Below are 129,954 nucleotides of genomic sequence, written 5' to 3'. Positions count from 1 at the left end.
ACATAAAAAAGGATGTTTAAAAACGTAAAAAAAATGTGAATCGGAGCAGTTTCAAACTCCGGCGCGGAGGCGCCACCGCCGTCCGCCGCGCCGGAAAAGCCATGCCAACCGGAGAAGATGACCGGAATCTTAGAGAGAAGTGAGAGCTTCTCTCACTAGAGGGGAGAAGAGAGAGAAGGAAAAGAAAAAAATGAAAAAAACCGGACTGGACGCATTTATATAGAGCTTTGAACCGGTCCGGTTTATTTCCGGTTTTTTCCTTTCTTTCTCAGCCTCTAGATCGATCTAACGTCTCCTGTGCAATCTGAGTTTTGTGAATTGGGCCTTTGGTTTGGGCTTTGATCTTTTACGTTTTTGTTTGTTTTCCTGCTATTTGCACCATATTTCTTTGCTGTTTGAACCCCTGCATGCTTAAAATTTTCTCCAAAAAATCTCCAAAAATTATCACATGTTTCTTGATATTTTCTTAGTGTTTTTATGACATTTTTGAACATTAAGGATCTATGAAATTTTTGTATAATTAATTCATAGCATTTTAATTCTCTTTGAATTATTTGTTATGGATTCTTCTTCACACATTTGTCCTTGATGTGAGAATATGTGATAAAAGCTACTTGATGTGTTAATATGAGAGATTTGTGCCTATAATTTCATGTTGATTTGCTGTTTTGATTTGGTTCATGAGTGCTTGATTTTATGAACAATATATGCATATTTTGAAAGATATAAAATGCCAAGTTTATTCTAGAAAATATGGCATGAAACCATGCTTGCATGTTTCCAATAATTCCATGCTATAACTTGAGATAAAGAAAACTCTTTCCAAACTTGTTAAAGCATGAGAATTAGAGGCCAAGAATGCATTAGGTTTCATACCTAAGTTTTTAGGGTTTAATGTCATTTTGTTAACTTTTTGTGCTATCTTGCATGCTTTTATTTCTTAGTACTTGTTATGTTTTTTTTTACTAACAAGTTTATTTTGGTACTTCATACATATCATTTAGCATTCCATTTCCATTCTTTTACATAGTTTAATTTTCTTTGCATTCTTTTTTACTTTCATTCGGAATTGTGATATTTAGGTAGGTGTTATCTTTTATATTTCATGCAAAGACCGTAGAGTGTATCTAGGACAATGTAAAAGGGACTATGGACTCTATTGATGTACACCGACACGAGCACCGACACTCACACACGGTGTATGACATTCGTTTAGATGTATGATTAGGGAACGCGAGTACTTAGAAAATATTTTTTTTCATAAAGCAAACCAAGTTCCATAATTCTAGCTTTTTTTTTAAAAATGAACTTTGGAGTCAACACTCCTTTGATGTTTCCTTTTACTTTCTTAAGAAAATTCTAAATGAACCTTAAGTGACTTAGACTATTTTATTAAGTAAAATTGGGCAAACTTCACATTTTTACTTCTCAAGCCTTTAAGGCCTCCTTTCTCTTCTTCAAAAAATCATTTTCAAACTTTAAAAATCAAATAGCAACACATTAAAATTTTCTTCAAATCAACTAAAAGATAAAAAGTCTTACAACTTCTCTCCCCTCATTCTTAACTAAATAAATCTCCCATTTTCAAAAGTAAGTAAAAATAAGCGTAGAAATCAACTTAGGAAAACGGCTCCTATAGAGGACTATAGTTACTCCGGGTGCCTAACACCTTCCCGTAGTAAAACCGACCCCCGAACTTAGAATCTAAGGGTTTTTTCTCAATTTTTCCCTTCCCAAGAAAAAAGAGAGATATCAACGGTCGAAAGGTACAAGTCCAATTAATGGCTTGGCACCCAAAAACCATGATAACAGAAATGGCGACTTCACTGGGGACTCTTTTTAGCGGGTCGCGCCTAGTTTTCCTTAGTTTATATTTACACTTTGTTTTATTGCTTACATATGTGAATACTTGTTTACTTTCATTCAACGTGTGGGGTGAGAATATCAAAAGTCCTAACCCGGGCTGAGTGAACTTATGTTTAGGTAGAGATATAATCGACAATTCGATCCGGGGGTTGCCTCGTGTATTGGATTATGCGATCAATCTCACATAGCTGAGGCATTTTGGAGGTGATATTGTCGGCGTGTGTTGTCATGCTTAGGCACTTCACTTTCAATTGTTCGACGAAGCTATGAACCGTAGTTACCAAACCCATCCTAGCCTTTTTAGGACGTAGTGCGGTGGCTAAATTGAGTGTTGTCTCAAACTTTAGTCGTCACGCGATACTACACTCAAACTAGACCTTCTCACAAATAATCATGGAACGGGTGTCGTCCTGTACTACCATGATATATGTGAGAGAGGTTGCAGTTTGGGAACTGTGTTAGAACCTTGGTTACTACTATCCAAAGCCTTAGTTCACCGGACGCCGTGTCCATCCGTGGCCCCGTTACTTTGAAACTCAACCCACTTTGTTCTTTAACAACACAATCATGCATACATGCATTCATGCATAAACATTTTTCATGCATTCATCGAAGGGTTTAAACAAATGGAAATTTTTGTAAATAATCACAGGTATGAAGAAGACTAAGTGCTACAAGTTCAAGGAAGTGGATTTGGTCAGTTTGAGAGGGTTGGCACTCAAGGTCAAGAGTCAAACAGGGTTCCGACTCCGGTATGGGGGATTGCTTACTTTGCTCCGAACCGATGTGGACGAGAAGCTAGTGCACACTCTAGTGCAATTTTATGATCCAAGCTTCCGTTGTTTCACCTTCCCGGACTTCCAGTTGGTTCCTACTCTCGAGGCTTACTCCAATCTAGTGGGTTTACCTATAGCCGAGAAGACGCCTTTCACCGGTCCCGGGACTTCTCTTACTCCTCTGGTTATTGCTAAGGATCTCTACCTCAAGACTTCCGACGTCTCCAACCATCTTATTACCAAGTCTCACATCCGGGGGTTCACTTCAAAGTATCTTCTTGATCAGGCTAATCTCGGTACTACTCGTCAGGATACACTCGAGGCTATTCTTGCTTTGCTTATCTACGGGCTCATCCTCTTTCCGAACCTCGACAACTTCGTGGACATGAATGCTATCGAGATCTTTCATTCCAAGAACCCGGTTCCTACTTTGCTAGCGGATACCTACCATGCCATTCATGACAGGACTCTCAAGGGCCGTGGGTATATTCTTTGCTGCACATCTCTTTTGTATAGGTGGTTTATTTCGCACCTTCCGAGTTCCTTCCATGATAACTCGGAAAATTGGTCCTACTCTCAGCGGATTATGGCTCTCACTCCTAATGAGGTCGTCTGGCTCACTCCGGCCGCTCAGGTAAAGGAAATCATCATGGGTTGCGGAGACTTTCTCAATGTACCTCTTCTTGGTACCCGTGGAGGAATCAACTACAACCCCGAGCTTGCTATGAGACAGTTCGGTTTCCCTATGAAATCGAAGCCCATCAATCTTGCCACATCTCCAGAGTTCTTCTTCTACATGAATGCTCCCACCGGACAAAGGAAAGCTTTCATAGACGCTTGGTCCAAGGTTCGAAGGAAGAGTGTGAAGCATCTAGGTGTGAGATCCGGTGTCGCTCATGAGGCCTATACTCAGTGGGTGATAGATCGAGCTGAGGAGATTGGTATGCCTTATCCAGCTATGAGATATGTGTCTTCATCTACCCCATCTATGCCTCTACCTTTGCTTCCCGCAACTCAGGATATGTATCAGGAGCATCTAGCTATGGAGAGTCGTGAGAAGCAAGTGTGGAAAGCTCGGTACAATCAAGCTGAGAATCTAATCATGACTTTGGATGGTAGAGATGAGCAGAAGACTCATGAGAATCTGATGTTGAAGAAAGAACTAGCTAAAGCCCGGAGGGAGTTGGAAGAGAAAGACGAGCTGCTTATGAGGGATTCCAAGAGAGCTCGAGGACGACGAGATTTCTTTGACAGATACTGTGATTCAGATTCCGAGTCCGATGATCTTCCGACTACTTCCTATGCTTGAGAGCTCTATTTGTTTACCTTGTTGAAAATGTTGTGTAATTTTGTTTATTTGCAAGATTTCTAATTTGTTTTAAAATCCTTCGATGAAAAAAATAAGTCTTTTGCATTCGCATTTGCATATCATGCATCATATGCATCATGCATTGGTCACAAAGGCTTCCAAGTGCTCACTATCTCCTGGTTCCTCTGCCACAGTGTGAAAAGTGGCTCGTGCTCAGAGAGTTTACGAACCAGATAGAATTGATCGAACCAGAGAATACAGAAGAAAGAAAAGGGCTATGGAAGAAGAGAGCGCTCAGCTTCGCACCGAGTTAGCCTCTCTAAAGGAGGAATTGGCTAAAGCTAATGACGTCATGACTGCTCTACTAGCTGCTCAAGAGCAATCAGCTACAGCTATCCCTACAACCACAGCTGCACCAGTAACTACAAGCGTGCTCCCTACCACTTCTGCAGACAATCGCTTTACTATGCCAGTGGGGTTTCCGTATGGGCTTCCACCATTCTTCACTCCCGTTGCTACAGCAAGCACCTCGGGCACTGCTAACAATGTTCTGATCCCTGCAACAAATGCCGCCTCCATCATTGCTACTTTGCCACAAACAACAGCAGCTGTCACTGAGCCTCTGGTACACACTCTGCCTCAAGGTATTAACATCAACACACAGCACAGAAGCATCCCCGTAACCAAGACTATGGAAGAGATGATGGAGGAACTTGCTAAAGAACTCCGTCACGAGATCCAGGCCAATCGAGGGAATGCAGACTCTGTCAAAACTCAAGACCTTTGCTTAGTGTCAAAAGTGGATGTTCCTAAAAAGTTCAAGATTCCGGACTTCGACCGGTACAACGGGCTGACTTGTCCTCAAAATCACATCATCAAATACGTCCGGAAGATGGGCAATTACAAAGACAATGATTCCCTTATGATCCACTGTTTTCAGGATAGTCTGATGGAGGATGCCGCAGAGTGGTATACTAGTTTGAGTAAGAATGACATCCATACCTTTGATGAGTTAGCCACCGCTTTCAAGAGCCATTATGGGTTTAACACTCGACTGAGGCCAAATAGGGAGTTTCTCAGGTCCCTATCTCAGAAGAAGGAGGAAAGTTTCCGTGAATATGCGCAAAGGTGGAGAGGGGCGGCTGCCCGTATCACTCCTGCTTTAGATGAGGAAGAAATGACCCAGACATTCTTAAAGACCTTGAAGAAAGATTATGTTGAGAGGATGATCATCGCTGCCCCGAACAACTTTTCGGAGATGGTCACTATGGGGACCCGTCTTGAGGAAGCAGTCAGGGATGGAATCATTGTGTTTGAGAAAGCTGAATCTTCTACGAGTGCATCGAAAAGGTACGGTAATAGACACCACAAGAAGAAAGAAACGGAAGTGGGGATGGTGTCAGCTGGAGCCGGTCAATCAATGGCTACTGTTGCTCCTATCAATGCAGCTCAAATGCCTCCGTCATACCCATATATGCCGTATTCTCAGCATCCGTTCTTCCCACCGTTTTATCATCAGTACCCTTTGCCGCCGGGCCAGCCTCAAGTGCCCGTCAATGCGATTGCCCAACAGATGAAACAGCAGATGCCGGTTCAACAACAACAACAAAATCAGCAAGCTAGGCCTACTTTCCCTCCGATACCGATGTTATATGCTGAACTTCTTCCAACTTTACTCCAGAGAGGGCATTGTACGACTAGACAGGGCAAGCCACCACCTGATCCGTTGCCTCCAAGGTTCAGGTCTGATCTCAAATGTGACTTTCATCAAGGTGCCCTAGGTCATGATGTCGAGGGGTGTTATGCTTTGAAGTATATCGTGAAGAAGCTCATCGATCAAGGGAAGCTGACTTTTGAGAATAATGTCCCACACGTCCTCGACAATCCTCTTCCAAATCATGCCGCTGTGAATATGATCGAAGTGTGTGAAGAAGCTCCGAGACTTGATGTCCGCAACGTCGCAACTCCTCTGGTACCTCTACACATCAAGCTGTGCAAAGCTTCTCTGTTTAATCATGATCATGCCAAGTGTCTGGGATGTCTCCGTGATCCTTTGGGTTGTTATACTGTTCAAGAAGACATCCAAAGCTTGATGAATGATAATCTTCTGACTGTCAGTGATGTTTGCGTGATTGTGCCGGTTTTTCACGATCCGCCTGTCAAGAGTACACCTTTGAAGAAGAATGCTGAGCCTTTGGTGATAAGGTTGCCAGGACCAATTCCTTATGTTTCGGATAAGGCTGTTCCATACAAATACAATGCTACTATGATAGAAAATGGAGTAGAGGTGCCTCTAGCCTCCTTTGCCACAGTAAGCAATATTGCCGAAGGGACTTCTGCAGCGCTAAGAAGCGGGAAAGTTCGTCCGCCGTTATTTCAGAAGAAGGTAGCTACACCGACCATTCCACCAGTTGAAGAAGCAACTCCAACCGTTGTCTCACCCATTGCTACAGATGTGAACCAGCCTGGCAAATCTATAGAGGATTCGAATTTAGATGAGATTCTGAGTATAATAAAGAGGAGCGACTACAAGATCGTTGATCAGTTGCTGCAGACTCCTTCGAAGATATCTGTCTTGTCATTACTCTTAAGCTCTGAGGCTCACAGGAATACTTTGTTGAAAGTGCTGGAGCAGGCTTATGTTGACCACGAAGTTACGGTAGATCGTTTCGGTGGCATAGTGGGAAATATTACTGCTTGTAACAACCTCTGGTTCAGTGAAGAAGAGTTGCCGGAAGCGGGAAAGAGTCACAATCTGGCTTTGCACATCTCGGTGAATTGTAAATCAGACATGATATCAAATGTGTTGGTGGATACCGGTTCCTCTCTCAATGTAATGCCCAAGACGACTCTAGACCAGTTGAGCTACCATGGGACCCCGTTGAGGAGAAGTACTTTCTTGGTCAAAGCTTTTGATGGATCTCGAAAGAATGTGCTGGGAGAGATAGACTTGCCGATAACCATTGGCCCTGAGAATTTCTTGGTTACTTTCCAAGTGATGGACATTAATGCATCCTACAGTTGCCTGCTGGGAAGACCGTGGATACACGATGCAGGTGCGGTTACTTCCACCTTACATCAGAAGTTGAAATTTGTGAAGAATGGAAAACTCGTTACAATCCATGGTGAAGAAGCATACTTAGTCAGCCAATTGTCTTCTTTTTCTTGTATTGAAGCAGGGTCTGCTGAAGGGACTGCTTTCCAAGGTTTGACCATTGAAGGTGCAGAGTCTAAGAAAGCTGGGGCTGCTATGGCTTCATTGAAAGATGCTCAGAAGGTTATCCAGGAAGGTCAGACTGCCGGTTGGGGCAAGGTGATACAGCTCTGTGAGAACAAGCGTAAGGAAGGTCTCGGGTTCTCCCCGTCATCAAGGGTTTCCTCAGGAGTCTTCCACAGTGCAGGGTTTGTTAATGCTATCTCTGAAGAAGCCACTGGATCTGGTCTCAGGCCTGTATTTGTTACACCAGGAGGCATTGCGAGAGATTGGGATGCCATTGACATTCCTTCAATCATGCATGTTTCTGAGTAATGTGTCTTGTTGCTTTAATGCTTTGTTTTCAAAATAACAATCCTCTCGCTCTGCCCAAAGCGAGAGTGATATTTTCTGTAAGGGCATGTTTGTTTCGGCATTGCCGTTGATTAATAAAATTTTGTCGTTTCTTCCACGACTACTTTTTTTTTTTAGTGCTTTTTCCCTTGGAAACAATGGTAATGCCAGAAAAAACCAAAACGTTTGTATTTTCTTATTAATTTCAAAAATCTGCATGAAAAAAAACTCTTTCTAAAATCATCCAATCATTATATGCAGGTTGAACCCCAATAAACCCGTTGAACACAGTAATCCTACGTTTCCTCCAAATCTTGAATTCCCTGTGTATGAAGCCGAAGATGAGGAAAGTGATGACATACCGTATGAGATTACTCGGTTACTTGAGCAAGAAAAGAAAGCCATTCAGCCTCACCAGGAAGAGATTGAGCTTATCAACATAGGTACCGAGGAAAACAAGCGAGAAATCAAGATTGGTGCTACTCTAGAGGAAGGGGTTAAACAGAAGATCATTCAACTCCTCCGGGAATATCCGGATATTTTTGCATGGTCCTATGAAGATATGCCAGGTCTAGACCCTATGATCGTGGAGCATCGGATCCCTACCAAGCCTGAATGTCCTCCCGTCAGGCAGAAATTGAGAAGGACTCATCCTGATATGGCTCTCAAAATCAAGAATGAAGTTCAAAAGCAGATTGATGCGGGTTTCCTCATGACAGTTGAGTATCCCGAATGGGTTGCCAATATTGTGCCTGTGCCAAAGAAGGATGGTAAAGTTCGGATGTGTGTTGACTTCAGAGACCTGAACAAGGCCAGTCCAAAAGACAACTTTCCATTACCTCATATCGATGTGCTTGTTGATAATACTGCTCAGTCTAAGGTGTTCTCCTTCATGGACGGTTTTTCCGGTTATAATCAAATCAAAATGTCTCCTGAGGATAGAGAAAAGACATCTTTTATCACTCCATGGGGTACTTTCTGCTACAAAGTGATGCCGTTCGGCCTAATCAATGCTGGTGCTACCTACCAAAGGGGAATGACCACTCTGTTTCATGACATGATTCACAAAGAAGTTGAGGTATATGTGGATGATATGATTGTGAAGTCAGCAGATGAGGAGCAGCATGTTGAATATTTAACAAAGATGTTTGAAAGGTTGAGAAAATACAAGCTGCGATTGAATCCCAACAAATGTACATTCGGTGTCAGGTCCGGGAAGTTATTAGGCTTCATTGTCAGCCAAAAGGGCATTGAAGTCGATCCTGATAAAGTCCGGGCCATCCGAGAAATGCCAGCTCCACAGACAGAGAAGCAAGTCAGAGGTTTCTTGGGACGTTTGAATTACATCTCCCGATTCATATCTCATATGACCGCAACCTGCGGGCCGATCTTCAAGCTACTAAGGAAGAACCAGCCTGTTGTATGGAATGATGAATGCCAAGAAGCTTTTGATAGCATCAAGAATTACCTGCTGGAACCACCTATCCTTGTCCCACCCGTGGAAGGAAGGCCGTTGATCATGTATTTGGCAGTATTTGATGAATCCATGGGATGCGTGCTTGGTCAACAAGATGAAACTGGAAAGAAAGAGCATGCTATCTACTATCTAAGCAAGAAGTTCACCGATTGTGAAACTCGGTATACAATGCTTGAGAAGACTTGTTGTGCTTTAGCTTGGGCTGCCAAACGCCTGCGTCATTATTTGGTGAATCATACAACTTGGTTGATATCCAGAATGGATCCGATAAAGTATATCTTTGAGAAAGCTGCTGTTACTGGAAAGATTGCACGCTGGCAGATGCTTTTGTCAGAATATGATATTGTGTTCAAAACTCAAAAGGCAATCAAAGGTAGCATTCTTGCCGATCATCTTGCCTACCAACCTCTTGATGATTACCAACCAATTGAGTTTGATTTCCCCGATGAAGAGATCATGTATTTGAAATCCAAAGACTGCGACGAACCGTTGATTAATGAAGGTCCAGATCCCAATAGCAAGTGGGGTTTAGTCTTTGATGGTGCTGTCAATGCTTATGGCAAAGGAATTGGGGCAGTCATTGTATCCCCGCAAGGGCATCACATTCCCTTTACCGCCCGAATTCTGTTCGAATGTACCAATAACATGGCTGAGTATGAAGCATGTATCTTCGGGATCGAGGAAGCAATTGACATGAGAATCAAACACCTCGACATCTATGGAGATTCCGCGCTCGTCATCAATCAGATAAAGGGTGAATGGGAGACACATCATGCTAAATTGATTCCTTATCGTGATTATGCGAGGCGTTTGCTGACATATTTTACAAAGGTTGAGTTGCACCATATTCCTCGTGATGAGAATCAAATGGCTGATGCTCTTGCTACTCTATCTTCCATGTTTCGAGTGAACCATTGGAATGATGTGCCATTAATCAAAGTGCAGCGCCTTGAAAGACCTTCACATGTGTTTGCTATTGGGGATGTGATCGATCAGGCTGGTGAAAATGTGGTTGACTATAGACCCTGGTACTACGACATCAAACAGTTCTTGCTAAGCCGTGAGTATCCGCCGGGTGCTTCCAAACAAGACAAGAAGACCTTGAGAAGATTGGCCAGTAGATTCCTGTTAGATGGAGATATTCTGTACAAGAGAAACTATGACATGGTATTGTTAAGATGTGTTGATGAACATGAAGCAGAGCAGTTAATGCATGATGTACATGACGGTACCTTCGGGACCCATGCTACAGGGCATACTATGTCAAGGAAGTTGTTACGAGCAGGTTACTATTGGATGGCCATGGAGCATGATTGCTACCAGTACGCCAGAAAATGCCACAAATGTCAAATCTATGCTGATAAGATTCATGTGCCTCCGCACGCTCTCAATGTTATGTCATCCCCATGGCCGTTCTCAATGTGGGGCATCGACATGATTGGAAGAATTGAACCGAAGGCTTCAAATGGTCATCGTTTCATCTTAGTGGCAATTGACTACTTCACCAAGTGGGTTGAAGCAGCATCTTATACCAATGTGACCAAGCAAGTGGTAGCTAAGTTCATCAAGAACAACATCATCTGTCGATATGGTGTTCCCAGCAAGATTATTACTGACAATGGTACCAACCTGAACAACAATGTGGTGCAAGCTCTTTGTGAAGAATTCAAAATTGAGCACCATAACTCTTCTCCTTATAGACCTCAGATGAATGGTGCAGTTGAGGCCGCCAACAAGAATATCAAGAGAATTGTCCAGAAGATGGTAACTACTTACAAGGACTGGCATGAGATGTTACCCTATGCTCTGCATGGCTACCGTACTACAGTGCGCAGTTCAACCGGGGCAACCCCTTTCTCTCTTGTATATGGTATGGAAGCAGTTCTTCCTTTGGAAGTGGAGATCCCGTCTCTCCGTGTGATCATGGAAGCAAAGTTATCTGAGGCTGAATGGTGCCAAAGCCGGTATGATCAGTTGAATTTGATTGAGGAAAAACGTATGGATGCCATGGCTCGTGGACATTCATATCAAGCCAGAATGAAGACTGCTTTTGACAAGAAAGTCAATCCTCGAGAATTCAAGGTAGGGGAACTTGTTTTGAAAAGGAGGATAAGCCAGCAACCCGACCCAAGGGGCAAGTGGACGCCTAACTATGAAGGTCCTTATGTTGTCAAGAAAGCCTTCTCCGGTGGTGCTTTAATCCTTACACACATGGATGGTGTAGAACTTCCAAATCCAGTGAATGCTGATATAGTTAAGAAATACTTTGCCTAGAAATATGCAAAGAACAGCGTGGTAGGTCGAAAACCCGAAAGGGCGGCCTAGGCAAAAATGCGCTTCCCGGTGGATCGAAAACCCGAAAGGGCGGTCCAGGCAAAAATAAGGGACAAAAAAGAAACAAATATGAAAAGCTCGCTGAGATTGTACACAACTCAGGCAAGAATGAGCGTCTCGATGAGCCGAAAACCCGGAAGGGCGGTTCATGCAAAAATGAGATTGAAACAAAAGGCAAGTAACTATATCTAGTCAACCACCGTCTCCCTTGGGGCATCTGCAGCTGTTAATGCCTATCTTCATCTAAAGCTCCTACGCTTGCGAATTCAAAGTTTCCAGGAAATGTAATGATTGCTGTGTTCAATGTACCACCAACCAATAAAATTACCATTTTCCAAGCTTTGTGAATCCGTGGAGTCATGCCTTTGGCTGACCACCACTCTTATACATCAATTTGAGCCTTTACTTTTGTTTGAAAACTCTATTTTTTCTTCTACTTTCAAAGCTATATACAAAACATTTTCTTTCTATTTTGATAATGACAATGCTTGAAACAAACATTTTGAAAATTGAAAACTTTTTGTCTATTTTGAAAAGCAAACCTGAGCAACAGGGTACATTCAAATGAAACATGCATGAGTGAGAGTATGTTGATGTCTATTTCAATATGTGTTACAAGCAGGTTCTCCTCCAGGATAGTCTGTGGTCAATGGCAAGAATGAAAAAACAGAATGAAAATGCATGAAAATGAAAAGGCTCGCTAAGTTGAAAACCCGGAAGGGCGGCTTAGGCAAGAATGAGCACCCCGCTGGATTGAAAACCCGAAAGGGCAGTTCAGGCAAAAATGGGGCATTGAAAAGAATTTATTTCCCCGGTGGATCGAAAACCCGAAAGGGCGATCCAGGCAAAAATGGGATGCAAAAAATGAATAAATGAAATTGAGAATATAACATGCAAAAAGCATTGACCACAGATGCAATGTCTACAACATACCCAGCACTGAAATGCCCAGCACAACGGCGTTTTCCCCAGTGGAGCCTCTCAAGATTCTATCTCCAGCAAGTTGCATATCTACCTGCCCTCAGCTATGGTTCCGACACGTCTCCCAACGACGTCATCTCCAAAGAGGATTTCCAAGAATGTGTAATATAGCACGAGCCACTACGTGCCCAATACTCTAATGTCTTGTCTTCCCCGTGAAGTCGTGCCTACAAAATACCAACAGTCATGCATTACAAGCATTCATACATGCATAATCATGCATATTACGTGCCCATGCATTTAATGAAACTGTTATATCATCCATGCATATCGCATTTCCAATATCAACATCAGTCTCAATTCAATACTCATGTCAGGTTCTCTGTCAAAACCTTATGAGCCAATAATATCGGTCAATTTCTACCTTTCAAATCAAATCGACGTCAAGTCAATCTCAATCTATATTTTGTCAAACAAACCAATCCCCAGTGAATATGTTTCTGTTTGGTCAAGTGGCTAGTTCAAGGCCAAGAACAGCTTGTACCTATCAATTTGCTTATGTTATCGGTCGAGTGCCCAGCTCAATCCAAGAGCAGCTTGTGCCTGTCAATATGTTTCCGTTTGGTCAAGTGACTAGCTCAATCTAAGAGCAGCTTGTACCTGTCTATCCGTTTCTCTCCGGTGGAGTAACTAGTTCGCATCCAAGAGCAAGCTCGCACCTGTCTATTTGCCTTGCTTTCAGTCGGGTAACCAGTTCGAATCCGTAAGAACAACTCGTACTTGCCAATTTTCTTTTTTTTTTTCCCAGTCGGGTCACCAGTTCGAATCCATAAGAACAGCTCGCACTTTCCAATATCCCCAAGTGAGTTACCAGTTCGAATCCATAAGAACAACTCATGTTTGTCCAGTAACCTCTATCCCCTGTGAAGTTACCAGTTCGAATCCATAAGAACAGCTCGCAGTTGTCCGTTTGTTTCATTCCCAGTCAAGTACCCAGCTCAATCCAAGAGCAGCTTGTACCTGTCCAATTTGTTCCTAGTCTCCTACCTACCCTGTTATCTGTTATCTTGTCTATGTCTACCAATCCCGCAATGGATACGACATCTTTTGTTAATTCCAATTCCCATGAGGTCTTGCATTCATAATCCAAATGATGCATGGCATGCATAGTATTTGAAAATGGTTAGGCGTATTTTTACGTCCAAACACAGCGCAAATGTTAATATTTAAGTATCTTCGTCCTGTCAAGCCAAAGACTCCGTCTCTTGACTCTCCAGACAAGGAAACTTAAATAGGGGCAGCTGTTATACCCTGTTTTTGGACCTAAAAATACTGGGCCCAATTTCATTTCAAACTTTGTCAATTATCAAATTTCAACTGCACAGTTCAAATTGTCTCTGCTACGCAGTGTTTTCAATCACATTTTTACCTCTGTTTTTCTTGCATAAAACCTTTCAAAATGTCTTTACTTGTCTTGTAAGTCATTCAAAAGTGTCTCTGAATCATTACATTGCTTTTTCTACAGTTTATTTCAAAATTTGCAAAAAGTCATACAGAAGGGTATTTTGGTCATTTCCTGCAGTGGGACCCATTTTCATCCTTGTGACTGTCTCTGAGTCTTTTCAAATTCATTTTTAACATTTCATCAGTAAACCCTGTTTAAATTCATTTCAAACTTGCATCTGAGTCAGTGTCAGAGTCTGTTTGAGTCAGTTTAGGTCATTTTTAGCCCTAGGGGCATTTTGGTCATTTCACACAAAATTTCGGCGTAGGGAGGTTACTTTGAAGTACCTCATTTAGGCCATTGGTTCGTTTTAGTCCGTTTTGTCAATTTTATTTTGGTTTCACTTTACGTTTGATCAAATTGCGTTTTTTATTCAAATTTTATTTTTATTACATTTTGGTCCCTCAATTAAGGTCCCAAAATTGCATTTCAGTCCAAAAGTTTCTAAAAATTGCATTTCAGTCCAAAAGTTTCTAAAAATTGCATTTCAGTCCTTTTATTATCATTTTTTTGCAGGGGCGCCCCAAAGGGCATTTTGGTCCAATTTTTCGCACAAATTTTAGTCCAGTCCAGATGTCACTTTTTATTGGTTCAGGTACACATGGCAGCATATAAAAGGGGAACAGTGTCAGATTTTTTAGGGGATCCATTCATCATATGCCACATCACAAACAGATTTCTCAATTTCTCTCTCTATTCTGTTAGATCAGAAAACAGAAAATCACCAAGAACACAGAAAAATCCCAAACCCTAACACACAGATTCATCACAAATTCACCAGAATTCAACAAAGATTTCTCAGATTTCTCAGATTTCTCTGCAGTTCTCAGTGATTCGTCCTTGAATCGTCATCATCGAACCGTTCCTTTCGCAATTCCAGTGCGAATCCATCGCTGTTAGCAACGGACTCAAGCACGATCACGAAAAACGCGAATCGGAGAAGAAGAGGAAAAACGCGCAACAACGCAAGCAACAGAAGCCAGTGCGAAACAACGCAAGCAACGGAAGCCAGTGCAAAACAACGCAAGCAACAGAAGCAAGCACGAACGTGTCGTGAGCAAGGAGAAGAAGAAAGCAGTGGATTCGAACGCAACAAGCCAAGCCAAAACCAAGAATCACGTTCGTGAGCCAAAAGCAACAAAGAGGTAATCCTCTTCACTCCTTTCTCTCTTTCCTTTTCCGTTTTTGTTCCAAAGTTTCATCGAAGTTCAAACTCAGATCTACTCCGATTCAAACTTTTTTTAAAAAATCTAAGCTCGGATTCGAGTAACACATAAAAAAGGATGTTTAAAAACGTAAAAAAAATGTGAATCGGAGCAGTTTCAAACTCCGGCGCGGAGGCGCCACCGCCGTCCGCCGCGCCGGAAAAGCCATGCCAACCGGAGAAGATGACCGGAATCTTAGAGAGAAGTGAGAGCTTCTCTCACTAGAGGGGAGAAGAGAGAGAAGGAAAAGAAAAAAATGAAAAAAACCGGACTGGACGCATTTATATAGAGCTTTGAACCGGTCCGGTTTATTTCCGGTTTTTTCCTTTCTTTCTCAGCCTCTAGATCGATCTAACGTCTCCTGTGCAATCTGAGTTTTGTGAATTGGGCCTTTGGTTTGGGCTTTGATCTTTTACGTTTTTGTTTGTTTTCCTGCTATTTGCACCATATTTCTTTGCTGTTTGAACCCCTGCATGCTTAAAATTTTCTCCAAAAAATCTCCAAAAATTATCACATGTTTCTTGATATTTTCTTAGTGTTTTTATGACATTTTTGAACATTAAGGATCTATGAAATTTTTGTATAATTAATTCATAGCATTTTAATTCTCTTTGAATTATTTGTTATGGATTCTTCTTCACACATTTGTCCTTGATGTGAGAATATGTGATAAAAGCTACTTGATGTGTTAATATGAGAGATTTGTGCCTATAATTTCATGTTGATTTGCTGTTTTGATTTGGTTCATGAGTGCTTGATTTTATGAACAATATATGCATATTTTGAAAGATATAAAATGCCAAGTTTATTCTAGAAAATATGGCATGAAACCATGCTTGCATGTTTCCAATAATTCCATGCTATAACTTGAGATAAAGAAAACTCTTTCCAAACTTGTTAAAGCATGAGAATTAGAGGCCAAGAATGCATTAGGTTTCATACCTAAGTTTTTAGGGTTTAATGTCATTTTGTTAACTTTTTGTGCTATCTTGCATGCTTTTATTTCTTAGTACTTGTTATGTTTTTTTTTACTAACAAGTTTATTTTGGTACTTCATACATATCATTTAGCATTCCATTTCCATTCTTTTACATAGTTTAATTTTCTTTGCATTCTTTTTTACTTTCATTCGGAATTGTGATATTTAGGTAGGTGTTATCTTTTATATTTCATGCAAAGACCGTAGAGTGTATCTAGGACAATGTAAAAGGGACTATGGACTCTATTGATGTACACCGACACGAGCACCGACACTCACACACGGTGTATGACATTCGTTTAGATGTATGATTAGGGAACGCGAGTACTTAGAAAATATTTTTTTTCATAAAGCAAACCAAGTTCCATAATTCTAGCTTTTTTTTTAAAAATGAACTTTGGAGTCAACACTCCTTTGATGTTTCCTTTTACTTTCTTAAGAAAATTCTAAATGAACCTTAAGTGACTTAGACTATTTTATTAAGTAAAATTGGGCAAACTTCACATTTTTACTTCTCAAGCCTTTAAGGCCTCCTTTCTCTTCTTCAAAAAATCATTTTCAAACTTTAAAAATCAAATAGCAACACATTAAAATTTTCTTCAAATCAACTAAAAGATAAAAAGTCTTACAACTTCTCTCCCCTCATTCTTAACTAAATAAATCTCCCATTTTCAAAAGTAAGTAAAAATAAGCGTAGAAATCAACTTAGGAAAACGGCTCCTATAGAGGACTATAGTTACTCCGGGTGCCTAACACCTTCCCGTAGTAAAACCGACCCCCGAACTTAGAATCTAAGGGTTTTTTCTCAATTTTTCCCTTCCCAAGAAAAAAGAGAGATATCAACGGTCGAAAGGTACAAGTCCAATTAATGGCTTGGCACCCAAAAACCATGATAACAAACGTACTGTAGCACGATCATCAACCGAGGCTGAATACCGTGCTGTAGCCACTGCATCTGCTGAACTCACGTGGCTTCAAAATTTGCTTCAAGAGCTTCATATACCATTGTCGAAACCACCTCTATTATTATGTGACAATGTAGGTGCTACATGTCTCTGCTCAAACCCAGTTCTACATTCAAAAATGAAACATATAGCCATGGATTATCACTTTGTTCGTGAGCAGGTTCGAGACGGTAAGCTTCAAGTCTCACATGTCTCGACAAAGGATCAGATAGCTGACCTCCTTACCAAGCCTTTGTCTCATGCTACATTCAATGAACTTCGGTCCAAGATGCAAGTTACTGATGGCAACTACATCTTGAGGGGGCGTATTGAGTAATTACGTAATCATCATGGAGTCAACCATGAGAACATGCACATAACTACAATTGATTATAATTATTGAAGATTTCAGTTTTGTGTTTGACTATAGTTATTTACATTGATGTACATTTTATTCATTGTCTTATGTACAGTACATGTATAGATGAAGAATATAATTGCTCTTTAATGTATTCGGTCATCTCTAACTATAAATAGAGAGGCTAATAAAACTTATCAGAATAATTCAAAAACATTTCATTATATTCTCTATTATTCTCTATATTGTAAAGAACCTTCTGATACCATGTCAGTTAAAATGGCTTGATGTGTTCCTTGTTGTTTTTCCTTGTATATATATATACTATTTTTTGAAGGATTGTATATATATATAGAGGTTACAATCTATACAAGTAATTAGAGCAAATAATTGTTACTCTTATGAAAATTCGGTATCTGATCCAATATCTGACTAATCTAAAGGGTAAAATCTCACCATTCACTAGTGAATGGTCACATTTAAATTATGAGCAAAGCTGTGTATGGGATAAGAACAAACTAATTACATTTAGGAGGAAAATCACAATAATATCAAAATAATTACATTTAATAAGAACAAATCAATTTCTGATTTGTGTCACTTATTCTAGAAACAAACTAATAAATATAATTTAGGAGGATATTTAAATATAAATGAATTTGTAAGCGTTCTATGAGCCCGTTGGTCTTTTCTACCTTGGATTGACATCCCCTCACCTTAAATTTAATTTATCAATAAAGAAATATTAAACGAGTATCTCATGAAAATAAGTTGAAGATAACATGTTGAATATCATTTGTAAAAAAAAAAAAAAAAAAAAAATTGAATATCAATTAAAGAGTTTTTATAGTCTTTATGGCATTTGATGAAATCAAAATAAAAGTTAAATTAAATTTGAATGTTACTACTGTAATTAATAACTGAATGGAGTAGTCCACGTAAATAAAATTACATGTATAGAATATAGACAGCATATCCAAGAACGGTTTAGTAGTTTACACATGCAGCAGCTTAAAATTCTAATCGATGCCTATGATTCAAATGGAATATTGATCTGCTGGGATGGAAAAACCGTTATATATATCTTCACACTTCAAACTTCAGTAACACAGAAATAATTAAAGAAAGAAAAAAAAATGAAACTATTCTAAAAGGCCTGGCTAAAAGAACAGCCTCCAAACAAATCAAACTCTTGGGGTGATGATGGGAGGAACAAAACACCAGTTACCAAAAGAAGTTGGTGAGAGCAAATTCAATTCCAACAAACTAGGGGTTATTACCTCCTCTTCCTGATCATTATTCTTTCCAAAATATTCAGCTTGAAAGTACTGATACCAGCTATTAGTAGTACTCACTGGCTCTAATGGAGGGGACACTTCAACACTGTCTTTGTTTGTGAAGTTTTTCATTGGAAGGGAAGGTGGAACACTGTCATTGGCAATGGTATGGTTTGTGGTGCTTTGAAGATCAAGTTTGTGATGAGGCTGTGAAGGTATGAACTGAGGTGCACAAGTGAGGGACTGAACAAGTTCTTTGAAGTTTATTGGATCCACTTTGTATACTTTGGCAGGTGTTGGTGCCATTGGTGCTATTGGTGCCTTCTTATTCCATGTCTTTGTTGGTGACTTTCTTACTGAGTGAAGCCAAGAATATTTGGATTCAAAAGGGTATTCATTTTTCATTGATCCATTTGCTTTCTTCGTGTTTTGGGATATGTATGAAGATTTAGATGAAGAATATGAGCTAGAATAAGATTCCATTGTCCTGATGTATGTTTCAGTTTTCTAAAGAAGATATAAAATATGGTAAAGTATATTTTTATTTAATCTGACTTTGAAGAAGTTATTATGATTCAAGAGAGACTAGGTTACTATTATGTTGTGCTCCATTTATGTATTTATAGATATTAGTGAGTATATGAGAATTAATAATTGAAGATTGTGGAATTAAATTTCAATTAAGGCTGACGACCTAAGTGATGTGACGCAGCCAAGGAGGGAATGAAATTAGAGAAGAAAAAAACCTCTCTTTTTGTCTTTAGCGACGGCGGATATATGCATCATGTAATGTAAGTAGTGACATAAGTTGAGGTGGGAATTATATATGAACCCTCTCTTTTACTTTTTAGTCATCATAGCATTTATACTGTTGTGTTTGTAAGGCGACAAGTATATAGAGTGTCTAATTCCTATATCGTATTAAATTATATTGAATACATCTTGATCAGTAAAATGTTATAAGCAACTTTGTATCAAAATAAATTAATAAATTAAGATCTATGAGAGTTAACTTAAAATCAGGTTCTGCAATAATCGTGGCACGGTGGTTGGGTAACGTGGCACGATTGGAGATTTCAGTTTTGAAGTAAGCCATTGGAAAAATCGTGCCATGATGGGGTCGCAACGTGACACGATGGTGCACTGACAGCGAATAACGTAAACGTATTTTTCAGTGCATATTTGTTCCAAATTTTAAGCGATACTTTTACTATAAATATAGACCTTGTATCAAAGTAAACTTTGAGATAGAGGGGGCTGAAACAAGGGTTTAGAAAGACAACAACAAAACTAGGGATTGTTTAGAGTTTGTCTCTTTGGAACAAACACTATGGTTTGAGGGTTGATTCACCTTGGGAAACACTATTATGATTGAGTCTCTTGGTTACGGGAAGAGGCTGGGACTTTGGGTAGAATTAGGCGGGAGACTTATTCTTGTAACCCATTGATATCTCTTTTGTAATGTTACTCATCATATAGTGAAACAGAGGGCTGCTCTCTCCCCCATACTAGGTCAATTTGGACCGAACTGGGTCAACAAATTCTTTTGTGTTCTCTCTTCTTTTCTCTCTTGCTATTTTCTACTTTTGGCTTGTGTTTATAATTATTCCATACACTTTATTTTGGTTGCTTGATTATCTTTTGCTCCACACATCAAGTTTGTTATTGGTGTGAATTTTTCATCGAATTCGCAACAAGATCGAAATTAGTTCAACCGAACCATCATGGTTAATAGCTAGGTTAAATCAGACATTTTTTAAATAGAAGAAACCAAAACAGTTAAAAATCTATTTCAATAAAATGGCCAAAATACATGTCATGAAAAAGTTTTTAAGCAAATAGACATACTTACTTAAGCAAATAAACAAAGTAATTATGTATGTTTGTTTGACTTATTTGGGAAAAGTTAAGGCCTCAAATCCTCTCACAAACATTGAGTTAACTTTTTGCCTTCAAAAATTTCTCTATAAAATTTGTTATAGCGTCTTAACTTGTTGGACCGGCTTTATTCAGATTAGATTCTTTGAAAAAATAAATAATTTGATAATAATGATAATATAGTTAGAAGGATTGTCCCATTTACGTTATGAGTAATGATATTTGTACAATTATTTGATGAGAACTTTTGTGATAAATTTTTTTTTTTATATCGGCCAAAAACAGTAGCGAAAGAAAAAAGAAGAGAGATGATAAGAGTATAAAAAAAAAAGTTATTCTAAAATGATTATACAAATACCATTTATTTTAAATTTTTTAACTACCATTGTTGGATATATATTAGTAAAATATTGCCTCCAAATTTGTCTTAATTTGTTCAAATGGTCACAACATTTTATTTAAAGTCATGATATTGAGGTGAGACTGAGAGACGAGACGACTATGTCTGGATGGAGATTCAAGTTCAAGATTAGTTGAGTTGAGATATTAATAGCCGCCACATGTTGTTCTTCCCTTAAAAAAGAAAAAAATTGTGGTTCTGTGCTATTGACTTTTTTTCTGTCATATTCACTGTTGTCTATTCAGAGGGAAGCATTTGTATTACTCCTTCTATTATTATTGACGGCAACGCTACGAGAACAGACCGAGATATTATTCCTCCTCATTCTTGCGCCGCCATGTTTGCCTTTGTTTGGACTTTGGAATTGGATTGCATAAAGAAGCTAGAAATAGAATTAGAAATAGATATAAAAAGTGAAAATGAAAGAAAATTTGTATAAAGAATCAGTCAAGAGAAAAATGAAATGAAATAAAGTGAATTTTGATACACTATTTGATTAACCGATGATGGAGTAACAAATAAAGGAAAAATTATCCCTCAAAAAAAAAGTAAAGGGAAAATTATCTTCACATATATAATACATTTTTTAAAATGTTAAATAGATTTTTAATCCTTTTAAACATATTAATTTCGTTATCAGAATTTACTTATCAAACATCTTCCTCCCGACTATTTTTTTTTTTAAACAAACAAAAATGGTGTATATATAACAACTGCAGTTATCCCCGCACAAGGCGTGCAAAAGAGGGTAACCACTCAAGAGTATTTACAAGGAACTGTACTAGCTAAAACAATGCGCCGACCAAAAATACAAACAGACAAAAATTATCAGTGGACGCTCATACAATAGAGCAGTTTCTTCCTCACAACCATTACTCCAAAGGTTCCTACTACTAACCATATAATTTTATTGTCTCAAAAAAAAAAAAACCATATAATTTCATGTCTAATATAAGGCTACACAGGGTCGTCCCTAAGAATTCGGAGGCTCGGCTCTTGGAATGAAAAGAAGTCAGTGATAAAATCAAAACGTATTTTTTTTAAAAAAGCAATGTTTTATTTATATTTATTTATATTTTTAAAAGATAAATATAAGGTGCCGTATATATGCGGTACATCCAAAGGTGAAAATGACTACCGTATACATGAGGAACCCCCACCTAACACCAAAAGCAAGAGGACCTAATTCTAATAGGCCTAAAAGGCTAAAACAAGGGGACAGAAAATGGCTGAGGGTATTAAAAAAAAATTGGAGGGCACTAGTACTAGTGGGTATTAAAAAAAAATTGAGGCCCATGACTGAGGGAGGCCCAGCTCTGTTGAGCTGTTTGCACCCCTCATGGCCGGGCATGAGGCTACACCAAATTCACAGTAATTCTATAGGAAAACATCACAATAAAATTGATGCATGTTTGCCAACTCATCCACCCATATGAACACAGAGTCCGCTACAATACAGTCAAGTGAGTCTTTATTCATGAAATGCTCAATGGGTGATCAGAGCAATATGGGGGCCTAATGGAGTCTGTAGGTGTTATTGAATTCATAGACGGAGGCAAGATGCATATGGACTAATTTGTGTCTTTTAGGATGAATAAGAAATACAACAAGGGACATATCTGAGCAAAAAGGGATAGGTTAGTATGGATCATTTCATGGATGATAAATTAAAATGGAATGAAATAGTAGAAATGATTAAGCAAAGATTTTTTTACCCAAAAAGTCGGCTCTTTTTTTAGAACAATTCGAAATTCATAATGAACATGGAAAAGAGTAATTTGATCCAAAAAGAGTATACAAGTCAATTTTATAAAAGGACAACAAGCATTCATCTACAAGGGGTAAGTGTTGCATTGTGCTGAATAGAATAGAGATTGGATCAACCCTAGCCACCATTTTTAGAGATTCAAACCATTATTCTTTGTCTTAAACCTTCATCCATTTAGACTTGAAAGCATAGTAGTTAGAATCTTAAAGTTTTAGAGTAAATTATTAAGTGAGGTTGCAAAGACTCATCTTCATCCTTAAAGGATTGTAACTTATATTTTTCATTTCTATTTACTTATGCAATTATGTTTTTATCTCTTATATTTTCCATTTCTATTTGTGTATTTAAGTTCATTATGAACTAACCACTTTTGTGGTTAGGGAATGATTAGGTAATAATTATTTAGTTTGTTACAACCTTTAATGTTTCTTTCAAATAAACTGTTTTAACTTACAATCTTTAAAAGTAAAACTTGATCTTTTTTAATTTAGATGTTATAGTTCCCTGATATTGATTGGGTAAGGGATTGGAAAATGTTTGTTTGTTTAATATGAGTTAGTCTCTATGCACTAAAAGGTGAAGGGAACAAGGGAGACTACTTTGCATGAGTACTAGATCTTGGAGGAGCCTTTTAAGCGTTGAGATCTAACTAGGACTCTTGTCATAGGCCAAAGGCTCAACAGAATAACACTTCAGTGGAAAATGTTGATGACCTAACCTAACAGTGTAACATGTTAAAATTATGTGACTGCACTCCGATTGGACGTCTTTACGTGCCTAACATGAAGGTTGAATTGCGATATACTCCCAATGGTCACGAGGTGGCCAGGAAGCTATGCGAAGCTATAGCTCTTTACATCTTTCCTCGGGAAGTTGTACGAAGCTATAGCTTTCATCTTAGAGTTGTAGCTTTCTAAATCTTGCAAATCTCTATCTTTACCAAGTTTCCTTAACCACACTTTTTCGCTTGAATCTCTAATTCCTTTTTACATGTTTTATTTACTTATGCATTTTACTACTTTAGTATCTTAAAATCATGTCTTTGTTATTTTTTTTTTTTTTTTTTATCTTAAATAATTAAACTTAGTATTTGAAAGTACTTAGAACTTATCCACGGCAATCTTCGTGGGATCAATACTCTACTTATTCTTTATTACTTATTGCGACAATATACACTTGCACTTTGTATGTATTGGAGAATATGTAACTATTTTTCAAGCATCATATTTTACATTTATATTGACGGTTAGAATACAGAACTATGTATACCTATAAAAAAAAAAATACATACAAGTTATAGGAAACTTTGAACGTTTATTCATTCTGAAATGGTCCATTGTAGATTAGTAATTAAAAAAAGTCTAAAATCCTAACGACGACGAACATTGTCTTTTTATTTTTTAAAAGGCCGTTGTCTTTTTATAATAGATGTTAATAGTCATTATAACATTTAGTTGATATCGGTTTGATTAAAACAACGAAAACATAAAAATATAGTTCGTAGCTGACATCAATCAAGACACCATTTTAACTGTAAAATTGAAAATGAACACGTGTTTTTATTTTTAAATAGTATCGCCGATCGGCGTAAGAATTATGATAAATTTAAATAGGTTTAAATGTGTGTTTAGTCCCTGCACTTTCACTCAATTTTGGCATTGGTCCCTGCGCTTTTTTTTGTTTGGCATTGGCCCTTGCACTTTGTAAAACTTTTGATTTTAGTCCTTCTGTTAACTCTCAGTTAAAAAAAACCAACGGTGTGCAACATGGACCAATCATGATACGCCACGTGGCACACTAAAAGACAAAAAAAATCAACTTTTTAATTATTATTTTATTTATTATTTTTTTACTTAAAAATATCATTAGTCCCTGCACTTTGGTATTGGTCCCTAAACTTTTATTCTTTTAAAAAAAAATACTATCAGTGAAATTATTATTTTTAATTATTGTTTTGTTTATTATTTTAATTGAGAATAATAATAAAAAAATGAAATCAAAAAAATCTTTAAAAAAAAAAAAAAAAAAGCTTTAATTGTATCACATTGCAGATGGAAATTGTATCGCATTAACACCTTGATAATAAATAAAAATTAACAAAGTAGATTTATCTCCATCAAAGATGATCTCAAAAAATGCAAGATGGAGATAAACCTCTCAAAGGTAATTGAAAGTTTAAAAAAAAAAAAATTCAAGGACCAATACCAAAGTGCAAGGATTATTATAAAAAATGTTGAAAGTGCAGGGACTAATTAAGTAAAAAAATAATGAATAAAATAATAATTAAAAAGTTAAATATTTGTTGTCTTTTAGTGTGCCACGTGGCGTGTCATGATTGTCCCACGTGGCACACCGTTAAATTTGTTTTTCTTTTTTTAACTATACAAAAAAAGCACACTGACCGATACCAAAATTGGATGAAATAGTAAGGACTAAACACACATTTAAACCATTTAAATATTGATCCACGATGGACCATTACGATTTATATGTAGAACCCACCCCACCATTCGTTTTTCATATAATTAACAAGATACAGTAGTAGGCTTTTGGAATTATGGGTCATTGTCATACTTCTTGTTGTAATTGGAGTTTGGTTGCTTGAGACCAGTAGCTCCAGCGGCAAATTTCCTAGTACCGTCCGCCAGAGTGTCAACCCCTTTTTCCACAAATTACCATTGGAGCTGCTCAACATTTCGACAGCATGTCGCTACCGTCTCTTCAGGAAGCAACTTTGGCCAAGCGTTGTTTTCTGACACAGATGAATAAAAAATGATACTTGCATATTATTAATTAATAATGGACTTTACCATATTAATGAATAAAATATTAATATATGAGATAAAATTGTGGGATTATATATGGGTATTTTAGAGTTGCACTATTGGAGTAAAATATGAGTGAGTTGCTTCAGAATAACGTGGCTTTAATTGGATCCACAAAATTACTTTAGATGAGTTCAACATTTTGGTGGTACTTTGGTACCATTCTATTTAATAATATCTTTTTTGGCTTTTCAAAAAAAAAAAAAAAAAAAAAAAAAAAAAAACAAGATACAGTGGTAATCATTTATTTAATTTGTGAAAGTTAATATGTATAATAAAGTATTAAATAGAGTAACTCAGCTTGAAGTTATCTGTCGTGTAACTTAAGCTTCCCTACAGAAGCTGCTAATAATACAGCTAGCTGTCCATTTTCTTTATCTATATTAAGGGCCCTAACTCTAATTGCCATTTTTTGAAGTAATCTTGAAACATGACAAAAAAAGATAAGAGCAAAGGAAGCAAGCTCACCAGGTACATGAAGGCACCCTTAAGGTTCCTGGTAAAGTTAAAGGACATGTATGTCAATGGCATGATCCAATGTTCTCGTGATTTTGCCTATGTAGATCATGCAACCATGGGATGTCCTACGCAACTTTACTCCTTTCCTAGGAGCTTCAGTGTTAACTCTACAACATCGACCATAAGTGATGATGATTTCAAGGAACTCGTAAGGGCCGCGTCGCTTAGGATCAGAGATGAAAATTGTGTTAAGTTGGGATCAAAAGCGATGAAAGTGCCTCGGAGTCGCAGTGTTGGAATTGGAAGGATTGAAGAAGACGAGGTATGTGAATTTGGAGTTGATGATAATATCAAAGTCGACAAGCCCCTTCTTTATTCTAGAAGCAGAAGTTGTGCCATTCGCAGTAGATCAAATATGTTTTAATTATAACAGGTAATATTCATTTTACAATTGTTTCATATGATATTTAAATTATGTATTTTAAAATTATAAAATCAAACTCTTATTATTGAGTTGTCAACAATTATATATGTTTTTATTTGTCATATATATATATATATATATATAATAGAACTTCCAAAGTATTGTAAGTGAATTAGTGTTATATATATCCTTCACTTTAGTTAACAAATATTGATGTTAGTCTCGTAAATACTCTTCAGATTATAGGTGAAGCGTGGGTTTAAATCTGCATGCAATTCTCTATTTCTCAAATCTTAATATTATATTGGTGTCATCAATATCATACTTGTATTACTCTTAATTTTGTGTAAATGATGAAATATTTTGTTTCTCTAGTTATGGGGGCTTAACCCTAGATGTAAACATATGATCTTAGAGGCAGAGCTAATGTTGCTTGCTTCAAGTTAAATTGTATGTGAGAAATTCAAAGCTATTTACAAATTACTGAATGTACGCTTTACAAATCTGACTCTTTATTAATTGTTAACTAATTAAAAGCTAAGTACTATTAGTAAATTGCTCCAAAAAAAAAATGTACTACTAGTAAATCAAATAGATGAGCAAGAATGGTCAGCATTTATAATCATAGTTAAATATTCACATATTTCTTATTCACGGGTGAATATTATGAACTTGAATATAAAACTAATAAAACAAAATGTTCTATGATGTATTATGAATATATCAATCTTCATTAGTCAACGCTTAAAGCAAATAAATATTTTTTTAAGAGTATGCACTCTTGAGAGGGTGTTAGTGGGGCTTACTTCCTGGAAAAGTTAGCATAGGAAAGCAAGCAATTAACATGGTTGATTTTATTGCAAAAGCTGGCAAAGCCTTTCTTAATAAATGATAGTAATAGTATTTTTAAATTAAGTGATGACGAACGTCGTACCTAAAACATGGGATTTGGATCCCCTAATGTTGTTCATTCTCTCATGTTGTTCATCATGTTTTAATCTCAACCAATTACTAACTTTTTTTTTCTTTCTCTCTTCTTTATTATTCTTGTCGTTCATGTATCAATCAACCGTTGAATTGAAAAATGAGATATGGTTGAACCAAAAGGGCCGGAGAGAATCCACATTTAAAACATGGTTGTCTTTTATTGTAAAAAAAAATATTCACATGTCTTAAGAGCATACTAACAAACTACATATAGTTACTCTCTCCGCTTGTAATCAATTTCTCTAAAGTACAAAAACTACTTTGTTCAATGTAAGATTTCTACTCTTGAGTTCTTTAAGATGTACTTTTAGAGGTACAAGTTAACAAAACTCTATTGTAAAATGGCATTGAGTTACTTTTAAAAATGTCTTAATTACACTTTGACCCCCTAATTTTAAAATTGTGTGATTTTAAAACCCCTAATTTCAATTGAGTGGTGTTGATTAAAGGGAGTTTAAATATTTGGCATCATAACCATACTCAGAATTTATTGATTGAACAAGGATTACATCAACTTCACTTATATTTTAATAATATTCAAAATAAATTTCTAAAAAGTTTTTTTACTATATTTTCTACCTTAATATAAAGAAAGCAGTGGTTTCAATGTGTAACAAGAAGAATTGGTTTGTTTCTTTTGAATAGAGTGTGGGGGTAGCCGGTTCAAGTCTCCACAAGGACACAAATAATAAAAGTTAGAGGCGCCATGAGTCGAACTAGAGACTTCACAATGAAAGTATGGTCGCCATACCACTGCAACCAAGGGAATATATTGAACATTTATGCCCAATATGATATATATATAGCAAACATGGAAATGACATGGCTTCCATAGGTCCTCAAAGAGATCCGCCCCTGAGTAGAGGTTGAGCCCGGGCGGGTGCCCGGGCTAGCTGGGTGGTAAATCCGCTCCTGCCCATTCCCCTATTTTATTTTATGATTAAACATGTTTTTGATGCTCCATTAATATTGCACTTCAGTCAAGCATATGGACTGGGGGATGCCAAACCACTTCCCTTGATCTGTGGTATATTCTAAAAAACTGAAATCAAATGAAATAAAATAAATATACAATTATTCACAATAGAAAAATGGAAAATCGAGCACGATAGTGCTTGACTTGACACTATTTTTTTATAATTTTTAATTTGAACTATTGATTTAGAAAAAGAGGGTGTTTTGAACATTTATCTTTTTTATAATAGAAATATTTTTTTAATTTACCTTTTACTTTAATTTGTTTTCAAATTTATTTTCCTTTTCAAAAAAACTTTATTTTTGAAAAATGGTGTTTTAAAAGGTAGTATTAATTCATTAAGGGGGGTACTTTAAACTTTAATTTATTTTATGAGATATTTTCCGTTTTCATTTAAAATATTTATTTTGAAAATTTATCTTTTTGAAAGTTAAACTTTTTTTTTTTCAAAAAATAAATATTTTTAAATTAATTTGAAAGTTTATCTTTTTCTTAAGGAAGGTGAAAGTTTATATATCTTTTGTTTTTTAATTCGCTTTGATTTGAATTTTTCAAAAATATTAACTTGCTGATGGCTGAAAGCTCGAAATCCTAATTTTTTTTTTCTTCGATTTTAATTCTTTGTGGTCTAACCTTGCTATTTATATTGGCTATTTCAACTTATGATGTTATTTTCGTCTCTCTTTCCACTTTTATTTTCGTCTCTGTTTTTATTAATTCTCTTTTAGGGACTTATGATGCTTGATTGACTAATGTCAAATATCTCAGATCAGCAGGTTAACCCCTTTTTTTGTTGGTGTAACTAGGTCAACCCCTTGATCGTTAACTATCATCTGCCATCATGTTTTTTTTAAGAAGTTAAACTACTAACTCATCGAATCTACGAGCATGCTTAAATATACTGTTTTTTTGTTTGTCCCGTGAGCATAACTCAGTTTGTATGATAATGTATTATTATATGCAGGGGTTGTGATTCGAACCCTGGACATTTCACATATTCACCTTATAAGGTGAATTCTAGCCAAGGATACCTGAAAAAAAAACAAAATTCATTCAACATACAAGATCATCTTCTTTTGAAGAAGACAGAGAAATTAAGAAGGTTATTCCTATTCATATTACGACTAAAATCCCCCCTTAAAAACTCATGGAGAAGGAGAACATTCCACCAAACAACCCCCATAAATGGAAATCTCGTAAGCAAGCTTATCAGCTCAATTATACTTTCTATGCAGAGTACCTAAAAAATTCATTAAAATAGTTTCCATATGATCACAAAAAAAAAGTTTCCATATATAAACTAATTAAATAGGTGCATGTATTTTTACTGTTATTATTTATATTTAAATTGAAAAATAAACAACATTAAATTGAGTTTTTTTTTTAATAAACCAAATTATCTACCGTTCAATTGCAAACTTTGAACCAAATGGTTAAGAGATTCAAGTATCGCACAGGGGTTGATATCTCCCAACTTATATTTTTTCAAACGCGCCAACCAAAAATCGAACTTTAAACAAATGATTTAGAGATTCAAGTATCTATCACTCGTGTTACACCGTATTGATAATTGAGAACGAGTTTAGGTTAATATGAAAGAAACTTGAAAACGATAATATTTAAAACATCTTTACTTTTATAGAAATTAATAGATATAATAATGTCATTAAGGTCTAGTTCAACTTACAATACCGATCGATATTTTGAATACCTTCACCCGAGTTCCAATATCATACCTCACAATTGTGTGTGTGATTTATGTGATGTTTATCACTTTGTCTTAGACAAAAAAATAGATATAATAATAATTAAAATATAAATAATTATTTTGGTCAATTTTTTATATGGAAATTGTCTTAGTAACTAATTTCCATAAAGTGATAAGCACGTAAATTTTTCTTTATTTAAAAAAAAAATAAAATAATAATAATAATAATAATGTTGCTTTAGAAAAATAAATTTATCCTAAAATAAATGTCATTTTGCTTTTTCAATAGATATAAGGGTCTATTGTTGCATCATTTGAAGTAATATTGCAACATGACAAACAACAAAGAGAGCAGGAGAGAAAGCAAGTTTGCGAAGTACATGAAGGCACCTTTAAGGTTGTTGACAAAGGTAAAGGACTTGTACGTCCGTGGCATGATCCATTGTTCTCATGACTTGGCCTTTGTGGATGCAAACGTGGGAATTCCTAACAGCTTTAGCTCTGCAACACCTACCACAAACGATCATGATTTTAATGAACTCATAACTGCTGCGTCGCTTAGGATCAGATCAGGTGGAAATGGTGTTGAGTTGGATGCGGAAGCAATGAAAAAGCCTCCTCAGAAGAGTCACAGGGTCGGGATGGAAAGGATCGAAGAAGAAGACGAGGCGTGTGAGTTTGGAGATGATGATGACGACGATGATGATGGTGATATCAAGGCCAAGGCGCCACAAAGTTGAAGTTGTGCAATTCCCTGAGTAGCAAGGATGTTTTAATTGATCATATAAAAGTGTAAGAAAATGAATTTGTGTTCTCTTGTATTTGGTGTTTGTGAGGTGTGAACTGTGTTATGAGCTTGACTTGTATATAGTTTACACCTTGTATGGGATTAGTTCATATAGCATTTCTGATGTTTTTTTTTTATTTGAACAAGTAGTATTTCTAATAGTTATTGCGACTGTTATCAATGAGAACTTTCCCTTCATTTAAAAAAATATTTTGAAAATCATGACATTGTTCTCTTTTGTTAGAGGGCTCGATCAATCAAAGCCTCAATCAAACATATGATTGAATGTAGTACTCTTTCATTACATTTTAATTAAATGTTTGTTTTACAAATAATTGACCATAGAAACAAAATTAAAGGATTGGTTTATTCACTTGTCTATTCATCACTTTTTTCAATTGTTGTTTTGCCTTTACTAGATTAAAAATATAATTGGTTTGTGAAAGAAAGTAAGAAAGAAAACATGAAAACATAGTGTTTAATACGCAATAAATAGAAGAAAAAAATACGAGAGAAAATAAAGAAGCATATTTATGAAATGACATAAATATTTGTTGGATCTTGATGAGACTCAAAAGAGAAACCACACAAGTTAGTAAGACCTCGTATCTTAACCCAAAATCTCAAGATATTGCGTATATGGATCATCTCATGTGTTGCTCAGTGTTCAATTTTTATCTAATGTGAAACATTTAACTCTCATTTGACACACAACGATCCCCCACCCACCAAGTGTAAGTTTATTCGTATAGGTATGATCCCTTTTAGGCTAAAGGTTCTATTATCCACCACATATTCGTATAGGTATTATATCGTTGTTGTTATCCACCACATCAACGGTACACACCTTCTTATCACCATTGCCAAGTAGAGTTTCAAAAATAGGAGTCGAGTCATTTAGTAATCATCGACTTTGATACAAATTTTGGATCATGGGAGGAGCCTGGGTGATTATCACATTGGACTAAGAGCAACTAATCAGAAAATTTGACACCGCATCTTCAGCAACAACCTGCATGCATTAGACACATAAGACATCACTTATATGTCTTTCAGCATTCAATTTGTGATCCATTGCAAAAATTCTAACTTATACTTGACACACAACATTCTCCCTCACAAGTGTAAGCTCATCCGTTCATATACACTTAGTAACTATTTTGATTTTAAGTCTAACTTCATCTAACTTAAAATAGTTTTATTAATTTGGATCACGCCATTTAAAAAACTATTTAAGTTGGTTCACCCCGCTTAAAAAGGGTTCCAAAAGTATTAAAAAAAACATATCCGTTTAAATTCTTTTTTTTTTTGTTTCTTTCATATTGTACATGATTATAAAACAGAATTTCATAAATTAAATCTAAAATTATATTCACACCCACTAATATAAAATATCATTAAACCAAATTTTATATTGAACTAAACAAATTCAAAGTTACAAAATCATTCATTAATACCGTAAAACTAGACACAAACTAAACATTAACTGTTATTGTTTCACACACACTGCATGTAGACAACAAGAGTCATTTCTAACCAACATTTCTAACTAACATTGGCTTCTAAATTCTTCCACCACCAACACCTTTCCCACTCATTGCCGTGCAATCACTTGGCACAATCTTCTTGGCACCAGATGGAAGCTTGATCTTGTATATAGTTTACACCTTGTATGGAATTAGTTCATATAGCATTTCTGATGTTTTTTTTATTTGAACAAGTAGTATTTCTGATAGTTATCGTGACTGTTATCAATGAGAACTTTCCCTTCATTTAAAAAAATATTTTGAAAATCATGACATTGTTCTCTTTTGTTAGAGGGCTTGATCAATCAAAGCCTTAAACATATGATTGGATCTAGTACTCTTGCATTACTTGTTAGTTGAATGTCTGTTTTATAAATAATTGACCATAGAACAAAATTAAAGGATTGGTTTATTTACTTGTCTATTCATCACTTTTTTCACTTGTTGTTTTGCCTTTACTAGATTAAAAAATATAATTGGTTTGTGAAAGAAAGTAAGAAAGAAGACGGGAAAAAAATAGGAGATTGTTGTTTAATAAGAGATAAATAGAAAGAAAAAAAATACGAGAGAAAATAAAGAAGTATATTTATGTGAATTCATACTTGCATGTTTTTTAAAATGTGAATTCATTCACTACATTTTGTGTTTGGAACTTTAAAAATTTACATGAGTGAATTGATTCAGTCAAAAATAAGTGAATCGTTTAACTCCTTGATTTTACATAGAATGAATCCCTTCACTCTATTAAGTGATCTGTTTCAATTCTTTTTTTTTTCACTCATTTTTAACACATTCATTTACTCTTTTCAAAAAAACTATATAATTAACATAACATTATTTAAAATTTTAAAAGTACTCTATTTCATATAATCCTAAACAGCTGAAAGGTAAATTTACCGCCAAGGATAATCGATCCACTTGTTAAGAATATAATTCATTCATTAAAAAAGAAATATTCATACCTTAAAATGGCGTGGGTTCAAAATTAACCGTTCATAAGAAAACCTCGTTGATCTAAAAGACGTCACCAAGCATACCTTAAAATGGTGTTTTGTATATAAGCCTATTTCTTGCCTAATGAACTCGAGACCAAGCATACATAATGAAACTTTTGATTACTATTAAAATAAAGTTACATTTTGGTCTTGTACCAAGAGATATGGTGTAGAATAACATTATGATCCAATGAAACCATCTAGGAAGTACTTTTATTAATTAAATGCTAATATCATCATCATCTTCATTATTTTATTATTATGGACAGAAGAATCATCATCTCCATAACAATTATTATGGTGATTTAGCAGGGTATCCAAATGGTAATGGAGAAACAGACTTATCCAATAGATTTGGATGAATGAAGCCAAACTTGCGCAACACCTGATTATCAGCAAAATTGAGAGCTCTCTCCATGCCATTCCAGCAATCATCTGCAGCATACATTGGATTATGGTGACCATTACAAGGTTGGCACCCTGTAAAATGTGTAATAAAAGGTCTTCTCATGTCACCTAAATTCTTAACATACTCTTCCCTCATCTCACCATAACGTTCACTTACTTTCTCTGCATGCCTTCTCCTTAACCCTTCCACCCTTTTTTCTATCTCATCATATTTCTTACCCATTTTATCATACATCTTTGAAATTTCCATCCAATACCCTTCAAAATAATACTCATTTTCCATATAGATCTTCTTCGTCCATTTGTCCTCTCCCATCGCAATCAAGTAAGCAAGCGCAGTCTGGTCATCAGAATCAGGTACAACTTTTGTCTTGAAAGTTGCTCTCAACCTCTCACCCCATTTCTCGTATTCTGGACTGTTTGGGCCCATACTGGCCCAAACATCCATAAAGTCCAACGACCACTGACAATTCCTAATCAAGAAAACACCCGCGTTTAGCCCAGTCCAGCTATGTTCTTTCTTTACCAACTCTTCCCAACCATGAATCACAAGGTTGTGATCATTGTAACGCCATAAGGGTAACTTGAACTCCATGTCAGTGAAGATGGCATCAGAGTCGACCCACCATATCCATTCAACTTCCGGATGGGCCAACATTGCGGCCCGAACCATAGGATACTTGGCCCAATAAGTGTCCATTTTCGGGTCCAACAATGCATTGTTGTAGATTATGTCGTGGTTGTGTATACGACAATAATCAACCTTGTTTTTAAAGAACCGCAGTAAAAGGTGGTCGCCAATCGGGTTGTCACACTTTGTAGGTTGTGAACCCGTTATAACAAGTATCTTTTCGCTTGCTCCGACCACGAATGAAGGATGGTGAAGTAGCCATTCTTTACGCTTCTCGTCCCAATTTTTCACTGGTTTGTCCATGGTGTAACATGTTTGTGGATCGTCATAGAAGGTTTTGTCTGAAGGGTCGTGTAAAAAATCAGGACCAGCAAAGTCGGTGTTTGTGGTGAAGTTAAAGGATTTGAGTTTGGTGGTGATGGAGTTGAATTTGGGGTTGGTGTTTGAGATTGGAGTGATGAAGGAGGAGAGGCCCCAGATAAAAAGAAGAGCTGCCATTGCACCTAGGATGAAGATGCAACCGCTTGAGAGCCATGAAGAGGATTTGTTTTTGGAACCAAATTTGGGTGCCATGGGTGAATTGTATGAATGTTTGTGAACTCTTGGGAATATGAATGCTATTTTAAGGGTTATTTTTTTATGGGTGGCGTATGAAGATGTGCTAGCTAATGCTTCTTGATTACTAGTCTTATTGTGAAAAAATGTCGTCTAGTGAAACTAATTTTGTGTAGTTTCGATAAATGTAAATTTGCATGGTTGTCAATTAAGGGAATAAAGCAAAGATAGTACTAAATTGGGAAAAGTGAAGCAAAAGAGTATGAATTTTTGGACAAAGTGACACGGTGGCAGCTGTGTTTTTGAGTTAGGGTTAGGGATGAATGAGGGTAAAGTTGCATAGGTTTTCCTTGGTTGCTTCAAATTTATCTTTCACCTTTATCATGAACACAGATCGGAGGGACTAAAATGGCTTAAAACGGCCAATTGCTTATATCTAGTAACTTGTAACTTAAATGTAAGTACAAAACAAGTACTTTAATTAGAGTGCACGAGGATGAAACGCATATTTCTCGTCTTAACACAACCAGTTAAGCGGTGATGGTTGTCTGGATTATATTTGTCGTCAACTTCAAGAACTATTGTTTTCTAAACTAATTGCAATACTTTTAACGACACAAAAGTTGAGTATGATGTTAATTGTTGAGTATATCCGTTTAAGGAACAATTTATTTTGTGTGCACTATACATACTAGTATTTTTAAAGCCTGGTGGAAACATTTCGTGTTCGACCGGAAAAACTAATTCTTTGAGTTGTGAAAAACCACAATCAGAGGTGTTTACCGTATAGATTCAGTTTTTAAGTAAAAAAATATTCATCCAATTCAAAGATAAAATCACACAGAGTTGATTTTGATGAACTATATAAAAAAAAAAGAGTATGAATCAATATAATAATATTCAATGCAGTTTAATTTAAATTGGTTTTTAGATAGCAAAATTACAGCTGTTTAAAAAAATATTAATTTTATAAGACGAAATAAAGAGATAAGTGTAATGAAAAATATAAATCTGATGTAATAATATTAACAATTAGGAATGACAATGATTTAGTCTATAAGGATAAAACAACCGGACAATATCGATATTATTAGATGGGACGTTTTCACCTTGGTTTAAATTGGGATCTCGTAGTGTGTGAGTTTCAAAAAGATTGTCATTTCATTTATGGACGGGAACAAAAAGGAATGATAATGATCGATTATGTTTGAATCATCAAAAAGAAAAAAAAAACTAAATTAAGTTAAACTAATATTATTTTAAAAATAAAAACTAACAATGTATCTTACTAATAAGAAATAAATAAATATTAAAATCTATGTATGTGATTCGTTAAATTTGAAAAAAGAATTCAAAATTAGTTCTGATTTGAATATATTTTTCTATAAAATAATAATAATGATAATGATAATCCAAACACATCCAATGTTATGTAGTTGTGTGCAACTTATAATTTGTTGGATATATTAACAGTTTTATTTTGGATCGGTTTGATGGTGAACACCCCTAACCACAACATACATAGAAAATAGCATAAATACATATTCAACATTTGAACATGTTTGAAAATTAAACACATGGTTGAAGGTATTGCTACTCGATTAATTTTCCTTATTATTGATTTGGGTCGATACTTTAGAAGGTGTTGAATGAAGCATGAAATTATTAGTTGAGGTTTGGTTAAGTTTCCTCCACTATGATTTTCTATGTTTCAAGCAATTGACATTGGGGGGACTTTGTCCCTCTACTGTGGATTTCATAACTTCACTCGTAGATCGTTAAGTACGATGGTTTTGGGTTATTGTGTTTTTATTAAGAAATGTATCAAAAAAATAAAGTTAGAGGCAGAAAGGTAAAAGGATAAAATTGTAAAAATAGCTTTTTTGATTGATTGAATGTGTTAATTACAATGTATGAATATTTATAGCGAAGGTATTGAATTCTAGTCAAACGGTGCGACCTACACTACTAAGGTTTGTTTCACTAATTTCACGAGTTATATGTGATAGCTCTCTTGCTAAGGGATCGTTGTGCCTCGTGTTTGACTTCAATCTTCTCTTTTACGATATGGTCCTTTTACATAGTTCTTAGTGTGCATCTCCATGGAGATTGTGTCTCTCCTCTCATTCCTCAAAGCGGTTGGTGATGTTAAACACATGGAACGTGAGTTTCTCGTATGATTGCCGAGACCTATTGTGTTTTGACTCAATATGAAGCTCTTACAACCCACGTTGAGTTAGTGGCCTTGATAAATAATCAGCTTCCCTCGCTCAATTGTTATAGCAACACATATTCTTCCATCAGAAGGGAGGCTTCATTGTCTAATAGTCTATTAATCACCTATCTATCAAGATCAGCTAACATAATGGTTATTTTTAGGTGTAATCTGATGTAGGTATATGGTGGTTACTAATTTAATACCTTAAATTTATATCGTGTATACGTTAACACGATACACCTTTTTCATTTTTTTTAGTGAATCAAGTATCATATGTGTACAACTCCATAAATTAATCTATCGAGTTTGGTAGAATCATAATGAGTAGCAAAGTTCTCCCTCGGTAGTACACCTTTTTTCACTAAATAAAATAAATAAAAAATCAATTTATGCTATTTTAAATAAATTTCAAAATACCATGTTTCTTTCTTGTAAGATTGTATTATTTTTGAATGGCTTTCTTGTAAGATTCTTCTTTTTTTGCAGAGGGCTTTCTTGTAAGACTTATTAACTCTGGTTTGTTAAGAAACAGTGGCCTAATTAAAGTAATTGAATTGTGAATAATTTTTTGGTGGACACTTTATTTAGTCATACAACAAAAAATTGTTTAATTATGTTATGGGTATTTATTTTATTTTGTTTATGGCTAAATGAAGGGTCTAAATATTTATGTTTCACACAAAAATTGCTCCTGAATCATTCAATTGAAAGGCTAAACAATACACAATTTAAAAAAAGCAAAACCACTTACATATAATTTTCAATACAAAAGCTTGGAGGAACGTGAACAAAAATGTCAAAAAGATTGAAGTTCAGTAGCTAATACACAAGTCAAAAAGATTGAAGTTCAGTAGCTAATACACAACATTCAAAATAGGTAAAATATAACAACATAGAAAGAAGACAAATGGAAAAACATCATATGTAGGCTATACTAGATGTAATAAAGCCAGATTTTTGTTCATTTGGTACTGTGGAATACTACATTATATGACTAGAGTAACAAACCTAGTTAACAAATTAAGCCCTTCACCGCAACCTGCTAGCTACGCCTAGTCTCTTGGATATCCAAATGGAACTTCATACACAGAAGATGTCATAAGATTCTTCCTCACAAACCCATAATTACGAAGCACTTGATTATCAGCAAAATTCAAAGCCCTCTCCATCTCTTTCCAACAAACATCACCCTTATAACTAGGGTTATGATCCCCACTACATGGCTGACACCCCGTAAAATGCTTAACAAACGGCCTCCTTTCACTCCATTTCAAATAAGGCTCTCTCATTTCACCATACCAAACACTCACCTTCTCTGAATGCCTTCTCCTTAAAACCCTAGCTTTCTTCTCTATCTCATCATACTTATTTTGTATTCCCTCTAACTTCCCCATTGTAGCAATCCAATAACCTTCTAAATCATAACCTTCCTCCAAAAATGTCTTCGCTCCCCATTTTCTTCTTTGCCTCGAAAGCAAATAAATCAACGAAGATTGATCATCTGGTAGAGGGAACGGTTTATCTTTAAATATTGATGTTAAGATCTTCCCCCATTTTGCGTAGTTTGATGTTAATGGACCCATTTGAGCCCAAACGTGTAATAAGTCCATGGACCATTGACAATTTCGAACAAGGATGGACCCGGCGTTAAGTCCAGTCCAACTCTTATTCTCACTATCATCGTACACCATGTTGGACCAACCATGGACCACGAGATTGTGGTCCTTGTAACGGTCCAATGGAACTTTGAACTCCATGTCACTGAAAACTGCATCTGCATCCATCCACCAGATCCACTCGACTTCCGGGTGGGCCATCATAGTGGACCGGATAATTGGAAGTTTTGACCAATAAGAATCCATCTTGGGATGCAGATGTAGGTTGCTATAATACACCTCACAGTTGTGGATCCTGCAGTAATCAACCTTGTTCTTGAAACACCTTAAAAGCAAGTGATCGCCGATTGGGTTCTTGCACGGCGTTGGTTGTGACCCCGTGAGGACAAGAATCCGGTCACTTGCACCAGCGGCAAATGAAGGATGAAGTTGTAGCCAGTGGCTTCGCTTTTTGTCCCATTGCTTCATTGGCTCCTCGACGGAGTAACTCAATGTTGGGTCGTCGTAGAATGTTTTTTCAGGAGGGTCTTGGATAGCCTCGGACATGGTCTTGTTAGGGCACAGGATGGTTAATTGGTTTCTCTTGAACCATAATGCACAAAGTAGTAGTAAGAGAACAAAGAGGGTTGCTTTGAGGATGGGAAATTCTCCATAACCATTGCGGTTTGGAATTGAGCATCCTCTTTTTCTTTTTGCATTTGTCATATTGGGATGTTTGCACTTTGCAATGAGTTCAATTTAGAAGTAAGAATCAACTTTTAAGAACCAAAAGTCCACAGTTTTGGGGTTATTATTGATAATAACTGCAAAATCTCATGCATTATTGTGTTGAGCTAAGTTTGGAAATGGCGTCTATCGTGGGGAGACGTTGCAAATTCACATTTACAATTTCCTACATATAATGATACTTAATCACGGAATTTCATTGATCACAGGCCATGTAGGTATTTCATCAATTAATGCAATACGTAATTACTATTCAATTATTGGATCGGAAACAATCAAATAATAATTGGTGTTGAGAAAGAACTATTAATGATATAGTACTCCCTCCGTCCCTGAATAAGTGACCTATTTGTAAAAAATATTTGTCCCACAATACTTGACCTTCTCAGATTTCTAAGCAAAATTTGACAGATTTACCCCTTATAAATACTTTTTGTGGTCCCCATGTTAAAGTTTGTAGTGGAACAAAGAAAGTAATCATTGCTTAAAAGTGAAAAAGTTTCAAAATAATGACAAGGGCAACTCAGTAAAAGTATCACTCTCTTTCTTTCATCTTTACACTTTTCTTAATCTGTGTGAAATGGTCAAATAGGTCACTTATTAAGGGACGGAGGGAGTAATTGTTTTCAAGTATCAGTCAAAAACTAATTATCACATTGCAGTTTGAATATTTTTTTGGATAACTTGTGCATTCAATGCGTTGGAAATTGAAGTATTGGACTTTTTCAATGCATAATTTCTTAATTAGAAATCCTTAAAGAGTGTCATTAGAGCACTCATTAACAAAATCCTATTTTTTTTTAGAGCTAGTGCAAAAAAAAAATTTATCAGAAGGAAAACAATACAAAAACAAAAGACTAAGCAACTAAGTGCCTAAAAACTCCTGAAGAGTCGGCGAACAAGATAGAATATAGCTTCGGAGGAGAAGATGTTCATATCTTCAAAGCATCAATTTGATTTACTATCTTCTACTAGTATTTATTAGAAAAAAGTTTATGTGGAGCTCCTTTTAAAATAAAAATTTAAGTGAAAGTCATCGTGAGCTTAACTCAGTTGGTATGAACAATGCATAATATATGCAAGGTCCGAAGTTCAAACCCCGACCATCACAAAAAAAAAAAAAAAAGGTGGAACGAACGGTATTTCGAGGGTCATTAAGGTTTGGTCAAGCCTCAAGGCGTAAGTTTAAGTCATGCTCTTGCAGATGTGATAGTAGTATATAAAATATGTTCAGATTTTCATTTATTTTCAAAAATTTATGAGCGTATGTGTTTTATACTATACCTATATATTATTGATCAGAGAGAGATTGAAGAAAATTGTACCTCAATGCTTTTCAAAATCTCACAGCTTATTTTATACCTAAAGAATCCTAGAAAATTGTAGCTCACTCGTTTTAATTAAATTACTATAACCTAATGTTATCTATTTTATTTATTTGGGTGTGACCTGTCTGGTTTTAAATCATTTAGTTTAATTTAATTAAAAGTGATAAATTAGTAGAAAAATGTTTATTTTACTAGTAGGGGTACAAATAATAATCTAGTTAGGTGGGTTGATCAATGATTTTTGCTACTCTTATTTTTTTAAGGAATTTTGGCTACTCTACCAGCAAATTTAAAGATACGCCTCCTCTCTCTCTTAATAAATTACACCGGAGATCCTTTAAATTATTTAATTGTAATAAGTTGATCTTGTAAAAAAATTCGTATCACTTAGATCATTTAAGTTAATTAAATATAACAAGTTGATCCTTTAACTTCGTATGCAACCAATGATCAACTAATCCAAGGGACGAATCCCACCGTCCACTATCAAAAGACATTATCATGTATATTCACAAGGGAAATGTTTTTCTTCATGAAAGAGAAATATACAAATGCTTTTCATCTGTTGATTTCCTCCCACAACTCCATTGATTTACATGAAAACAAGAAGAGATACGTTTCTAATCTTTTAAAATTTTGACACGCTCCTACTCTTGATTTTGTTGCATGAGCTTCTTCTAATAAATAGCAATACCATTGACAAGGGAAATGCTTTTCTTTACAAAAGGGAAATATATGAATATTTTTCATCCGTTGATTTCATCCCATAGCTTCTTTGGTTTCCATAAAAACAGGAGGAGATGCGTTTCTAATCTTTTAAAATTTTGACACGCTCCCACTCTTGCTTTTCTTGCATGAGCTTCTTCGTAATAAATAGCAATATTCATTCACAATGGAAACTCTTTTCTTTACGAAAGGGAAACATACAAATGCTTTTCAACCGTTGATTTCCATGAAAACTGGAAGAGATACGTAATCTTTTAAAATTTTGACACGCTTCCACTCTTGCTTTTCTTGCATCAGCTTCTTCATAATAAATAGCAATACACACTCACAAGGGTTAAGCTTTTCTTAATATACGAATGCTTTTCATTCCTTGATTTTCTCCCACAGCTCCTTTGATTTCCATGAAAACATAAAGAGATACGTTTCTAATCTTTTAAAATTTTGACACACTCCCACTCTTGCTTTTCTTGCATGAGCTTCTTCGTAATAAATAGCAATACTCTATTCACAATATTTGAAATATCTCATTGAGAAGTAAACCATTATGAATAAAGAAACTCATTGATTCTCTTTCATGCATTTTGCTTTATGGTGAAGGAAAGTTATTTGATTTTGATTGATCTTTATTAAATCACAAATCATTTATTCTTACTTAATTAAAAACATTTTTTTTTCTTTTCTCACAACTTCAACTAATCTTTGTATAAAAAAAAATTATCCTTTTTTACACACCTTCATGTCTCATTCTTATTGGTTATTACAACTCGTCTCTTCGTTAAAACCCCACGGAAATCAAAAGAAACGCTAAATAAAAAGAAAGCAGAATACAACAATTATGATCTGAAAACTTGTAGTTCAAGCCTTTAACTCCACTCCCTACCCCAAACATAGAATTGAATTGTGTAAACACATTCTAATTTAAAGATTGAAGTTGGGAGTTGCGGCTAAATAAAAAAAAAAAAAAAAAAGTAAACTAAAGCATAAAATATAAAAAGAGACAACTCTACTATGAGCTAAACCTTGAGGTGCTCCTCCTCGTATATATTTATTTCGCTAGAGAGACAACTCATGAATTTTTTTATTTTTTTATTTTAAAGCAAAATGATATTCATTGATTTAAATTGATAGTGTACTTAATCCAATATCGCTAAAAAAGTAAGTAAGATTCAGCGAATAAACTCACAACATTCAAGTTAATAGTATACGACAGTAAAATGCCAATAAATAATATAACAAAATTAAAGTGATCGGAATATTCATGTCTCTGGATCTGCAACGTTGACGGTCGAAACATTAATTGAATAGCCAATCTTTCAATAGAAACCAAATGAACAGTGCGACAAAATCAGAAAATCAAACAACGCATCACGAGACGGGTGAACAATACAATGTTGCACTTAGATGACAAAATTACGAAGAAAAAAAAAACTTAGATCTAAGTAAAAATCACATACTTATCATTTTATTTTATTTTGTGAAACAAATATATGTATTAAAAAAAATCTTACCAACACAATTTTTTTTTTGACAAAACAATTTTTATATTTTATTCTTCGTCCCCATAAAAAAAAATGACATTTATTTGTCTCTACCAAAAAATTGCACGTGGTTTTAATCTCTTATATTAAATCAATATAAAATTTTAAAAGATTTTTTGTAGGCATGTTATGATCCAGATTTATTTTTATCTTAAACTTTTAGTGTTTGAAAAATCTCATTTAATTCATTTCTTGGCGGAATTTCCCTAGGTGGCTAAATATATAGAAGAAAATTACAAATATTGTATCTACAGTTTTCATATTGTTGACAAAACTCCATTTGTAGTTACTATAGATACCGAAAGTATCATAACAAGAAGAATAAATTGATAAATATAAGTAATAGTTTTTTCATTTCCTATTTCTAATATTTTTTTCACAAATAAACTTATTTGAGGTAGGTAAATCTATATTATTAGAGTAACTAATAAAAATACACTACCTTATTAATATACATGTGTCTGTGTGTAGCCAATGTTATCCCACAGACACACTACCCTGTACCCATGGTTACTACAAAATATATTCAAAATTTTAAAAGTTGAAGCAACATTGGACCTACAAAAGTGACGGTTTGTGTAGGCGAAATTATTTTAGATGGATAAAAAATAACACTTTTTTACGAGGATAAAAAAATAAGTTTTAAAATATTTTAGAGACAAACATATTATTTAACCTTAAATATGATATTTTGCTTCGATCTTTTGAGTAGGGTTATATAGCATGACACTCAATTATTGGCTAAATTGTATTTTTGATCCCTTAACTATTTAGGTAGTATCGCTTTGGTCCCTTAACTAAAATTCAATTTATTTTGGTTCCTTAACTTCTTCCTGTTACACATTTTGGTCATTTTCGTTAGTTTTAATTCAAAAACGTTAGGTTTTCTTCATTTTCTTCTGAAATTTTTATGGGATTCTTGTTGTTGAAGGTTGATGGAGATCATATGAAAATGAAAAAGAGGAAAAGAAGATGAAGAAAACATAACGTTTTTGAATTAAAACTAACAGAAAGGACCAAAATGTGTAACAGAAAGAAGTTAAAGGACCAAAATAAATCGAATTTTAATTAGAGGACCAAAGCGATATTACCTAAATAGTTAAGGGACAAAAAATACAATTTAGCCTTTATCCACGATGTCCATCATGTTAATCCTTGGATAAAATAAAATACATGAAAAAAAAAACAGTTAATCTTCGGGTAAAAATGGAAAATTGGTGCACACAATTTCATCGGATGGTTATTGGTGATTCCTCTAGATTTGTGCTTGTTCGTTGTCGTGTCTGTTGGGTTAGAACAACCACATAAGCAAGAGAGACATCACACTTTTACCCAAAATCTTAAGGTAGTGGATCTATGTGTCCTCTTACTTATAATGTGTTCAACTTTTTACACTTTTATCCGATGTAGAACATATAACTCACACTTGTACATAAACAACAGTGTCAACATATATTTTTACGATGTAATGCGTTATGTTCATAAAGATAACTAAGTGTTAAAACTCAAACTTGTAATCATGTAAGAAAGTGATTCAATTGCATATCGTTGTTTTAAATCAAATGCTCATGATGACAAATGAAATGATAAGGACCATAATTAAGAAAGAAACACAAGAAATTTAAATTGTCGTGCAAGTTGAACTGTCGTTCAATTTGACGTTAGTAATTAATTTGTTTTGATCTAACTAATAATGTGAGTAAAAGAGAGTATCCGTGACATTTTTAGTTTCTATCGTGGGTTGCCGGCTATGCCTCTTGATTTTATAATCATTCTTAATTAACATCAAACCCAAAATGATGAAAGCAAAGAAATAATTCAATATAACAACGCCCCCTCCACGTTCAATCGCTTTGCTCACTCGCAAAGTTACAAAACAATGCTCAATGCCCATTTTAATGCCATGAAAATAAGAGAAGACCCATAAAATCTTAAAGATAGGGATGCATTTGCAATAAATTGGTATGATTTTTTTTTTTCTTTACTCAATAGGTATGACTACATATCCATCTAAGACTAACCACTCATGCTTAAATTCAATAGGCTTACGCTTACATCATCGAAAATGTGCAAATTTATCGTTACACAAAAAACAAAAAAATAAATATTATACTAGTATTAAAAAAAATTCTATGCATACTTACTAAATTCTCTCAAAACTTTCTTTCTCATTCGTTCATTGAATTGGGGTGGTTTTAGGTCATTTTTTATTCTACATCTTTTTTCCTCTTTTCTTTCAATATAAATAAGTGGTTTTCACATATTTTAAGTTTTTCCTTTTGTGTTTTATGTGATTTCATCGTCTAAGTGCGGCGTTGTGTTGTTCGTCGTCTTATGCAGCGTTTGATTTCGCCTCTTGTCGCGATATTTGTTTAGTTTCTATGGAAAGATCGACATTAATCAATTACAAATTCAATCAATAATTTAGTTCATATTGTATCTGATCTTCTCTATCGATTTGAATGAATGAATATTGTTTTGTTTTTGTAAAAAAAAAAAAAAAATAGTTTGTACTATACATACATTTATTAGTTAAATAGATTTTAAAAAAAAATATATATATGTATTTATAGTAATAGAGGATCTTGCCAATCCATCACGAATTTGTACTTTGCGGTCATTTCTTTTGTTGTGTATTTTTTTAGGTTATGCTAACAAGTGTCTTGTGTTTAAGGGCACTTGTTAGAGTTTAAAAAGAAGAAATAATTTATAAAATTTTATGTAAAAAAAATTCTTTTTATAGTTTCAAAATGTTGAATACATAATTTCAATTAAAATTTCTTCTTAAGCTACTAAACATTTTCCTAAACATTTTCTTCTTAAGTTAACATTTTCCTAATTTTTTTTATCAAATCTTTTATTTTTATCAACATTGTGTACTAGTGTATAGCTAGTGTATAGCAATGATGATTAAAAATCTTCCATAAACCTAGTATGACTAACATTCATATACCTCTATCAATCCGCTGTTGTCTTGCCACCCTAGCATAAAGTTAGAAGTTGTATAAGCAAAATCTTCAAATTAACTCCTTGTTAATTTTTTTCTTTTATATCTTAATATTATAACTTTGGGTCGGCAGAGTTGGTCATCGATTATCATATTATCCACTTGTAACACTGCTTTGTGACTGCTTCCAAGTTAGAGGACAGAAAATTGAGCTGCTCGATGACCAAGAATAAAATATGTATATGAATGACCAATCAGGAGAATTGGTGACAATTTTTTCTTATAAAAATGAGTTTCAATGTCTAGAGTCTTCTATTTGGAAGAGGGAGATCAACTCTAAGTTAAGTATTAGTGTTGTTTTTCTTTTCTTTTTGTCTATTTTGTTAATAAAAAAATAACTAAATTGGAGTACTTATCCGTATAGCATTTCTAAAACGTTAAGTTTAGAATTTTTATATGTACCCTCTTGCTTAATTTTTCAAGTGTGATACAGACAGCAAGATGTGAAATTATAAGAGCAAAATAAAAGAATCAGAGAAGATTAAAAGAACGAGAACAAGAAGAAACAAAAACAATTACTACAATATAGAAAGCCGAATTTTTAAATTGGACAAGAATATTACGATAAAAGGCACCCAAGAGAATAACCATGCCAACATTTCCTAGAACACATTGTGTATTTTGACCAAATTTAAAGGCATCCTGTGCAAGTAAAATTACATTGCGTATGGCTCTATCACATCGAGCGAGTCAACACACTCTCAATACGATGGATGTAAATGAAAAGAGAAATCAATTTTGACATAAAACTACAATAATATAAACACTCCAATATCAAAAGTTGGTACCTACCCATCTTTTCTACCATGCATTATAAACAACTTATACCATGGACCACTTTAATATATAGTCTTACTATAGTATTTAAAAATGATAAATGTTAATAAGTGTCCTTGAAACATTTTTTAGACAACTAAAAATAGTAACTTTCACATAAAAAGTTGCATAATTATTACTTTTACACGTGTTTAACTTATATTTTCAAGATACAATTTTTTTTATAAGAGATTCCTTGAACAATGCATTTTTTTTTTTTTTTGAGGGCCCTTGAACAATGCATTTAAAAAATGGGTATTGTTCAAAATTTATCTAAAACTTCGTAAGTTTTTGTTCTTCATCAATATCACAGCAAAGGTGATAGGATTGATATCGATTTGACCAAAAAAAAAAGAGTTTATTATTTATTTGTAATGATTTAAACGTCTGCTTGTGCCAAGTAACAATCTTGAGATACAAGTTAGATGTTGTTTGTAAATACTTCGAAGCTCAAGTAGAGGTATTGAAATGATAGAGGTGATATACATTGTGTTGTGGTTTAATGACCTATATATACAATTGAGAAAGGAGTTATTTTCGTAGTCGTTGAGACGCGATTACGGAAGGTGGATATTAGTATTGAAATTGTCGTTCTTGTTTTGCATTTATGGATCTGCAATGATCCTAAGCTCCCTAATCTTTAAGGATGTTGGACCATTAGAGCATAGTTGAGGGTGGTGCCTTGATGTCATATGAGCTTTTCTTGAGATTGAGTCTTTACTTGACCGATGATAAATTTATATGAATGAAATTCAGAGCTTAACTCATAACATAAAAATTTGAATAATTTTTTTAAGATAACAAAAATCATAATCCAATAGATGTCCTTATTATTAAATAAATAATAATGTCAACTATAAAATTCTTTTCATTTATTGTATATTTTGAGTGATATTTTGCCTCTATTTTGACATTCATATAACTAATGACACATCATCAAAGCAAAGTTAGTACCAATTCCAACCCCAGCCTGCAGATGAGTGAGTTTTGCCAAACTAGCACGCCTCAATATAAACTGTCCCACTCCCTTCACATGTCCTTCACTCTCTACCATCCTTTCATCCCATACTTTTCTCTGTTCACCCCTCACTCCACTATTGCAAATAAACCATCTTAATACCCACATAACAATTCATATCATCCTTCACCATTCTCATTAATAGTTAATAGTATTTCTCATTTACGCTTCAGTAGTGTTGGTCACATCCATTGATTCATTGCGTGCGTCAGTGTATATATATGTAAGTAAAACCTAGCTACCGTCACGTCATGTTCATTTATTTTTAATCCATAAATAAACAGAGTACTCTGTTTTCTTTTCTATTCTCCATCATCATCATCAATTTTTTTTCCCTTATACACGTTTTTATCACATCTATTTTTTCCTTGTCAGAGAAAAAACAGTTTCCTTAATCTTCATAATAACTCTATACTACGTATCTTTCAAACTTCAAACGTCACAACCCATTTCATAACTCAACACAACAATTTATTATTTATTATTACAACACAGCACAAACCCACTTCACTTCACTTCTACAAGAAATTGTTAGAATATGGGGAATTGTCAAGCTGCAGAATTGGCAACAGTTGTGATTCATCGTCCAGGGAACAAGGTTGAGAGGATTTATTGGTCTGTTAGTGCTCATGAGGTTATGAACTCAAATCCTGGTCACTATGTTGCACTTGTTGTTTCATCACCTACTCTTAAATCGGAGAATGGTATGCCATTGAAACATCTCAAGCTTCTTCGACCTGATGATACTTTGCTTATTGGTCAGGTTTATCGCTTGATCAGTTTTGAAGGTACCTAATAATAATACTCCTTCTAGTTTTATTTATAAGAGACATTTGGGTCAACGAAAACTCGTATATCTGACTCAAAATTTAGATCGTATATATCAACTTTTGTTGACCTAAATAACCCTGAGTGTTAATTTTTACTTTATTAATATTTATTTTGTATATGATATGATTAAATTTGCCTAAAATGGTGGTGGAAATGAATTTTGGTGGGTTATAGATGTATTGAAGGAGTTTGCTTCAAAGAAATGTGGTAAACTTGGGAAATTGTTGAAGGAGAGTGGTAATCGTGGGATTCAGATGAAGCATAGAGATTTCAGAGCTCCGAATCCTAGTCCAGTTAAGGTAATTAAGTTTCATGTTAATGTTAATGTAACCGAAAAAAATTGACGTTGCTAGCATGAGTAATTATATAGAGAACATTATTTAAAGAGTTTTGTTAACGAGTGCACTCTTGAACGATTTTAAATAATAAATTTTTATAGAAATTCGTGCATTCAATGCATTGGAAAATGAAATATTGAACTTTTTCAATAATAGTTTCTTAACAAGTTTTAGAGGTAATAAAAGTACCTATAAAAACAAGTTTTAATTTTATTTGTTTTACTTTTAACAAGTTTTAGAGGTAATAAAAGTATCTATAATAAATTTATAATTCCATATTTAATTAGGACGGATACTCTTGAGTCTTGAGTGTACATGCAATGCCATTTTATTTTATTTTTTTGTGAATTGTGATGACTGTTAGTTTGTGTATTAATATAAGTTTTTATAACCACACACCCCTTGATATCCTATAGATCCAATTCACGACGGATTTACGGTGTTAACAATTTTTGAACTCATTTTCGACCAGATTTTACTTATCTTTTGGATCGAACCCTAGATTACCAAGGTCATTTTCTTTTGAGATCCATAGCCTTCACCCAAAAAATAAACAAATAATCAAAGTCAGCTACAAATAATTTGTAGTTGCGTGCTGCCAAACCTTTTGGTTGCTATGATGTTGGATATCCACTATTACTAACTAACTAAGAGGTTTACAAGAAACCGCAAAATAGTTTTTTTGGCATGCAGGGGCACATAGGAATGTCAAATGTGCATATTCTTACATAAGTAGCACACTAATTTATAAAAATTCCACTTAGTTATCCTAAATTCACGATGATAATCTAGTTGACTATGCAATGGAATATTAGGAAAGTACGTCAAACAATGCATGCTCCACAATCCAAACAATGATGGATCCCTTTGTTCTGCAACTTTTATCACTTTTTGTTCCTTCACGTTTCCATTTCATAAAAGCACTACCAAATCATTAAATCTAAACAAAAAAGTCAGTAGCACTGGTAATTCAATATATGATCGCGATAATTATACAAATGTAAAGGAAAATTATTAAAATAAATAACGTTAAGAGTAAGATATTGAAAAAAGACTTGAATAAAAAGTTACTATATTTATAAGGATTAAAAATATATATTTAATTAAAAAAAAAACAAATCGTTTGGATCAAACATCCATGACCATTGTATTAAAAATCGAAGAGAATTGTTGTTGACATATTTGGTTTGGCTGAGACACACGAGTAATTTACCTAAATGCCCATCGGCAGTTAACCGCCGAAGTTTTAGAAAACCGGTTGCAGTTAACTACCGAGGAAATCAGGCCCTTCTCTTTTCTTCTTCTTCTTCCACTTCAATCCCTTTTTTTGTTTCTTTTCTAAAACTTCGACAGTTAACTGCCGAGGGGCATTTAGGTAAATTACTCGTGTGTTTCAGCCAAACTAAATGTGTCAACAGCAATACTCTAAAAATCGTAGTATGATTTGGCATTTTCTCTTTACCTCTTGGTGTGTGTGCCTATTCTATGCAGTGCCTTTATTCATCTTTTATTTTTGTGATGTGTCAGGTGGAACGGGAGACTCAACGAACGGAGAGCAATGGCAGCAGAAGCACCAACAGAAGTGTTGGAAGACATATTGTTGGTGGTAGTGGCCAATGGAGGCCAGCATTACAAAGCATTGCAGAATTTGGAACTTGAACTCACTTAATTAGTCCCTCACTCCCATAAATAAATCTTCCTTTAATTATGTTCCTTCCAATATAATTCATGTAATTGCCCCCTTCTTAATTTGTAGTAGTCCATTATACATAGGTTTTGTGTTAAATGTTGTATGCATCTAGACCTTAGTTACCCAACTGTTGATCCATTATAAAATCATGCTATTTTGTTTGTTTAAAAAATTTCATTGAACCATTTTCCTTATGTCTTCCTGGTTTGGAAATGTGTGCCTTTGCCTTGAAATTTTGATGGTGGATAGGTTTTTGGATTTGGATGTCCCACTGTTTTTCATATATTTTCCATTCTTAAACCATATGTTGATGTTGTGGTCCTAAATGTCCCTTTATGCTGAATTCACCACTATAGTGTAGCATGCTTTTGCATAAACAACGTCGTGATTTGTAAACTTGTATAGAGTTTCGCATTGGATTGAATGAGATATAGTCTAAAATTGTGTTTATAAGTAGTTGATAATTTTTACCTTACAAACTAGTTTATAAAGATTGAGTTTGATTCAAGTCAAAATTTAAGATGAGATTAGAATTTTTCCAAGTTTTGGATTTACGGGAAAATTTATTGAATATAACGTTAGATGAGATGACATAAAAATATATTTATAAGTGGTGTGTGGCCTTCAACTTAAAGTTGATTTTGCAAGAATATATCAACTTTTCGATTTCGACATCTATGTAGCACCAACACGACCCCTGAACATATCATTACTAGTGGCGATGTCGTGTCAATGTTATGTCTAACGTCTATGTCTTGATCGATGATTCATTGCTCACATACAACAGCCACATGATAATTTTCAGTCCAAGATAAAAACAAAAAAAACATGCATGCGCATCTACATTTACATGTAGTGCTTTTTTTTAGATAACATTACATGTAGTGCTAGCTCCACTAAGTACTGTTTTTAGATTATGGTTTGTTTGTTACCTCGGTTGCTTTGTTTTGATTGAATCGCTGGTCAATGGGGCAATCACTTTATCCCCTAATATTGTTCATCATTCCGACCTTTAATTCAGAAGAAAGGATGTTTGTCCTAAATATTGTCTAGATGTTTTGTCAACATGTTAGGTCACTTCAATTTGTGGTCTTGATATATTAATTGCGAAAATAAAACAATAGATGTGTATTCCTGATATTTTTTTTTTTTTAACAAATCAATGTATTCCTGATATGTTAATTATGAAAATAAAAATATTAAGTGGTTTATTGTGCCTTTTGTTAAATGAGTTTGAATGGTGTTTCCAAACCTTAGAATATACCCCAAAAGCCATCAAGCTTTAGCATATTGATTCCCTAAAAGGTTCCTTCTTTTGAACTCTCTAGGTTTGTCTTTTTCCACACTTAAAACTCTGTTGAAATTTTCTTTTTATAGACATGGTCGCGCATTTGCACCTGGGCACATAACAACAGCCCTAACACGACTCCAGCAGGTCTCCTACCCTTGGGCACAAAATGACAGGATCACCGAAAAACAGATTTTAAGGCACTTTTGAACATCTATGGAAGAGATGTATAATCTCTACAAGAAGTTTAGACAGTATTGTCCTCAAAACAATTGAAGAAATAGGAGATAAGTTGTAGAAGGATTGTACATAAGAGGTTGATCAGCCAAAAGAGATCAAGATCCAAGTCAGAAGATGGCATTGTGAGGATCATCTTAAGAAGGAGTATACCTTGAAGATAAAACTCATCATGAATGGGTTATTGATTCAACCCATTTGGGGTTGGCCTAGTGGTTGGCTTGGGATCTTGGAGTTTGCTCCTCTAGAGGTCTCAGGTTCGATTCTCTCTGGTGCCAATTTCGGTGGGCTAAGTCCATACAGAGCTTGCTCTGGCTTTAAACGGGGCCCCCGCAAGTGGGCGGTGGGATTGGTCCCCTCGGATTAGTCGATTCTTGGATCGGATACCGAGTTTTCAACAAAAAAAAAATGGGTTATTGATTCTCGTTGTACATTTCATATGTTCCCAAATAAGAGAGTGGTTCATCTACTAGGAAGATAGACATGTGGGACAAGTTTTGTTGGGTCAAGGAAGCACTCTTAGTGGCATTTCTGATACAATATCAAGAGCAAGTCAATCTCAAACAAGTCTCCGTCATATGAGGCTTCACATGTTGGTGAAGGACATGAAGGAGTTGAGCAAGCAAAGGCTCTTCAGGAAGGACAACATTGAAGATCTTGAATTTTTTGAACATTGTATATTTGGGAAAAGAAGAGTTTCTTTCATAGTTGAAGCAAGGTATTTCTTATGCTGGAGAGTTTAATCAAATTTGCAAGGATAGTGGAATAGTTAGGCATAAACAAATTAGAGGAACTCCTCGGGAAAATTGTCTTGATCACTAGAGGATGGACAGAAAAATCATGGAGAGATTTATATGTTTGATGTCAAATGCTAATAACTCTACTCTTTTTTGGGATGAAACAGTGTAATAATTTTTTCTTATTTCATGAATAGATTCACTTACACTAAATTTGGTATGAAGACACTAGAAGAGATGTGGTTGGTCATGCTCCAAACCTTAAAAATATGAGAGTTTTTGGTTGTGTCCCCTATATGCACATATAAAACGGACAATCTTAAATCAAGGGTTGAAATTGTATGTTTTTGAGGTATCATTAAGGTGTAAAAGAGTACAAATATGGTGCATGGAGAAAGGGGAGACTTAGGTATTGATCAACAAAGATGTGGTGTTCAAAGAATCGGAAATGTTCTACTCTAAAGAAACGTCAAGTTAGCATCAACCGTGATTGGATTGTGAAGAGAGAGTTCAATTTAAGGTGGAGTCATTGCATGGTTCAACAAATTTAGATGCTAAAGTTAAAGATAAAGATTAAAATGATGACACTACACCACTATTTTTTTTAATGGAAAATGTTGCAATTAGGTTTTAGATTAGTTTTTCTAGTTCATTCAGGTTTAAACTAAGGACCTCCACCTCCTTATCCCTTAGCTCAAACACTACACTGGAAAATTGACTATAGTAGAAGAAATAAGTAGTGGTAAGTGGAGAAATAGATGGAGATGAGCCTGTAAATTAAGATGGATTTGTGAATGCCAGCAAATCTCGAGAATGGATTGCATCAATGAAAGAGGAATTAAGTTCCTTGCATAAAAATGGTACTTGGCTACTAGTTAACAAGCCTAAACGCATGAAGAATATGAGCTGCATATGATTATTCAAACTAAAAGAGGGAGTTAATTACATGGATTGAAATTCCAGATTCAAAGCAAGAGGATTCACATAACGTGAGGGAATTGATTGATGTGAAAACTATTTTCTTGTATGGACAGCTTGAGGAACAAATTCATATGACTCAACCAGAGCTTTTTACTAAGAAGGATGAAGAAGACAAAATATGCTTGTTGAAAAGATCTCATGACCTCAAGCAGTCCCTTAGGAAGTGGTACAAAAGTTTTGACACTTGCATTTTGAATAATGGTTTTAGAAGGTGTGAGGATGATGGTTTTGTTACCTAAATGAAACCATGCATAAATATGTAGACTATATGATCCTCAAAATAGATGACATGTTGATTGCATGCAACATCAAGGAGGAATTTGATAAAGTAAAAGTGATGCTTTAAATTGAATTTCAAATGAAGGATATGAGAGCTGCAAGTTAAATTTTGGCAAAGAAGATTCTTAGGGACATATCAAAGGGAACATTTTTAGATGCCTAAAAGGTGCTTGTGCTTCTGAAGTGGGTATTCTCTACACAATGGATGATGGAAGCAATGGCAGAGTTACTAGTTTGTGGATTCATATTATGCACTATGTGTTAGGTAATTGGAAATTATTTTTTCTTTTGACAGAAGATAACTAGGAAGTTAGTGCGGTAGTTATTCTGTTATCTTCTTATAACAATGTTTAATCTCCAATTGAGAGGCAAGTGAATCTTAAGACTTATAAAGAGATGCAATTCATTCTAATGAGAACTATTCTTTTACTACATTATTTTCTTCTCAAATGTTCTCTATTCTAATTGCTCTCTAAATCAATAATCATATAAAATACTTTTTAGTTCATAGCACTTATTTTATTTTAAATTATAAAGGGAAAAAAGGGATTTTAGTAAATAATAATAAGGGTAAAATTGATATAAAAATGATATACTATAAACTCAAAAACTACTTGAAGTGGCGTCTAAATATCGTTATAAGCTAGCGAAAAAATGTTATAAACTCGTGAGAAATTGAAAATTACAAACATTTTCGTTTTAGTCACATAAATTTATAAGCTACGCACTATACCCCTTGTTATAAGATCCTCCAACAAAGTTATAATAAGAAATAACAAACTAATTGTTGGAGATGCCCAAGATCCAATCAAATATGTAATAAATTTTAGACTTAACAAATATTCATTATCTTATTTACTGTTTAGTGAAATAGTTAATTTGATAAAGTCCTTGATTAAAACTATAGACTTGTTATCATGATAGAGATTATGATAATGAGAAACAAGTCTCTTATTATTTTTTAATCTAAATTGTTCTTGATCGTATGATTGTTGTGAATAGGACATCAATAATCTGGATAGATCAATATATATGTGATAGTCTTTATTGGATAAAGATTAATAAGTCTCATTTATTAAATTACATATATAGATGATGCATATAGAGATGTGATCATTGAACTGACTCAACTGAGAATTTCTAATGGTCGATATTACCTTAAATTGTCAATAGAAAAATTCTCAAGAAAGAATATAATAATTTTCTTTGACCTGAGATTGTCATAGTAATTAACATGTTATTTATTGTATTTTGATTCTGAACACCTAATACCTTAGGGTGCTAGTTGAAAGGATATTGGATACGATTAAATGCTTGTATAATTAATGACTAATCAAGATGGGATCCATTCTTTCTTGAGAATTTTTCTATTGACAATTTAAGGTAATATCGACCATTATAAATTCTCAGTTGAGTCAGTTCAATGATCACATCTCTATATGCATCATCTATATATGTAATTTAATAAATGAGACTTATTAATCTTTATCCAATAAAGACTATCACATATATATTGATCTATCCAGATTATTGATGTCCTATTCACAACAATCATACGATCAAGAACAATTTAGATTAAAAAATAATAAGAGACTTGTTTCTCATTATCATAATCTCTATCATGATAACAAGTCTATAGTTTTAATCAAGGACTTTATCAAATTAACTATTTCACTAAACAGTAAATAAGATAATGAATATTTGTTAAGTCTAAAATTTGTTACATAATTGATTGGATCTTGGGCATCTCCAACAATCTCCCACTTGCACTAGAGCCAATCAGTCATGTATGTTAATTCTATTCTTCATAAATGAAGAATTGATCTTTAGATCATCTTAAGTACTTAAGGACGGCTTAACCATTTTTCAATGTTTCTCATCTGGGTTTACTTGATATCGACTAGTTACACCTAGTGAATAAGCGACATCAGGACGTGTACAAGTCATGGTGTACATGATAGCTCCCACTGCACTAGCATATGGTACTTTACTCATGCGTTCTCTCTCTTCGGGAGTTTTCGGACAATCCTCCCTACTAAGAGTAATTCCAATTCCTACGGGTAAATACCCTCGTTTGGAATTTTCCATGTTATACCTCCTTAAGATGGTATCAATGTACATAGACCGAGAGAGTTCACACAACCTTTTAGATCTATCTCTATAAATCTTTTTCTTGTAAACCCATTTACAACCAATAGATTTAATATCCATTGAAGCCTCAACCAAAGTCCAAACTTTGTTGATCTTCATCGATTTCATAGCACTTAGTAGTGAGACGTTGCTCCAAGTACATCTCATAAGTCTTGGTTGATTCAACATCGATTGGATCAACCGGTGCAGTCACAGCTGGCTTATCAATGATGTCGATTAGTTTTTCGTGCATGAGAACAATTCTCGTGTTGCGGTACCAATCATCAAAATTGGGTCCAACCAATTTTTCAGATTCAAGTATTCCACGGAGGGAAAGAGAAGACATACTGTTTTATCATATAAAATGTTTATAATGTGAGAACATTAAAAATAAAAATAAAAATGGGAGATCACTTAAAAGTAATATATAAAACACTTGGTTGTCAAGTCGTTTCTCATATATAAGTTTTAAGTCATGATGTATCATATACAAAAAATAAATATCATACCACATATAAGTTCCTGGTTGTCAGGACAATCATATTAGTGTATATATTTATTATAAATTATAAATTAATTCTATCACTCCTCCGGGTAGTCCAGACGTTAAGTATATAATTAATTTTAAATATGCATCATATGCTATAATTAGTCGTTAAATACAAGTTTTCTGGTAGTCAGATCAACTCTTGAATTTTACTACTAATTATATATAATAAAACATTTTTATCATTTATTATAATTAATTATTAATTATAAGTTTCCTGGTAGTCAGGCCATTTCTTATTATTGACAATTAATTATATAATAAAATTGTATCTTATACAAAATTAATACACGATATACTAATATCAATATTATATATGTATTTTTTTCATATAGATATAATATCCGCATATACCATATATACATATGTAAATCATTATAATATACAAAAAAAAACGAAATGCCTAAGTTATATCCAATTGGTTTTAGTTTACTGTTAATATCATATATATCATACAGTGAACTTGCTAAATTGAACACGTATAGGTACTGTTGGATTTCAAGAATAAATAAATACATATCTCATATATGTATAATTTGATAACAAGCTAGCAATCATCGTTACATCACAAATTCGTAATTTTAAAATATCAACATATTGCCGTAACGATGATTACTCAAACAAAATAATTTTCAGCTTTGCTAAGGTTCTGAAATTATAATTTAAACGCAAAAGAACCAGGCTCTGATACCAATTGAAGTAAAAATAGTGTTCATAACACATGCAACAGAATAAAGTTTGGATCTATTTTGCGCTTAAATTATAAAATTGTAAATTAGATACTAAAAGTGTACCTTTGTATCAATTCTTGAAGCATGAAAAATTCTTCAATGATATGAAGACTCTACGTGTATCCACACCGAGACCAATTCTTACCCTCAACCTTTGAGTAGTGGAACTAGAAGAAAAAAAAACTAGAACATATTTCTTGTTGTTGTGTTGTTTTGATCAAATCACTTGAGGTCTATTTATAGGTCACACACACTACTATCAAATAGAATGTGTTGACTCATCTTAGTGATTCTTTTAAATTCATATGGTCAATCATTGTAAATGCAATTAACATATGTTAATGCTAATTTACTTAAAAAAAAAGAAAAACGTGTTTGACTAATATGAAGACATTGACCATCTTTAACTTCATATAATTGTGTTTAATACACATAAAGATCATTTCCATATGTGTACACAATTGACCATATGAATAAATTAAGAATCTCCGACATACAATTTAATTTTTTTCATTTATTTCAAAAATAAATAATTATAATATGCTCACATATATTATGTCATTTTATTTGGTTCTTGAAAGTAAAATAATACTTCATACTACCTGGACGTTAAGGAGTGTTACTAGACGCCTACCTTGATTAATATATTAATTTGATTAATCTATTACCAGTTTAATATTGAACCTACAGGGTCACACACAAACGAGTGTTCTAATTCTTACTAAAGAATAACTTTCTTATTTGATGATTAAATTGAAGAATTTAATTAATCAAAATATAAATTTTCTAAGTGGAATATTATTGTATTTTTTTCTAGTACAAAGAATACAAATAATACAAATAATATATGTGAGCATATTATAATTATTTATTTTTGAAATAAATGAAAAAAATTAAATTGTATGTCGGAGATTCTTAATTTATTCATATGGTCAATTGTGTACACATATGGAAATGATCTTTATGTGTATTAAACACAATTATATGAAGTTAAAGATGGTCAATGTCTTCATATTAGTCAAACACGTTTTTCTTTTTTTTTAAGTAAATTAGCATTAACATATGTTAATTGCATTTACAATGATTGACCATATGAATTTAAAAGAATCACTAAGATGAGTCAACACATTCTATTTGATAGTAGTGTGTGTGACTATAAATAGACCTCAAGTGATTTGATCAAAACAACACAACAACAAGAAATATGTTCTAGTTTTTTTTTCTTCTAGTTCCACTACTCAAAGGTTGAGGGTAAGAATTGGTCTCGGTGTGGATACACGTAGAGTCTTCATATCATTGAAGAATTTTTCATGCTTCAAGAATTGATACAAAGGTACACTTTTTGTATCTAATTTACAATTTTATAATTTAAGCGCAAAATAGATCCAAACTTTATTCTGTTGCATGTGTTATGAACACTATTTTTACTTCACTAATCATTTATCATAAGAAAGGACAAAAAATTATGTTTCCCAATGGTAATTAAATATGAATATTTTTGTAACGAAATTAGTAATGCATTGGCCACTAAATGGATCGCTCAAACGCTCGTTTAGTAGACAGCGAGTGGAGTGTGCATAAGCCCCTTTAGAGATAGGGGCGAGTACTACACGAGCTCGTAAGTCAAGTACGGAACGAGCGAAGGAGAGCGACCTCATCTTGCTTCTGGCGAAGTGGTCCACCGCTTCATTGAAGCGCTAACGAAGTCGTATAAAGGTAAACAACTCGTATAGCGAGCCTACTTATCGATTTTTTTTGTTTACTTTAACATCAATAAGAGTGGTTGCTATTGACTTCTCGAGTATGCAAGGCCTTTTTTCGTCTTTTTCGGCCTGTTGGTACTTGTCGAATTGAAACTAGAGAATTAGAAGATTCGCCGACATTGGCTATTTGTAAGGAAATATTTTTTCAATTGTTGTTATAGCTATTGCGGCCGTTGAATTAGCTATTGGACTGACTATTGTTTCCGTAATTGCTCGTAACGGAAAATCAACTCGTATCAATCAATCAAATTTGTTGAATAAATAGCATTAATTAATCATAATTAATAGAAAAAATCAATTCAAATGTTGAGTGTAATACTTTTTTTTTTTTGTCAAGTAGCCTAGTGGCTAGAGCTCACACAATTTAATTGTGGAGAAGTGGGGTGTCTGGGGTTCGAACCCCTACCCCTACATATAATATGCAATATCCCTACCAACTGAGCTAAGCTCACGGGGATGGTGAGTGTAATATTTATCAATTCAAAAAAAGGAATATGAAATAGACATGAAATCAACATGAAGCCTATTCCTACCCTAGTTTATTGCCTCTTAGGTCGGTGATAAAATTTCCAAAATAGTTTTATATTAAGGGACAAAGAATAAGTGAAAAAATGTCTTATACTCACGTCGTTTCTAATTATAAGCCTCCTTAAAGAGTAGTTTTTGCCTGTCCCTCTGAGCATAGCTCGGTTAGCAGGGACATACATTGTTATATGCAGGGGCAGGGCTGAGATTCGAATCCCGAACACCCCACTTATTCACCTTAAAAAAGAAGAATTCTAACCACTATACTATTAGATAAAAAAAAAAATATAGGTTTTGCCTCTTATTATAAGCTCCCAAAATATATTACATGCATTTATTATTTTCTTTCAAGGAAATCACATATTATTAATATTACTAATTTACCTTAAAATATGATAAGTTAAATTTAGTAAATACATCATTTGGCTATTATTATAAGTAAAAATTTACATTTTAACTTCATTTAGTAAATGATGTATGTGGTTTTTAATATAGACCACATACATCATTTATTTTATTTTTTGAATAACATATACATCATTTATTAAATACCTAAAATGTTAAATTTTATTTATAATTGTGACCAGAGAGTGCATTAATACACAAAAGGTAATTTTAAGAAAATCTACATACTAAGTAAACACATTAAATTTAAGAATCAATTTCAATATATGAAAATTATGAACATAGGGAGTGTTAACTTTTTATAGACTTGAAATTTGATATTTTCAAACAAAATTTAGGCCTACTTTATTTGATGTTGAAAGGTAAGTAAATGTATGTTTAAACAAATTTGAGTTAGTTTGATGGTGTTGGTTTGAATCTTTGAAATCTACATTTCTTTAATATTTTATATTCGATTTTCTTTAATATTAATTTCGATAGACCAGTTTAATTACTTATTTAAATAGAAATAGCAACAACATGGCTTTGGGATACAAGAGGAACGATTGTCCAGACCTAGGCTAACTTTAATTGCACATGGGGCCACTATTTAGATGGTCCACTTCGACATTATTTTCATTAAAGAAATCTTGAAAAGTACTCTATCCTACAATAATTGTTACTACATTTCTCTTAAATTTTACTAAATTATAAGTTGTTTTGGAGAAGAAAAAAAATTGTCCTAAATTATAATGCTAATGAAAAGCTACTTTTTCAACTATACTCTCAACTATTTAGTGGTACTTTGAAATTTGAAAAGGATCTTATAAAATGGAATAAAGAAAATATTCAAAAAGGTTTTATAATTAGGGATAAAAGTATTGAAAAAGATGACACCTATTATGAGACGGAGATAGTAGTAATTACAAACAAATTTAATATTATCCCTACCAATTTTCTTTATCCCTTGATCTTTTCAAAAAGTTCTTAAAATAAGGGATGAATGTAGTAGTTGTTAGCATGACCCATGTATCATTTAAGTAATTATGATCTAATAATAACTAATTTTCATGATTCCTTTAAGAAAAACTAATTTTCATGTCATTAATTAACTTTCCTTAAAAAAATGTTGTTGATTAACTTAGACGTCAAGTAAACATCTCACTTACCGCATCATCAAAATCTAACCCCCAACGTATATACAAAAAATTGAATTTTTTTTTTTAATCAAATAGTTTAGTTATTAGATTCACATAGGAGAAATGGAAAATCAGATGTTCGAACATCATCCCTACAAATAATGTCTCTGATAATCTAACCCCAACTCAATAATCTTTTTTTTTTTTTAGAGCAAAAACTCAATAATCTTAAAATCAATGGAACAAATATAACAAATCTAAAATAGGCCATCAAAATAAAAATAAAAAAAGGGTTTTTCTATTATGTGCAAATTTGCACATGTTAAGAAATTTAAAATAGTAATTTTGCATTGGAACTTTAACATTTTTTATTAAATATATAATTTTTTGTTAAATAATTGTTGGTTTCTATAAAAACTTACTACTTTTAGTTACTTTAACATGTGCAATATTGCACATGTTAGACAAACCCATAAAAAAATGACAAAATTAAGGAATCAAAAGTTCCTTTAACCAAAACAAAAAAGAGAGGTCAAAAAAGTTAATGGAAGAGTGAGCTTTTGAAATTGAATAAAGGAAGTGATGGGTTTAGTGGGGAAACAGCTCGATAATCCAATCCAGCCTAGTTGAATGTCCACATTACCCCCTAATAATTATCATAAAGTAAAAGAATAATAGAATCTCTTCCAAATTTTTATCAAAAATCGTTACACATATTGAACGCGTATTCGATTCCTTAGTCGGTTTCAGGTATTTATGAAAGTACCAAGAAACTTCCCCTCACATATTCATCTCCTTCTATAAAAACCCTATTCCTCTCTCACATCACAAATATTCTATTCACTCTTTCTTTCATAAAAAAATCGCTTATTTTTCATAATCACTTTTCAGTTTCATCAACAACATTATGAGCTACTACGATCATCAACAACAACCTCCTGTTGGTGTTCCACCACCACAAGGTAACCCACTTCTTCTTTTGTTTTCAAGTTTCTTTCTTTTCTTGTTTTTGATTCATGGGTTGTTACAAAAATTTGATTTTGATTATTGAATCTTGTGTTTTTTTTTTTATTAAAGGGTATCCACCAAAAGATGCTTATCCTCCACCAGGGTACCCTCAACAAGGTTACCCTCAACAAGGGTACCCTCCTCAAGGATATCCTCAACAAGGGTACCCTCAACAAGGTTACCCACCTCAACAGTATGCTCAACAGCCTCAGCAGAACAAAGAAGTTGGGTTTCTTGAAGGATGGTATGTCTCCTTTCCTTTTTTTTTTGCTCTGCATGTGTTATTGTTGAAAAATGTGTTTCCTTTTATGATTTATTTATTTTGTTTTTATTCGAAGATTCTGAATTTTTAGTCAGAGTAGGTGGACTTCAACAATTCCGATCTGGGAATGTTACAAAAAAAAAAAAAAAAAAAAAAATTGCTGAGTTGCTGAAATCATTGATTGATGTGGAAAATAAGGCATCTTTTAGATATTATAATATTTTGCATGTTAAATCAACCTGATTTTTGTTGAATTTGGAAGTAGGAGTCAATGGATGTGATGGTTGGAATTGATTTTTAATTATGGACATGTTTAATGGTCATAATAATAAACAATGAAATCTTAAAATTCTTAGGATATGTTTTGCAATTTGATCAAATATGAATTTTGTTGAATTAGGAAATAATTGTTGGAATTAATTTATTAATTAATCACATCATGTTTTCTCTTAATTCAAATATAAGCATGCTATATTAAGCATATAAACAGGAAATCCTAATGATTTTTGGATATATGACAAATTGATTTAGGAATACACATATACATTGTTTAATCATGATAACCTTAAGATCTGCCACATGTGTGTATTTGTTTGCTTCTATGATTTGATCTTTATCTATTAATCTTTGTTGATGTTCTAATATTGATGTGTTTGTAGAAGAGAATAATTGAAATTTGTGTTTTGTATTGCAGTTTGGCTGCACTCTGCTGTTGTTGCATGCTGGATGCTTGCTTTTAGTTCTGGATGAGAAGCTGCTTTTGACTCATCAGTGTGATGCTGGAAGAAGTGATGTTAGGATTTCTTTAGGTTATTAAATAGTAGATAGTATGTCTTATTTTGAGGAATTCTAATTCCTCCAGTTTCTATGATTCTGTATCTAAACCCAGTGAATTCATGAATTTTATTTGTTTTAACTTTGAACTTCAAGTGAATGGAATTAACAATTAAAGCACCTTCTTATAGCCTATGTTTGGTTTTGCATGCGGCATAATGCTGTTATTATATCATTCTATTACTATTTTCCTTCCAACACTACAACAATATTGGCTCTTCAAAAAACGAATTGTACAGGAGCTGAGAATAAGAACATAATAACACAGTAAAACCTACAATAATGTACACAATCACATACGCCATAACTTAGTACTAGTATTACTAGCACCGCACAAGTACCAAAGTGTGACTGCCCTTATTTAATGAAGGAGTTGTGGCCCTCTCTGTGTATGATTGAAAGGAACAATCAGCAGCTTTTGTTAGTGATTTTGACAGATCAATAGTACTAATTGGTAATGCAAATAAAATAACCTCCACTACATCAAATGTTGCATCCTAAAGTGAATGATGATCGTCGAACTGGACATCAGTTAGGATGAAAGTGTGCACTCGAAAACTTTGGAGGCAAAAAATGGGGCAACACCACAACAAAGATTTTCTATAAAAATGTCCTCATTCATCATTTCCACATATCACACGGTTTAGGTTATTTGCAAAAGTTTAGATCAGCACATACCTCTGGACTAGTTAAATAATATGGTGCTTATTATATAGCAAATGATTTCAATTAAACGCAAACCCCTGTGCCTAAGAACATCCACAATGGAGACTCTCATTTTTGAAGTTTTGAATGGTCCCACATTGACACATCATTTTTTAATAATTTTTTAATAATAGTACCTAATAGATACTCAACCACTTCAATAGAGACCCTCTAACAAAAAGTTTAATTGGGTCCCACCAATATTATTTATTTAATACACTATCTATTTTTACACACTTTTTAATTATGATTTTAATAAAAAGGTGATGTGAGCCAATTTAAGAATGAGATCTTAATTTAGATCTTGCATCTTTTAAGACCCTCAATTTTTTTTCCCACAATGGGGTACCTATTAGGTACGAGGTCTTAATTATTTAAGACTCTTCCATTGTGAATGTTCTAACCAATCAATTAAAGCACAAATTCCACATCAATGTCAGAAGTGAAATCCACTCTCGTCTGCTTCACACATGGAGTAATCGTCACTGCAAAATAAACCATGAAAAACATTAAAACCATCTTCTACCACCATTTTAGACACGTTAAATCCTTCAAACGTGATCAGAATTTTAGCTCCTTCACTGCAATTCCATTTTTGTTCAGCTATTTATTCAACTTGCACAATAACACCTGTATGTCCCCCCATCAACAACACCATTACCTCATCTTCCAACTGCTGGCAACCATACCAAAACCTAATCCCTGGCTACAAACCACTATCCTTTACGCCATTTGGAGAATGTGTGCTGGCAAAGTTAGGTCCAATATACCGTGGCTGCATATACTGAAATAAAATACACACTAGAAAAGGAAAATGTGATAACCCGGATTCGAACCAGGGATTCATGTGCCATTAAACTGTATCGACCAAGACATACTGATATTGCATCATATGCATAATCTGCATTAAGCTACAAATGAGATTTTGCTTGACATTCAGTAGTTTTGAATTTTCCAAACATAAACATACAACTCGTTTCCTAATTTGTGAACGAAACATCGAATAGAAGTTTGTGTGTACTCATAATGAGTATAGGGATGAAAGTAAGGGTGAATTATACGTAAGTTTAATGGCATTGCATATGATTAACACCAAATATCCGAGAAAACTAATTTTCATGCTTTAATTAAATATATTCTTAGTATACAAATAATTTTGCATAATTTACACGGCAAGTCAAAAAAACTATCTACGAATGGTATTTATAAAAAAAAAAATGACAGAATAATCAAAAAAAATGCTTCTTCGCGGCTGTTGAGATGCATTAATAATTTAAAATAAAAGGGACACCGAATATAATAACAATATGCGAACAATTAGATTTATAAAACCAGCCATTTAAATTATTTATCAAACAGCATTTTAGATCGGCTTTTAGCTACTTCAAAGCAGATCACTTGTTTTAAAAAATTATTCCCAATTCCAAAAGAATATGCACAGAAGCTAGAAATACTAGATTAGATGGCAACAAAAGGTTGTCCACAAAATAGAATACAGAGTGGCTGCATACCCAGTAAAAACAAGAACATATAAAAGATCCAAAGTCATTGCAAGCAAATTACATCCCGAAAACTAAAATTCAGATAGCAGTATATTTCTATCACCACAATTAATCAAACTACGAATGAACGGTAATTCCCTATAAACTAAATCATTTCCAATAACAAAACACTATCAGCAGCCACCCATCTAAACAGCACCAAAAGCAGCATCCTCCTTAGGCACGCTCGCCACGGATCCTCCTTGCCAACTGGATGTCCTTGGGCATAATAGTAACTCGCTTGGCATGGATAGCGCACAAGTTAGTGTCCTCAAAGAGACCAACAAGATATGCCTCAGCAGCCTCTTGCAATGCAAGCACAGCATGACTCTGGAAACGAAGGTCAGTCTGCAACCGAAACCAAAATTATTAGAAACCACAACCTTAACTAAACTGATTGTGAACACAAATACACAATATCTCACACTTTAACTACACATTACCTTGAAGTCCTGAGCAATTTCACGAACCAACCTCTGGAAGGGGAGCTTCCTGATCAAGAGCTCAGTACTCTTCTGGTACTTCCTAATCTCACTGTTTTAAAATACCAATCCAAATGACAAATTATTAGAAACCAAACCAATTCAATTCAATTAAAGCAAATTGAAATCAAAACTGAACAGAACACATTGAATTACAACCCTAAAAGAAAATTTTCAACAGAAACTCACCGAAGAGCAACAGTTCCTGGGCGGTAACGATGTGGCTTCTTAACTCCACCAGTAGTTGGTGCAGACTTACGTGCAGCCTAAAGGTAACAGAAAAACAAGATAACATTAACATAAGATTCAACAGCCTTAATACAGATTAAAATCATTGTCTTTCTAATGATAATCAACTAAAAGCAAACCTTGGTTGCAAGTTGCTTCCTTGGTGCCTTTCCACCTGTTGACTTACGAGCAGTTTGCTTGGTACGTGCCATCTACTTAAAACCCAAACAAGATAATCAGAACAATTTCCCCTAAAATCATAGCTTAACCTAATAACTAAAACTTAATCTTCAACAAATAATCACAAGCAAATCAACCTAAAAATAAGATAAATTAGCCTAACTGAGCTTCAATTGCTACTTCTTTTTCCTAAAACATGGATGAATGTAACAAAAATACAATTTTTTGGTTTCTTCTCCTCCATAATCAAACATGAATATATGAAACCAGAAACAATTTTGATAAAAAGATATTGAACAATAGCATTCATTTATTCTAATATAAAATGCAACATAATAAACATTCGAATTAGAAAGGAAGAAAAACATGAAACCAGATACGTATACCGAATTCGTAAACCCTAATTTCGTAAATTGGAGATGAAAAATGAAAACGAAATCTAAAATAAGTTCAAATTCAGACAAAAATGGAAGCTTAAGATCAAAAACACAAAAGCTATAAACCCTGATTTCGTAAATTCAGAAGAAAAATAACGAACCTGGAAATTTTCGCTTTCTTCTTCTCTTCAGAAACTCGTTAGCTGAAATTTGGAGAAAAGAATATGAAACTTCGAAAGGCGAAGAAGTGAAGGCGTATATATATAGCGTGTCGGTAGAGATCCAACGGCTACGAGACACTATCCGTGTGCTTTCTCAGTTACGATCTGACGGTACATATTGTTTCTATTAATAGGGGCAACACTGGACAAGACCACAAACAACGATGTTTGGGTTATCGTGTTTCTAGAAAATGTCTTTTCATAGTTCATTCAATTTAGTTTCCCATACGATAAATCATTCACATATTCATCACTTTCACTTACCACATGGTTGTTATTACTATTAGACATGCAAAAGTTCACATCAGCACATATATCGTGGACATGTTAAATAATGTGGTGCTCATTGTTATACTACTAGGTGAAATTTGCATGTTAGTTTCGAGTCAGTTGTTTAGACAAACAAAGAGCATTTGAAATATACTTGGAAATTGCACACTCAAAAATAAAGGTGTTGTTTTAACGTGGCATTTACACTCAAAGGACATTCTCGAAGATCGTCAGAGCCGTGCTCGAAAAGGTGACTTATTTAATGGTATTTTAAGTATCTGAGTATGTTTTTGTTTTCACGTCTAAATGTGCACCGATCATGCGTTAATGTGATGCTATATTTTGTAGCTTCCTATTTTCATGGCAAAATTGCCTACGGACGCGATAATTTAGCTTTAAATGCAGACCCAAACAATGCATAAGTCATTCACATCCAAATAACTTCTTTATCTCTTTCAAAAAAAAAAAAAAACTTCTTTATCAGAAGCATGTAAGAGAGGTTTAGGAGTTGGTTACAACAAATACAAATAAGCGTAAAAGCCATCAAGAGTTTCAATTCAAAGGCAAGGGCAAACATGTAAAAGAAGGTTTTCAGTAGTTAGAAAGACATATGTCATACATGATTTTGCTATAAATAGGTGATTGGCTCTTCAAGTTAAAGAGTTATTTTTGTTTTGTAAATTTATCTACAAGAGAACGCATACGTTGACAAAATTGGTTGTTGCAAGTTTGAATACCATTTCCTTGTCACCTTTATGCATTTTTTATCATTAGTACTGATGTTCTTATATCTTTACAATTTATTCAACTTTGCACGTTTCTTGCATTTCAAACACAAACTTGAGACAATAAACCTATCCACATAGAACCTTTTATGGATCTAATAACTTAAGTCACAGATTAATCATGGAGTTCAATTGGCCTAAATTTTGATACTATTATGATCCCTCGATGACCCGAAAGGAATTGATGGATATTATTTCTCCCATAAATGTTGCATGTGTTTGGATGCCTCAATGATTTTATCATCTTGAGTGCAATTCTAGACTTTGAATTGTCACTCATATTTATATATATATGGGGCCAAATTTTGATACTATTATGATGCCTCGATGACCCGAAAGGAATTGATGGATATTATTTGTCCCATAAATGTTGCAAGTGTTTGGTAACCTCGGCGATTTTATCATCTTGAGTGCAATTCTAGACTTTGAATTGTCACTCATATATTATATGATATATGCGGCTAAATTTTGATACTATTATGATGTCTCGATGACCCGAAAGAAATTGAAGGATATTATTTGTCCCATAAATGTTAAGTGTTTGGATGCCTCAGTGATTTTATCATCTTGAGTGCAATTCTAGACTATTGAATTGTCACTCATATTATATGATATATTGGCCTAATTTTTGATACTATTATGATGCCTCGATGACCATAAAGGAATTGATGGATAATATTTGTCCCATAAATGTTGTAAGTGTTTGGATGCCTCGGTGATTTTATCATCTTGAGTGCAATTATAGACTTTGAAATTTCACTCATGTATTATATGATATATGCGGCTAAATTTTGATACTATTATGATGCTTCAATGACCCGAAAAGAATTGATGGATATTAATTATTTGTCCCGTAAATGTTGCAAGTGTTTGGATGCCTCGATGACCCTAAAGCAAACATTATGCCTTGTTGCCTTCAATGTGATATTGATATGAATTTTTATTCATTCATAATGCCCGATGACCCAAAAGAAATTAATGGATATTGTTTGTTTTAAAAATGTTGCAAGTGTTTGGATGCCTCGATGACCCTACAGGAAACACTATGAACAATTCAATTTTGTAAATGTTGGGATGCTTTGGTGATTTTATGATCATGAGTGCAAGTCTAGACTATGAATTGTCACTCATAAACTTTAAAACTATTATGATGCCTCAATGACCCGAAAGGAATTAATGGATATTATTTGTCCCGTAAATGTTGCAAGTGTGTATTTTGATGCATCAGTGACCCTAAAGCAAACATTATGCCTCGATGCCTAAAATGTGATATTGATATGAATTTTTATAGATTAATAAATGTCTCGATGACCGAAAGGAATTAATGGATATTATTTGTCTCATAACTGTTAAGTGTTTGGATGTCTCGGCCTTGTGCAATTCTAGACTATGAATTGTCACTCATATTATATGATATATGAGCCTAAATTTTGATACTATTATGATGCCTCGAAATGAATTGATGATTATTATTTGTCCCATAAATGTTGCCATTGTTTGGATGCCTCAGTGATTTTATCATCTTGAGTGCAATTCTAGACTTTGAATTGTCACTCATATATTATATGATATATGCTGCTAAATTTTGATACTATTATGATGCCTCGATGACCCGAAAGGAATTGATGGATAATATTTGTCCCATAAATGTTGCAAGTGTTTGGATGCCTCAGCGATTTTATCATCTTGAGTGCAAGTCTAGACTTTGAATTGTCACTCATATATTATATGATATATGCGGCTAAATTTTGATACTATTATGATGCCTCGATGACCCGAAAGAAATTGATGGATATTATTTGTCCCATAAATGTGGCAAATGTTTGGTTGCCTTGGTTATTTTATCATCTTGAGTGCAATTCTAGACTTTGAAATTTCACTCATGTGTTATATGATATATGCGGCTAAATTTTGATACTATTATGATATCTCAATGACCCGAAAGGAATTGATGGATATTATTTGTCCCGTAAATGTTGGAAGTGTTTGGATGCCTCGATGACCCTAAAGCAAACATTATGCCTTTTTGCCTTAAATGTGATATTGATATGAATTTTTATTCATTCATAAATGCCTCGATGACCCAAAAGAAATTAATGGATATTGTTTGTTTTAAAAATGTTACAAGTGCTTGGATGCCTCGATGACCCTAAAGGAAACACTGTGAACAATTCAATTTTGTAAATATTGGGATGCTTTGGTGATTTTATGATCTTGAGTACAAGTCTAGACTATGAATTGTCACTCATAAACTTTGAAACTATTATGATGTCTCAATGACCCGAAAGGAATTGATGGATATTATTTGTCCCGTAAATGTTGCAAGTTTGTATTTTGATGCATCGGTGACCCTAAAGCAAATATTATGCCTCGATGCCTAAAATGTGATATTGTTATGAATTTTTATACATTAATAAATGCCTCAATGACCGAAAGGACTTAATGGATATTATTTGTCCCATAACTGTTAAGTGTTTGGATGCCTCGACCTTGTGCAATTCTAGACTATGAATTGTCACTCATATTATATGATATATGGGCCTAAATTTTGATACTATTATGATGCCTCGATGACGCGAAAGGAATTGATGGATATTATTTATCACTCATATATTATATGATATATACGGCTAAATTTTGATACTATTATGATGCCTCGATGACTCAACTCGAAAGGAACTGTTGGATATTATTTGTCCCATAAATGTTGCAAGTGTTTGGGTGCCTCGGCGATTTTATCATCATGAGTGCAATTCTAGAATATGAATTGTCAGTCATATATTATATGATATATGTGGCTAAATTTTGAAACTATTATGATGCCTCGATGACCCGAAATGAATTGATGGATATTATTTTTCCAATAAATGTTAAGTGTTTGGATGCCTTTGTGATTTTATCATCTTGAGTGCAATTCTAGACTATGAATTGTCACTCATATTATATGATATATGGGCTTAAATTTTGATACTATTATGATGCCTCGATGACCCGAATGGAATTGATCGATATTATTTGTCCCGTAAATGTTGCACGGGTTTGGATGGCTCGATGACCCTAAAGCAAACATTATGCCTTGTTGCCTTAAATGTGATATTGATATGAATTTTTGTTCATTGATAATGTCTCGATGACCCAAAAGAAATTAATGGATATTGTTTGTTTTAAAAATGGTTCAAGTGCTTGGATGTCTGGATGACCCTAAAGGAAACACTATGAACAATTCAATTTTGTATATATTGGGATGCTTTGGTGATTTTATGATCTTGAGTGCAAGTCTAGACTATGAATTGTCATTCATAAACTTTAAAACTATTATGATGCCTCAATGACCCGAAAGGAATTAATGGATATTATTTGTCCCGTAAATGTTGCACGTGTGTATTTTGATGCATCTGTGACCCTAAAGCAAACATTATGCCTCGATGCCTAAAATGTGATATTGATATGAATTTTTATACATTAATAAATGCCTCGATGACCGAAAGGACTTAATGGATATTATTTGTCCCATAACTGTTAAGTGTTTGGATGCCTCAGCCTTGTGCAATTCTAGACTATGAATTGTCACTCGTATTATATGATATATAGGCCTAAATTTTAATACTATTATGATGCCTCGATGACTCGAAAGGAATTGATGGATATTATTTGTCACTCATATATTATATGATATATGCGGCTAAATTTTGATACTATTATGATGCCTCGATGACTCAACTCGAAAGGAACTGATGGATATTATTTGTCCCATAAATGTTGCAAGTGCTTGGATGCCTCGGTGATTTTATTATCTTGAGTGCAATTCTAGAATATGAATTGTCACTCATATATTATATGATATATGCGGCTAAATTTTGAAACTATTATGATGTCTCGATGACCCGAAAGGAATTGATGGATATTATTTTTCCAATAAATGTTATGTTTGGATGCCTCAGTGATTTTATCATCTTGAGTGCAATTTTAGACTATGAATTGTCACTCATATTATATGATATAGGGCTTAAATTTTGATACTATTATGATGCCTCGATGACCCGAAAGGAATTGATGGATATTATTTCTCCCGTAAATGTTGCAAGTGTTTGGATGTCTCGATGACCCTAAAGCAAACAGTATGCCTTGTTGCCTTAAATGTTCTATTGATATGAATTTTTATTCATTCATAATGCCTCGATGACCCATAAGAAATTAATGGATATTGTTTGTTTTAAAAATGTTGCAAGTGTTTGGATGCCTCGATGACCCTAAAGGAAACACTATGAACAATTCAATTTTGTAAATATTGGGATGCTTTGGTGATTTTATGATCTTGAGTGCAAGTCTAGACTATGAATTGTCACTCATAAACTTTAAAACTATTATGATGCCTCAATGACCCGAAAGGAATTGATGGATATTATTTGTCCCGTAAATGTTGCAAGTGTGTATTATGATGCATCGGTGACCCTAAAGCAAACATTATGCCTCGATGCCTAAAATGTGATATTGATATGAATTTTTATACATTAATAAATGTCTCGATGACCGAAAGGAATTAATGGATATTATTTGTTCCATAACTGTTAAAGTGTTTGGATGCCTCGGCCTTGTGCAATTCTAGACTATGAATTGTCACTCATATTATATGATATATGGGCCTAAATTTTGATACTATTATGATGCCTCGATGACTCGAAAGGAATTGATGGATATTATTTGTCACCCATATATTATATGATATATGCGGCTAAATTTTGATACTATTATGATGCCTCCATGACTCAACTCGAAAGGAACTGATGGATATTATTTGTCCCATAAATGTTGCAAGTGTTTGGGTGCCTCGGTGATTTTATCATCTTGAGTGCAATTTTAGAATATGAATTGTCACTCATATATTATATGATATATGTGGCTAAATTTTGAAACTATTATGATGCCTCGATGACCTGAAATGAATTGATGGATATTATTTTTCCAATAAATGTTAACTGTTTGGATGCCTCTGTGATTTTATCATCTTGAGTGCAATTCTAGACTATGAATTGTCACTCATATTATATGATATATGGGCGTAAATTTTGATACTATTATAATGTCTCGATGACCCGAAAGGAATTGATGGATATTATTTGTCCTGTAAATGTTGCAAGTGTTTGGATGCCTCGATGACTCTAAAGCAAACATTATGCCTTGTTGCCTTAAATGTGATATTGATATGAATATTTATTCATTCATAAATGCCTCGATGACCGAAAATAAATTAATGGATATTGTTTGTTTTAAAAATGTTACAAGTGCTTGGATGCCTCGATGACCCTAAAGGAAACACTGTGAACAATTCAATTTTGGGATGCTTTGGTGATTTTATGATCTTGAGTGCAAGTCTAGACTATGAATTGTCACTCATAAACTTTGAAACTATTATGATGTCTCAATGACCCGAAAGGAATTGATGGATATTATTTATCCCGTAAATGTTGCAAATTTGTTTTTTGATGCCTAAAATGTGATATTGATATGAATTTTTATACATTAATAAATGCCTCGATGACTGAAAGAAATTAATGGATATTATTTGTTCCATAACTGTTAAAATGTTTGGATGCCTCGGCCTTGTGCAATTCTAGACTATGAATTGTCACTCATATTATATGATATATGGGCCTAAATTTTGATACTATTATGATGCCTCGATGACTCGAAAGGAATTTATGGATATTATTTGTGCCATAAATGTTGCAATTGTTTGGATGCCTAAGTGATTTTATCATCTTGAGTGCAATTCTAGGCTTTGAATTGTTACTCATATATTATATGATATATGTGGCTAAATTTTGATACTATTATGATGCCTCGATGACTCAACTCAAAAGGAACTGATGGATATTATTTGTCCCATAAATGTTGCAAGTGTTTGGATGCCTCAGTGATTTTATCATCTTGAGTGCAATTCTAGACTTTGAATTGCCACTCATATATTATATGATATATGCGGCTAAATTTTGATACTATTATGATGCCTCGACAAATTGGCACATACAATCAGACAACACCTTCAACTCAAATTCAGAGTAAATTTTCTTACTATGCATTCTCCATGGGAAGCTACAAATGTGTTTCACAGCCAATCATAACATAACTTGCATACAAAACTTTTGGTACACAATTCATGTCTTACAAATAATTTATGCAAACGAGACATCCACCAGAGGCTCATTTACCTAGAGTTGAGTACATTATACGTCTTATACGTATACAAATGAAACATCCATTAAAGGTTGCATGTACCTAGAGTTAGTCTGAGTATTAAACCCTCAATAATTGATAAAGGGTAACTATTGCATTTCAGTTAATTCAGGCGTACATAATATTAGAGCATAGCATAATAGACACGGAAGGGGCATGTCAACAAAACTACATTGAGAATTTTAGAAATGAAAAAATATAACAAAAATGTTTCTTCCTAATTGAGAGACGGTTACCCTCTTTTATATAAAAAGATAAATAGAGATATCCGATCACCTATTTATAGCAAAATCACCTATTTATAGCAAAATCATTTAAACATTACGAAAACATTTTAAGATTAGTAGTATTTGTGAAGAGTGTCGCTACATCGCAGAGCAAATTCACGTGTTTTAAGAAAGTAGCTAATTCACAATTGCGAATATATGCACAAAAGCTAGAAATACTAGATTAGATGGCAACAATTAGTTGTCCATTACATTCCAAAGGCGGCTGCATACCCAAAATAAACGAGAAACATATAAAAGATCCAAAGTCATTGCAAGCAAATTACATCCCAAAAACTAAAATTCAGATAGCAGTATATTTCTATCACCACAATTAATCAAACTACGAATGAACGGTAATTCCCTATAAACTAAATCATTTCCAATAACAAAACACTATCAGCAGCCACCCATCTAAACAGCACCAAGCAAAGCATCCTCCTTAAGCGCGCTCACCACGGATCCTCCTTGCCAACTGGATGTCCTTGGGCATAATAGTAACTCGCTTGGCATGGATAGCACACAAGTTAGTGTCCTCAAAGAGACCAACAAGATATGCTTCAGCAGCCTCTTGCAATGCAAGCACAGCATGGCTCTGGAAACGAAGGTCAGTCTGCAAAAACAAGAACCAAAATTATCAGAAACAACCAAAACTACCAAAACTATTAACTAAGCTGATTATGAAAACAAAAGCACAAGTTCGCATATCAGCAATTACACATTACCTTGAAGTCCTGAGCAATTTCACGAACCAACCTCTGGAATGGGAGCTTCCTGATCAAGAGCTCAGTACTCTTCTGATACTTCCTAATCTCACTGTTTAAAACAACAATTCATATAACAACCATTAGAAACAGAACCCAATACAATTACTAACAAAAACAGAACACATTGAATCATAACCCTAGAGAAAATTTCACCAAAAACTCACCGAAGAGCAACAGTTCCAGGGCGGTAACGATGTGGTTTCTTAACCCCACCAGTAGTGGGTGCAGACTTACGTGCAGCCTAAAGGAAACACAAACACACAAAATTAACCAAATATTCAATCACCATAACACAAATAACAACCAATATTATGAATATGATGATTCAAAATCTCACCTTGGTTGCAAGTTGCTTCCTAGGTGCCTTTCCACCAGTAGACTTACGAGCAGTTTGCTTGGTACGTGCCATCTACATAAGCACAATCAACAACAGCTTTTAGATTATGAGTAAACAGAAAAACAAAACACAAAATTTTTCCCCTAAAATCTTGGCTTAACCTAATCTTCAATAATTGACAATCACAATGAGCAAATTAACCTAGCAATAATATGAATTACCCTATCATAATTTTAATTGTAGTTCTCTTTCCTATAACATGGATATAAGAAACCAAAACAACACAAGATCAACGAAACAAATCATCATATTTTTCTCCTTAATCAATTATGAATGTATGCAATTACAAGCAAATTATCGAAACCTAGGCCAGAAATAATTGAACAATAGCATAAACTAGAGAAGAAAAATCTAACAATAGCAGAAATAATTTGATTATAGCTATGTTCAACGTGAATTGTCAATAGCAGATATAATTGAACAATAGCTGGAATTGAATCAGAAAACGAACAATGAAACCAAATTCATAAACCCTAATTTCATAAATTGAAGAAGAAAATAGAAACTCAACCTAAGAACAATTCATATTGATACGAAAAATAAAGCTCAAAACGAAATAAGCTATAAACCCTAATTTCCTAGAAATTTTGAAAAAGAAAAACGAACCTGTAAATTTTGCTTTGTTCTTCTTCTCTTGAGGAAACTCGTTAGCTGAAACTTTCTAAACTTTGAAAGAAGAATACGTGAAGGTGTATATATATAGCGCGTTGGTAAGAGATCCAACGGTTACCAGATACTATCCGTGTGCTTTCTCTGTTAGGATCTGACGGTTTGTCATGTGGCGAGTTGTGTTTTCTCGATTTGAATGAACGGTTAAGATTCGATCTTAGCATGAGTTGCGGATTGTGAAATCTAGTTGTTTAGTTCCTATTGGTTGTTTTTATGCGGTACGGATCAAATAACTTTTCTTTATTCGCCCTTAATAAATTTTTCTTACCATATGTATAATTAGACATTTTGGTAAGGAAAAAAATAAAATACTAATTAGACCTTATAATAATTAAGGAGTAAATAGTCAATTTCCCCCTGAAATTGTAGGTTTCGTCAATTACCCTCCTGAATTTAACAAAACTTCAATTACCCCCTGAAATTGCATAACGTTAATCAATTTACCCCCTCCGTCAAATTTTTTTGTTAACTGTTTACGGTTATGATCAAATACCCCCCTAAAATTTTGCACTTATGTGCAAAATGCCCCATAAACTTGAAAATTTATATATATTTTTATCCTTAACTCAAAAGATATTAAAGGCAAACAAATTAACAATTGTTGATCATATAAATCTATATGGAATGTATGTTTATGCAGCTATTGGTCATATAAATCTTTATGGAAGATATGTTACTCTCATGTGTTTTAAATATATACATATATAGAAGACTTTTTTTTTACACAAGTTGGTAATTATGTTAGAGTATGCAGTCATAAAGTACACAAGTCTTTGATAATTGTGTGTCCATAAAGAAAATTCATAGGTTAATATCTGCAGAAGGAAGAAGAAACAAAGCTTAGGTTTGTGAATTTGCAACTTAATTAATGATATAATTTTTATAATGCAGGAAATATCATATCTATTAGCTGCAACATGTTAAATAGATTATGTCATAGACCTTCTGCATGAAGCCGGTAAATCACATGGTACTACAAAGTTATGTGATAGATATCAATTTTCTACTGCTATGGCATTCTTGTCTTTGTTTATTTCAACAGCTTGATATCTTTTTAATGTTTGATTTTTAGTTTTACCTTCTTTGTAAAAAAATTATTTTGGTCCTTGTTGATAAATATGAAATACGAATGAAAAGGCTCCACATGACAAAACCATGATTTCTTTGGCGTATATTCATTCATTTTCTTGTGAATAAAATTTTTATGACAATAGGTACAATATACTACTTGAAGAACTAAATGTATGATTTTTGGTAAGAAAAAAATCTAAATTTTTACATTTAGGGGGCATTTTGCACATAAGTGCAAAATTTCAGGGGGGTATTTGATCATAACCGTAAACAGTTAACAGAAAAATTTGATGGATGGGTAAATTGATTAACGTTGTGCAATTTCAGGAGGGTGATTGAAGTTTTGTTAATTTCGAGAGAGTAATTGACGAAACTTACAATTTCTGAGGGAAATTGACTATTTACTCAATAATTAAGTATCAAAATCGCTTTTTTTTTTTTAAGGGAAAAATCACTTTTTTATAATCCATTACAAATGCATCTTGATACCCAACCTTTGAACCAAGGACCTCAAAGTTGAGGCATATACCGCAAACCAAGAGGCCACTTGGAAGTAAGTATCCATTATAGATGCGCCTTTAATAAGTTTTTATTAAAGGTGTATTATGTGCATTATTCACGTAACTAGAATGACTATGATTGACTTAAGACTAGTGTGAAGGGAAGCTCATTCCTTTATTTTTGTTGTTATAGTCTTGTAGATTTGGTGTCATCAAAATCTTATATGATTGAATAATAAAAACTTGTTCATCACTCACCTCACCTCACCTCGAACATATGGATGAAACATTCTCCACTTGCTTCCCTTCAATCTCGAATGGCGCATCTATTGAGAGACTTATTAAGTGTAACGATAACAACCATTCCACCGTCATCCTCAACGAAGATGTAAGTTGTCTAAGGTCCCTTCTGGTTACTATTGTGTGTTAAGAAAAAATGCAGATTTTTATGTAAGTTGTCTATTATGAATACTTTAACTCCTAAGGAGAACAACAAATAAAAAGATTCAGGATCTCATTTGTTCGGGTTTAAATTTAGAATCTTCAACTTATTATCCCTTAACTCAAACTAATTGAACTTATTAAGTAAAATAGCTTGATGTTGCCAAAACAAGCTAGTTGGTTGGTTAATTTGCTTGACTTATGGAATTTCTCCATCATAAACAAGGCATGCTTAATGATGCTGAGTTGGAGTCTAAGGAATATAGACGATAGTGTTTGGTTCTAGTTTTTTGTGGTAAATAAATATGGCAAGCAAGGGATTCATTAGACCAACTTTTTTTTTGAAGAGTTATTAGACCAACTTTTAATTTCATATTCAAACACTTGTTTGGAAGAGTATTTTGCCAGATCTTTGAAACTACCGAGTATAGATATCTTACATGATATTTAAATGTTAATGTTAATAATTATCGTCATCTTTCAACACCCTCGTTCCTTTTTGCATCCTCTCTTTCGAGTGTTTCACTGTTGCTTTTTTTTTCTTTCAAATTTGACTTCTTGAGTTCTTGTACAAGGTCATTTTGTGGTATCAACAGTATTCATTTAAAAAAAAAAATCATTCCTTGTGGATCAAACTATGAAAATTAATATGGGATAATGGATTTTTTTATACTAGTCAATTCATCTCTAAGTTATGAAATTTAATGTGCTTTTGATTTTCTACTGAAACATATGCAGCACAAACGAGCAAAGTTAAGATATGAAAAAGATTGGTTGGATTCATTTTTTATGGTGGAATAATTTCGGATGCACCATTACACTGTTTCTTGACAAATTATCTTACATATAATCATTTTTCCTCAGCTTACTTTTATAATACTCAACCTTTTTGTTGTGCACGAGGGAGTGTAACTGGATTGGTGCAACGCCGAGGAAGAATAATTGCCATGTATGAGAAAAAACTGTATTTTCAATATACAAATTTCATCTGAATCTTTAATATTTAGATTACGATTTAACTCTCATCTCTCGCAATTAAACTCCTCTTGCTTAATATATATTCGCAATCTTGAACAACGACGAAAAAACTTGCAATGACGTATTATAGGATATAGACAAGCTTATCCATATGTAACAGAACAGATTGTTTATAAACAACATATCTGCACACATACATAAAAATAAGAGTAACTAATGTGAATGCAAGTGTCTCTTGCTGGTTAAATTCATTAAGTTCAGGCTGTCGAGTGTATTTCATAAAGCCTATAAAAATTATTACTCGTTTCCGGGGGGACTGCATATAATCAAGGAAGTTCCTAGGGTCCAAATTAATCATCAATAGATGCAGGTGAATAGTTATCTACATCACAAGGAAAGCTAAGGCAATGGCAAGTCAGAGTCCCATTTATTTTAATCAGAAATACACATTTTGACCTTTTCTTTCACACGAAAAGATGCAGAGAAAACTGCTTCACTAAGAAACTCGTGAAGATTAAACACATGAACAACACAAGCAGTAAATCACTGTTCAGCTTCAGCAGCCTTGGGTGGACCCTTCCATTTAAAGTTGTCTGCGTATAACTTAACCTGAAACCACGAGTTAAACGATTATTATCAATAAGGGTGCAAAGCAGGCACAAAAGAAGTGGTGAAAGGAACTGATAATAATGCCACTATCATTTAAATTACTAAAATCACAATGAAAACGGTGAATGATGTTCAAACCTTCAGCAATGGTGTGTGGTGCTTCTTGACCTGCAACAAGATCAACGCATTTGTTAATAAAGAACACAACACCAACAATAACAATAACCGCTGTTAGCATATCATGGATAATCTGTTAGAAACGGTTTCCATATGTTGTATATTTCATAATTTTGTTTTCTTATTTAATTAGAATTAAGTGTCATCTACTGCATCTTATCACAACAAATCAATCAGTTTCAGAGTCTTCAGCTTCTGTTCTTTCTTTCCTTTTGTACCTAAATCCTTATAATTTCAACATGGTATCAATGCATTACCATCCTTCATGCATCATATAATGGGTTATTAGTCATTACTTCAGTGCCTAATCTTCACTGGCATCTCCTCCATGCTCTGCCTTGTCTTTATTTGAATGCAAACCAACCCCAAACTTATGCTCTAGATGCAGCTTGAACTTACAAGTTCGAGCCCTGGATGCAGTCTAGACCCTCAATCCCCCGCCCGTTTCTATAATTCTATTCCAAATGCATCGAGTCATATCTGCTCCAGATGCAGTCCAGCTTCATCTCATTCACAAAACTACATATAGAGACTTACCAAGTGGGCTTTTCTGTTGAGAAGCCTAATGCTTGAAAATTGAAAAAAAATTAAATGACTGACAAGCACAGTTCAATAATAAACTCCCCCAATCATCTGAGAAACAAGGTCTGCTGATCCCAGTTCTATAGACTGTGATTTCAGGTTAAGGCCAATTCTAACATGCACAAGTACAATAAGTGTTGCATCATGCCTAATATATATTTACCATCGGATCAAAGAAATCCATCATATTTAATAGTCCACTCTCTACAATGAATCTTTTTCTCTCTTCCTATCCTACCAGAGTTTTTTCTTTATCTCTGACATCCATTTTACCTCCCCAGTCAAACTTTCCTTCTCACTTCAATGGGTTCTGTTAAAGCGGGATTAATGTAATCGAGTCTCCCCACTTTCAGTCAATGGGTTTGAAATTTAGTTTCAGGGTGTAAATTGTGAGAAAAACACCATTTAAATTTCTGTTGAGGATGAATTGTTGGAGAAACATGACCCTCCCTCACTTCCTCAGTTTCCTCTATTTGAACTAGTTTCACTGTGAAGAAGTGATATTTTTTGTGAGCAACGTGTTTTAGGATTTGGGCATGAAGTTATGAGTCTGTCTGAAGAAGATGCAAAAAGGGACGAGGAGGATGATGGACAAATATCAAGGACTCAGATGTTATCAAGTGGGGCAAACATTTGAGGAGGTGGGAGTACGTGAGAAGAAAATCCAGTGTGATGAGTTTATGATAGATTTCGTGAGCCTCTATATCATTCAATCGTAAAAAAAAAATTAAATAAATAAATAAATAAAATTGTGTACCAAGCACAACCAAACTAGCTTGTGCACAGTAGAAGTTCTCTTAAGTTAATATCCTAACTGAGTCTCGAGCAAGAGAATGTGAACCAATCCACTTGATAATAGTTTACTTTAATATGAACAGTTATGAATCATAACTAAAGCACTTTGAAGGCTTAGAAGACACAGTTATTTGTGACCTCATTCCACTTTGGAGGTTTACAATCTCATTCTTCGTTTAGGCTAGCGATTGTCGTCTGGTTGTTTGAAGTCACAACCAATTGAGATCTTTAGTCTTCCCATCTTACAATTTATCTAGCCTCTGCTTTATCCGAAAATAACTTAAAGCACAACTATTACTTAGATTAAAACACTTCACATCTATTGCACAGAAGTCATACAGTAAAGTTATTCGTCCAGTTCATTCTTTTCTAGAGCAATGCTGGCGTCAAATGCTAAAACAAACTCTCGTGATCACACTCTTATTAATTGGACCACGTCATCCATATTTCAAACAATTTATTTGGCCACTTGTTACTCAGTTTCGCATAACATTTTTATTTTTTTTACTTTGGATTTCACAGTTACGAAGCAGTAGCAATTTGAAGGGTCTTCTCCATCCAACCACCACCACTATCCACCATTCTTTCTAATTAAAACCACCATCAACAACCACTCAAGTTCAAATTTGCAACGTAAGATCAAATAATTATAAAATTAACAAAAAAATTAACAGGTTGCATAAACCAAAGACAAAGCCAATTTGCATCAATTCCGATGGTTTCATAAATTGAAAATCTTTGAGTGGCTTAAGAGTACAAGGACCTGCTGAAGAAACAACCTCTGCTACTTCCACAATGGGAATCATTGTTTCGAATTTCTTAGATGGGTGTTTCTTTCGTGGATTCCTCTCCTGGTGATGGTGGGGCTTCTTCATGGATTGGATTTGATTTGGGTAGTGAGGATCTTAGGTGGGGTTGGTAGTTTTTAAAGGAGTTATGGTTATGGGTTGTAGCTCTGCTGAAGCAATAACCCAGTTGATTTTTTATTTTATTTTTGGAATAGAATGGGAAAGAAGTTGAACCTAGAAAGGTGGGGATCTAGAGTCCAAGGACCTGCAGTCACACATGGATGACTAAAGACCCCGAGCAACCGTTGGCCTCTTTTTTCCAGGAACAAAGTCATACAAAAATTAAAAATACACCAACTGGTTAAGCCAGTTAACAAGTTATAAGGTCGTCGCAGTGTATACAGGCGTGTGCTAAAAAGTGAGTGTCTGCGCGTTTGTATTTAGCATTTCTGTCTTTTCTATTACTAGCATAGCATTGACATGAGAAAGTTATAAGGTCTCAAGCTTAAATCCTCGTCCCAGGCACTCTCTAACCTCGGCTTTTGTTTCATAAGTGCTGTAGTCTCATCCTAGTCCTAGATGCAGAATGAGCTCAGTCTTTGTCCAAGACATGCTCTACCTTGTCGTTATTTGAATGCAAACCAACTCCCAACTTATGTTCTAGATGCAGCTTGAGCTTACCAGTCCTAGTCCTGGAAGTAGTTTAAACCCATCTCAGGTCAAGTCTATCCCTCATCTGTTTCTATTCCAGATGCAATCTGGCCATATCTGTTACAGATGCAGGCTTGCGCATCTGGCTTCATCTCATGCAGAAAATAATAGACTTATAAATTGAACTTTTTTATTTAGCAGCCTAATACTTGAAATTTTAAACGAAATTAAATGACTAACAAACACAGTAGCCACAGTTCAATGATAAACTCTTCATATCAGTTGAGAAGCAAGATATGCTGATTCTTGTAAGTTAGACTGCTCGGACAATATTGAAACCCTCATTCTATAGATTGTGATTTTAAGTTAATATCCTAGGCGAGACATGAGCAAGAGAAGGTGAACCAATCCATCTGATAATGGTTTACTTTAATAAGCACAAGTATGAAATTATGAATCATAACTGGAGCACTTTGAAGGCTTAGAAAAACATAAAATTTTATGTGACCTATGTTTGAATGGCAAAAACATACCACGTATTCCCAACCATGTCTCTCTGCAAATTCCTTTGCCGCTTCTTCAGTATCAAAATCCAACGCAGAATCACCAACATGGGAATATGGGTCTCCGGTGGATGTCCACCCCATCAGTGGATTTTCCCACCTATAGACATATTAGTTCACAGTACAAATTAAACTATTATTAGGTATTACAAATTTAACAATAAGATCAGTTAAAGAATTAAAGTATAAATTCAGGATATTATACTGAAACAACTAGCAACTCCTTAAACTACTTAGAGATGCCCAGGAAGAATCATAACATATGTAAAATAACATAGTGATTAAAACTCTGAAAATTTCCACATGTGCAGGAAATGTAATGTCAATGATAGCATAAGTTCCGCTTTTATGAATGAATTTCGATAAGAAATTTGTCAAAAATCGAGATATATGGACAACAGGGAAATGCATCCTCTCCATTTTTTTTCTCTCAAATTTTCTTAAGTTTCAAATCTCAACTCTTCATTATTATAAATTTCAAAACTCTTCACCCATTATATTTCAATGATATAGATATTCCACATTATTTCCTAGTGTTTTTCCTACATGAGAGAATCCTAATCCAGACAACAGATATCCAGCGCAGAAACATCAAACTTGTTAGGGAAAAATAATAAATAATTCGAGTTCTAAAACTAGTAAAACAATATCTAAACAAGCAGTGAAAGAAAAATGATAAACAGAGAGAATTTACTTCTGGGTTGATAAGAAGTTGATCCTCCATCTTCCAACATTCCCAGATCCTTGTTGACCAGCAGTTCTAGCAGGTGAGTAAATCAAAACCTGCCATCACATTGCAAGTATAAGCTAAACGCCTAATTGAATTTCAATTGTTAACAGGTGTTTAACAGGTCAATTATTTTTTTGTCTTTAAATGAAGTGATAAACACCACCTAAAACTCACGCAGACAACTGCAAAGTCCCGGCTTGGAACCCGGGTGAAGGTGTCCAGCCTGACAATATCGGCATTGCCGGTTAAGCTAAGTCCATTACATAGGATCTAATGATGCATCAATTATTTTGCAAAATTTCAACAAAACAAAACTTCAATTGAATCTAAAACAATTATACTACATATAAAAAATAAAAACTTTTATTCTACCATAATAATGAAACAAATATAATAAAATTGGGGAATGAAAAACCGGAAGAAAAAAAAAAAACGAAAAATTTAAAGCATAATACCCTTCTACGAAGGTGTTCTTGTGGGATTCCAGAAACCAAACCGATCTCGCCGGGTTTGGACTCAACCAATGCATCAGTGGAGAACCGGCGGATGAGGGTGGCGCGTAGGGAACCACCGCGACTCGCCGTGCGTAGCAGGATGTTCGTCATCGTTTGATGGGAATTTTGATTCTGCGGAGGATGGTGCCAAAGACAAAATGAACCTCCCGAGCCTTTCTCGTTCGCTTTTGTTCCGATAAATTTTTAGCTTGGCCCTTTTACTTTTACATTTTACAAATTTTCCCTTTCTTAAGAGTGCTTTTTAAAATTTTAAATGGTAGCAATAATATATATTAAACATTATTATAATATATTAAAATTACTATAACCATAATATAACTCTCTCCGATCAACATTTCACTTTTTAAATTCCTTGTATAACTAATATATTTGATTTATATTACAAACCGAATATATTAGTTATTCAAAAAATCTAAAAAATCATTTTTTGTTTATAATAGAGTCTGAAGGGAGCATATTAAAAGAACGTCTTTGTATGAATGAAGGATTGTGTATTGTTAATAGGTTGATAATAAATAACATAAAAAAGTATATAACTAACAAATATGTTAGTGATTCTAAATTTAACTAAAATATGATATTTCATGATCAATTAATTATTCATCTTTTTCTAAAGTTCTAGGTCGGTCTTTGCTGGCCTTAAAATCATTGGAATGCACAACAAGTGTAATATGTCATATATAACTTGTAATGATACGGGCCTTAGAAGACAAACTAAAACATTATGGATTATCCACTAAGGAAATCGACTTTAAAAAGAGAAAATACACCCGATTGTGAAGTATGAATGAAGAGAATTTATGATGTGTCCATTTTAGCATAACAAAATGACATAGTGTAGAAACTGAAAACAACCCCAATGTCATCCCAAAAAACTAACACACCAACATATAAGGAGTTTATAAGCACTGACATGCTTCTAACACCAAGGAGCGTATATCAAATAAATATGTGTAAGTGGCTATCTTGATAATTTTTTACGGTGACAAACAACACATATCTAGTAACGACCTCAACAATCACTAGAGTGAAAATAGTAACAAGATTAAGTGTATATGAGTGCATATAATATATAAATAAGGGGTTCACCCCTAAGTATGATGACTTGTTATCCGTTTTCATATTCGTGTCAAGGTATGTCTTATCTTACTTTGGCATCATGGTGTCTTTGCAAGTACACCTTCCTCGCCTGAAGAAGGAGCGTATGACTAGAGATGTGAAGATTACATCATCGACTTTGATGATCCATTTTGTGTGTTCACGCGTGAACATTGACGCCCACTGTGGAGCCCTCAGTAAGATTTACCAATGCATTAGGATCCCATTATTATGCCGGTTACAAAATGTCTAACATGGTGACTCTAATGTCTAACATGGTGGATCCATAAACTAGAAATTCACCATTCAATAGGCAAGTCAACTGATACAAAAGTTTCCTTTATCGGTGTTTTCCATCTCCAAGAAGACACGAAGTAGAAGGTCCCAAAAACCATGACGCGTCACCGCCTCGATGACATTGTCATAAAGAACAAACACTAGATAACACCATGTATAATATGAAGGCCCACAAGAAGAAAATGGTCTTAATCAAGAAAAATAAAAAAAACAACGGAGTAGTTCATCCGCGAAAGACAACGACTATGATAACATAAAACTCCTTTCGAATTGCTTTATGATCTTTATGCAATGACTCATGTTGTTTATCTAATCAATATATTACCCATTCCTATTTTGCAAAATCAGACTCCTTTTGAAATGGTGTATGATAAACCTCTGACTTTTCTGTTTCTACCTTGGAACAACATTGTACTAAAATTGATCCACGAGCAATAAAATGGATCTTCTTGAGATTCAAATTTGGTACAAAAGGTTATCTTGTCTTTGATCTATCTACTAGATAAGTTTTCATTACAAGAAATGCTATTTTTTCATGAATCTACTTTTGCTTATGTTGAAATTATTGATTATTTTTCTTAGTATTGATTGTACAAATCCAAGATTATTCAATTTTTCTGTTCAATGACCTTGTTGATTCTGCATAATGCACCAAAACAAATTACACTAAACCCATCTCTAATCCTTGAACTTCAGACCTACCATAACTTGTGACCTTTCATCGTAAAATATTCTCAATCCTTACCAAAAACTAACTTTTGACACAACCAAACTCAGACGATCCACTAAAACTATAAAGGCTCTTAACTGTCTCTAAGATTTTCATTGTCATCGTGAAACTCAACTATCCTCTTATACACCCAATTTGATGTATCTTTTACACTTTGTACTATCTTATCATAAATTATTTCTATCTAATCTTCATTACACATTTTCCATTTCCAATGCTATTGAACGCAAACCTATAAGTAGGCTATCAAATTACAAAAAGGGATTAATGCCATGACCAACAAACTTCGAGCCATTACAACTAAAAATGCTTGGTCACTAACCGCCTTATCTAAAGATAAAGTTGTGATTGGTTGCAAATGGGAGTATCGTATCAAACATAAAGTTAATGGCACTATAGAACGCTTTAAAACATTCCTTATGGTCAAAGACTACACTCGACAAGAAGGGGTAAACTCTCTTGATACCTTCTCACTTGTTGCTAAAATAACTATTGTATGTCTTTTACTTTCCATTGTAGTTGCTAAAGGAAGGATTCTTCAACAATTGGATGGAGTTGGCATCAGGTCTCATGCCTACCTCTTCTAATCAAGCATGTTGTCTCAACAAACCCCCTTTTGGTCTATGTCAAGCAAGTAGGCAATGGTTTATTAAATTGTCTTCTGCAATTATCATTATTGGATACCATCATTCAGAATATGATCACTCCTTGTTAATCAAATCATCTTCTCATTCCTTCACTATTCTGCTAGTTTACGTAGACGACATTGTTCTCACAATGAACTCCACATAAATCAATGTTATTAAAAGTCTTTTCTATTCATCCTTTTGCATCAAAGACGTAGGTAATCTCAAGTTTTTCCTTGGTCTTAAAGGTTCTCGTACCAACAAAAGAATTCACTTATGCCTATGTAAACATGCCTTAGGCATCACGGCCTCTAAATCTTTCCCCACTGATTGCGACCTCACTTGCAAAATTGGTCGTCTAACGCCCCCATCGAAAGTCACTATGATATCTTTGTATTTTGGTCACTTCATCGCCAACCAGTTTAAGATCTAATGTATTTGCTAGTGTTTTTATCGTTGTGTTTCTTTGCTTTTGTTTTGCTGTTATTTTTAGTTTATTTCAAGTTTGTAATACCCTAACTTTGTTCATTTTTTTATATTAATCTATTTTGTTCTCTTATAAAAATTGATAAATAATAACACTCATTAGATTTCAGTCATAAAATAAATAACATTCATTGGATTAATTTTATTATACAAGTCTCTTGTTTTGATTCAACTTAAGTACAATAAAAATACAAGATTTTGGATTACAAGCTCAAGGTCACAAATTAAAATTCAAAATACTCTGTTTCTTGTATTAATAATAATCTCATGATAAAACAGAGTTATAATATAAAAATAAAAATGACAAAAATAGGAAAGATATAAAATGAAAACAAAATACAGAAAAACTGTCTCACTAGTTGAGAAAGAAAAAACAAAGATAAAAAACTATGGCAAAGTATATGCATCGTATCCTTCCTCTTGACTCTTGAGGGCTCCTCCCAATTTATCTTTTTTCAATTGCTCTTTTCTTTTCCCTTTTTGAGCCGTTGTACCTTTGCTCATTGCTCTACATTTTCTGAAAATCACCAACTTTGCATTTTTGTCCTCTTCCTCCTAGCTACTTTATACTAATTTTTGGGTATAAATATATGAGACAAAATCAGAATAATGGAGACGAATTTTTTTGCTACCTGAATCACTGAAAAAAAAAAGAAAGTGGATAGAGGTAAGCTTCTCAATATTCATCATGTGTTGCTACTTGTTACTCTTATCACAGTTTCATCGTTACATTTTTGTAGCTCTCTAGCACTTGTTCCTTTGTCTTTCTTCTCTGATAGTAGACTATGTTATGTGTGTGTATGTTTCATCGTTTGCAATCAATTTTTTTTCCTGCTTATTTATCAATTTATCATCAATTTACTAAGTTGTAATTTTATACGAGTAACTAACAAGAGATCTATATCTATGAAATATATCAGTTGATAAAGACAAATCATTATTATATGTAAGTGTCGGTGTTTAAAATCCGAACACACGTTTATTCATTTTAAAAAGTGAATCCTATCCGATAAATTATTTGACCAAATAAGAGATATTAGAGGGCATTCTTGCAATTTGGATAAATTATATTCGGAATAAATGACAAGGGTATAGAATATTTTCAGAGGTTAAGTTGATAAAACAAAATGAAGACACACAATTGGGTTGAATAGAACACATTCTTTCTCTTTCTCTGCCGTTTTGCAAATTCATTCGGATTTTTCGATTTCTGTTCCTCAAATGCTTCAACTTTTCGCAATTCTCTTCATCGCCCAGTGATTAGGTACACACCTAACCGATTCTTCTATAATTTTTTGACCCTTTCGTTTTCCCTCAAAGAAAGTTTCAATTTTTGCCTTTTTTTTTTGTTGGTTAGAAGTATAATCTGTTCTTTCTCTTCCCACTTGAATGCATGTGGCTGGTTTTGTTGTTTTGAATGTGTTTCTGATTTTCTAACTCAATGTTGTTTTTTTCTTAATGGGTGAGCTTAAAGGGAAAAGCTTTTCATTTTTCAATGCAATTTTTGTTTGATTGATTTATGAAATTTAAAAATGAGAAATTAAAATCCCTAACGTTTGCATTTTGATGCAATGCATAATTGTAGGTTTTTCCAGGTTGTGTTCAAATTTCTACCTTTATTTTCATAAAGGGCTAATTGCATTTTTCAATACTGATTGTAAAAATGTTCTATATGCATATTACAATGTTATAACTTAGGTTACTCTTTGCCAGCCAAATATTACAAATTATTGGTTGCTTGAATCTGTGGAGTTGTTATGTAAGGGTGTGTTTGCGAGTTGGTTTTTGGAGGGTTTTGAAGGGGGAGGGCTATGTCTATATTTTCATACATATTTGATATAGACGTAGCCCTCCAAACCCCTGCCCTCTAAAAACCTCCAAAACCAAAAACCAACTCTCAAACATAGGATATAGATATAGAATGGTGATTATTTAGATTGATGGTTAAAAGTTGTTATAGTCTTATAGAAGTTAGTTAGCTGGGATTGTTATAGGGTTGTTACTCCCTTTGTCCAGTAATAAGTGACTCTTTTGTAAAAAAAATATTGTCCTAAAATAACTGACCCATTTCAGTTCTCAATGCAATATTAATTACTTTTTTTTCAATTATAACTCTAATTAATACTACTGTCATCACTCCCAATTTAATATATTCTTTTTTGCATCTATGATAATGGTAAATGCACCAATACTTGACAAAAACATTCAAAACCATTTTTCTCTCTCATTCACTTAGTATACATTTTTCTTAATATGTGTGAAATGACCAAATGGGTCACTTAATTTAGGAAGGAGGGAGTAGTTAGTTGGTTAGTTGAGGTTGTTATAGGACTATTTGTATAAATAGGAGAAACAATGTAGAGTTGATCATTATTGAATATTGTAAACAGTGTGAATCGAGTAGTAACTCTATTGTGAAGGGGAATCCCTTGAAGGAGAGATTTATCTCCCTATTCTTTCCTATTTTTTCTTAATAAAAGTGTTCTTTCTTAGGAATCCAATTCTTGGGTTCCTAACATCTTCTCTTCTCTTGTTTTTACATTTATGAAGCACCAACACAACACCGACGCGGCGACACCTATACTCTGAGAAATAGAAGTAATTGAAAGTAACAACATGTGTTCGTATTGCACATGTTAGACACCAGATACACCTTCAATCTGACGTGTTGGTGCTATATCGGTTAACATTGGGTTGGGTTGTTGGTGGATGTGATTGAAGTGAATTTGGAACTAAGGTCAATGTTTGGGATGAGTAATATTTACTTAATTATATTTATTGGTTATTATAAACATAGAAGAGTCACATTTTGACTTTTTCTTTTCTTTTCATTTTGATGTTTATTGTTGGTCAACTACTAATTGTAAAGTTTTTTTTTAATGCAAAGATGCACATATAGAGAAGGGGAGTACTGAAATTCCAAGCTTTCCTCAACCCTAGAAGCAAAGATTAAACTGTCACAAAAAAACTGTCGGATTTCCTTCCATGGGTGCTCCTAAGCAGAAATGGACTGCAGAAGAAGAAGCAGCACTGAAAGCTGGAGTAGTCAAACACGGGGCTGGAAAATGGCGCACAATACTTATGGATCCCGAGTTCAGTTCCATTTTGCGTACGCGTTCGAATGTAGATCTCAAGGTAAGTCTTTTCAACACAGCCTAGTAGAAATACATAAAGATAGATAATTTTTCTTTGATCAAATTGATAAAGCTATTGCATACTTTTGGTGAACTAATTTGTATGCTTTGAATTGTGAACAGGATAAATGGAGGAATATAAATGTCACAGCAATATGGGGATCCCGGCAGAAGGCAAAACTTGCCCTTAAAAACAGTCCCCCAGCCCCCAAAACTGACAATAACCAATTGGCCTTGGGTAAAGTAGTTCAACGTGAAGACTTTCTCGATATTAAGCCCCTGACAATTTCTGGTGGAACATTTCAATCTCCTAAGCCCCTAACAATTTGTAGTGGAACATTGCAATCTCCTAATTCAAAAGAACAAGTATCAAGGTTCAAGAACTTTCAGTTAAATACATCTGCCATTATTATCTAGTAAAAAGAAATTATCTCCATGATTGTGGTGCTTGGTTTGTGATTTTGATCTTGAATAACATCTAAAGATTGCAGAGTGTAAATGTTACACCCCTTATGAGTAATAAGGTCTAGTATTGCATAAATTTGTGTGCTAGTTTACCAAATTTTCACAAATGAATCGATAAATAGCCTAATTTGAATCTGAATTTTTTGTTATTTTCTATGTGAGTTATCTTGTGATCCTTCATTTTATAGTACCTTTGTGAGGTATCTGGCGATTCTTCATTTTTTGTAGTACCTCATAGCAGTTTTGCTGTAAGCATGTTGAAGATATAAGGGGACAAAAGGTTTATTAATTGTTACCTATAAAGAGTAAGGGAAGGAAAAAAAAAAGAAAGAATAGAAAGATCATAGACCTTGTTAACTGTGCAATGGTTCATTGCGTTTGAATGAAGTTATATGACTCATACTTTTATTTATTTACTTATTTTTAATTATATCTGGAGATTCTCTGTCTACGTGCACTCCTTGTATGCTTGTGATAAGAAAATACCACAATTTAATACATGCTAAGCTGCATCTTAATCTTGACATATGTCACTTTATGTCTTAATGATGGCAGGTTGGGAGATAATAATGTATTAGAGGCTATTGTCAATATGAAGGAGCCAAAGGGTTCTGACAAGGCTGCCATTGCTTCTTACATAGAGGTATTTCTATATCGCGTTGTGTGTGTGTGTTTAAGCTTTTATGTGCAGTCTCACTTGGCAATTAACAACCTGTTATTTCCCCCTCTTTACAATGGTACACCGAAAAAAGCATAATGCAATCAGTCATAGCATCATACCATGCATTTGCTGCATATCTTATCTTTAAAAGTTACCTGTGATTTAGGCTTGGAGCATTAGTGTATAGTCAATTCAGCCACTATTAGCAATACAATGCTTGTTTACATACTTAACCCCGTCGTTGCATTGAAAGTAATTCTGAAACTTTTCATTTCATCTCTATAGGAAAAATATCAGTGTCCACCAAATCTTAGAAAGTTATTGTCAGCAAAATTGCAGCAGATGGTGACAAGTGGCAAAATAGTTCAGGTAATTTTATAATCAGTTGGATGTGTGGTAAATTAGAAATACAACATTAGAGAGAGAGAGAGAGAATTGGGGTAGCACCTATCGTAAAAAAGATGGTAGAAACTTGGCTTATGTGGTTTGGGCATGCCGAGAGAAGACTTGTATATTCTATAGTAGTAGATCAGATGAAGGGTAGTCAAATCACTAGAGGCAAATAAAGACTTAGAAAAACTATAAGAAAAACTGTTAAGAAAGATCTAGAGATCAATGAGTTGGATAGGGATATGATATATGATAGAACATTACGGCGTCGTTTGATCCATGTAGCCGACCCCACTTAGTGGAATAAAACTTGTTTGCTGTTGTGATTGTCATTGTTACATTAAGCTCTATGTGTAAACCTTTGTAATAGACATGGTCAATGATCTGGATAATATTTGAAGGCCTTAAAGACTAAAGTGTTTCATCTATGACAGAATTACTATAATAAATCATTTGATCTTGCTGGAAGTAATCAACAGAAAATGGTTGACAATGATAAATAAATTGGTTATAACAACATGTTTAGACGCGTTTTTCGTCAAAAAAATTAAGATACGTGTTTCCTTTTGCAGTAGTAACGTGATATCAGCATTTTCTTTAGCAAGAGAAATAAGTTTTATTTGAATTAATAGATTGTCCCAACTAATAAACAAAATTCGGTATGTGATAAGTTTATCATGGCAATGACATATACGTTGACAGGAAAAGCATAAGTACAAAATTATGCCAAGTTCAGCAGTCTCTGAGAAAAGAGGAAGCTCTTCTCTGATGCTTGTGGAAGCGAGGTCCAAAGATTCTCCGGAGGTGGAGAAGATGTGTGATGTCAACATCCTTTCAAAATCCCAAATTGAGGCAGAGCTATCAAAAGTGAGGGGGATGTCAGCTCAAGAGGCGGCTGCTGCAGCTGCAAAAGCAGTTGCAGAGGCAGAAGTTGCCATTGCACAGGCCGAAGCAGCAGCTAGGGAGGCGGAGATTGCAGAAGCTGAAGCTGAGGCCGCTCAAGTCTTTGCAAAAGCTGCGATGAAGGCACTCAAATGCAAAATGCTTCATATTTGGTAGCTTCCTCAGTCAGTCGCTTTATTAGAATCTTGACATGCTTATATATTTTGCTTTTGTTCCCGTTACTGGATTAGATTTTGATCTGTAGGTGGCCACTGATTTTTCTGCAAGTGATTAGTTTAGTTTTATTAATTAGTGCTGTTTTTTTATTTTTTATTTATTTTTTGATGCTATGTAGTAGTAGTTTCTATTAGTTCTTTTGATTAAGATTATTCAGTGTTTGTGAATTGTGCAGATGTCGTGGATTTTCGCTTGTTGATCATTGGCCAAGCTGGCTTGAGATAATGGTTCTGCTGCTGCGCCTACTGCCAATTCTTTTTGTAGATGTACATAACTTTCGACTTGTAAATCTGGAATATGCGGAACGATTCATGAAACATTTTATCAGGAGTTAGCGATAGCTTTTATTTTACCTTTTCCTTTTTATTATTTTAAAAGAAGACAACGAGGGAACACTACAAAGTACCAAGGAAGACCGATGCAATGGAACGCTATTAATCGTTCTAATGAGAGATAGCAATTTTTCATTAGTCCTTCAATTGCAATTTCGATTGGCACATGCGGCCATGTTTACATTGCTTGTTCTAAGATATTGTTACATAACTCTTGCTACACAATATATTGACTTGCTTTTGAGATTTGTCAAGGTTATGTTTACAATTACACACATACCAAAGCTCATTTTGTCTTTTGCCGAGATGTATGTGCACAGATAAAGTTTAGAGGCATTTGCTTGGTACAATTTTATAAAATGGTCAGTACTTTATGAACAAGTTAGATATTGATGCAATTTAGGAAAACCTTTAGACCAATAGTAATTTTTTTAACAGTTGTGTATATGATTACAATAGAGGAAGAATCGTTGTTCAGGGAAGAGGATTTGAGTATTGTTATGTAAACTTTGTTTGATTTTGCCTGTGTTGTAAATATACACAGCGCTCTAGCTAACATTAATCACCCCACATATCTGTGAAGGCACACATGATTTTGCAAATAAAATCCTAATAATGAAAAATCCATGTTTTGTTTGGAAACACATCCAAGCAGAAAAAAATATGTTTTGTTTGGATTACATGGATTATACTTGAATATCTTCCGGGCAAAAAATTATGAGATGCAGAGAAAAATTACTAAAATAATATGCTTTTTAACATTTTGACCTTGAGTAAAAGAAATCATTTTGAACTTTACACGTTTTAGTTGAGTCCTCCTTATCCAATCACTTACAATACAACATTATTGCAGATATCAAAATAAGCTCGTCCATGTAATTTCCTTGTTCAGCTAGCATATTTCAAACTAAAACAACTTGCAATGACTAGCCACAATCAATTTCAGAGTGTAACAAACTCTTATCCTCCTCTCTCATTTCCTTCCACGCTTCCAATATTTGATATGCTGAAGGCTTATCAATCACTTCTTTATCACCATCATCATCGTCTTCATAACTTTCATCATCTGATAGCTCATCCTCTGAATCATCTGAAGACTTGTCAAGTGTCAAACGATCAAGAAATTCCGGTCTATCAACACAAAAACTTGATTTATCTTCAATAACACGGTTTTGTGGCCTGCAAACCACCACATCATTATTGTTTACTCTGTCGACTTGATCATCGTTAAATGTGAACATATCAGGTTCAGCTTGATCACCACCAAAAAGAATATCATTCCCAGATTCAGCACCTTCAATCATCATTCTCCCTGAAAAATTTGGCGCTTTTCCATTTTCACCACCATTAATTGTCTCATTCAGACAATCAACATTTTCACTTCTAAAAGGGATGATACTTGAGATGTTTCTCGATGAACCTAATCCACATAGATCATGCAATGACCTTGATAAATTCGAGATGGTTGCTTCTGATACAACATTACAGTTACCAAGATCATCCAACAACCGCTTCAGATTTTCATGATTGATTCTGTCTTCGTTTTCTTTAAACAGCTCTGTCCATTGCTTTTCTGTTACTCGGTATGGCGCATGAGCCATGGTGCTGAGTAAGATGATGGCTCGTTCGTAATTATGTTGAGCTATAGCTTGAATCACCAATTCAAAAAAGAAAAGATGGTGAGGGATTTCTCCAGCTTCAAGAACCATGTCAAATGCATGCTCCAGTAAATGCAACTGCATTGAAACCATAACATGCCGTCAAATTCAATATTTAGAAAATAGATGTATTAAGTTAAAAAGTAAAGGGTGTTTTTGTGGTACCGTGGCCACCAGTAACAACTAACAAGTAAGAAAACACAGTTGGATTAAACTGATTCTGAAAATCATCCAACAATTGAGAAATCTAAAAGATAAGGCAAGAACTAATGCAAAGGTTTCTATCAAGATCACAAGCACAAGTCTAAATAAATTTGCGTTTGTGCTGGACTAAGCATACGAGCTTTATACATACACTTGGAAACAGTACAAAATAATGATCAAAATTGCACTATCACCAAATAATAGATTGTCTTTTTTCATCACTAGTGTGTTGACAGATGAAATGTATGCACGCGTGTAAGCATAGTTTGGATGTAACAATTTTTATAGGATATAATACTATGAGCAGAAATATAAAATAAACACTGAGACCTTATATAAATAACAAGTATATTATCTACCTTGCCAGCCCTTGAAGCTTTAACAAGTAATGGCAAGTGTTTATTTTGATCCAAATGATAACCCGAAAGAATCATCTCTTTGTACACATGCTCAAAGTATTCCCACTGGTGTCCACGGGAAGACGCTTCCAACATCAAGTTATATGTGTATGCATCTGGTCGTAAATCTGACTTTGCAACCTTAACTTCCTCGAATAAAACTTTAGCCGTAGAAAACATGTCATTCTGGCTGTAAACTTTCAGCATGGTATTTACGGTCCCTACATTAGGAGCACAGTGATCTTGCATATATTCAAATATACATATGCAATCATCAATGTGCCCACCATCCATGGATGACCTAATCATGCCGGTGAAAGTAACCTCCAAAGGTTTAGCATGAGGAAGTCTTTTTATCTTCTCAACCTGCCACCATATTTCAAGGAAAAATATACATTTTAATAAGGGCTTACACATAGCTACACGCTCATTTAACCACATTAGTGCAAAAATAAATAGTAAATCACTAAATACACCCCTAAAATATTTGGCAATGTATATATTCTTCCCCAAGAAACTACAAATGCCGGCCACTTTAGTCCTCCTCAAGGTCTAACATGTCATTTGTCTATGTCTTAATGTAGCCAACATCAATGGTTCCTTAGGGAACAAGGGCAGATTCTAGCCTTAAAAGTTCTAGGGAAGTAACGAGTCCGCCATCAGATTTTTCAGGTCAAATTTGGGCATTCAATTAAAAAAGTAAGAAAAGTGCCTCCAGAGTAGCATCTTGCCATCTCCCACAGTTGCAAAGGCAACATGCTAGCTCATAATAAACACTGGCTGTTCCCATAACGCCTCTTCTTTCCATGTCCCTGACAGCTTTCACAGCTTCATCAACTTTACCTTCCTTCCAGAAAGTTCTTACCATCACTGAGGAAGAGATAAAGTATATATTAGGCCATCAGATGCCAAATATCAGTTGCAAATGGTATGAAAGATTTAAAACACCACCTTTGTATGTAAGGGCTTCTGGAACTTCCCCATTTCTCTGCATCTTTTCAAATAACTCATGGACAAGGTCGTAGTTGCCCGATTGCAGCATTACCTTATAACAAGCATCACCTGTAAGACTTGAATACAAGCATGCTTTAAAGGTAATAAAATATGGAGGTAACAGCCTTTTCTAGTTTCCTTCAAGAATCAATTTTTCCGTTCATACATAAAGACTCAAATAGAATAAAACTTAAAATAAGCTCATCAATTAGTAAATAAAATGAAAATCTTAGCCGCCATTCAAGCATGGTTATCCTATTCAGTATATAATGCTATCATAGAGAGCAGATAGCATTGATCACATTTTGAAGAAAGTATTACCATAGCAAATCAGTCAAATAGATCTTTCGAGACAGTTTCCCCAAAAACAGCTTATATTCTACCACCTTTTATTTTTTGTTAGCGACACAAAGTTATATAAATCTAATTTTTTCAAGATAAATTACTCAGCGTCAGATGTGGTAATTGTGCAATTACCTCCATTGCAAGTCCATAAGTTGCTCCGTTAGGTTTCAGGCTACTTTTCCTCATTTGCTGAAAAACCCATGACACACCTTTCCACTGCTTTGATGGAACACAAGCATTAAGTACCTAATAGTAATTGAAGAAAATCAATACTTTAATCAGTCTGCAAAATTGCATTCATTAGAAAGTTATTATTATATGAAAGATATTTAGTTGCTTTCTCACGGCATTATATATAACCACATCAGGTTCAAGAGTTGGATCCCAGTTCTTGCGATACATATATTTTAACGTTTCAGGTTTCTGCCTCATGCATTCCACGATATTCAGCAATTCTTTCAGAAGACCAGCTTGACCAAGTGTAACAGCAATGCTGTGATATGCAGCCATATCAGGATATACACGAATATTTCCCTGAACAAGTTGAAAGTAAATCAACCCAGCGACATACAAAAATTAAAGACAAGTCCAACACATGGAAAAACAAACTAAGCACTTGATTCTTACAAGCATCATATTGAAAATTTGAAGGGCTTCCTTCGGCCTTCTTGCCTTCCCAAGAACTGCAAGAAGTTTTGTGTAAACAAACCTACAAATTCATTATTAATTTCATCATAAGATAGAGCCAAATATGCAAAGCACTAAGCATCTAAAAACAACAAAAATGCCAATCATTAAGACATAATTTTTTTTATTGAAAAAATTTAGTGTGAGAGGACGGTGTCCTAGTCCAACGTAGGGAAGACCTTATGACTCAAGAGCACTCACAAAGGGATTTACATTTACCTCCCTCCAAGAAGACACTACAACATAATTATGATTCATGTAGACTAATTTATGATTTGAAATATTATCTGATCATGTTAATCCTTCATATATATATATTTTTTTAAATCTTAAATATATACCAAAATATAAACATAGCTCTCCAAAACCCTCCCATCCGAAATCCTCAGTCTGAAATCTAAAATACCCTAAACATAATTTATGTTTCAGAAACAAATCACCTGCTTTGAAACTTTCTGTGATCCTTGGAATTGTACACCCATTGAACCACAGATAGAGCTTGCTTCCAACAACGTTTAACACCAAGCATTTCAATAATCATCATCAACTGACCCTCCGTGAAAGACAATCCAGACAGCTTCATCAACCTCGAAAATTTCCAATCCTTAGCCCTAATTTCCTTATCACACAACCTACAAAAAAACCAAAAAAACCCTCCATAACTTGCACAAAAAAAAAAATCAATCAAGTTTAATTTTCGTAAACTAACATTGTAAAATTATTTTACACATGCACTCAATGATGTGTTTCCATGTCAATTAATGAATATGATACTCATGTTTTTTCAACCACATTAAATGATATGACAATACGTCATTGGATGAATGTGTAAAATAATTTTACACCAACAATGCATTCTAACTAACTCCCAAAAGAATTGACAGCAAATGAAAAACAGAACACAAACCTATCAACAAGAAACCTCACAACCTGAACCTCACTTCGCTTACTCGTCTTTTTCCTTTTCCCATTGTTATTTTCATCGAACCAAACCTCGTTAATTTCAATATCATCCTCAAAAACCCATTTCAATTCATCCATTTTTCTCTCACGAAACATTTCCTTCAACTCAATCAAACTCTCCCTCTTAAGTTTCTCTCCTCTGTGCTCATAATTCACCTTAATTCTCTCCAAAAAATCAACTTTTTCAACCCCTTCCCATGGCTTCCCAATCAAACACAAACCTTTATTCCCTCCTTGATTTTCCTCCAAATTTTGTGTAAATTGTTTGTACTCATGTTTGAGTTCCTGAAAGTGTTGTTCCTCCTCTAACGTTTGTTTTTGAGATTTAGAGAGTGGTGGGTTTAGTTGGTTTTGTCGATTGAGTTTGCGGTTGTGTTTTTGGATTTGTTTCTTGCGGAGAGTGTGAATGATTTTAGGTGTAGGAGTGACACCTTTTTGAATAAGGCTGCGTCGAATTTTGTCGGTGTCTGGTTGGAATTGTGATAAGGGACGAAGTGGGAGTATGTGTCCCTGTATCATGTGCAGAGCTTCCATGGCCAAAGAGCCGCGAAAGAGAGGAATTCGGTTATGCCATGGTTGGTTCCAAGATAATAAAATAAGCTGTTTAGTAAAAGATACAGGATTACTCAAAGTTTATAGCTCACAAATCATGATTTAGAAGCCATCTACAACGCAGCATCCCATTTGGGTACTTAAACGGATCCCGACCGTACATTCGTTCTATAATTAATACTCTCCTCTGTTTTGAAATAAATGTTTTTTTAGCAAAAAAAAAAAAATTGTTTTAAAATGAATGTTACTTTCAGTTTCCAATGCAATAACAACTTCTTTTTTTTCAATTGTACCCTTCAATTAATACTATGTTACACTGCTTTAAAAATATTATTTTTTTCTTTAATATAAAACAAATCAATAGTTAATTAGGATAATTTTGTAAAATTGCTATGACATTTGACTACTTTATTCCATTCCTTAATATGTGTGTAATGGACTAAAACGACACTCATTTTGAAACGGATGGACTATTTGATAAGCATCCAATCTCTCCAACTCAGCACCTCAAAATAATTATTAATTGGATCCCAACGATAACTCTATATCATTAAATTTTAACAATAATTTATATACCCATTCATAATTATATAATTTTAAAATATTAAAGTAATTTAAAAAAAATATTAAAGTAATTTACTTATAAATTATTAAAAAAACAAACATTAAAATAGGAGAGGAAAAATTTAATTATAAAAATAAAAAATAATTATAAATTAGAAAAATATTGAAGTAATTTAATTATAATTTTAAAATATTGAAGTATACTTGACCAAAATAAAATAAAATATTGAAGTATTAATTGTACACATGAGACCCATGAGTAATAGGAGAGAGAAGGTGCCTATACAAACATCCATCTTTATAAGTACCATATTTATTGATATTATAATGGAGGTGTCTATTTAACATGATGCTAAATAGGGGAAGGACCCCATTGTAGATGGTCTTACACTTAATTCATAAAGTTTCATAAAATTAACTATTGAAGTATAATGGAGAATTGAGATAAAAAAAAATGATAATTTATAAACTTTAAGTTATAAACTATTTGAATTAGCTTATAAAAACAACTATAATATAGGTATGATAATGTGGAGGGGTGGAGATGAGTTTTACTTTTCTCGTCTTTGTCCCCGACTCTCATATGCTCATTACATATTCATACTGAACATGTATAAGAAATTGAATCTTATTTCCATCCTCGACGGATTCAGGTATCTCCCCACACATCTCCGTCCCTACGGTCAATAATATTTTTATAAAAAAAGAAGTTTTTTCCAACTTTGGGGGCAATGTTGTATTGCATTTGCTCACTTTTACATATCCTCAACCTCGATCAAATGATTTATTTGCTCCTTCAAATATCAAAGACATATTTTACAACATGACAATTATCAAACTAAATAACATGCATATCAACCTTTGACAAAATGGCATCTTAACATATAGCCAAAATATCAATTTTCATTCGGAACATGTTTGAGTATGAATTCTGATTAATATCTATATCTCAGTTATGCATCTTGTATCAGTGTTTTAAAATCAGAGAAAGCTCAAACTTATACCAAAACTCAATCAAAGTAGTAAATACCCACGGACACGAATATTGCGCTCATGCCCTCAAAAATGTGCAACTAAGTGAGTCTAAGGAAAGTTCAGCAGATTCGATAGTAGTAAAAGACGAAAGGGTCCCTTCATAAGGACATTACTTTTATTTCATTACAAAGTGAATGTCATCAAACCCGAGGGCAGATCAATCCGCAATCCAAATTGCAACCATAGTTGACTACCCCACCAACTCATTCATTCTCTCCAATATAGTTCCAGGTGAGTGTGTCTTCTAATGATTATTTCATTTTTCAATCAAGTATACGCTACACATATAGCTTTGCTTACATTCATTACTTACAATTTTCATCATTATTTTGAACATATAGAGTAGAGCTTGAGAAAAATGAGGATGAAGAATCTATACAAGAAACCAATTACTAATTTACGTTGCAGTAGTTGGAGTAGATATTGTTCTATATCACTTGTAATATTATGGACCTTGTTAATCTTAGGATGCATACTTTTGCTTCATCTATATTCCAATAATAACACCTCCTTGAATATCATTCATCCTCCTCCTCTTCCTTCTCATTTCCATCAACTCCAACATGTTGAAAAGGAGAACTTCCAAATCCCCCCACCAAACAAAAAGAGGTCACCTCAAAGCAAATCAATAACACCATTGGTTGATGAATTCTTGGATCAAGATTCATCACTTAGACATGTTTTCTTTCCTCATAAAACAATTGATCCAATGAAGACTATAGGGAAAGGAAAGAATGATAGTTATAATTACTACTACCCTGGGAAAATTTGGTTGGATACTGATGGAAATCCTATTCAAGCTCATGGAGGGTGCATTCTATATGATGAAAATTCAAGTACTTATTATTGGTATGGTGAATATAAAGATGGCCCTACTTACCTTCATAATAACAAAGGACCTGCTCGGGTAAGTCACTTTCATTAACTGAACAATGAATGATTTGTTGTTTTAACTGTATTAAGTAAGTTTTTGTCGAAATTGACTTATTTGAACTTATCTGTTGACATAAGTACTAGTCAGCCTACTCGAGAGAACTCATGGAAATAGCCATGACATGTCTATAAGCTTTTTAATCTTACTTATTTTTATAAGCTCTTCAGGATAGTTTATGAAAATTCCTTATAACTTACATTTTACCTTTTGTTACAGAAATAGGTTATACATAAGCTCTTATGATAAATGGTTATAGCGCAAGTGCTTAATTAAGTTGTTTATTCAATCAGGGCTAAGTATCCATTCCTACCAGTTGGCTGTAGGAGTCTAATAGCTTTTTCCCATATTAAATGTTCTTTTCATCCAAGTCAAAGTTTCTCATTGTTGAATCTTTTACTAAGCAATAATATGTTTTCTATATAAGAAAAAATCCACTAGAATATAGATGCACAATTTTATTTGTTATCTGCATTGAACCCTTCTGTGCCCCAAGCTAGCTATGATCTAGACATGTTTAATTCATCTTTTTACTATTCCTGATGAGATGCCTTAGTTATGCTTCTAATCCATTCCAATCGAGCAATTCCTATGTCTTGGCAGAGAAATTGTACTTGTTTCATATGACTAATGTGGTTCTTGAAATGAGAACATAAATTAGCAAATGTAAGAGTCATTTCAGGTTGTATCAAATGCAAATACTGTTTTGGCCAAAACTCTAGTATATATCTTACAATGTCTCCCCATTAGGTGGACATTATAGGAGTTGGTTGCTATTCTTCTAAGGATCTATGGACTTGGAAAAAAGAGGGCATTGCATTAGCAGCAGAGAAAACAGATAAAACACATGATCTACACAAGTCCAATGTGCTTGAGAGACCAAAAGTTATTTACAATGAAAAAACAAGAAAGTATGTGATGTGGATGCATATCGACAACGCCAATTACGCCAAAGCTACCGTTGGCATAGCATTCAGTGATACTCCTACCGGTCCATTCAAATACCTCGGGAGCCAAAGACCTCATCGATATCAAAGCAGGGACATGACACTTTTCAAAGATGAAGACAATGTTGCATATCTAATATACTCATCTGAAGAAAACAATGTAATGCACATTGGACCCTTGACTGAAGATTATCTCAATGTGACATCTGTTATGAAAAGAATTTTCGTCGGTCAGCGAAGAGAAGCGCCGGCTATGTTCAAACACAAGGGAACATATTACATGGTTACATCAGGTTGCACTGGATGGGCACCAAATGAAGCACTTGTTCATTCAGCTGAGACAATCTTAGGGACATGGGAAACAATTGGAAATCCATGTGTTGCTGGAAACAAAATGTTTAGAGTTTCGACTTTTCTTGCACAAAGTACTTTTGTGCTTCCATTAACTAGGTTTCCTGGTTTGTTTATCTTCATGGCGGATAGATGGAATCCAAGTGAGTTAAGAGATTCTAGATATGTTTGGTTGCCTTTAATTGTTGATGGACATGAAGATCAAGCATTTCAATATGGTTTTGATAACAAATTGTGGCCAAGAGTTTCTATCTATTGGCACAAAAAATGGAAACTGCCTTTGGGTTGGAACACATTCTAATGATGGGTTTTTGTTGTTGTACATTTGTTTAATTTGCAATTTCATCGAGGAAGCATAAATCCTTAAGAGGTGTATCCATGCAACAGTGTCGTCAGAAGAGACCTTATGGAAGATGTTTATAGATATGTACTTTTTAAAGTTTGAGTTTTTATTTTTTTTTTCGTTTCAAATTATTGAGTGGAAAATCACACATTAAGAATGGAGGAGAGGGATATTGCGATTCGAACTCGCCCCAACACATCAAATATCCTTATAACCTTTTACCATACGAGCTATACTTACGAGATAAAATTTTGAACTTTATATTAATACAAACATAAATGTCACAATTAATTAAATGATAGTATACACTGTAAAAAATTTACACACAATCAATCATATCCTACTATTATGCCACTTTGTTAAATTAGTTCATAAAACATCTAAACAGTTATCTAAGTGGTGAAATGTGATTGAATATACATGTGTCATGTAATCGTGGAGAACCGGATGTACATGTATTTCAATTATTTTTATTTTATCATTTTATTTATAGGCATTTTATCGTTGTTATTAACTTGGATGTTTCGAGTTTGTTCGCAGATTCATCCTTTATATTTTTAATGATGTTAAATATGTGATTATATTTGATATATTCTATTAATTTGAATAAATGATTATCGTTTTGTTTTTGTCAAAAAATACTCTCCCCCCACACAAACAATCCCCTGCGTCAGTAAGGTTTAAGTTGACTGTCCTCACATCTCTCTCCCAAACCACTTAACCAATCTAATCTTCATTTCCCTCACTACGCCAAAAATGACCTTAGATAACACATTTTTTTGGCCTTAAATATTTTTTTTAAGCGCTATTCCTACACTGTTATCAGTTTAGACATCACTTTTTAAAGTGAAAAACAGTGTTATGGACCCCTTTTCAACAACTCTTCCTTTGAAAAGCATTGTTATAGATAAACATTCGACACACTTTCATCATAACATAAGCGTCGTTTTATCCTTCCTTATAGACAACATTTTTTTGCTATGAAACACGGATTAGGCGTGTCTCGGTATCGGACATGTGTCGTGTTCGATATCGACATATATAATTACATAAAATTATGTGATTATATCAGATTATTAGTGGTGTCGGCATGTAAGCGTATGTGTTGTATTTGATGTCGTATCTGGTGTCTGTGTCCGTATTTGTACTTCATGGACCTTTTGTAAATAAGCGCTATCGCATATTATCTTTAGAAAACACTTTTTGTGAAAACACAGTGAAAATTATTCATTGAAATATGCCGAAGTGAATATAATATATTATAGGTTTAAATATACCTTTAGTCCTTGCACTTTCATCAGATTTTGGCATTGGTCCCTACATTTTTTTTGTTTGGAATTGGTCCCTGCACTTTGTAAAAATATTGGTATTGGTCCCTCTATTAACTTTCTGTTAAAAAAAACACAAAACTATTGGTATTGGTCCCTGCACTTTGTAAAAATATTGGTATTGGTCCTTGCATTTGTAAAAATATTGATATTGGTGCCACGTGGCGTGAAATGATTGGGCCACGTGACACTCTGTTGGTTTTGTGTTTTTTTTTTAACAGAAAGTTAACAGAGGGACCAATACCAATATTTTTACAAAGTGCAGGGACCAATGCCAATAAAAAAAATTGCAGGGACCAATGTCAAAATCTGATGAAAGTGCAGGGACCAATATGACACATTTAAACCTATATTATATATCAAATATTACTTACACATGAATAGAAAGCAAGTGAGCCACAAGTTGCGCCGCTTTCGATGGCAAAACCAATCCTTGTAAACACAACATTGATATATCTAGGAGACATGACATTCATGGATCTAGAAACCATAATGATCAAATACTTTCAAAATTGCATAAGCATAATTTTCAAGATTTATACAAGTTCTACGATGCTCTTGTATAAAAACAAAATCTGCAACTATAATATTCAAAAGTGTAGACCAGGAGAGGATAACATATTGCTCTTCCAACATGTCATTGTAGTTGATGTAACAATTTTCGTGTTTCTTCCCATCTGTGCCTCTATGCATGTCACATAGGAAAAGAAATGTAAATATTGTAAACATGGATTTTTTAAAACATCAAGGTTTCTAGCAACTTATCCTAAGGATCCGTATTTCTAGTTTGGATCAAAAAATAAAAAAATAAATTTTGAATGTAACCCGTTGAACTATTGTCTTCTGGCTTCTTTGTTGGATAAATTGATAGTAGATTGTGGATCGTTACATGTGTGGGAACTGGGAAATCAAAGGGGGAACTGCCTGAGAGATTGAGAGTAGTCAGTGGACTCCGTTGATGTTGATTATGATACTTCTAACAAATAAACAATTATTGCAAATTACTAACCAAAATGTAAGAGAAAAAAGAGCGAATCTTAAGCTTGAAGATTTAACTAACAATGTAAAAATCAAAGAGGACACCAAATTTGCAAGTCAATCAAGAAGTTCATGAGTTTTTTATGCTTTGACTTTTCACTCTACGTTACTTTACTACAAACCATTCTGTTGGAACACTAGTGTATAATGAAAAAACTTGGAGTATACTAGTGAGTTTGTGGAGCCTTTGGCATGTAAACATAAGGATGGAGAAACTAGTGTAAAGTGTGAATTGAAAATTTTATGTCCCACATCGGGTAGATCACACACTCTAGTAGAAATCCTCCTTATAAATTGAGAGCTCGGGAATAGTATTCTTCACTCCAAAACTGAGAATCGAATACTCTTCTCTGGTTTTCTCCCCTTCTCATCTCCCGCGATTTGTGTTGACGAATCGTTCTTTTCCTCCTCCTCTTTCTGTGGGCTTCGGAAAATTGTGGGCTTCGGAAGAGTGGTCTAAGAACCATATTGTGGGATTCGGAAGAGTGGTCTAAGAACCATATTGTGGGTTTCGGAAGAGTGGTCTAAGTACCATATCGAGGTGTCATTCTCGAGCGATTTCTGGCAGTGCAGCCTTTAATCGTACAGTAAGAATCTGGGCTGTTTTATCCTGGAGACGGCGCGGTTGCTAGTCTACCTTGCACAATTCAGGTAGTGCCGCGAAACGTCTTAAAGAGAGCGACCTGGTCGTGACTCATCCCGGTAATAGTTTCAAAAGCTTCATCGTATATTTTCAAATTACAAAGTTGACCCAGATAAACGGTAAGGCGGCAGACCCTACTGCTGCTGAGAAAGCTGAACCTGAGAAAGTTGACCCAGATAAACAGCTAGCCATTGCTCTATGAAAGGAAAATGACTACCTCTGTAAGAATTATATTCTTAATAGACTCACAGACCCTCTATATGATTATTATAGACTCTGTGATACTGCTAAACAACTATGGGAAGCACTTCAGAAGAAGTATGATACTGAAGAGGCTGGTGTTAAGAAATACGCCGTAAGCCGCTATCTGGATTTCAAAATGAGTGATGATAAGTCCGTTGAGGCACAATCACATGAGCTGCAACAAATTGCTCACGAGATCATAGCTGAAGGGATGGCACTTCCCGAACAATTCCAAATAGCTGTGATTATTGATAAGCTGCCTCCTGCCTGGAAGGACTTCAAGAGTCTTCTTAGACACAAAACTAAGGAGTTCTCTCTTGAAAGTCTGATCACTCGCCTTCGTATTGAAGAAGAAGCGAGAAAGCAGGAACAGAATGAAGAGGTGTTTGTTGTTTCTAACAACAACACTAAAAAGAAATTTGTAGGTGCTGTTCTGAAGCCTGCTGGCAAACCATTTAAGAATCAGAACCGCCCTATGAATAAGAATTCCAACAGGAATAAGACTGGGAACAATTCAAGACCCCAGATTCAACAGCCACCAAAGAATGATGCTGCTCCACCTTTCAACTGTTACAATTGTGGGCAAGCAGATCATATGGCACGCAAGTGCAGAAACAGAACCAACCGACCAGCACAGGCTCACATGGCTACTGATGCTGCACCTGATGAGCCCTACGTGGCTATGATTACTGAGATCAATATGATTGCAGGTTCTGATGGCTGGTGGGTGGACACTGGTGCTTCTCGCCATGTCTGCTATGATAGAGATATGTTCAAAACATATACTGCTTGTGATGATCAGAAGGTGTTGTTGGGAGACTCCCACTCCACTGATGTTGTTGGAATCGGAGATATAGAGCTGAAGTTCACCTCTGAAAAGACTCTGATACTGAAGGATGTGCTGCACACTCCTAAGATTAGGAAGAATTTAGTTTCAGGTTTTCTTTTAAATAAGGCTGGGTTTACTCAAAGCATAGGGGCTGATTTGTACACCATCACTAAGAATGGTATTTTTGTTGGGAAAGGGTACGCCACTGATGGCATGTTTAAGTTGAACATTGATATGAATAAAATTTCTTCTTCTGCTTATATGTTGTGTGATTTTAATATTTGGCATTCTAGACTCTGTCACGTTAACAAAAGAATTATTTCAAATATGAGCGGTTTAGGATTAATTCCTAAAATATCTTTAAACGATTTTGAAAAATGTCAATTTTGTAGTCAAGCAAAAATAAATAAAGAATCACATAAATCAGTAACCAGAATAACTGAACCTTTTGAATTAATTCATTCTGATTTATGCGAATTAGATGGAAACTTGACTAGAAATGGAAAAAGATATTTCATCACTTTTATAGATGATTGCTCGGATTACACACATGTGTATTTAATGAGAAATAAAAATGAAGCGCTTGATATATTTAAACAGTATGTTAAAGAAATTGAAAATCAATTCAATATTAGAATCAAGCGTTTTAGAAGTGACAGAGGTACTGAATATGGATCACATATATTCAATGAGTATTATAAAGAACTCGGAATTATTCATGAAACAACTGCTCCTTATTCTCCTGAAATGAACGGTAAAGCGGAAAGAAAAAATAGAACCTTTACCGAATTAGTAGTTGCAACAATGCTTAATTCCGGAGCAGCGCCTCATTGGTGGGGAGAAATTTTATTGACTGTTTGCTATGTGCTAAACAGAGTACCCAAAACAAAGAACAAAATTTCTCCATATGAAATTTTGAAGAAAAGACAACCAAACTTGTCTTATTTTAGAACATGGGGCTGTCTAGCCTATGTAAGAAAACCAGACCCCAAAAGAGTCAAACTAGCAAGTAGAGCCTATGAATGTGCATTCATTGGGTATGCCTTAAATAGTAAAGCCTATAGGTTTTACGACCTGAAATCTAAAACGATCATAGAATCAAATGATGTTGACTTCTATGAAAATAAATTTCCCTTTAAGTCAGGAGACAGTGGGGGTAATAGTGGGGGCACCGATAACTCAGTTCTTGATCAACCTTCTGAAATCATAACAAGCAATGAAAACATCGAAAGAGATGTTATAGAACCTGGTAGAGGTAAGAGAGCAAGAATTGCTAAAGAATATGGCCCCGAATATGTGGCATATACAATAGAGGAGGATCCATCAAGCATCAAGGAAGCTTTGTCTTCAATTGACGCTGATTTATGGCAAGAAGCTATAAATGATGAAATGGATTCTCTAATGTCCAACGAAACTTGGCACCTAACTGACTTGCCTCCTGGATGTAAGACTATAGGTTGTAAGTGGATTTTGAAAAAGAAACTAAAACCTGATGGGTCAATCGACAAATACAAGGCACGCCTTGTAGCCAAAGGTTTTAGACAAAGAGAAAATGTAGATTTCTTTGACACATATTCACCTGTAACTAGAATCACTTCCATTAGGGTACTAATCTCATTGGCGGCTATCCACAATTTGATAGTACACCAAATGGATGTAAAAACTGCTTTTTTAAACGGTGAATTAGAAGAAGAAATCTACATGGACCAACCTGAAGGTTTCGTAATCCATGGACAAGAGAACAAAGTTTGTAAGTTAGACAAATCTTTGTATGGTCTAAAACAAGCACCGAAACAATGGCATGAGAAATTCGACAATCTTATGATTGAGAATGAGTTTAAGGTGAATGAAAGCGACAAGTGTATTTATTCCAAGTACGAAAATAACACTTGCACGATCATATGTCTATACGTAGACGACTTACTCATATTTGGTTCAAACCTGAATGCCATTAAAGATGTGAAATCATTGTTGTGCCACAACTTTGATATGAAAGACCTAGGAAAGGCAGATGTAATTCTTGGAATCAAGATTACTAGAACTGATAATGGAATTTCCTTGAATCAATCTCACTACGTTGAGAAGATCTTAAGGAAATATAATTACTTCTATTGTAAACCTGCGAGCACACCTTGTGACCCAAGTGTGAAGCTATTTAAGAACACTGGAGATAGTGTTAGACAAACTGAATATGCGAGCATCATTGGCAGTCTCAGATATGCCACTGATTGTACTAGACCCGACATCAGCTACGCCGTGGGACTATTATGCAAGTTTACGAGCAGGCCAAGCATGGAGCATTGGCAAGCTATCGAAAGAGTCATGAGATACTTGAAGAAGACCATGACTCTAGGACTGCATTATCAGAGATATCCTGCAGTGCTTGAAGGATACAGTGACGCAGATTGGAACAACTTATCAGATGATTCCAAAGCGACCAGTGGCTATATATTTAGCATTGCTGGAGGAGCTGTTTCCTGGAAATCCAAGAAACAGACCATTCTGGCTCAGTCCACAATGGAATCTGAGATGATAGCACTAGCTGCTGCTAGTGAAGAAGCAAGTTGGCTAAGATGCTTGCTATCTGAAATCCCTTTGTGGGAGAGACCGTTACCAGCTGTGTTAATTCATTGTGATAGTACCGCGGCTATCGCAAAGATTGAGAATCGTTATTACAATGGTAAGAGACGACAGATAAGACGAAAACACAGCACGATAAGAGAATATCTTTCGAACGGAACGGTAAGAGTAGATTTCGTACGAACAAATGAAAACTTAGCTGATCCTTTGACGAAAGGACTAAACAGAGAGAAAGTCGCAAATACATCCAGTAGGATGGGACTAATGCCTATTGATCATAAGTGATGGAAACCCGACCTAAATGACTGGAGATCCCAAGAACTAGGTTCAATGGGTAATAACAAATCACAAGTGATAGAACATGCTATGAGAACGCATGATCCTGCAGTGACCGAAGGTTGAGATAATAGAAACTCTTAATGAGATCTATACTCCTTATGGAGTGAAGTACATAGCTACAGGAGTACTTCTGATAGACTCACCTATACGTATGTAGAACTGAGGCCGGTTCTTATGGAATTTCGAGGCAGAATTCCTAGAGCATTCGTTAAAACTGGGATAGACGTGCAAGGCCATTAACGCACGGACTTTTTAGAAAACACCTAAGAAAAGGTTGTGTGTGGGTCCTATGTCTGAGATAGAGTTCAATGCTGTAAGCAACTCTTGTTAATCAGAATACTACTCACTATGCAAAGGTTCAAGTTGTTGGCGACACCTTTGTTTACTAGCAATCTTTAAGAAACGTTTAAAACGTAACTTTCGAAACCAATTTTGAATTCAAGTGGGGGATTGTTGGAACACTAGTGTATAATGAAAAAACTTGGAGTATACTAGTGAGTTTGTGGAGCCTTTGGCATGTAAACATAAGGATGGAGAAACTAGTGTAAAGTGTGAATTGAAAATTTTATGTCCCACATCGGGTAGATCACACACTCTAGTAGAAATCCTCCTTATAAATTGAGAGCTCGGGAATAGTATTCTTCACTCCAAAACTGAGAATCGAATACTCTTCTCTGGTTTTCTCCCCTTCTCATCTCCCGCGATTTGTGTTGACGAATCGTTCTTTTCCTCCTCCTCTTTCTGTGGGCTTCGGAAAATTGTGGGCTTCGGAAGAGTGGTCTAAGAACCATATTGTGGGATTCGGAAGAGTGGTCTAAGAACCATATTGTGGGTTTCGGAAGAGTGGTCTAAGTACCATATCGAGGTGTCATTCTCGAGCGATTTCTGGCAGTGTAGCCTTTAATCGTACAGTAAGAATCTGGGCTGTTTTATCCTGGAGACGGCGCGGTTGCTAGTCTACCTTGCACAATTCAGGTAGTGCCGCGAAACGTCTTAAAGAGAGCGACCTGGTCGTGACTCATCCCGGTAATAGTTTCAAAAGCTTCATCGTATATTTTCAAATTACAAAAAGACAACACATTCCATTTCCCTATACATTAGATATCCGGAAACAACCTTAATCACAATCAAACAATACAAATATTTCTAAAAGTCACCAACCCTACAAGCATTATACCTTCTCCACAGGCTGAAATATTGAAGACAAACACAGGGAATGCAAGAACCCCTTTTTATTTGATAAAACTACTTACAAATGTATGGGTCAGATAATTAGTATTGACATTGAAGAGAATCGAACATGACACTTTAAAAAAAACACACTTCAAAGTTTCAAACGAACATCACCAGACCAACCCAAATTCGCTTCCAGCTATCTTCTTGATCTCTGAAACTTTCTCACAATGAAAGATTCGCTTTCTTGGATCGTATAAGCTCTATGACACCACTATGTTGGATTGAAGAGTTAACTACTATTTTGTGAGGTGATGATAATAGACGAAGAATGAGAGAGATAAAAATGAATAAAACTGTGTAAAATCTATTAATAAGAAGATGTGGTAAGTGTTGTAATTCTACAAATGCAATAACATATACATATATTTTGAGACAGTTATGCTAACTAATTATGATTACTTAACTAACAAGTAAACCATATGATTGAGTTAATCTCGGACTCCGTCTCATCCAATACTGAGGCCTAAACAAACTTTAAGAATGAGAAATTTTAATTTTTTTTCCTAAAACAAATTTTATGTAAATTTATTTTTCGAGCCTTTTTATATGCAAAATCATTTATTAAATTATTATTATCGAGTGGAAACTCCAAACATTAAAAAAGTTGTTGTCATCTCAGATTCATTGAATAACTTATGTATTTAGTCTATATTATAATAACCTAGATACATAAATTGTTCAATGAATCTGAAAATAATTTTTTGTTGTTCAATGAATCTAAAAATAATTTTTTTCTCATAATAGAAATCAAAGAGGGTTGTTAACAAAAATAAATAATAAATTTGAAATTATACATCATAACAACTATGTACTAAACTAGTGAACCATCGCATCCTCTATATGGTGATCCTCTCGGATGCATTATCTTATGGGGTACATAATCCTCTGGACGTATAATTTGAATTATACAACCGGTTATTTATTTATTGATAATAATAATACTTAAAAATTATCTAGAACTCCTAGCTCAACTGATAAAATGTCGAAATTGTTAGGCCGGATACCATGACCGGGGTTCGAACCTCGGTACCTCCACTTGTGTGTGTGAGTTTATAATGACTTTGCCATTTCGTCTATCTATAAAAAAAAAAATAATAATAATACTTAAAAATTAATACATTGATTGGCATATCTCGTGTTATGCATGCTGAATTATTTATAGGAGCTAGCTTGTATTCTAATCTGTCAAGTGTCATCTTGCATGTGCATGGATATAAATATAAGACTCTGCAACTGCCAAGAATCTAAGAGTCAAGCGCAAGTCATGGTAAACTCCATGCATAACCTCCTGATACCGATTTGTTTTTTAAACTCCATGCATGATCACCTCGTGGTACCGAATAATTTTTTTTAAAATACCTCATGGTACCATTATAATAAGGCAAATCATTTTTATGTTTTTGAAAACTCCATTATAATGGTACCATTATAAAATACTCCATGCATCTTACGTGGTAATGGATGACCTCTTTTATTTTATGGAGAATACCAATGAATGTACTTGAGATATTGGTTAAAAAACTAAATAAATTTGTCTCAAAAGAAAGTGTAATTATTGTTAAGATAAAACTAAAAACTTATATTTTTCAAAGCAAAGATTCTATTAATGTATTCCTTAACCAATGTCCTACTAGTTAGCAAAACTCTTATTTAATCTATCCATATTTTCCTACAAATTCAACTATTTAAAGATTTCTCTAATGAACTTTTAATCTCACAAACTGAATTTAGAAAACACTTGTGAGAGCAACATTAAATAAAGCAAACAAGTCATCACTTTTTTGGGGTGGAACGTCAAAAAGAGGGTGAGACAATCTTTGTGTTCTAAAACATGCCATCTTCAACATCAACATCAGTAGCATTCAAAGGCTGTTACTATGTGAGACCAATGGAACCAACATGGTGTGGCCGTTTACCATTATCCGAATGGGATCAGATTGGAATCATAGCACACGTGCCAACAATATACTTTTACCAGCCCCCAAAAAACTGGCTTACCTCCCCCACTAAAATCGCCACCACTTTGAAAGAGTCATTAAGCAAAGTCCTTGTGCCGTTTTATCCACTTGCCGGTCGTTTACACTCGAAAGGAAATGGTCGTTTTGATCTCGAATGCAACTCATTGGGTGTTCAATTCATCGAAGCACAATCCTCGTTAACATTATCCGAACTAGGTGACTTTTCACCTTCTTCGGAATATTACCGTTACCTTATCCCACACATTGATTACACACTCCCAATGGAAGATATTCCACTGGTTATCTTTCAACTCACAAATTTTAATTGCGGTGTAGTTAGTATTAGTTTGTTAATCTCACACGCAGTTGCTGATGGACCAAGCGCGTTGCATTTCATTTTTGAGTGGGCTCGGATTGCACGTGGTGAGCCTTTGAAAATGGTGCCAAGGTTTCTCGATACAAACATGTTGTCGCCAAAACGTTGTAACAGTGTTAATAAATGGGAGCCTGATCAACTTCCTTTATTGTTAGGAAATTTGGATAATGTTGAAGAAAGGAAGAAAAAAACAACGGTGGCTATAATCAACTTGAGTAAAACACAAGTTGAAAAGTTGAGAAAAACCGCAAATGAGAGTTGGAATAAACCTAGTAATGGTCGAGGTTATTCGAGGTATGAAACAGTAACCGGTCATATTTGGAGAAGTGCATGTAAAGCAAGAGAGCATAAAAATGACCAACCAACCGCGCTTGGTGTTTGTGTTGATTGGAGGCGTCGTGTGGAACCTAATTTACCTAAAGGGTATTTTGGGAATGCCATTTTAGATGTTTTGGCTACTAGTCTAGCAGGTGATTTAATGTCTAAACCCTTAGGGTATGCTTCAAGTAGGATAAGGGAAGCGGTTGAGAAAGTGAACGATGAGTATATTAGGTTGGGGAATGAGTACTTTAAGAAGCAAGAAGATTTGACTAAGTTCCAAGATCTTCAAGTTGTAGGGAATGGTGAGAAGGGGCCTTTTTATTGGAATCCTAATTTAGGAGTGACTAGTTGGTTGTCATTGCCAATTTATGGACTTGATTTTGGGTGGGGAAAGGAGGTTTATATGGGGCTAGGAACACATGAAGAACTTGATGGAGATTCATTGCTTCTTCCTAGTCCCAATGATGATGGTTCTTTGTTGGTTATTATTTGTCTACAAGAGATCCATATGGATGTCTTTAAGAAGCATTTTTATCAAGACATTGTGTGATCCATGGATGGATTGAAAGAGAATCACACATGCAACAACAAAAGATAAGTTTTGATGACTTCTAGAATTTATAAGTAAGTACTTTTTATTTATGGAACTTATACAAAATAAGGATGGGAATAATTTACTCTATTGAGGTTGGTATGAAGAAACCAATAGGTCAAATGCATTTAAAGGTCTTTTAAGTTTTTCGTTTTTTTTAAAATGGTCCTTTAAGTTTCAAAAGTCCCAATCAAATCCTTTAAGTTTCAAAAGTCCCAAACAAATCCTTTTAGTTTTTGAATCGTTTCAAACAAGTCCTTTTAGAGGATGATGATAATGATTCAGATGATAGCAACAAAGAGGATTATCCACCATTTGCCATGCCTAAAAAGATGATTAATTTTAAGTGGGTTTTAGGAGCCAGATTTGGTACCAAAGATGAGTTCAATGAAGCAATTACCAACTATGTTATCTACAATAGAACTTGTTTGAAACGATTCAAAAACTAAAAAGACTTGTTTGAGACTTTTAAAACTTAAAGGACCACTTTGGGAAAAACGAAAAAACTTAAAGGACCTTTAGATGCATTTGACCAAAACAATATTAATTTCTTAATCATGTAATGCAATCTTGTTTTTCCTCTTGTAATATTATGAACCTTGTTAATCTTAGGATGCATATTTTGCTTCATCTATATTCCAACAACTCATCCTTCAATATGATTCATCTACCTCCTCCTTCTTATCTGCAATAATGTCCATATGATTAGCCTTGTGACAGAAAAACTCCCTCACTTTCTCTTCATCAGGTGGATATTATAGGGGTTGGTTGCTATTCTTCTAACTTAGAAGTTCTAAGGATGGACTTGGGAAAAAGAGAGCATTTCATTAGCAGTGGAGAAAACAAATAAATCAATCTAGAGATTGAATTTTTTCATGAATTTTTCCAGGCATGTTAATGACGTGAAATATGGCTTTACACAAAAAATTTGAAATTTTTGACTAGGAACAAATTAATTATGAATTTTAAAGCTTAAAAAACTTGAAAAACTAAACAATGAAAATCTCGACCTAGAAATTGAATTTTGAGATGATTGTTTGCAGAGACATCTATAAAAATATAAAAAAAATGGATCTTCAAAGTTTCATAGACATTTCAAAGAAGTTTCAATTTATTTTTATTTTTCAACCAAAGTATGCAAAACTGCAATTTTTTCCCGAGTAAACGCATACTCACGGGTCAAATTTCATTCCCTAGCTATTTTAGTAGGAATGGTTAGGACATCATAAGAACCATCATTATCAAATTTTGGAGTTTTTAAATAACTCATAATTATGGGAAATAAAAATTCATAATAATTTGTCTCTAGTCGAAAAAAATCTTTTTTTTTTTTAAAACCATATTTTAACGTCCTAAACATGTTTGGAAAAAATCATGAAAAAATTTAACCTCTAGATCACTTTTTTAAACTACGAATATATTATAAGGTAAAAAAATAAGAAGAATCTCATATTTACAGTGTCATTTTTCGAACACCGCGTATATTATAGAATCAATTTGAACAATTAACTCAATCAGCTTATAAAACATCTCAACAATTTCAAATGTGATTGATTATAAAGATGTTATTGTTTATACTAAATGTGCATATATAAAAACTAAACTCTTATTATACTTATAATAAATAATGCTATGCTAACTTAATTTTAAAATATAAATTTTCTCTTTTTATTTAATATCTTCTTATATCCCTTTGTCTAACCCAAGAGATGCTTCATGCATGGTTGTTAGCTCTTAATAGGAGCCCCAGGGAGAGCAATCCGCAGCAACATAATGTTGGAGTAAGCTGCAAGTAAGCATTTAAAGTGCAAATGTTTTTTAGGAACAAAATGCTTTGGCACATGCATGTGCATTCGTAATCATCAAGGTTAATTTATCTCATAAAAAATAATGGTTTTCAATTTAGAGACTTATTGAAGCAATTTAATGTGTTTGATTTTAAGGTGGAGAAAATTGATCATAAGAGAATTGATTTTCATAGAATTGATTTTGATTAAAAATGAGTTAAATGTGAATTGATTTATGTTTAGATAGTTTGAATCAAAATCGATTTTGGATACATAATTACCAAAATGAGAATAAATATTATAAAATTGGATTTTATTTCTATTTTATATAACTATTTGAAAGGGCAATGCTTATAAAGCATATTGACATTTTTAGAGAATCGATTTCTCTCAAACGCAAAAGCTATGAAGTGGCGCTTCAACTAAAATCAATTCCAATAATTTGATCATATTTAACCATTGATACCGAGACATCTTTACAAGCTTATGGAACTGCGTTTAGCCATATGGGCGTGTGATTGAAGCCTCTCAACATAAAACCAAACAAGCACTTAATGGCTTGCTTAGTTGAATTTGAATAAAGTGTACATATAATTAGATTGTTTTTATTTTATTTTATGCAAACATGAAATTACTTTCTCCGGTCACATTTATAAGTAAAAAATAACTTTTTAGATTCATTGAATAATTAATGTATTTAGTTTACAAGATACGTTAGTTATTCAATAAATTTAAAAAGTTCATTTTTATTTATAAATGCGACCAAAGAGAGTAGATTGTAAGCCTGTTTTACAATGGTGCCATTTAAGACACTTTAAGAATATATTTATACATTTTCCACACCTTAGGGTAAGTTTTTTTTTTTTGGTTAAGTAGCCTAGTGGCTAGAATTCACCTTATAAGGTGAATAAGTGGGGTGTCCAGAATTCGAACCCAGCCCCTGCATATATTAATGCATTGTCCTAATAACTGAGCTATGCTCACGAGACAAGATAAGTTTAATTCAATAGCAAGCTAATTTTGTCGGTCGGCCTAAAAAGTAAACTTCGTTGATCAAGGCTTAGCAAGAAGTTAGTGATATATGCTAGTTCTTCCCTTTTAATTTTAGTCCACCTTGTATTGAATCTATTATACTGAATGACATAACGTAGTTGTGTTTGAGTAAAAAAACACACCTAAAATGTTAATACATCTCTTTTTTACGGGAATTTAAATACTTATACTAAATTATAACACTTATTTTTGGTGTTCTTAACATATAAGATATTTGAAATCTTAGTCCAATTTCTCCTTTTTGGAGAAATTTTTAATCTATATTCATTCTGTATAATGATGTTTATTAGTGTTTTCACTATGGTAATGAGAAGCGTTTTTTTAGTTTAACTAACGTAGTTTCTCCCTTGGTTTGGTTCATCCCCTTAATTTTGAAAAGGAAATTTGGATGTTAAACGGATATTTGCTTAGCTGATTGTAGGAAGGCATGATAGCGGGCCTGGTTTTGGCTAAGCCAATGCGTTGTTAATTGCTATCCAAGTAATAATGGCCCTAGATATGGTGCTAGTTCTTTTCAATGACACAAAGCAACAACAAGAAGTGTGATCCAAAATGAGTAAATATCACATCAATTTTATTTTAATTTCAAGGTTTTGTCTAATATACACAAATAAATTAGTATTGCACCATGCAAAAACTTATTTGAATCATTAAATCTTATCATGCATATTTTATTTGATTTAATATTTTATTAATCCAATGATAGAAACAACATGTTGGAAGAATAGTTTTTTTGAAGAATAGTTAAAATTAGTTCAAAAATATTTTTGGTCACCAAAGAGATTACTAGGTTGAGTCGCATATTAAGTTGTTCTCTTTAAGATATTTTGTAGCACTACCCAAAAATTGTGCAATCAGACTATAAACTACGACGCCTCCAAGATAAACAGTACAACTACAACTGTATTATAGTCTTACTGCATTGTAGGATCCGTTCTAGATATAGACCTTCAAATATGGTGCTAAGACCACTCTAATATGGTACTAGACCACTTCAACATGGTGTTTCCATGATTAACCTCCAACTTCTTCAAGGGCATAAAGTATTGAAAGTGACTATATTCTTAAGATCATTCTTATTTTCGAAGGAAAAATATATATCGAAAGTGATTATGATCTATAGAATACTCTTATTTTCGAAGGGATAATTTATCGAAGAGACTATGCTCTTAAGACCATTCTTACTTTCGAAGGGAGATTATATCACGAATGGACTGTGGTCTTAAAAACACTCTTTAAATCCGATGGAAGATAAAAAGGGAGGAGAAAAAAAATAGCTCATCAACACAAGTTGGAGGAGGGAGAAGAGAGAAAAGTTCTTTGACAACTAAAGAGAACTTTTGGTGTGAGTAGAAGTAAGAGGGAGATGAACTCTAGTTATAGGCGAGGGATCATACAGATAAGTTACAAATTCAATGGCTATGATCATTTGACCGTTACAAAATCAACGATCTGATCTCGTCTCATAAATGAGCACTCAGTGAGAGAGTTGACTTAGGGAGGACGCACACAGGCGTGTGTCAACATGCGTTGGCCTGTGCCAAGTGTATGCTGACGCGTGCAAATATATTACATGACGATGACGTATACCGAAACAAAATTAAAAGAAATAATAATTAAATTTAATGTTTCGGGTCGTAAAAACAATACCTCCACTATATAAACACTAGTATATACTCGATGATCCGAAACAATATGTTGTCCCTTATAGTGTTCCAACACAACCTTATGCATCATACACGACATATGTCCCTCATATATTAGCCCTAATTTCAATTGTTAGACCCAAAAATTGTGTCACCCTCCAGGTTCCACCTCTTCCCTCAACAAATAACTACAAGTATTGCTTAAATTTATATTATTAAAATAATAAAATGAAACTACCAATATAGTGTTGGGAGAATTGGTAAAATGACATTCATCCACAAAAATAATTTGAGTTCGACTTGCTCATTAGTTTCATAGCGAGTTCAAGTGATTTAAGTTATGGGGATACATGTGAGACCATATTGGGTGTTAAAAACCTAATTACCATGGGTTATTAAAAAGTAAAAAAGAAATTTACAAAATGAAAGTATTCTATTATTGTCGGATTGAGGATGTGGGGATTTTGTTTCAAAATGGAAAAAATAGACAGAGAGACAAAACCCTGAAGTACTTATGCGTTGGAAAATAAACACATAGAGTAAGCTTTCTACAAGAATATGGTCCCATAGAAACATAAAAGGCATAAGCTGGTCGTTGTCAATTTTATGGAAAAAGAGACTAAAGCTTACACATGTAGAAGGTATGGGCCAGCATGCATAAAACTAACTTTAAAAATACACTAAAGCAAAGCAATTATATTGTTTTATAACTGAGGGTGGGAAAAGGTGCAAAAGTGAAGAGTTGATATGTTATGTTAGAGGAGGCAAATACCATCACAATTTTTAGATATGCAACAACCCCTTAAAAGATGTACCCACTATTAATAATTTTTTTAAAATTGTATGTACTTAATTACAATTGTTTGGCTTTCATGAGCAAAAGGGACTCCATGGCCAACATATATAATATATAAAATTCTTGCTTCAATGAAACGTTAGGGCCTATTGTGGGGGCATGAAGAGGGTAACTAAAATTATGTGGTAATATATAAAAGATGATAGACTTTTAGACTTGGAGAGGATGGGAAGAATCGAAAAGAAAGAAAGGAAAGATTTTTTTTTTTAAAGAGCATCACTTTTTCTTGGTTTGGCAACTAATAAAACAGTCCATCTCAAACATATAACGTGCTGCCCACTAAGGACTAATGCCTTTTCTATGGATTCCCCACAATCATAAACCCACTCGGTTACCGTACTAAGATTCGTGTGGTGAGGTGAGGCTCAAACTCAAAACCTTAATATTTCATCAAAACTTTGTTATTTATTTATTAAACTCACATTAACCTTAAAGATAAGATTTTATGTATGTATTCTGTATATCTTTTGGTTTTTGAGAGGGTATATCCATATATTTTTGTTATTTATTTACTACACATTGAAAATCAAACCATATTTACTATAATTTAATAACTTTTTTTTTTTGAATGGACTATAATTTAATAACTGCTATTGTGAAAATAATTAAATTAATATAATCAATCGTATTTTATCATGGTGTGAAAATAAATACACTTTGTCAAGGTTGGTGGATATAGTGTTTTAGGTTAAAAGTGTTGCATGGACTAAATTTTGAAAAGAAATAATATGTTGCATGCACTAATATTTATGGTTATGAGAGATTCAAGAAGGTTGGTCTAATAAATTAAGTGAATCTTAAGTTTTGGTGTAGTTTTTTTCCTTCAAATGTTAACCTTCATTTAAAATCTTTTATTTTAAATTTCAATTTTTTTATCCGATCAAATAATTAATTTAATCCTATAATTTCATATTTGATAGTTCTAATTTAAATTTCAAATCAGATCCGATTCTTAAATTCAATCTTAACAAATAAAAAAATATTTTTTTTAGAAGAAATCAAAACTAGATTAATCTTACTTCAATTTTTAATAAAAAATATAATAACTAAAATCAAAGTAACAATACTAAATGATAGAATTTCATCCAAAATTTTAAGCTTATCATATGCCAGATCAATTGATAATGTGCTTATAATTTCAGATCAATTGATAATGTGCTTATAATTTGTTAGTTTGATTTTGGATGTTAATACGTGATAATCTTGGCAAAAATTAAAAAAAAAAAATTACGTGATAATCATGTGAGTCAAATATTCATTTTTTTTTTAAGGAATGTGAGTCAAACATTCATGACACAACATTTTTACTACCGAGTATCAAACTCAACTCACATAAACTTTTTCTTATTGACAAAAACAAATTAATATTTATGACATGACATTCCTCACCAAATTAATATTGAGAGAGTAGATAGGAGAGAGTGTAGATTGTTCTTAGCATTCCTCGACATGACATTCACCTTCAAAAAATAAAATTTAATATTTATGACGCGGAAAATTAAGATGCAAAATTCATTTATAATATACATAATCCATACAAATTAAATATCAAACTCCACACCCTATTCTTATCTAAACAAAATAAAAATAAATCATAGAATGCTTATGTAAACAAAAATAAAAATAAATCATAGAATGTAACCCAAAAAAATATTTTACTCCGTTAATTCCTTTTTTAATACAAGCAAACTCCCTTTAATCAATCCTCTTATACTCCCCTAAATTAATTACCAAACTTATATATTTTGATCAAAGAAAAAGGAACCCATATAACAGTGAAAATTACTCTCAAGTAACCAATGATGAATCCCAAACGCACGTGCCAATAAAATTTAGAGCACGTGTGAATCACCCATGCCACGTCAGCGCCACCTCAAGGCCTCCATACACTGGCCCACACCACCGGCTTATCCTTCCACGACAAGAATATTCCGGTATCACCATCGGAGGATGTCATCGACCACCCTTCTTTATACCTTCTCAATAAAGCCCTAACATCATCACAAACTTCATCACTAAACGACACCGTATTAAACCCGCCACCATGCAACCTCCTCCTCCACCGCGCCGCCGTTTCACGTCTCTCCACTGACTCATAAGGATCACAAGCAACCAAATCAACAATACCTCTCCCAGCTTCTCTTTCTAGCATCAACCTCTCACTACTTGTTCTTGAAAAACTTTCATCAAGTGCTTCAAAATAAACCCTAAACCATCTTAAACACTCTTTAAAACCTTCCACGAAATCCGAACCAAAACAAACTTCTAAATCAGCTTCTTCTTCAACAATAGTTAAAACCCTAGGTTCTAACCCACGAAGCAAAGATATAAACAAATCACGGTGGTTTCCGGCTCCGGATATCGAATGTAAAGAGTTTACACAGTTTATAGCCAAAGCTTCATCTTCTTTAATATCTAAATCACACAAATTCAACTCTCTTAAATCACTGAAAATGATTTTGAATTTAAACGGCACTCCCATAAGCCTAGCAAATTTTTCCATCCTTGAACCAATTTCCTTCATGACTTTTTGCACCGAGCCACCGCTGATTGCAGTGACTACAGTGGTTAAACGAAGGTGAGGCGTATCATCAGAGCGGGTGGCCAACGCTTCGAGGAGTGTTGGCCATTGAGTGCAATAAGTGTTGCTAATATCAATTATGTGAAGTTTAGGGTTACCTTCCAATGCTTCTAAGATAGCACCGTTAGCTGCCACGTGTCCAAACGTTGTCCATGGACTAACTTCTTGGAACTTCAACAACATCTTCCTCGTTGAATCAAAGGAACATGTTTTTTCCGACGCGGTTGTTAAGGTTTTGTAGGTTCTATCTCCCGCGTCGTTCATGCGACTAAACAAAGCTTGAAGAAAATAAGATGAAAGTTTTTGATCTGTGTCACCATATGGGGTACTAAGCTCGTTTAGCATCCACATGAGTTGTTGGATTCGGTTTGTGTTATTGTCGGAAAATGCACGTGCAGTTTCAAGGAGGATGTTTTGTGACCAAGAGTGACCGGAGAATTCAAAGTTGAAGTAATCATGGGAGGGTGAGAAAGAGTAATTATCAGTTGTGGTGGGGGTGTTGATAGTATTATAAGTAGTGTTTGGAGTAGTGATAGTAGTAGTGGAAGCATAAGGATAAGTATAATAGTGTTGTTTAGAAGAAGATGAGGATAAATCTTCATCATTGTTGTTATTATGATCCATGTAATAAAAGTTGTTGAAGCATTCTTCGTCTTCTTCTTGTTGGTTGTAATAATGATATGTTGTTTGTCTTGAGGATCTAGAGCTGCTAGAAGTTGTTAAGGTGGTGGTGGAGTTGAGGGAAGGATCAGGTTGATATTGTTGTTGTTGTTGTTGAAAATTGACAAGCCTAAACAGCGTATCCATTTAACCAAAGAGATACATACACCAAATCAGCAATATAGTTGCTTCTAAGCACAAGCAATGGATGGCCCTAGTGATGTGTTTTTATTTTAACTGTGGGAGTTGGGGTACTGTACGTTGGAGATCATGATTAGAAGTTTATTCAAACTTTGGATAGATTCTTTTTACCTTGCAAAAATAGCTTCATTTTTCTAAATATATAGTAAAAAACAATATGTAAGTGAAAGAAAGCCTTGTTAAATAGTGTGTGTATTTATAATGGAAGCAATAAAGTTTGAATTTAGGAAATCATATATTAAATAATAATAAATAGGTAAGTTGATTCTCAAAATGGTAAACATAAATCAAAATAGTTCTTATTTTTTCAAATTGGCAAACACATTGTTGAAATTGTAAATTGTCATTCATAATGGTAGTTCATTTGTTAACTTGTATTATTATGTTACATGTTAACTAGATGTTACATTGGACAATGATTCGCCATCGATGATAGTTTATTAATGATTAATTGACCTAAGAAATGTAGGTAATCTCATTGATGAAATTCGTTATTAGTTACAATTGTGTGAAGATTTTTTTTTTTTGTCAAGTAGTTTAATGACTAGAGCTCGTATAATTTAATTATGGAGAGTGAAGATTATTTTATTAGTAATATTAACGTTTGATGTGGTGATATTGATGATGTGAGATCAAGGTACAAGATCAATCGTATATTTGATTTAATTAACGTGTCACATTATATTTCTATCGACAATAAAAATTGTTAGCTTGACTATTTTCAGTGATATATACTTTACAATTTTACGGATGTATTGACTAATTTGCGAATATTAGAGACAAGTTTGATTGATATTTACAATTATGAAAACTTCTTTTAACTCAACAATTTTGAGAATCATAATTCTATTGCATTCATATTCATTGCATATAAGCTAGATCATATACATAGCATATTTCACAAGCTCGTTCAATAATTTTATTTCCATTCCTTTTTGCGTAATCGATGATGTGCTGGGAATATGCAAGTGGGGTTTTCTTTTCTAGGTTATATTCTTTTATTGGGAGAGGGCTTCTTTTTGTTAAAAAAAGAAAAGGCTAAGAGAGAAGGGGGAATTGACTGAGATAAGTGGTTACTATCTCAGTCAATAAAAACTTGAAAAATAGAATAGGATGCATGACCTAGCTAGTTGATGCTTTATTTTTGAAATAGAAGAATTCTCTGACAAAAAGATGAAAAATAAAAAAGCATGAGGAAAAGCTAGCAGGGAAGAGATCTTAGTGGATTAGCTTTTCATTCTTTTTTTAGAGATAAATATAAAATTAAAGAAGAAAATAAAAAAGAATTAGTGATTGAGAAAACTATACAATAGAAGTCATTGGATGAGTGGGAGCAGGCGTGCCCAACTGCCAATTGAGGTTTGAGAGAGTAAAAGCTGCCGGCGTGAGTCATCATATCATCAAACAAACCCACTATCATCATCATTTCATAGCTGCAGCAGTAGCACAAACTTAACCCACTCACGTTCCCTGCCTCCTAATGCCTTTCCAAACTCTACCAAATTATTAACCAACTTTTTTTCAATTTATTTTACATAATTCAAAAACTTTTAATTTAATCATTTTAAAGACATTATATTCAGGCAAGTTGAGATATGCATAATCAATATAAATTTATTTTACGTTAAAGAGTTAGGCTAACGATTGCCCTAAAAACAGATACATTTAAAGACATTATTTTACATTAAATGGAATTTTATCTTAAAAGCATAAATCAAATACATGTAAAAGTAATAATTACACATTTCTATACAAAAATTATACTCCCTCCGTTTCAAAATGAGTGTCGCTTTAGCCAATTGCATACATATTAAGGAATTGAATAAAATAGTCAAATGTCATAGCAATTTTATCAAATTATTCTAATCAACTATTGATTTGTTTTTCATTAAAGAAACAATTATACTTTGGAAGTAGTGTAACATAATTTTTTTTTTTGAACAAATCAAAATGGTATATATATACTCAAATGTATTTCCACTCGCGCAAGGTACGCAAAAAAGAAACACCACCAACGTTACAAAAATACAGAGTCAGATTGCCTTTTAAATGGTCAATCAAGAAACAAAATTACAAGAACACACCCATACAATGAAGCAGATGTTTCCACCAATCATAATAAGAATAAGCTAATGATGTCTGTTTAGATTTTAACCATAAATACGAGTGCAACTTAACTTTTTCAATGAGGGTAAATGAAGTAGATGTCGTGTTTTGGAACACACGAGTATTCCGTTCTTTCCAAGTCACCAAATAGTAGCAAACCAAATAACTGTCAGGAATAAATGAGCAGATCTAGGCAAACCTGACATCCTAGTAAATTGAATAAAATGTTGTCGAAGCTCACCAAGAGGGACCGAAAATTGAACCACAAAACACCAAAAATATTACAATGTAAAAAAAGGTGAGTAGCTGATTCTAAAACATTACAACCAGCCACACACATACCATCTGTTGGATTGAGAATCCCACGTTGAACCAGGTTATCTTTAGTAGGAAGCCGATTGCGAAGGAGACGACACACCAATAAAGACACCTTTAACGGAATATACTTAAACCAAACATCATCAACCTGAGACCTGTCAGCCATGACGCCTGTGTCTGTAATAAAGTGGTATGCTGCTTTCACTGAGTATCCTTGAACCGGGTCTAACATCCACCTCCAAGAATCATGAACAGTGTCTTGCAAAACAATGTTACATAAAAGAGCAACACACTCTCCTCCTCCCATGCAAACAGACGACGTCTCCAAACCCACTCCCTTCCATTACCGCCCCACCCCAACCGCCACATCTCCTCCACCTTACTCTCCTTCTCCACCGCCAACTCAAATAACCTAGGAAACTTCAACCGCAACGGAATCTCCCCTATCCAAGTGTCATACCAGAATAAAGTGTTCCTCCCATCGCCAATCACCCTACGAACATTCTCATCAAACCACCTCCCAACTCCTTCACCTGCACCGTCACGCACTCTACAAATCATATTCCACCGCACTGAGGCGTATCTATCCCCTTCCCTAATCCGCCCTCCAACCTCCCCATACTGAGCTTTTAACACTCGATACCACAACCCCTCTTTATTCACTAACATCGTCCAACACCATTTTCCTAACAATGCCAAATTAAAAGCTCTCACCCTCCTAACCCCCAACCCCCCTTCTTCCTTTGGTAAACAAATCGAATTCCAATCAATCCAAGCCATTTTCCTATGATCCTCACCACCCCCCCCCCCCCCCCAATTTTTTTTTTTTTTTAAAATAGATTCAATAGAGAAAATTATACCTGCAGGGGCTTTGAAAAAGGAAAGAAAGTAAACCGAAAGAGAGGACAAGACAGACTTCAGAAGAACCAGTCAAACATCAAAAGAAAGGAACTTATTACTCCAAGACGACAAACGTGCCACAATACGGTCGACAACAGGTTTCCAAAAACTCAATTTTCGAGAATCCCCGCCAATAGGTAAGCCCAAATAGACAAAAGGAAGCTTCCCTCTTCGACAATTCAATACAGATGCCGCAGCCAAGACTCAGATATATTCACCCGGTCAACATGCTCTTGTGAAAATTCACTTTCAATCCCGACACTTCCTCAAATAGCATAAGCACCGCCCTCATGGAACGGACATTCAACCAGCTCTTCTCACCAATGATTAAAGTGTCATCAGCGAACTGAAGGTGTGTCAAATTCACCTCACCAACTCGACCAACTAGGAACCCATTAAACAATTGTGCGCCCGCCATTTGTTTCATTAAGACATTAAAACCTTCAGCTGCCAACAAAAATAAAAAAGGGGAGAGAGGGTCCCCTTGACGAAGCCCCCTCTCAATAGAGAATTCTTCCATTGGACACCCATTCACCAAAACCGCCGCCTTCGCTGTCCCAATACATTCTGAAATCCATTTCTGCCAAAGAGTTGGAAAATTCATGGTTACCATCACCATATCGAGATATTTTAGGTCCACCGAGTCATATGCTTTTTCAAAATCTACTCTGAACAGTAGAAGTTCTTTATCCATACGTCTTGCATCATCTACCACTTCATTAGCTATCAGGATACCATCTAAAATTTAGTTCCCTTTAATAAAAGCTGACTGAGAGTCAGAAACCACACTCCCAATGACATTACGTAACCTGTTAGCTAAAACCTTCGCTAACACCTTATACAAGCAACCCACCAATGAAATAGGCATGTAATCATTGAGGCGTTGAGGGTTGTTAACCTTCGGAATCAAGGCGATAAAAGTAGAATTTACCCCTTTAATCAACTTTCCGTTTCGATGAAAATCAACCAAGAATTGCATAAAATCATCCTTTACCAAGTCCCAAAATCTTTTGATAAAATTAAAGCTAATACCGTTTGGTCCCGGGCTCTTGAAACTATCACAATCCCAGACCGCTTGCTTAACCTCTTCATGAGAAAAAGGTTTAGTTAAATTGCCAGCCTCCCGAAGTGATAATTTACGAAATGGAAGTGCTTCCACACTAGGCCGAAATGTTGTTACTTTTTTGAAATGAGAAGAAAAGTGGTTGTAAACCGCAGCCCTGATATTTTGAACGCCTTCGACATTAACACCATCAACAAACACCAAATTAATAGCATTTTGACGACGGCAGTTTGACATCACTCCATGGAAAAATTTTGTATTGAAGGGTACAATTGAAAAGAAAAAGTTATTATTGCATTGGAAACTGAAAGTGACATTCATTTTGATTTTTTTTTTTTTTTGCTAAAACGACACTCATTTTAAAACGGAGGGAATACTATTTTTAGTTGCTTAAACAATTTTTTAAAGGCATTTGTTAACATTTACTTACATTAAAAACTAAAAAAAAAAATACCACTCGACACAAATAGCCCTCAAAGAAATGGCATAGAACCATGACCTACAAACCCTCCTCCAAAGATTAAGAGGATGTGTGTACCAATTTCAGCATTGCATGAGTTTCTTGAATATCATAACAAGAAACTCTTGATGGCATTAGATAATATTTAAGATATATTGGTCACTTGCTATTAGGCTACTCAAATATCACTATTGAATCGCTCAAATTACGCTTCAGATGTTCAGTTTTGGCGTGAGAAGGTATGTTAAGAGTTTGACATTTAATGACATGTGTCCTTACAATGTATTTATAAGTCGTTGGCCTAACTCACCCCTTTTCAATATCAGCGTGTAACGTGAGGACTACCGATAAACCTAACTCATCCCCTGAAAACTATCCACTATTTATAAACTTATACTCAAGTCATATCTCATCCAATGTGTAATTGTTAACACAACCATGCATGCCCAAGATTACACATTTGTGAATGTGAGAAAAACACAGAAGAG

At 34.2% G+C, this 129,954-nt stretch overlaps 15 protein-coding genes across 22 annotated transcripts; 7 read left to right on the top strand and 8 right to left on the bottom strand.

The window, feature by feature from the left end:
- Positions 1-18,108: 18,108 nt before the first annotated feature.
- On the bottom strand, positions 18,109-19,111 carry LOC11406865 (VQ motif-containing protein 29). Its single transcript, XM_003608497.4, has one exon. It carries the CDS (start codon positions 18,978-18,980, stop codon positions 18,405-18,407), a length of 576 nt encoding a protein of 191 aa, XP_003608545.1. The 5' UTR covers positions 18,981-19,111; the 3' UTR covers positions 18,109-18,404.
- A 6,687-nt stretch (positions 19,112-25,798) lies between these two features.
- On the top strand, positions 25,799-26,251 carry LOC11405298 (uncharacterized). The gene has a single exon (XM_024780737.1). It carries the CDS (start codon positions 25,799-25,801, stop codon positions 26,249-26,251), a length of 453 nt encoding a protein of 150 aa, XP_024636505.1.
- A 4,003-nt stretch (positions 26,252-30,254) lies between these two features.
- On the top strand, positions 30,255-30,662 carry LOC11407273 (uncharacterized). Its single transcript, XM_003608494.3, has one exon. It carries the CDS (start codon positions 30,255-30,257, stop codon positions 30,660-30,662), a length of 408 nt encoding a protein of 135 aa, XP_003608542.1.
- A 2,669-nt stretch (positions 30,663-33,331) lies between these two features.
- Positions 33,332-34,903, bottom strand: LOC11407272 (galactomannan galactosyltransferase 1). Its single transcript, XM_003608493.4, has one exon. The coding sequence runs from the start codon at positions 34,840-34,842 to the stop codon at positions 33,526-33,528; it is 1,317 nt and encodes a 438-aa protein (XP_003608541.2). The 5' UTR covers positions 34,843-34,903; the 3' UTR covers positions 33,332-33,525.
- A 3,120-nt stretch (positions 34,904-38,023) lies between these two features.
- Positions 38,024-39,514, bottom strand: LOC11405740 (galactomannan galactosyltransferase 1). Its single transcript, XM_003608492.2, has one exon. It carries the CDS (start codon positions 39,361-39,363, stop codon positions 38,095-38,097), a length of 1,269 nt encoding a protein of 422 aa, XP_003608540.1. The 5' UTR covers positions 39,364-39,514; the 3' UTR covers positions 38,024-38,094.
- An 8,296-nt stretch (positions 39,515-47,810) lies between these two features.
- On the top strand, positions 47,811-50,940 carry LOC11411879 (uncharacterized). The gene is made up of 3 exons (XM_003608491.4): positions 47,811-48,605; positions 48,823-48,947; positions 50,514-50,940. The coding sequence occupies exons 1-3, from the start codon at positions 48,356-48,358 to the stop codon at positions 50,643-50,645; spliced, it is 507 nt and encodes a 168-aa protein (XP_003608539.1). The 5' UTR covers positions 47,811-48,355; the 3' UTR covers positions 50,646-50,940.
- An 11,204-nt stretch (positions 50,941-62,144) lies between these two features.
- LOC11413404 (cysteine-rich and transmembrane domain-containing protein WIH2) lies at positions 62,145-63,641 on the top strand. The gene is made up of 3 exons (XM_003608488.4): positions 62,145-62,379; positions 62,495-62,669; positions 63,382-63,641. Exons 1-3 carry the CDS (start codon positions 62,325-62,327, stop codon positions 63,425-63,427), a joined length of 276 nt encoding a protein of 91 aa, XP_003608536.1. The 5' UTR covers positions 62,145-62,324; the 3' UTR covers positions 63,428-63,641.
- Positions 63,642-65,660: 2,019 nt separating this feature from the next.
- LOC25493536 (histone H3.3) lies at positions 65,661-67,349 on the bottom strand. Its single transcript, XM_013602051.3, has 5 exons — positions 67,196-67,349; positions 66,618-66,689; positions 66,439-66,515; positions 66,211-66,301; positions 65,661-66,115 (listed from the first exon to the last, which is right to left on the bottom strand). The coding sequence occupies exons 2-5, from the start codon at positions 66,687-66,689 to the stop codon at positions 65,945-65,947; spliced, it is 411 nt and encodes a 136-aa protein (XP_013457505.1). The 5' UTR covers positions 67,196-67,349; the 3' UTR covers positions 65,661-65,944.
- A 7,619-nt stretch (positions 67,350-74,968) lies between these two features.
- Positions 74,969-76,733, bottom strand: LOC11409321 (histone H3.3). The gene is made up of 5 exons (XM_024781930.2): positions 76,581-76,733; positions 75,915-75,986; positions 75,742-75,818; positions 75,536-75,626; positions 74,969-75,423 (listed from the first exon to the last, which is right to left on the bottom strand). Exons 2-5 carry the CDS (start codon positions 75,984-75,986, stop codon positions 75,253-75,255), a joined length of 411 nt encoding a protein of 136 aa, XP_024637698.2. The 5' UTR covers positions 76,581-76,733; the 3' UTR covers positions 74,969-75,252.
- A 3,114-nt stretch (positions 76,734-79,847) lies between these two features.
- Positions 79,848-85,220, bottom strand: LOC11410447 (NADH dehydrogenase [ubiquinone] iron-sulfur protein 4, mitochondrial). The gene is made up of 5 exons (XM_003608486.4): positions 84,984-85,220; positions 84,493-84,581; positions 83,769-83,898; positions 80,381-80,410; positions 79,848-80,242 (listed from the first exon to the last, which is right to left on the bottom strand). The coding sequence occupies exons 1-5, from the start codon at positions 85,131-85,133 to the stop codon at positions 80,177-80,179; spliced, it is 465 nt and encodes a 154-aa protein (XP_003608534.1). The 5' UTR covers positions 85,134-85,220; the 3' UTR covers positions 79,848-80,176.
- Positions 85,221-88,694: 3,474 nt separating this feature from the next.
- On the top strand, positions 88,695-94,648 carry LOC11416450 (telomere repeat-binding factor 2). Of its 6 annotated transcripts, none has more exons than XM_024781927.2 (7): positions 88,695-88,947; positions 91,168-91,415; positions 91,538-91,803; positions 92,435-92,522; positions 92,826-92,909; positions 93,633-93,997; positions 94,225-94,635. In XM_024781927.2, exons 2-6 carry the CDS (start codon positions 91,266-91,268, stop codon positions 93,987-93,989), a joined length of 945 nt encoding a protein of 314 aa, XP_024637695.1. In that variant the 5' UTR covers positions 88,695-88,947; positions 91,168-91,265; the 3' UTR covers positions 93,990-93,997; positions 94,225-94,635. The 6 variants fall into 6 exon arrangements, with proteins under 6 accessions (XP_024637695.1, XP_024637696.1, XP_024637694.1 ...); XM_024781926.2 differs by lacking the exon at positions 88,695-88,947 and adding an exon at positions 89,385-89,544; XM_013602050.3 differs by lacking the exon at positions 88,695-88,947 and adding an exon at positions 89,386-89,544 and having other exon boundaries at positions 93,633-93,985; positions 94,225-94,648.
- Positions 94,649-95,116: 468 nt separating this feature from the next.
- Positions 95,117-100,265, bottom strand: LOC11426176 (pentatricopeptide repeat-containing protein At5g67570, chloroplastic). Of its 2 annotated transcripts, none has more exons than XM_003608483.4 (9): positions 99,574-100,265; positions 99,107-99,298; positions 98,607-98,688; positions 98,325-98,513; positions 98,112-98,225; positions 97,593-97,686; positions 97,354-97,511; positions 96,603-97,007; positions 95,117-96,117 (listed from the first exon to the last, which is right to left on the bottom strand). In XM_003608483.4, the coding sequence occupies exons 1-9, from the start codon at positions 100,161-100,163 to the stop codon at positions 95,308-95,310; spliced, it is 2,634 nt and encodes an 877-aa protein (XP_003608531.1). In that variant the 5' UTR covers positions 100,164-100,265; the 3' UTR covers positions 95,117-95,307. The 2 variants fall into 2 exon arrangements, with proteins under 2 accessions (XP_003608531.1, XP_039689776.1); XM_039833842.1 differs by having other exon boundaries at positions 99,597-99,734.
- A 1,567-nt stretch (positions 100,266-101,832) lies between these two features.
- Positions 101,833-104,480, top strand: LOC11409307 (uncharacterized). Of its 2 annotated transcripts, XM_003608482.4 has the most exons (3): positions 101,833-102,011; positions 102,122-102,687; positions 103,462-104,480. In XM_003608482.4, the coding sequence occupies exons 2-3, from the start codon at positions 102,139-102,141 to the stop codon at positions 104,308-104,310; spliced, it is 1,398 nt and encodes a 465-aa protein (XP_003608530.1). In that variant the 5' UTR covers positions 101,833-102,011; positions 102,122-102,138; the 3' UTR covers positions 104,311-104,480. The 2 variants fall into 2 exon arrangements, with proteins under 2 accessions (XP_003608530.1, XP_039688494.1); XM_039832560.1 differs by lacking the exon at positions 101,833-102,011 and having other exon boundaries at positions 102,020-102,687.
- Positions 104,481-114,339: 9,859 nt separating this feature from the next.
- Positions 114,340-115,956, top strand: LOC11413387 (spermidine hydroxycinnamoyl transferase). The gene has a single exon (XM_003608481.4). The coding sequence runs from the start codon at positions 114,420-114,422 to the stop codon at positions 115,791-115,793; it is 1,374 nt and encodes a 457-aa protein (XP_003608529.2). The 5' UTR covers positions 114,340-114,419; the 3' UTR covers positions 115,794-115,956.
- Positions 115,957-122,815: 6,859 nt separating this feature from the next.
- Positions 122,816-124,728, bottom strand: LOC11409306 (protein SHORT-ROOT). Its single transcript, XM_003608480.4, has one exon. The coding sequence runs from the start codon at positions 124,563-124,565 to the stop codon at positions 123,051-123,053; it is 1,515 nt and encodes a 504-aa protein (XP_003608528.1). The 5' UTR covers positions 124,566-124,728; the 3' UTR covers positions 122,816-123,050.
- Between the last annotated feature and the right edge of the window lie 5,226 nt (positions 124,729-129,954).

The sequence above is a fragment of the Medicago truncatula genome, chromosome 4 (genome assembly GCF_003473485.1).
Source record: "Medicago truncatula cultivar Jemalong A17 chromosome 4, MtrunA17r5.0-ANR, whole genome shotgun sequence".
Lineage (NCBI taxonomy): Eukaryota > Viridiplantae > Streptophyta > Magnoliopsida > Fabales > Fabaceae > Medicago > Medicago truncatula.
This window is presented reverse-complemented; position numbering and strand designations above follow the sequence as displayed.

Excerpts from the sequence above, each read along its gene's own strand:
- LOC11426176 (XM_003608483.4), bottom strand. The coding sequence starts at position 100,163 with ATGGAAGCTCTGCACATGATACAGGGACACATACTCCCACTTCGTCCC. Across the intron at positions 97,687-98,111 it reads CTTATGGACTTGCAATGGAG|GTAATGCTGCAATCGGGCAA; the intron begins GTAATTGCACAA and ends GCTTGTTATAAG. Across the intron at positions 96,118-96,602 it reads AAGCTTCAAGGGCTGGCAAG|TTGCATTTACTGGAGCATGC; the intron begins GTAGATAATATA and ends GTTTCAATGCAG.
- LOC11405740 (XM_003608492.2), bottom strand. The coding sequence starts at position 39,363 with ATGACAAATGCAAAAAGAAAAAGAGGATGCTCAATTCCAAACCGCAAT.
- LOC11409306 (XM_003608480.4), bottom strand. The coding sequence starts at position 124,565 with ATGGATACGCTGTTTAGGCTTGTCAATTTTCAACAACAACAACAACAA.
- LOC11413387 (XM_003608481.4), top strand. The coding sequence starts at position 114,420 with ATGCCATCTTCAACATCAACATCAGTAGCATTCAAAGGCTGTTACTAT.
- LOC11407273 (XM_003608494.3), top strand. The coding sequence starts at position 30,255 with ATGACAAACAACAAAGAGAGCAGGAGAGAAAGCAAGTTTGCGAAGTAC.
- LOC11405298 (XM_024780737.1), top strand. The coding sequence starts at position 25,799 with ATGACAAAAAAAGATAAGAGCAAAGGAAGCAAGCTCACCAGGTACATG.
- LOC25493536 (XM_013602051.3), bottom strand. The coding sequence starts at position 66,689 with ATGGCACGTACCAAGCAAACTGCTCGTAAGTCAACAGGTGGAAAGGCA. Across the intron at positions 66,516-66,617 it reads GGAAGCAACTTGCAACCAAG|GCTGCACGTAAGTCTGCACC; the intron begins GTTTGCTTTTAG and ends TGTTACCTTTAG. Across the intron at positions 66,302-66,438 it reads CCAGGAACTGTTGCTCTTCG|TGAGATTAGGAAGTACCAGA; the intron begins GTGAGTTTCTGT and ends ATTTTAAAACAG.
- LOC11410447 (XM_003608486.4), bottom strand. The coding sequence starts at position 85,133 with ATGACGAACATCCTGCTACGCACGGCGAGTCGCGGTGGTTCCCTACGC. Across the intron at positions 84,582-84,983 it reads AAGAACACCTTCGTAGAAGG|GTTTTGATTTACTCACCTGC; the intron begins GTATTATGCTTT and ends ATGTGATGGCAG. Across the intron at positions 83,899-84,492 it reads AACTTCTTATCAACCCAGAA|GTGGGAAAATCCACTGATGG; the intron begins GTAAATTCTCTC and ends ATATGTCTATAG.
- LOC11409321 (XM_024781930.2), bottom strand. The coding sequence starts at position 75,986 with ATGGCACGTACCAAGCAAACTGCTCGTAAGTCTACTGGTGGAAAGGCA. Across the intron at positions 75,627-75,741 it reads CCTGGAACTGTTGCTCTTCG|TGAGATTAGGAAGTATCAGA; the intron begins GTGAGTTTTTGG and ends TGTTTTAAACAG. Across the intron at positions 75,424-75,535 it reads AAATTGCTCAGGACTTCAAG|ACTGACCTTCGTTTCCAGAG; the intron begins GTAATGTGTAAT and ends TTGTTTTTGCAG.
- LOC11416450 (XM_024781927.2), top strand. The coding sequence starts at position 91,266 with ATGGGTGCTCCTAAGCAGAAATGGACTGCAGAAGAAGAAGCAGCACTG. Across the intron at positions 91,416-91,537 it reads GTTCGAATGTAGATCTCAAG|GATAAATGGAGGAATATAAA; the intron begins GTAAGTCTTTTC and ends AATTGTGAACAG. Across the intron at positions 92,910-93,632 it reads CAAGTGGCAAAATAGTTCAG|GAAAAGCATAAGTACAAAAT; the intron begins GTAATTTTATAA and ends ATACGTTGACAG.
- LOC11407272 (XM_003608493.4), bottom strand. The coding sequence starts at position 34,842 with ATGGCACCCAAATTTGGTTCCAAAAACAAATCCTCTTCATGGCTCTCA.
- LOC11411879 (XM_003608491.4), top strand. The coding sequence starts at position 48,356 with ATGGGGAATTGTCAAGCTGCAGAATTGGCAACAGTTGTGATTCATCGT. Across the intron at positions 48,606-48,822 it reads TCGCTTGATCAGTTTTGAAG|ATGTATTGAAGGAGTTTGCT; the intron begins GTACCTAATAAT and ends GGTGGGTTATAG. Across the intron at positions 48,948-50,513 it reads CGAATCCTAGTCCAGTTAAG|GTGGAACGGGAGACTCAACG; the intron begins GTAATTAAGTTT and ends GTGATGTGTCAG.
- LOC11409307 (XM_003608482.4), top strand. The coding sequence starts at position 102,139 with ATGAGGATGAAGAATCTATACAAGAAACCAATTACTAATTTACGTTGC. Across the intron at positions 102,688-103,461 it reads ATAACAAAGGACCTGCTCGG|GTGGACATTATAGGAGTTGG; the intron begins GTAAGTCACTTT and ends TCTCCCCATTAG.
- LOC11406865 (XM_003608497.4), bottom strand. The coding sequence starts at position 18,980 with ATGGAATCTTATTCTAGCTCATATTCTTCATCTAAATCTTCATACATA.
- LOC11413404 (XM_003608488.4), top strand. The coding sequence starts at position 62,325 with ATGAGCTACTACGATCATCAACAACAACCTCCTGTTGGTGTTCCACCA. Across the intron at positions 62,380-62,494 it reads TGGTGTTCCACCACCACAAG|GGTATCCACCAAAAGATGCT; the intron begins GTAACCCACTTC and ends TTTTTATTAAAG. Across the intron at positions 62,670-63,381 it reads GTTGGGTTTCTTGAAGGATG|TTTGGCTGCACTCTGCTGTT; the intron begins GTATGTCTCCTT and ends TTTGTATTGCAG.